The following is a 137128-nucleotide window of genomic DNA, read 5'->3' on the forward strand; positions in this document are numbered from 1 at the left end:
GCGAGTCAATAAACTGCGCCAGCGCGCCTTTAAACGTCCAAATGCACATTCTACCACCATTCTGCACTTGCTCAGCCTGTAGTTGAACAGCTCCTGACCACTGTCCAGGCTGCCTGTGTACGGCTTCATGAGCCATGGCATTAAGGGGTAGGCTGGGTCCCCAAGGATACATATAGGCATTTCAACATCCCCAACAGTTATTTTCTGGTCTGGGAATAAAGTCCCTTCCTGCAGCTTTTGAAACAGACCAGAGTTCCTGAAGATGCGAGCATCATGCACCTTTCCCGGCCATCCCACGTTGATGTTGGTGAAACGTCCCTTGTGATCCACCAGAGCTTGCAGCACTATTGAAAAGTACCCCTTGCGGTTTATGTACTCGGCGGCTTGGTGCTCCGGTGCCAAGATAGGGATATGGGTTCCATCTATAGCCCCACCACAGTTAGGGAATCCCATTGCAGCAAAGCCATCCACTATGACCTGCACATTTCCCAGGGTCACTACCCTTGATATCAGCAGATCTTTGATTGCGTGGGCTACTTGCATCACAGCAGCCCCCACAGTAGATTTGCCCACTCCAAATTGATTCCCAACTGACCGGTAGCTGTCTGGCGTTGCAAGCTTCCACAGGGCTATCGCCACTCGCTTCTCAACTGTGAGGGCTGCTCTCATCTTGGTATTCATGCGCTTCAGGACAGGGGAAAGCAAGTCACAAAGTTCCATGAAAGTGCCCTTACGCATGCGAAAGTTTCGTAGCCACTGGGAATCGTCCCAGACCTGCAACACTATGCGGTCCCACCAGTCTGTGCTTGTTTCCCGAGCCCAGAATCGGCGTTCCACAGCATGAACCTGCCCCATTAGCACCATGATGCATGCATTGGCAGGGCCCATGCTTTCAGAGAAATCTGTGTCCATGTCCTGATCACTCACGGGACCGCGCTGACGTCGCCTCCTCGCCCGGTATCGCGTTGCCAGGTTCTGGTGCTGCATATACTGCTGAATAATGCGTGTGGTGGTTAATGTGCTCCTAATTGCCAAAGTGAGCTGAGCGGGCTCCATGCTTGCCGTGGTATGGCGTCCGCACAGAAAAAAGGCGCGGAACGATTGTCTGCCGTTGCTCTGACGGAGGGAGGGGCGACTGACGACACGGCTTACAGGGTTGGCTTCAGGGAGCTAAAATCAACAAAGGGGGTGCCTGTACATCAAGGAGTATTTCAGGCAGGACTGCACGGAGGGTTCCAATAAGAAATGGTGCACCTAAGTTATCGTTGTTATTGGAACAAGGAGGTTAGCCTGGCCTCTGATTGATACATGGCTAGATTTACCTCGCTGCACCTTCTCTGTGAGTGACTGCAGTGTGACCTAGAGGAATGAGTCCCCTAGACAGGGGAGGAGGCAAATGAGTACAAAACAAATCTGGTCTATTTCTTGTTTTGACCCACTCCATCTATCTTTTACATCTTTGGCTGGCAGCAGACGGTGCAGAAGGACTGCATGCCATCCACATCTCATGGCTGCTTGGCAGAAGATGGTACAGTACGCCTGCTAGCCATCCCCATCTCTTGCCTGCCTGGCAGAAGATGGTGCAATACGACTGCTAGCAATCCTCATCTCTTGCCTGCCTGGCAGAAGATGGTACAGTACGACTGCTAGCAGTCCGTATCGCCTGCCTGCTCACCATAAGATGGTTCAATAGGACTGACTGCAGGACTAAAGAGAATGACCTGGTCAAGTCACTCCAAATTTAGTCCCTGCGCCCATGTCTGCCCAGGCGCTCCCAGCCGACGCGGCCAGGAGCACCTCGGACACGATGAGGACGACTACCAGTCGTATTGCACCGTCTGCTGCCAGAAGGCAAGGGGTTGCTGCTACTGTGCAGCAAAGCCGTACCGCGTCTGCCAGCACCCAGGAGACATAGGGTGACGGTTACCTGAGCGGGCTCCATGCTTGCTGTGGTATGGCGTCTGCACAGGTAACTCAGGAAAAAAGGCGCGAAATGATTGTCTGCCCTTGCTTTCACGGAGGGAGGGAGGGAACGGGGGCCTGACGACACGTACCCAGAACCACCCGCGACAATGTTTTAGCCCCATCAGAGCGCTCCATTGTGACTGCTCTGGACAGCACTCTCAGATGCCCGATTGTTTGCCATTGCTCTGACGCTGGGAGGGGCGCTTACAGGGTTGGCTTCAGGGAGCTAAAATCAACAAAGGGGGTGGCTTTACATCAAGGAGTATTTCAGGCAGGACTTCACAGAGGGTTCCAATAAGAAATGGTGCACCTAAGTTATTGTCCTTATTGGAGCAAGAAGGTTAGCCTGGCCTCTGATTGATACATGGCTAGATTTACCTCGCTGCACCTTGACTGCAGTGTGATCTAGAAGAATGAGTCCCCTAGACAGGGGAGGGGGGGGAAGCAAATGAGTACAAAACAAATCTGGTCTATTTCTTGTTTTGACCCACTCCATCTATCTTTTACATCTTTGGCTGGCAGCAGACGGACTGCATGCCATCCACATCTCATGACTGCTCGGCAGAAGATGGTACAGCACGACTGCTAGCAGTCCGTATCGCCTGCCCGCTCACCATAAGACGGTTCAATAGGACTGACTGCAGGACTAAAGAGAATGACCTGGTCAAGTCACTCCAAATTTAGTCCCTGTGCCCATGTCTGCCCAGGCGCTCCTGATCGACCTCACAGAGGCGACCAGGAGCACCTCAGACATGACGATGACGGCTACCAGTCGTACTGTACCGTCTGCTGCCACAAGGCAAGGGGTTGCTGCTACTGTGTAGCAATGCCGTACCGCGTCTGCCAGCACCCAGGAGACATAGGGTGACGGTTACCTGAGCGGGCTCCATGCTTGCCATGGTATGGCGTCTGCACAGGTAACTCAGGAAAAAAGGCGCGAAATGATTGTCTGCCCTTGCTTTCACGGGGGGAGGGAGGGAACGGGAGGCTGACGATATGTACCCAGAACCACCCGCGACAATGTTTTAGCCCCATCAGGCATTGGGATCTCAACCCAGAATTCCAATGGGCAGCGGAGACTGCGGGAACTGTGGGATAGCTACCCACAGTGCAACGCTCCGGAAGTCGACGCTTGCCTCGGTACTGTGGAAGCGCTCCGCCGAGTTAATGCACTTAATGCACTTAGAGCATTTACTGTGGGGACACACACACTCGAATTTATAAAACCGATTTCTAAAAAACCGACTTCTATAAATTCGACCTTATTCCGTAGTGTAGACATACCCCAAGAGGCAGTAACACTGCATGCAACAGGAAAAGGAAAAGAAGAAGCAGGCTGCAGAAGAGAATCAGGACAGAGGACTTTCCTGCAGGGACTGAGGGTGTCTAGCAAGGGAGTGACAGTGTATTTAAAAATAACTGTGCAAAGCAAACCATTAGACCTCAGCTCCGTCCTCACATCTTCCAGCCGCATTGTGCTTTGATTCATACGCAGCCAGGCCCTGTCTGGCAGAAATCCCTCGCTGGAGCAGGGCAGGAAAAGCATCTTTGTCTTTCTGACCTATTTAGTCCTGTTCTAAAAAAAAATCAAGCTTCTGACGGTAAAGAAACGTCCCTGGGAAACCGGTGTCTGTTGTGCCTGCCCTGGGGAAGGGAAAATGCACCCTGCTGCAGCGTCCTGGAGAGGAGAAACATGCACCGGTGTTAGCCCCATTGCAGGCGGATTGCCTCCAGCTGGCGTGCTCGCCATTCGCGTTCCTATGCTGCTGGCAGCGCCCGGTTCGTCTCTTCTGCTACTCACGGATAACCCGTGTTAGGGGCAGCTCTACCCGATACTGGGGCCGCACTCGAGGGCTCTCTCTTTAGCGAGCCCGTGCACCGGCCAGCACACACAGGGTCAGCCTCGGGATCCATCTCTAACCCCATATTGTCTCTCCAGCAGCGGCCAGCACCAGCTGTTTCAGAAGAAGGTGCAAGAAACATCCCCAGTGGGCAATGATGGAATAACCTGCCTATGGGCTTGGGGGGTAAAGGGAGCTCTTCCTTAACCCTTCCTAGCCCAATTGCACCTGCCTACTCTGAGCTGTTCCCCATTAGGTCCTTTCCGGTGTGTACCCCCCACCCACTCAGTGGGACACTCTGTCCCCCACTAGCAGTGGCTGGGCCATACATTGAGACTGAGGAGCCTGCTGTACCCTGGGTTAATTAAATTGGCTTTTTTTCCAGCTCTGGAAGTAGAGACTTGTGTGCTAAGTTCCAGAGGTTCAATCCCCACAGGCAACAACCCCCCCCCCCGTAGCAGATCGAGCACCCACGGCCACGTGTAGCAGCTCGCTCACTCGCTGGCACGGCGCCTCCTGCTGGTTGCCTCAGGAATTAGCTCCTCAGCCTCAGAGCGCCCTCTGCTAGCTGGTGTCTCACCTGCTACAGGCCCCATGTTCCTCCCAGACCCCGCTGCTCCTTTTCTTGGGGTGCTGCCCCACAGCTGTGCCCCCACACTCTAGGTCTCCCTTCCCAGGGGAAGCCCCTCCCCCTATGCCCACCTTGCCTCAGTGGCTACTGCAAGTCATCATCTAGCCCCCTTTCTCTGGGGCAAACTGTAGTCTGTGATAGCCACTCATCATTAGCAAGGGGCCCAGCCACCTTTCTCCAAAGCTGGAGAGAGACTGCCTGCCTTCTGGCCCTGCAGCCCTTTTATAGGGCCCAGCCTGGCCCTGATTGGCTGCCTCCCAGCCTTTTCTGATTGGCTCTCCGCCCCAGCCCCATCCAAGGGCTGGCTTTTAACCCTTTCTAAGCCGAAACAGGGTGACCGCCCCGCTACACCCCTCCACAGGGGAGCTGTGTGCCAAGATCTCCCATGCTGAGAGGATGTGGGTCACAGGGGCTTCAAATAACCTTTATTCCTCATCTAAACCTGCTCCTTGCTGAAGCCCCCTTGCCACAGCACTCCTTTCAGACAGCAGGTCCCTTTGCACAAGGTCCAGTCTCCCTTCATCATGTGCAGCCCGGGAGGCAAGGAGTTACAAGGCATGTAACAGACTAGGGACCGAATGGCTAGGCAGCAGTTCTGCAGAAAAGGACCTAGGGGTGACAGTGGACGAGAAGCTGGATATGAGTCAGCAATGTGCCCTTGTTGCCAAGAAGGCCAATGGCATTTTGGGATGTATAAGTAGGGGCATAGCGAGCAGATCGAGGGACGTGATCGTTCCCCTCTATTCGACATTGGTGAGGCCTCATCTGGAGTACTGTGTCCAGTTTTGGGCCCCACACTACAAGAAGGATGTGGATAAATTGGAGAGAGTCCAGCGAAGGGCAACAAAAATGATTAGGGGTCTGGAACACATGAGTTATGAGGAGAGGCTGAGGGAGCTGGGATTGTTTAGCCTGCAGAAGAGAAGAATGAGGGGGGATTTGATAGCTGCTTTCAACTACCTGAAAGGGGGTTCCAAAGAGGATGGCTCTAGACTGTTCTCAATGGTAGCAGATGACAGAACGAGGAGTAATGGTCTCAAGCTGCAGTGGGGGAGGTTTAGATTGGATATTAGGAAAAACTTTTTCACTAAGAGGGTGGTGAAACACTGGAATGCGTTACCTAGGGAGGTGGTAGAATCTCCTTCCTTAGAGGTTTTTAAGGTCAGGCTTGACAAAGCCCTGGCTGGGATGATTTAACTGGGAATTGGTCCTGCTTCGAGCAGGGGGTTGGACTAGATGACCTTCTGGGGTCCCTTCCAACCCTGATCTTCTATGATTCTATGTGCCCTGTGCCGTCTCCAGCCCCTCGCATCTGCTGCCCCCCTGCTATGACACTCAGAGACCTACAGAGGCACTTCCCTAATCCCAGAGCGGGTAGTAAACTGACTCCAGTGCATGTTCCTCCGGCAACCCAGCCATCCACACCGCTCTCGCTGATCCTCCCCGGGGGAGGTTGGCACCTCTATCTAGTGACTAGCACCCCAGGCCTGGGCACATCATTACACACAATTGCTTCTGTTAAAGGCAAATAGAGAACCAAGAGCCCAGGGAGGAGAGACGCAGAGGGCCTGATGGGGCTCTGCATTACACAGCCATGAATCAGGAGTCACCCCATTGACATCACGCTGGCATCTAATCGGCCAGAGTGGGACGGAGGTGCGAAGATATATGCGCTGAGTGGAGCCACTGTTTAAAATGCACGGAGTTCCTACTAAATCAGGGGTGCAGGGATAGCTGTATGCAGTGTCGCTCATTGCCAAAGAGCCAGACAGAAAAACGAGCGAGGGGGGAAGAGGCCTGAGCAAAATACAAAGGAGCTAACCCCTAGCTTTCAGTCAGAGGCATAAAAGCCTCAGAGCTTAACAGCACAAGAAAGGGGAAAAAGAGTCTTCTGCAAGGATCTTCCTCTCTTAGGCAATCAGGGGATTTTCAACACAGCAAACTACTTGGAGTCTCTCTCGGGCCTCCCCCCCCGAGCAGTTATAGTGCTGTAATACTGCCCTTGGGTGGTGAAAATTCCATAGCCTAAGAAAGGACTGAAGATCAGGTCCGGGAAAATTCCTCCTGATCCCATTGTGAGAGGTTGGCTTAATTAAGCCCTGAAGCAGGAGGGTTTAGATCCCATCCAACCCCCTTGAGTTTTCTTTTAGTGTTCATGGCTGTAACTCTGGATATTCTTGCTAGCCATGAAAAAGTCCACCCCTTTTTTTAAAATCTTGCTATGCTGTCAGCCTCAATGACGCCTTGCAGCAATGAGTTTCTTCTCCTCTACCTGTCTAAGTTCTTACACTAGGAAGATGTTCTTCCGTGGAAGAGCTCTGTGTATCTCAAAAGTTTGTCTCTTTCACCAAGAGAAGTTGGTCCAATAAATATATTACCTCACCCCCCCTTGTCTCTCTCATATCCTGGGACCAACACAGCTGCAGCAACACTGCAAACAACAATGTAAGTTCTTATACTGCATCTAAGCATCTGGCCCCGGGAACGTCAGGTGGCTGGCCACCCTTGGGACACCTTATGGAGGTATTCAAGTACCTATGTAAGCAGAGTCTGGATGAGCTCTCCCCTGACATCTAGTGGTGAGCTGTGGATAAAGACTTCAGAAACTGATCTCATTTGCATGGACACACCCACCCTGCCTAGGTGCTCATCATGATGGGATTGGTTGCCCAAATTATCAGTTGTGGCTGGTGTTGGATCCTCAGTCTCTTTGTTATTGGGGCAGGAGTAACTAGGGGTTGTTATCCTCATTGTGTGAACTGAGGCCAGCAGAACTGTACCTGGCATATCCCAATGGAGGGACTCACCCTCAACTGAACAGCTCTTGCTAGGCAGGGGACATGGGTTTCAAATCCCACCCTCCCCCCCCAAAAAGGGGGGTATATGTTTTGTTTAGTTTAAGGGTCGTAGATACCAGTTGACTCTTTCTCTCTATGGTGTCATAGAAGAGCTGCTTTAGACTCAGTTGAGGGTCTTGTTACAGGCTGTAGAGCTGAAATCACTGATACCTGGGTCTAAGTATTAGATCTACTTTGGGACAGTGTCTTTATTGCAAAAGACTTCCCAGTGTGCACCAGCAGTGAGGCGCTCCCCCTAACAGCTGAAATCAGTGAAAGCTGTGTTAAGTGTGGGAGGGGGCCCTGAAGACATCTTGGTGGGTGGGCAGTTGGTGGAGAGGTGTGGTAAGTGGCCAGTGGAGAAGGTGGTGGAGAGGGCCAGAGCAGAGCCCTGCAGAGGCATGGCAATTGGCTGTTACAATGCAGTGTGTAAGGTGCCTCCTTTACCCCACCCCTGCCTTCCACACAGGGTGGGAGATGAACTCTGTTAGGGGGCTTATTCCTTCACCCATTTACTTCCCTGGTCCTTCTCGCATGAACAGAGAGCAACAATACCCGAAGTCCAAAGGTGCAAACAATTCGATGTTTATTGGGGTGAACTTCCAGCAAGCATGATTCCAGTTTCCTTCCTTAGTATCCTCCTTCCCAGCTCTGACACCACAGAGCCTTACACCTGTGTCCCTGTTCCCATTCCTACTCTTAGCCAAACATGATTCCAACTTCCTTACTCCCATTCCCTGTTCCAATTTCCCCCTTTAGCAAAACATTATTCTAATTTCCGCACCCCCATTCCCTGTTCCCATCTCCCCCACCCACACCCACTCACTTCCTCATTGACTACAGATTATATAGTAAAACTTGAGTTCTGCTTAGCTATACCTTAACCAATCATTTTCCTGAAATTTAACTAACCAATCCTAACATATTGTAACATGATTATGTAACCAGTTATATCCCACCACCTTAATTAGTTTACACCCAGCAAAATTAATTATACAGCAGACAGGAACAATCACAGAACTAGAGAGATTATACAGACAAACAATAGCAAAGTGGGAACTATAATGACAAAACAATACAGAAGTGAGGATTTCACATCCCAGCTATTGATAAGTGAGTTCTTGCCAGACAGGATGCTATCAAACTAAGTTTCCTTTTACATTTTCTAGGCACTTCCCTTTCTCTGGAGGTGATAGGAATACAATCCTGTCCTGATAGTGCCTAACAGCCCAATAGCACCTTATTTCAATGTGACTAGTTTGGAATGTGAGGATGTGACCGGTCGCTTCCTAGCTTATGGCTGCCTTTGCTGCTTAGCCAAAGGCCTTAGCCTAAGAACAGGGCCTCAGACTGTCACAGTAAGAGAAGGCCCTTACACCAGCAGACAGTGATTTTGATTCTTTCTTTTATACCTCTAGAACTAGCCAAGTGATAAGAATACACCTAAATTCTTAAAGTACAGGCCTTTGCAGACAGGCCTGAATATCTATATCCTAACAAACTCTACAGATAGAATAGACCTCTGAACTCTGGGGCTGCATTGGCCAAGGACAGCAACTGTGAGTGGGGTACAGAGAAGGGACTTTTGGGTTACTGGATTTAAGACCCTGAGGGGAAACGGACACTGCCCAACTTACTTGGGGGTGGGTCCTTTGCTCATCATTTGTGTTTATGAACCCTAGTTGCGGTGTTTTCCCAAATTAATCCTGAGTTACTTCCCTCCTTTTATTAAAAGGTTTTGCTACACTCAGACTCTGTGCTTGCGAGAGGGGAAGTATTACCTCTTAGAGGCACCCAGGGGGTGGTGAGTAATTGTTCCAGGTCACCGGGTGGGGGCTCAAGCCAGTTTTGTGTTGTATTGTTGAAAAGGCACCCCTAGATACTGAACCCGGCCCTTGTTGCTGTTGGCTCCGCCTGTCAGAAGGGTTACACTATCATGATTCATAACAATCTTTATGACACAGCAATGCTAGCCCAACTTTTTGTGTCCATCCTGCAAGGGCGGTGACATACAAAGGATTACAGAGGCTTCCGCCAGCAGCTGTGTATTTGCATATGCAGGGCGCATTGTAAACACCCAGATCTTTGCCTGGGAGAACATGATGTTTGCAGAAAGTAAAAATCCAGATTCGGTTTATTGGCCTGGCAGTAAAGTTTGTCTCTCATGGCAACAAGCCAAAAGAATACAATTCACCCGCTACAATGTGTCCATTTTGGCGTCACTGTGGGTGGCTCTGCAATCCCTCAGAAAGGAGCTTTCAGTGCAAATGTTAAAAGTTCAGCCCATTTAGCATTGCTGAGTTTGCTCAATTCTGTTATCTGCACAAAGGAGTAGTGTTTCTTCAGGGATGTGTTGTAAAGAACACTCTCGGCTCTGTTTTCTTCCATCCAGAAGCAACCTCAGCAGTATCCAGGCTGTAGCAGAGTGGGACTAGATCTATGGACTTTCCCTAAGAAAAGAGAAAGATTTGAACAAACCCCAAGGGAAAGAATGGATTTCAGAACCAGTGCCCGAGCAGGGGCAATAACCCTTCTGTCAGCATGATCCTCTGCTCTCGGCTGTTCTCAGGAAACTGAAATTACAGGGACCTTTTCCTCTAGGCGTAAGAAAAACTGGATTTTTTTCTTCTGTAAACATCAGATTCTGCCAGGGGAATCAGCTCTGCGCACTGCATGCTGGGTATGTAAATTTGCTGTTGCTGCCCCATGCGTGTAATTTAGCTTCTACCATGCTGCCCTGAGTTGGTAGGGCAGAATGGTAGAGGCTAAATTACACTCCATTATACTCAATTGAATGACCACTAGTGGTGACTGCCTATGCCACAGGCTCTTAGTACGAAGACCCCCTACAATTCCCCCGACATGACTGCCAATCCTGCAGCACTTTGCATCAGAATCACAGAAGGTCAGGGTTGGAAGGGACCTCAGGAGGTCATCTAGTCCAACCCCCTGCTTGAAGCAGGACCAATCCCCAGTTTTTGCCCCAGATCCCTAAATGGCCCCCTCAGGGATTGAACTCACAACCCTGGGTTTAGCAGGCCAATGCTCAAACCCTCGCTCATCCCCTGGCATTGGCTCCTCACTGCCGCCATGGGAAAAGCACCCCTTGTTGAGTCGCTAACTCTGCTTTGCGCGATAGGTTCCATACCTGAATCTCCAGCGCCAAGCTCTGCAACAGAGAGCTGTGCTGGGGCCTTGATCTGACGGAGGAATGTGCACGATCTATTGAGTCCCCAGCTGCTCCTCCTGTGGCACAGCTCCCCGCGAAGTGTGAGGGGGGCATTGCAGGGAGGGGGTATCTCAGTATTATTACACTATCGTGTGTGTTTGAAAAGCATCCACCAATATTGCAAATGGGTGAGTTTCAGGCTGGCCTGCAGCCACCAAAAGTGATGAGTTCCACAACAGCAGCTCTGTGTTTGAGACCCCGCTGACCCTGACAAACCTGAGCTCCAGAAATGTTCCCGCTGAATTTAGCAGCACGGAGAGTGTCCCCCCCCCCCCCCCCCCCCCACCGGTCTCTGCAGTGCAGCACCACTCTGATCTGGAGGATGGGATGGATTGCACCCTCAGCAAGTTCGCAGATGACACTAAGCTGGGGGGAGAGAGGGAGATATGCTGGAGGGTCGCGATAGGGTCCAGAGTGACCTAGAGAAATTGGAGAACTGGGCCAAAAGAAATCTGATGAGGTTCAACAAGGACAAGTGCAGAGTTCTGCACTTAGGACGGAAGAATCCCATGTACTGCTACAGACTAGGGACCGACTGGCTAAGCAGCAGTTCTTCTGAAAAGGACCTAGGGGGATTACAGTGGATGAGAAGCTGGATATGATACAGCAGTGTCCCCTTGTTGCCCAGAAGGCTAACGGCATATTGGGCTGCATTAGTAGGACCATTGCCAGCAGATCGAGGGAAGCGATTATTCCCTTCTATTCGGCACTGGTGAGGCCACATCTAGCGTATTGTGTCCAGTTTTGGGCCCCCCACTGCAGAAAGGATGTGGACAAATTGGAGAGTCCAGTGGAGGGCAGCGAAAATGATCAGGGGGATGGAGCACATGACTTACGAGGAGAGACTAAGGGAACTGGGCTTGTTTAGTCTGCAGAAGAGAAGAGTGAGGGGGGATTTGATAGCAGGGGGGTTCCAAAGAGGATGGAGCTTGGCTGTTCTCAGTGGTGGCAGATGATAGAACAGGGAGCAATGGTCTCAATTTGCAGTGAGGGAGGTCTAGGTGTTGGATCATATTAAAGAAGTTCTAAAATCACAAATTAGTTTGATTCCCCATTAAATTCCAGGGTATTACTAATTATTCCAGGGTTAAATTCCAGGGTATTACTAATTAAGAGGTCTCTTGGTTTTCCTACTGTTTCTCTCCCTCTATGTGTGAAACTTGCAAGCTGCTAATTCTGTTAGTACATTCTAAGACAGAGTCTGTTCTAAAAGCAATTCATAGAATCATAGAATAACAGAGTTGGAAGGGACCTCTGGAGGCCATTTAGTCCAACCCCCTGCCCAGAGCAGGACCAATCCCAACTAAATCATCCCAGCCAGGGCTTTGTCAAGCCTGACCTTAAAAACTTCTAAGGAAGGAGATTCCACCACCTCCCTAGGTAACGCATTCCAGTGTTTCACCACCCTTCTCGTGAAAAAGTTTTTCCTAATATCCAACCTAAACCTCCCCCACTGCAACTTGAGACCATTACTCCTTGTCCTGTCATCTGCTATCACTGAGAATAGTCTAAATCCATCCTCTTTGGATCTACCTTTCAGGTAGTTAAAAGCAGCTATCAAATCCCCCCTCATTCTTCTCTTCCGTAGACTAAACAATCCCAGTTCCCTCAGCCTCTTCTCATAAGTCATGTGTTCCAGTCCCTAATCATTTTTGTTGCCCTTCGCTGGACCCTCTCCAATTTCTGCACATCCTTCTTGTAGTGTGGGGCCCAAAACTGGACACAGTACTCCAGATGAGGCCTCACCGATGTCGAATAGAGGGGAACGATCACGTCCCTCGATCTGCTGGCAATGCCCCTACTTATACAGCCCAAAATGCCATTGGCCTTCTTGGCAACAAGGGCACACTGTTGACTCCTATCCAGCTTCTCATCCACTGTCACCCCTAGGTCCTTTTCTGCAGAACTGCTGCCGAGCCATTCGGTCCCTAGTCTGTAGTGGTGCATGGGATTCTTCCGTCCTAAGTGCAGGACTCTGCACTTGTCCTTGTTGAACCTCATCAGATTTCTTTTGGCCCAATCCTCTAATTTTCTAGGGCCCTCTGTATCCTGTCCCTACCCTCCAGCATATCTACCACTCCTCCCAGTTTAGTGTCATCCGCAAACTTGCTGAGGGTGCAATCCACACCATCCTCCAGATCATTAATGAAGATATTGAACAAAACCGGCCCCAGGACCGACCCTTGGGGCACTCCGCTAGATACTGACTGCCAACTAAACATGGAGCCATTGATCACTACCCATTGAGCCCGACAATCTAGCCAACTTTCTACCCACCTTGTAGTGCATCCATCCAGCCCATACTTCTTTAACTTGCTGACAAGAATACTGTGGGAGACCGTGTCAAAAGCTTTGCTAAAGTCGAGGAATAACACGTCCACTGCTTTCCCTTCATCCACAGAACCAGTTATCTCATCATAGAAGGCAATTAGATTAGTCAGGCATGACTTTCCCTTGGTGAATCCATGCAGACTGTTCCTGATCACTTTCCTCTCGTCTAAGTGCTTCAGAATAGATTCCTTGAGGACATGCTCCATGATTTTTCCAGGGACTGAGGTGAGGCTGACCGGCCTGTAGTTCCCAGGATCATCCTTCTTCCCTTTTTTTAAAGATGGGCACTACATTAGCCTTTTTCCAGTCTTCCAGGACTTCCCCCGATCGCCATGAGTTTTCAAAGATAATGGCCAATGGCTCTGCAATCACATCCGCCAATTCCTTTAGCACTTTGTAACAACAACTACTCACACAGAGAGACTCAAAGCAATACTCTGTAACAATAGAAACAGTACCCAATACAATAGAAACAGTACCCAGAGACTCCCCGTCCTTTTGTTGTATTCATCTCACTTTTTTAACAATTGTGATTAAAATAGAGATAGAGGATGTATGTGGATGGATGCTTGGTATGAATAATAACTGAATGATCGGGGAGGTGCCAGCCTAAGAATCCAGTGTCCATCGGCTGAAGAAGGCGTCAAGTGGAAATAACCAGAGGACCTCCGGAGGGCAGAATGGAATCCACCCAACAGCCTCAAGAATGGGAGAACCAAAGAACAAGATAACATCTGGCAGCACGGAGCCATCAGGAATGTGCCATCTGCTGATTGATTCAGCAACAGCATGATGAAGCAATTCCCATAGACTGGCCTAGGAAGAAATTCCTACAAAAATGGACTCTAGAAAGTGAGAACTTTGGGGTCTGATTCTGCAAACCAACTTCCAGGAGCATCAGATGAGCATCTGACAAGGCCCTGCTCCCTCCTCATGTCCAGGCCACCTGGCCAGTGGCTTAGCGTGAGCAACTCTAAGGCTGGTAACTATGATAACAACCTTGCAGAACCTGTGTGTGTGTGTGTGTGTATGAATGAATGTGTGAATAAATATGAAATTGAATGTAATGTTATAGCTATAACTAACTGCTTACTATGATTCTTTCTGTATTCACAATAAATGTGGCATTTTGCCTGTCCCCCCTTAATAAGATCCTGCTGGTTTTTATTTTATTGGTATAACATAGGTTGGATATTAGGAAACACTATTTCACTAGGAGGGTGGTGAAGCACTGGAATGGGTTCCCTAAGGGAGGTGGTGGAATCTCCATCCTTTGAGGTTTTTGAGGCCTGGCTTGACAAAGCCCTGGCTGAGATGATTTAGTTGGGGATTGGTCCTGCTTTGAGCAGGGGGTTGGACTAGATGACCTTCTGAGGTCTCTTCCAACCCTGATCTTCTATGATTCTAAAGGTCATGCCCCACTGAGTCCTGCAGCACTTGGGTTTTCATATGAGGCCTCTCCCCATCCCCTCCTGACTCAGCTTAGTTTGGGAGATGTGAAAGGTTGAAGGGTTACAAGGAGTTGCTAAGCGGAGCAGCTTTTCTTTACGTTCGCTACTTCAATGGAACCAGACAAAAAAATCTGGTTAAGGGAAGTGAAAGCAGCAATAGATGATCCCCATCTATAAACATGTGGGGAAAAGGGGAAGTTTGCAGCAACGATTATAGAAGAGAAATTATGAGATGCGGACAACTGATAAAGAAGATAACGGCAACAATGAGAAAAATCTACAGCTGGGACAGCCAGGACAATAAGAAGCAATTCTTTACACACATCCGGAACAAAAGCAATTCTGGCAATGGGATAGGGCTGTTACCAACCGGGTACGAGTACATCGTCTGTAATGATACCGAAAAGGCAGATGTGTTCAATAAATATTTCTGCTCTGTGTTTGGAAAGAAGCTGAACAATGTAGTCACAGTTTACAGTGATAGTGGAGTCCTCCCTATTCCAGCAGTAACCAGCCTTGAATGAAATGCAGCATTTTTAATCGGCAGGATCAGATCACTTGCACCCAACCGGATTAAAAGAATTCTCAATCTCAGCCCCGATGTTGATTTTTAATCAATCTCAGTTTAATGGGGAACTTCCAGAGGGCTGGAAAAAAGCTAATTTTGTGCCAATGTTTCCAAAGGGCAAACAGGAGGATCCGGAACTAAGGTCAGATAACCTGGCGTTGATCTCTGGCGGAATCATAGAATGGCTGATATCGGTGGAATATGTTAAAAATATATATATATTGAAGGTTAAAGGGTAATTAACGGCAGTCAGTGATGGGTTGTATGGAAAATACATCCTATGAAACAAACAGGATCATTTTTTTGATGAGATCACAAGTTTGGTTGATAAAGGTAAGTGTTAAGATAATGGACTTCGACAGAGACAAACACCTACAGGATCTCTATCAAGCATTCTTAAAACTATGATACTGACCTGGTGAAGTGAAGAAACAGACTGACAGAGCCAGAAGGGTACCCAGAAGTCACCTACTACAGGACAGGCCCAAAAAAGAAAGTAACAGAACGTCACTAGCCATCACCTTCAGCCCTCAACTAAAACCTCTCCAACGCATCATCAAAGATCTACAACCTATCCTGAAGGACGACCCATCACTCTCACAGATCTTGGGAGACAGGCCAGTCCTCGCTTACAGACAGCCCCCCAACCTGAAGCAAATACTCACCAGCAACCACACACCACACAACAAAAACACTAACCCAGGAACCATCCCTGCAACAAACCTATCTAGCAAGCATATCTATTCAAGGGACACCAACGTAGGACCTAACCACATCAGCCACACCATCAGGGACTCATTCACCTGCACATCTACCAATGTGATACATACCATCATGTGCCAGCAATGCCCTCTGCCATGTACATTGGCCTAACTGGACAGTCTCTATGCAGAAGAATAAATTGACACAAATCTGACATCAGGAATCATAACATTCAAAAACCAGTCGGAAAGCACTTCAATCTCCCTGGTCACTCAATAACAGATTCAAAAGTGGCAGTTCTTCAACAAAAAAAAGTCAAAAACAGACTTCAACGAGAAACTGCAGAACTGGAATTCATTTGCAAACTGGACACCATCAAATTAGGCCTGAATAGAGACTGGGAGTGGATGGGTTATGACAGAAACTAAATCAATTTGTTAGTCTCTCAGGTGCCACAAGTACTCCTTGGCACCTTAAAGACTAACAGATTTATTTCAGCATAAGCTTTCACGAGTAAAAACCCCACTTCTTCAGATGCATGGAGTGAAAATTACAGATACAGACATAAATATACTGACACATGAAGAGAAGGGAGTTACCTCACAAGTGAAGAACCAGTGTTGACAAGGCCAATTCAATCAGGGTGGATGTAGTCCACTCCCAATAATAGATGGGGAGGTGTCAATTCCAGGAGAGGCAAAGCTGCTTTTGTAATAAGCCAGCCACTCCCAGTCCCTATTCAAGCCCAAATTAATGGTGTTTAAATTTGCAAATGAATTTTAGTTCTGCTGTTTCTCTTTGAAATCTGTTTCTGAAGGTTTTTTGTTCAAGTATAGCTACTTTCATATCTGTTATAGAACGTACAGGAAGATTGAAGTGTTCTCCTACTGGTTTTTGTATGCTACCATTCCTGATGTCCGATTTGTGTCCCTTTATTCTTTTACGTAGGGATTGTCCAGTTTGGCCAATGTACATGGCAGAGGGGCATTGCTGGCACATGATGGCATATATCACATTGGTAGATGTGCAGGTGGAGGGCTGGGGTCATCCTTCCCCATGGAATTAGAGACCACCACTGTCCCACAGTGATATGTAAACTTCATACACTGAGATCTCCCAAAGACAATGCAGGAAATCAGCATGCCTGTCACATACAGCATTCTGATTAACAGTTTAGCATTGTACAAAACTCAAAGCAGCACGTATAAAATTAATTTTAAAAAACTGGTTAACTGATAGCTCAAAGTCATTTAAAAATGGGAACACCTCATCTAGTGGAGTTCTGCAGAGCTCTGTTCTCGGCCCGCTGCTATTCAGTATATCTACCAAGGATCTAGGAGAAAAAATATACATTAATTGATGGTAAAACTGGCCGACAACACAAAGATTGGTGAAGTGCTAAATAGCTCAGTGACACAGAGTACCTTGGAGCACGTGGAAAACTGGGCTTATTTGAACAACGTGCATTTTTAATACAGCCAAAAAAGGTCAGACATCGGACTAGGATCAAAGACTGTACCTCACACTTACAGCAGGAACTGTATCCTGGAAAGCAGTGACTCTGAAAAGGACATAGAAGTCCTGGTGGAAACCAACTGAACATTATCTCCCAGTGCAATACGGGGCCTAAGACAGCTAATATGATCCTTGGATGCATAAACAAAAAGATGTTGAAACCACTGGGTAACTGAGGCTCTCTGGCCTGTGTTATGCAGAAGGTCATTCTGGCCTTCCAATCTAGAAATGTTGTGGTCCTACCCCAGGCTCTCTATGCTGTGCTAAAGGACCTGAAGCTGGCTTTGTGCCCGGAGGTTTCCCGGGGTGCCAAGCAATGCATTTTGCCTCTGGGCCCTGGCTGAGGCAGGAATCCTTCTGCTGGGCTGCATTTTGGCAGCCGAGCTGGCTGCTGAGTGACAGACGAGGAGCACGGCCCCTTCTGCGGAGAGACCCCTGCAGCTGGAGCTGGAGCAGAAATGTGATCAGGGCAGGACAGCAGGGCCTGACAGCAGCTGCCCCCAGGTATGAAGCAGAGCTGTCCTCTCTCCTCCCCTCTAGGTGTACACCTGCCTCCCTCCCCCCACAAGGAGCAAGGCTGCCCTGTCCCAGTCTCACCTTCTCCTTCCCTGGTGTGCAGATTAACCCACCTCTCCCACTACAGGGGCAGGCTCAAAACTCCCCCATATGTGCAGCTCCCCCACCAGGGCCAGGGCTCTCCCCCCAATCTAGGTGCCCCCCCATCAGGGCCCTCCCCTCTGCAGGTCTGTGACACTTTCAAGGTTACCTGGGGGGTACAGGGTAAATCGCTACTGTCTGCTTGTAGCACAAGGGAGCCTTGTCTGTGCCTACCTGGGGAAACTCGCCCCAAACAACCAGCTGCTGATGAAACAAGCACCCCATTCCAGGCTCTGTGAGCCCCATTCTTTCCCTTTGCAGGCTAAGCGATTGGCGCACCCCAGCCCTTAGGCTCCCTAAGAAAGCAGAGACAACCTGGGGCTAAATCTCTGGAGTTAGTTAACCCCTAGATCTCACACTGACCCTGGGGCACAAGTTCCCCCCTTCCTGACAGTACCCTTGAGTGCCCAGCCCCTCGACTTCTGGGAAGCACCCAGCTCAATAGTGTCCCCTCCTTCAGCTCTCTCCGAGACACCTTTCACGAGACACTGGCAGAGTCGCCTGCATAATGGACACCATCTTGTGCCATTCTTTCTCCCTTTGTACAGTTCCGAACTGTGTGTCTCTTTTCATAGCTGGGGCATTTTGCCCTGATGGTCCCCCCCACTGAGGGTATTTTTCAGGCGCTCTTTTGGGCTTTGCCAAGGCTCAAGCTCACGCCTTGTCTGGACTGTCAAGACATGGCCGGGCTGGGCCAAAAGATGTCAATTGTTCTCACGCTTGACGGAGTCAGCTCCGAGATCCGCCCACCCCCGGGGGACCAGTTTCACCTCTAGCAGTTTTGGACCCCAATATTCTACAGGTGACAGAACCCCCAAAATATTTCCCATACACACCTCCAGGACAGCCAGCGAGTCCTTTGTGTTGGGCAGAGACTGCACCCCACCTCCATGGGTGAAATATTGTGAAGAGGGTGATCAGAGGGGAAACATGCCCAGCGGGGCATAGGCAGGGCCCTGGGTAGAGACTCAGAACGGTGTCTTTCGGTTGCCAGCGTGGGGCATCTGGGTCACAAGCTTCACCCCCAGGGGGGTCAGGGCTCTGCCGTCCATCTAGGTGTGCAGCCAGCTCCCCAAGGACCTGGTTCAGGGCCCTGCCCTCCTCGCCAGGTTTGCAGCCAGCTCTGCCCCTCTCCCCCCATATGTGCAGCTCCTCACCCCCTATCAGGGCTCCTCCAGGTGTGCAGAGCTCCCCCCTCTCCCCCCCCAGGTGTGCAGAGCTCCCCCCTCCCTCCCCCCCCAGGTGTGCAGAGCTCCCCCTCCCTCCCCCCCCGCCCCCCAGGTGTGCAGCGCTCCCTCCGCCCCCCGAAAGCGAAAGCGGCCGGGAGCGAAGGCGGAAGCGCGGTGCCCGCTCCGGGCTGCAGAGGGACGCGCCGGCCGGGCGCCGCGCTCAGGGTCGCCGCGGCTGCCGAGGGGAGCGAGCGGAGCCGGCATGGCCGGGGCGGGGATCGCCAGCTTCTTCCGAAACAGCGTGCGGCGCCGGCTGGCCCGGAGAGGTGAGGGGGGCGGGGGGACCCCCCCAGCCCCACCCGCGTCCTGCGTCTGGCCTCGCTCCGGACCCCTTGCTGGGCGCCCCCCGCCAGGTCTCCCTGCCCCATTGCTCCCCCCCCCCCGGCCAGGTCTCCCTGCCCCATTGCTGCGCCCTCCTTCCCCCCCCGCCAGGTCTCCCTGCCCCATTACTGCCCCCCCCGCCCCGCCCGGTCTCCCTCTACCCCATTGCTGCCCACCCCCCGCCAGGTCTCCCTGCCCCATTGCTGCGCACCCCCCCCCAGGTCTCCCTGCCCCATTGCTGCCCCCTCTCCCCCCCCCCGGGTCCCTCTGCCCCATTGCTGCGCCCCCCCGCCGCGTCTCCCCGCCCCCCAGGCGCTTGGCTCGGGACTGGGAGCTGTTCTGGAAGGAGGATCCGGGACTTTCCTGCGGGGGCAGCAGCCTGGGATTCCCGCGGCCCGGAGCGGGAAGGCAGCGCTGGCCCCGGCGACCCACGCGGAGCTCGGAAGGCAGGATCGGACCCGCTCCCGCGGTGACCCGTGCCGCTGCGAGGGGGCTTTACGGGGCTCCCTCTGCCCAACCCGCTTTGAAATCCGCTGGCTCTGAATCCTGCCTGTCCGGGGCACCTGCTGCCTCCCCTCCCCTAGCCCGGCAGGCTCTGGGTGGAGAGCTCACACGAGCTCCCACCCGCTGGCCAAGTCTCCGGTGCCCCGACCTGCCGCGGTCATTCACACCTCTGCAGAGCCCCGCCTTCCCGATTCACACCTCTCTGCCCAGCATGCGGGGGCCATGCACATTCTAGTTTTACACCCTTGAAATGCTGCTGGGATAAGCTATTAAACAGGGTATAGATTCAGACGTATGGTCTGTATATGCCCTCTGTTACTGGCGAATCCGAGCAGGGCACAATCTGACTTGTATTTGTTTGGCGAGGTAGGGCAGTGCCACTCTCCCCCTTTTACAGGGCGGGAAACTGAGGCACGGAGAGATACCGCCCCCCAGGACGAATCGACTAGAACCTGAGTCTCCCAAGTCCCAGCCCTAACTCTTGGCCCTGTCTTGGTCTGGCTCTTATCAGTCCTCAAGATAGTGGGCCCTAAAGTCAGCTCAGAATTGCAGCAGTGCTGGGAAAACATTCTAACCATCATTGGAAAACGGGGAGATGGCTTGCAAGATAATGTACCTTGAAATATTCACTGGTCTCTGGACCGGGCAACAAGAGAGACCATTTACAGGGTGCTTTGAGTGTCCCAGATACCTCGGGCTCGGTGCTGCCTGAATTCAAATGCCAGGCTTGATAGAAGTGGAGGCAAGGCTGAGGATCGCCACTTTAGAGGCACAGCACTGGCTGGGCCTTCATTTTGTCATGTGGCATTTGCCATGTGGTGCCCAGGGAGGAGTGGAGGCCAGGGGCCGCCCTGCCAGGAATCTGCATGCCCATCATTCTAGTGCTCTGTGGGCGCTGGAGCGGCAAGCCCTTCGGCTCTTCTGGGGAAGGCTGGTTTTGTTTTTTTGATACTTGTCAAGTGTTTGTGGAGCTGTAGAAAACCCATTTCCTCTCCGCTAGGGCAGGTGGGTGTCTGCATGTTGCAAACAGAGCATGAAACAAAAGTCTTCTGCACCGCAAAAGTGGCCAGAGAAATGGAACATTTTATGCAAATAATAAAATATTAAAGAAATTCTGTGCTTAAAGGTCTGATGTTATCACAGCAGGAACCGCCTTGCTGAGCCAGAGTGAGCCTAGTAATCGTTCCAGTTCTGATCTCATGTAGACAAGGCAGAAAGTGTCCCTTCTGTATCCCCCATGCAGTGCTGCCAGGAGCCTGAGGGGTGTGTGTGCAGGGCTTATCTATGCCAAGAAATTACACTGATCTTAACTCGCTCAATTCAGAAACCAGTTTAGTGAAATCCGGGCAATTTCAGTGTCGACTGGGCCTCAGGGGCACCTTCCTCCCACACCCTCTCCCCTGAGAGTCATGCCAGGCTGTACCAGGAGGAAGAGGTGGAAATGAGCTGCACCCACTTTGGGTTCCAGTTGCAGCTGTTTGCTCCCGGTACCCGCTCACCCAGCCAAACAGACAGACTTCCCTTAGTGGGAAGGAGTCTGGAGGCCAGTCCCCTCCTCCCGAGATGGTCGTGCTACTCCCTGTTGCCGTCCCCCCCTCCTTATACCCAGCCTTCACCAGCCAGGCCTGTTCCCTCCCCCGCTTTCCTGTCATCACTGATGGAGAGCTCCATCAGACCAGACCCACTCCCACCTCAGCAAGGAAAGACCTGCCCCGCCCGCCCCCCCGTTCACAAACTGATGGGGACCAATTCCGGCTGATCCACCATCAGGGTGAACGCCTCACCTCGCCAGCCACCTCAGACCCCAAACTCCCAGCAGGGCAGCCTGCGGGAGTTGCTGGGGTGTGGGCAGGATGTTGGGTGAACGGGGAGGCGTAGCAGTAAACGTTTGTTGCAGCAGCCGAGATCTTCCCGTCCTGAGTCAGAACGCTGTTCCCTGGCTTCTGAGTAAGTGGCCCCCGCCCCCCCAAGTGGGGCTGGCCCCTGCTGCTCACCCCCCAGGCCACCAGCCCATGCCACTGCCCCCACTCCTGCCTGTGCAGGGCTGGCCTGGCCTGCGCTACTTGTCCGAGCCCTCCCTCCCCTCGCGCAGGGCTGGCATTGCCCCCCCGCACATTCCTCTGCACCCCGCTTGGGGTCACACCCCACTTTTGGGGCAAAACTGGGCATTTGTCCCGTGCGCTCTGGCTAACTGATGAACAGTTGGCCAGAGCAAACGGGACAAATGCCCTTTTTTGCCAAAAAAGTCGGGACAGCCAGGACAGGGCTTAAAAAGGGGACTGTCCCAGCCAAAGCGGGACCTATGGTCACCCTACTTCAGAGTGGATTGGTTTGTGTTTCTGAAAGTGCTTTGGAGATCAAGGTCCCCGCCACAGGCTTGTAGCCAGTCCTTGGGCGGGCTGGCTCTCTCTAGCTCTTGTCATGGTGCTCATTGCCCGTCTCCAGTTCTTTCCCGCCACCCCACCGGATTACATCCATGGCAATGACCACGTGTCCCTTGCTGGAGTTCAGGGCACGCTTCTTATTCCGTGTGCACGGGGCCCATTGGTTGACCTGTGCAACCAATTTGACCCAGTTTCCTTCCTCCCGTCTCCCTGAATGGTAGGATGTCCTAGAGCGTAAGTCCGCTGGGCACTCTTATCTTCTGCTGAGGCACTGTGGGATAGAGGCCCAGATTTTCCCAGCATGCACTGACAGAAACCCAGCTGGCGTGGAAGGTATGGATAAGCTCAGGTGGATTTAATGACTGCCAAGCTACGGAGTGGACACAGAGCTACTTGTAACCCATTAAGATGACTCTCCCCCCAAAATCGCAGCTGCATTTGCAAGGCGGAGGGGCTCCGAAAGTGCCGTTGGCCCTCCGTGCTATTTCCAGTTAGGGGTGTCGGGATTTCAGAAGGGAACAAATTATTGGTGCCTGGTCCCTTGATACCTGGTGGAGAGATTCAGACAGGTGGCGTCTTGATCCTGCCAATATTGGAAGCACAGTGGCTGGAGTGTATTTTAAGGTTAGACCAGGCAAAGCATGAGCAAGGACATAGAGCCATGAGCACTCCTGCACTGGCTCCCCAGGCATGGGCTGGGTGGGGCCTAATCAGGATCTCTCTTCCCCTATATTATTGGAAATCAGAGGATAACATCTGAATTCGGTCAGTACGGTAGAAACCAGATCCTGCTTTTAGCTGCAGCCTGCTGCTTTGCTGAGGGTGACCTTTTGACAGGGAGGGTGCACTCCACTAGGAAGTGCAGCCTTTTGACCGTAGCAGCTACCTCCCGCAGCTGCTGTACACTGGCAGGAAAATCTTCCTCCACTTCCAGCGCTCTCAGTTATGCCCGACAAGGCTGCTGTCCCAGCTTCCATAGGTACTCTGAGAAGAACCTCTGTACCATCCAGGAGGAGCCTGGCTCCTCCCTGCACCCAGCAGATCTAATCTCGTCCAGTAAAGGACACGCATGGTGCTAGGTGCCTAGCAGGCGTGTCCCCGGGGCTCCTTCCGAGGACGGAGCAGCAGCACCTAGCACTGCTGAGGCCTCATCTGGAGCACTGTGTCCAGTGTTGGGCCCCACGCTACAAGAAGGATGTGGAAAAATTGGAAAGAGTCCAGCGGAGGGCAACAAAAATGGTTAGGGGACTGGAACACATGAGTTATAAGGAGAGGCTGAGGGAACTGGGATTGTTTAGTCTGCGGAAGAGAAGAATGAGGGGGGATTTGATAGCTGCTTTCAACTACCTGAAAGGGGGTTCCAAAGAGGATGGATCTAGACTGTTCTCAGTGGTAGTAGATGACAGAACGAGGAGTAATGGTCTCAAGTTGCAGTTGGGGAGGTTTAGGTTGGATATTAGGAAAAACTTTTTCACGAGAAGGGTGGTGAAACACTGGAATGCGTTACCTAGGGAGGTGGTGGAATCTCCTTCCTTAGAAGTTTTTAAGGTCAGGCTTGACAAAGCCCTGGCTGGGATGATTTAATTGGGGGTCGGTCCTGCTTTGTGAATCCATGGTGACTGTTCTTGATCACTTTCCTCTCCTCTAAGTGCTTCAGAATTGATTCCTTGAGGACCTGCTCCATGATTTTTCCAGGGACTGAGGTGAGGCTGACTGGCCTGTAGTTCCTAGGATCCTCCTTCTTCCCTTTTTTAAAGATGGGCACTACATTCGCCTTTAGAAACTTGTTTCAAAGCTGACTTGCTCCTGATGCTGGACATCTCTGTGTGGAGGCCCTGGCTGTGCCTGGGGCAATCAGGGGACTGGGCTAATGTGGGGTTTGGAACAGGCCCCAGTGTGTCACTGACAATGTCAGGTCAAAGCACCCTCTAAGGACTGCACGCCCCCCTCTTTGGAGTGCATGCCCAGCGTGTGGGCAGTGGGAGAAGACTGGTGCCAGGGTACAAGGATGGCACTGCACCTTTGGGTCCCCTCTCACTGGAGAAGAGGAAGGTGGTTGTAACTGGCCCGATAGACACCCCCCACCCTTCTGAGAGCCCATCCCCAAAGCTTGGGCAGAAGGAGAGGGTGGCAGCCAAGACCTTGTGCTCTGAGCAGAGGAGAAAGGGCTTCAGGGTGACTCACCATGCACACAGTCCTTGTAGCCCTCCTCCCGCTTACTCCTACAGCTGGTCAGAGAGGGACAGAGCCTCCATTAGAGCAAAAGGCTTCACCTCTACTTCATCTGGTCCTGGGCCAGACCTGGGGGAACAAGGCATTTTTAGAACGATGGCCTCAAATTTGGAGTCCAAGTTTGCCCTGAAGCTGCTTTGTACAAGTTGGGATGTGATGCTTGCTTAAAATAAGATGGATGCCACCAGCGAGAACGCACGGCAGAGAGGCTCTTCTGCAGATCTGCCTTGTGTTCATCCCTTTGCTGTCGGAGTGCTGTGAAAGGGACAGACCCGGGTGCCACTATGCTGTCTGCATCCAAGGCTCTCATCTGCCCAATTCTACTGCCGTCGCTTTGGCTCAGAGCAGGCAGTCCTACACTAGCAGGGTATGAAACCGCACGGGACCCTGGAGTATTGGCAGATCTGTTCATAGGCTTCATGATGGGTATAGACACGGGCCATGGAGGTTCTAGCTCCGCTGAGATGTGGCCCCATGGAGGGAGTACACCTCCCGGCTGCATGCTGTGATTCATCTCTAGCAGTCGTCCCCTGTGACGAAGTGGGACTGTTCTTAATGTTTCCTCTGAATACTGTAGGGGTGCCTCAGTTTCTCCTATGCAGTTCTTAAGTCTCTAGGGGGTGGGATAAGGTGGTGTCATTGTTGCAGAACAAAGGGCCAGTGTACATAAATGGCCGACACTCTGTCTCCTGGCAACTGATGGCCTGGGCCCTTCCCCCCTGCAAGGTGAGAGCTAAAGGGATTGGAGAACAAAGGAATCAGGTGACCTCCTGGCCTGGGAAAGGGACAAAGCCCAGAGGAGGAGGGGCTGGAGAGAGTTTCAGTTTGGGGCTGGCTGGGGACGAGGAGTGAAGTGCAGACGTGGTTGTCTGGCTCACTGCCCCCCAGAATGGACCCAGCTGAGGAATCCTGTTCTCTGCACCTACAAGCTCTGTTTTAGACCATGTTCCTGTCATCTAACAAACCTCTGTTTTACTGGCTGCCTGAGAGTCACGTCTGACTGCGGAATTGGGGTGCAGGACCCTCTGGCTTCCCCAAGACCCTGCCTGAGCGGACTCGCTGTGGGAAGCGCACAGAGGGGCAGAGGATGCTGAATGCTCCAAGGTCAGACCCAGGAACGTGGAAGCCATGTGAGCTTCTTGCCCTGAAGACAGTCTGCTCACAGAGAGGAGGCTCCCCCAGAGTCCTCACTGGCTTCTTAGGGAGCAGTTCCAGAGCATCACCCGGGGACTCTGTGACATCCCCCTCCTCCCTCCGAGAACTTTCTCAAGTCATTGAAGACAAAGCTGAGGGTTCCAAGAAGATGGAGGAATGGGAGCGTAGATATAGAAATGTCACCCTCGTTAATGCCTGTTGTGATAATTGGGCCTACCAATTTACCCTAGTTGCAATCTCAGTTGTAAAAAGTATATGAAAGTTCATAAAATGTGACTTTCCCTTAAGGTTTGTTATTATAGGTTATTGCAGGGATCGGCAAACTTTGGCACGCGGCCCGCCAGGGGAAGCCACTGGCAGGGCGGGACGGTTTGTTTACCTGCAGCGTCTGCAGGTTTGGCCGATCGCAGCTCCCACTGGCCACGGTTCGCCGTTCCAGGCCAATGGGGGCTGTGGGAAGTTTTATCCTTGAGATCTTGGCTCAGCTGTGCACAAGGCCACTCACCTGGCAGAACTTACATTAACTGCCAGTATCCGGAATGCAGGGGAGCCCTGGCTATGCCCCCTCTCCCTATGCCAACCATAGGGCAGGGGCGTGATGTAGGACCTCTTGCACCTGTTGTATGCTCCCTGACGTTTCCCCCTCCCAGCTCTGGCTATACCAGCTTTAGGGGCACTTTGTGCTCAGGAATGACAGTTTCTCCCAGACTGCGCAGGGTAGAACAGATAGACTGCAATAAATATGGCCCCATCATTTCATGATTTCTTGGTGCCCTAAAGTGCATTTGCGCCACGTGCTTTGCTGATCCTCTGCACACCTCCACCCCTGTGTGATGCAACTTGTGGTTATTTCTGTTCTGTTGAGCCTTGGACTCGGGGTGACCAACACTGCCCCGCTCTAATAACCCTGTATTGTAGCCACTTGTCACCTGCTCCGGAGGCAATAAAACTTGAAAGTTAATGGCACAATCCAAATGATAACGGCCAGATATATCCTGGGATGAAGAGGTTATTGGAGTTGGTGTACATTGCATTGGAAGGACAGCGGCTTTGTGTGTGCACACAGTGTCCTGCGGGTCAGAAGGGGCCTGGCTGTGCTTGGTATAAAGCGCAAAGCAGGTCTGGGCTTGGTTAGTTCTGGGATGGGAGACCACTGTCTATTCCAGGCTTTCTGTTTCGCAATAGCAATGGCTTCTCTTCGGGACACAGAACGGAGAAAACAGCGTTAATGCAGAACGAAGGCTGAGAGATCCCGCACTCTGGATTCCTTGCAGCGGGGGAGCACCCTGCACATCTGTGGCTTTAAAATACTGCCCTTGCTGATGGGCGGGGTCTCTGACGGACTTCACACCCACGGGCTCTGCTGTGTTGGTGCTAGGAGGTGCTTGGCCTCCCTGCCCCAGCCCAGTCAGCCTGCTCTGTACTCCTTCAGGGCGAGGTGTAGAAGTTAAACAAGCAGCGAGGGAGTGACCTGGAGAGCCCAGGTTTCTAGGTTACATTGTGAGAGTGACTCATGTAAACTTAAGAAATAGCCCATGTGGCTCAATACTGGGACTGCATTTAACTTTCTGCTCTCCGGAAGCTGCAAGGCGATTTTCACACCCGCTAGGATTTCCTTTTTCCCTTGGCAAATTTGTAAAAGCCCTTCCTGTTCTCCCCTGGTGGTATTAGCTCTTTTTTCCATAGCAGCAGCCCTTGTCTGTTCCTTTCAGGTTTGAACGGGGGGTTTCTCTTTTCTCCTGTCACCTGCACAGCCGGCAATTAAACGTGAAAGTTAATGGCACCATCCAACTGATAGCGGAGGGGGCCAAATGCATCCCGGGATGAATACATTATAGGAGTTGGTGTAGGTTGCATTAGAATGACAGCTGCTTCCTGTGTGATAATCTCCTGCTGATAATAGCTCATGTTAATTAATTAGCCTCTTACAGTTTGTATGGCAATTTCCACCATCTCTGTATGTATATATATATCTTCTTACTATACGCTCCATTCTATGCAGCCGATGAAGTGAGCTGTAGCCCACGGAAGCTTATGCTCTAATAAATTGGTTAGTCTCTAAGGTGCCCCAAGTCCTCCTGTTCTTTTTGTATGAACACAGTGTTTTACAGGTGCGAAGGGGCCTGTGGACATTCTTATTCTGAATTATCTTAATCCATTTTGGAAGTGGATTAAGCTAATTTTGAATGAGAGTCTTCTATTCCAGAATAAAATCATGCATGCAGGGAGTTAATGAGGAACTGGGGGGAGGGATAGCTCAGTGGTTTGAACATTGGCCTGCTAAACCCAGGGTTGTGAGCTCAATCCTTGAGGGGGCTATTTAGGGATCAGGACAAAAATTAGGGCTTGGTCCTGCTTTGATCAGGGGTTTGGACTAGATGACCTCCTGAGGTCCCTTCCAACACTCATATTCTATGAATAGCTTATTATGCTTTACATTCGCAAATTGCCTTAATCCGAATTAACATCCCAATATAGACAAGCCCACAGTCTGTGTTTCCTTGTTTGGTTGCCTCCCTTCTCCATTTCCAGTGCAGGTCCCGGTGCATTACGCCCTGCTCTCTGAGCCGAACTGCATTCTGGATCACTAAAAAAGGCACCCCCATTGGCTGCCACGTCACCATACACCATAATTTTTGGGTTACAGATGTAAATCAGGACGCATCCCAGGACGAAAGCAAATCCGAATCTGCAAGGAGGCCGGGAGATGGAAGCCCCTTCTGCTACTCACCAGGACAGTTCTTCTTTGAATACCTCGTCGTGGTCTCACTAAAGAAGAAATCAGGAGGTGATTATGAACCCAAGATAATCTACCAGTTCCCAAAGGTGAGGAGCCCTGTCCTGGTTACAGAATGTGCACGTATTTGTTAGAAGTCACCTCAAAACCATCAGAGCTCTGGGCAGCCTGAACATAGATTACAGCAGCCTGAGGCCATTTTAACTTAATCTGGGGGGGACAAACTGACCCCCAACAGGCCCAGAACATGGGAAGTGCAAAGGAGACTGAGCACAGGCTCTCTCAATCAGAGCCCCAAACTCTTTTCTTCTGTCCCACCCACCCCACACCTCCTAGCAGAATCCTGCCTGGGGGAGAGATGCGGTATGTGAAATTTCAGGAGCTTGATCCCTTTTCAGGGAAAGGAGGAGAAGAGTTGAAAATGGTGCTTCTGATGGGAGGTTGGCTCTTGCCTTCCCTTGGGAGGGTCAGCCCAGCTCCAGAATGCACCTCTGTTCATGGTCACGGTGCCTCCTTTTCAGCTTGGAAAGCTTCATTGTGGGCTGCGTCAAGTTCAGCTGAGTCTTGCGTCTGGCCTTGCAGCTACCAACAGCTATGCTGCCCTTCTCGCTTAAAGCCGATGCTCCCCCACTAGACTGGGGAATCCTCGTGTCCACCCTGGAGGCAGTCTAGAGAGACAACGGACTAGATAGTGACCCGCTCTTCCAGTCCCAGGGCCCTGCACTGCTCTGCCGACGCACCGGTCGTGACCTACAGAGCCCAGCTAGAGAGTCCAGATGTTTCCCTTGTGCAGTGGCCTGGGCTGGATCCTCTTTTATTGTGATTTTACTTCTAGTATCATTTTCATTTCAGCGTGAGAACTTACTGCGGGGCCAGAAGGAGGAGGAAGAGAGGCTGCTGCAAGCCATCCCCCTCTTCTGCTTCCCCGACGGCAATCACTGGGCCCCACTCACGGAATACACCAGGTGACTCCCAGATTGATACGGGCTAAGGGACCACCCAGAGCCAGCGCTGCAGCAGGGGCCCGTGGGCAGGGAGCGGGGAAGGAAAAGCGAGTCCTCGTGCTCCCTCCTACTGCCTGGATGTCACAGGAACCCAGTGAGCTGCCTGGGTAGGGAGAATTTCCCTGCCTGGCTTCTGCAAAACCAAACCACTCCTGGCTGAGGTTTCACATTATTGGCTCTTAACCGTTGCAGTTTATCTGGCCAGGGGTTAGTGCTTCATCATCCCACGCTGCTTAGTGCTCAGGGCTGAGCATCTCTCCTCTAGATGTTTTGTGGTCTGTTTATTTGTTCTTCTTGATAGTTATTATTCATTGTGATCACAAAAACGCCGAGCTCTTATCGGGAGATTTCCAAGCGCTTTACAAAGCAGGTCGGTGTCCTTATCTCCATTTTTACAGATGGGGAAACGGAGGCCCAGAGCGGGGTCATGACTTGCCCAAGGTCACCCAGCAGGCCGGTGGCAGAGTTAGGAATAGAACCCAGCTCTCCTAAGTCCCGAGCCGGGGCTCTGTCCACGAACCACACTGCCAGCCCGTAGCACCTTGAAACCCCAGTCACGGGCCAGGCCCCCGTTGTGCTAGGACTGGACAGGACCTGCCCCAGGGGGCTGACAGTATAAGCCAATGGACCTGACTGGTAATCAAGTGGAGGATCCAGCTGTTGGGAGCGTCAGTCACTGGCAGGGTAGGGGGCTAGGCTGCCATCTTGGACAGTGCTGGGGACTCTCTCCCCACCTCCTTTTGCCCCGTCACTCAGTGGCTCCAAGCTACGTTCCAGTGGCTCTCGTGCCTCGACCCTTAGCAGCGCAGTGGAAACACGTTTCTCCTTGTCTTTCAGTGAAACCTTTTCGTTTGTCCTGACCAACGTTGACGGCAGCAGAAAGATTGGCTACTGCCGGCGGCTGCTGGTGAGTATCCCTCGCTTTAAATGATCTGGTCTCATGCCGGCCCTTCGCGCCCTGAGCAGCCGGCTTGGCTGCAGTGCGTCCCCATCCCCCTGGGCAGTGCAGGGAGAGCAAACCGAGCCAAGCTAGCCCCAGGGAACTGCTTACAGGAGACTGTCACTCTGCAGTCGGCTTTCGGGGGGAGTGCTTATGCCCAGCCCTTCTGCAGCTGCAGGCATGGCCTGATGCCAGACAAAGAGGTGGTTGGGGAAGGGTGTGTGTGGAAGGGTAACCGGCGACAGGTGCAGGATGGGGGTGGGGAAATGTGCAGAGAGGCAGGAGGAAGAGGAGAGCTGGTGGAGGGCACCTTGGTATCGCATCTAGTATGATGAAACTGCTGTACTTCTTCATGGCTCCCTTAGAAAGACTGAGAGAGACGGGCACAGGACTGGTTAGCTGCCTTTGAGGGCCTGACTGGCTCAGAGGCAGGAGATGAGGTATGGATGGTTACCTCTCAGGTGCTGGTTTGAATCCAGCCCAGTTCAGCTGCGGTGGAAGACTGTTACCAGGGCCGCTGAACTGTGTATTGTGGTGTTGGTCACCTACATTCAAGGCCCTGTGTTGTCCCAGGCAAGATGCACCTAAATTCTGTGTGGAGATCACTAGATTCTTCAGCCTCTGGGTTGAAATTTGGTGGCAGTTTCAGATCAACTTGATTTATCTTGAAGGTTTAGAACATAAGAACGGCCGCACTGGGTCAGACCAAAGGTCCATCTAGCCCTGTGTCCTGTCTTCCAACAGTGACCAATGGCAGGTGCTGCAGGGGGAATGAACAGAACAGGTGATCATCAAGTGATCCATCCTGTCAGCCATTCCCAGCTTCTGGCAAACAGAGGCTAGCGACACCATCCCTGTCCATCCTGGCTAATAGCCATGAACTTATCTAGCTCTTTTTTGAACCCTGTCATAGTCTCGGCCTTCACAACATCCTCTGGCAAGGAGTTCCACAGGTTGTGTGAAGAAATACTTCCTTTTGTTTGTTTTAAACCTGCTGCCTATTAATTTCATTTGGTGACCCCCAGGTCTTGTGTTATGAGAAGGAGTCAATAACACTTCCTGATTTACTTTCTTCACACCCGTCATGATTTTATAGACCTCTTTCCTATCCCCCTTAATCACCTCTTTTTCAAGCTGAAAAGTCCCAGTCTTATTAATCTCTCCTCATTCGGAAGCTGTTTTCTGACCCTTTTCCAATTCCAGTATATCTTTTCTGAGACGGGGCGACCACATCTGCACGCAGTATTCATTGTGAGAAATCCCCACCCCGGAGCGACGTAAGCTACACCGACCGACGCCCCAGTGTAGACCGCGCTGTGTCAGCTGGAGAGCCTCTCCCGGAGGTGGGGGAATGAGGTCGACGGGAGAGCTCTCTGCTGTCGGATTAGAGCATCTTCACCAGATGTGCTACAGCTGTGCCCGAGCCGCGTTTTAAGTGCAGGCATGCCCATAGCGTTCTAGGCCAGAAGGGACCCCCCACGTCATCTCGTCTGACCTCCCGTATTTCACAAGCCCCCACCCGGCCAGCCGCACACTGAGCCCCGCAACCAGGCGTAGCCCAATTTATCACAGCCCTCAGGAGACTCAACTGTCGACGCGGCAGGCAGAGAGCAGGAGGCTAGCGGGGCCTTCCGTTGTCTGCAGGCTCAGGAAAGGTGTAGGGGCTTCGGTGACTCTCAGTCCGTGTTTTCAAGCTTTTCTTCAAGCCCTTAAAGGCTAGGAACTCACAAGCTTTTTTAGTCTGGTGCTTAGATGCTGAAGCACAATCCTGCAGGCCAGGAACTGATGATTTAACTGGGAATTGGTCCTGCTTCGAGCAGGGGGTTGGACTAGATGACCTTCTGGGGTCCCTTCCAACCCTTATATTCTATGATAACTGTGGAACCCACGTGGTCCTGCCTCTGCCCAGCACCAAGGCCCTGTTTGCTGTTCGTTCTGTTCAAGGCCTGACGTGATGCGATAGCAGACAGAGATCGGTGCAGGCTGGGAATTGCGCTGCACTGTTAACGGGCTCTGAAATCGTTGCCTGCTTCGGTTCTCTTGAAATAGCCCTAAAGATGCCCCCCAGCAGGGAATACATAGCATCCCGGCCGGGGAGACAAGCCAGCTCAGCTGCCTGAGAGGCCTCGCCATGGATCACCGCCTTGGCATGCCAAAGCCTCTGTGCGCATTGAGTGCAGACAAGTCCGAGCTAGTGGACCCAGCTATGGCCCTTCCCCCCAACCAAATCGAGGTCTTTGCCGAGCGGCGCGTCATTCGTCTCTGCCCGGCGATTCCTGAACCAGACTCCGCCCCGGCCCCGAATTCCACCCTAGGAAGGGAGTCGGAATCCCCTCCTGAGCCGCCCCGCTGGCTGCCTGCCCTCGGGGCTGGGGAGGCAGACGTTGTGGCGAGGCGGGTAAGTGACGCCCTCCAGAGGTGGTGTGCATGGAGGGTCAGGGCTATAGTATGCTGCCCCAACCACAGACCCTGCCTCAGTGTCTCCTGCCTGCAGCTTTATCCCCACCATGAGCCTGTGGACCCGTCTCTCCCAAACCTGCCGTGCTTCGCTAGCTGCCAGCTTAAAGCCTCACTTGCCTTCCTGACACATATTCTGTTCCATGGTCTCTACTGTTACCCTGTGCCCCCCAGACCTGCTACACCCCCACTCCATGCCTGGGGCTTCCAGCAGCATGCTGGGCAGCATCCGCAATAATTCCTGTAGTTGGCCTGCAGGGCCTTTTTTTGGAGGTCTGTGGGCCAGCGGGAGTCCTAAGTGCCTTCCCTTTGCCTCAGAGACTGTGTATATGCGTCTGCTTCTGGGGTGGGGCATCTCCTGCAGCTGAGTTTGGAGAGGAACAGGGCTGGTACCAGCCTCCTTGCTTTTTCAGCTTGTTCTGCAAGTTTCCTGACTTGTAGTTTACGTAGCCTGGGAGGACCAGCTGGGCTGTAGGCGGGTGGTATCATTAACCAGGTCTCTGGGAGGCAGGCAAGGCCAAGCCATGGACAGCTCCTAGCTTTGCTGACATCTGGCTTTGCATTCCTCGGAGAGGCCATGGCCCCGCCCCGAGTGGCAGATGGGGTTGGCATGGGGGGGGCTGGCTCGGTGCACCTGATAGAGGGGGTAAGATATTGTGGGGTACAGTTAACCCTTTGTGTGCTGATCCTTCTTTCAGCCCGTTGGCCGGGGCCCTCGTTTCCCAGAGGTCTTCTGCATCATCAGCTGCCTTGGCTGCTTTGGCTTGTTCTCCAAGGTAGGAACGCCGGCTCTCACGGGCAAAACACTAACCCAGCCTGCATGCCCTGTCCGGGCCTCGTGCAGCTGCTGGTCCCCGTCTTGCTGCTGCCAGATCTACAGCTCGGTGCAGGGAAGGACTTTTGCCTGGGGGAGCAGCTGGTGATGCCGCAGCACTGAAGGCCACCTCTCTGGGGCTGAGGAGGGCGAGGCCTGTGGTGTTGAGGCTGGTGCTGGCTGCTTTTCCTCAGTGAGGACGCAACTGAGCTGCTGCTGTGCCGCCAGGAGGGGGTGGGGGGCCGGGCGGGGGCAAGTCGGGGAATTCTTTGCCTTGCTGTGGCTGACGGGTCTCTCCTTCCCATAGATCCTCGATGAAGTGGAGAAGAGGCGGCAGATCTCCATGGCCGTCATTTACCCCTTCATGCAGGGCCTCCGCGAATCCCCCTTCCCGGCTCCGGGGAAAACGGTCACCATTAAAAGCTTCATCCCTGATTCTGGAACGGAGGTTTGTGTCGGCTCAGTAATCTGTGCTCGGGTGCTGCTGACCTCCAGCAGGGCCTGTCTCTCCACCCCTAGGAGCTGGTCTAAGAGGAGGCCGTGCTGGAGCGTGTGTCTGGCCGTCGGGCCAGCTGGAGCTTTGTAGGCTTTCCTCAGTACAGTCTCTGCTAATGCACTTCATGTCTCCAGCTGCCTAGGGGCAGTAATACATGAGGGTCACAGGTCAGGGTGGACAAGGGGCGCTGGCTGAGTTGAAGAGCGAGGCTGTGCTGTCTGGGAATGACAGGTTAGGGAACAACCCCTTGGAACGAGCTGGCCGCTTCATGCCAGTGGCGATCGAGCCAGCAGTTCCATCAATTCTCCACCCTCTGGGGGAGAGTTGGAGACGGTCAGGTGTTCCATATTCCAGCCTGACCGCTATGGCCGGGTTCTCCCAGGTGGCCGGAAGGTGCAGTGAGCTGGGCGCTGCCCAGTACACAACTGGTGTAGCGCTCCGTGAAATGCTCCCTGTCGGTCCTGCTGCGAGGATCTATCAGCACAAACAGCTGTTAATGCCAGCGGATGTGGCGTTCACACTTCTTGAAGCTGCTGTTGCAACCTCTCCCTGCAGCCTGCAAGCCATGATTTCAAAGAGGCTGCTGATTTTGGGAGCCCAGCTTGGACCCCCTTGGGCCTGATTTCCAGAGGTGCTGGGCATCCTTTCATGTCAGCCAGAGCTAGAAGTCCAGTGCCACCTAGAACAGCTCACTCTGCTCCCAAGCATGCTTTGGGGGGCTTGGCTCTAACAGGCAACCAGGGGAGAGAAGTGACGCCTAGCAGCATGAGAGCTGGGGGGAGAAAGCAGATGTGGCAGGGGGCCCACGGTTGGGGCGTGGAGAATTGGACTGAATGGTGGGAAAGGGGAGCAAAATCATGCCGGGTGCAGACAAGGGTGGCGTGGCCGAGTCAGCTGTGCGAAGAAATGATTTGTAAGCAATTGTCATCAGTGACAGGGAAAACCCTGCCAGGTTAGGAGCTGGGGAGTTTGGCGTCAGGTCGAAGGACGTGAGGCTGATTTTGGAGACACCAGTGTGAATCTGGATTAAAACTGGTTTCAGTGGAATTGCAACAGTGTATCCCAGGTCCCTGGAACTACATGACACTGCCCCTAGAAGCCTGCACTGTTTCCCCTACCTCTGCAGTCCCATACAATCCGTGCAGGATCCCTTGTGTTACTGAATGTTGTATTACACTTAGTTGATTTGACTGTGTGTCCGGATTTTTCAGTGTGCTCACAATTCTATACTGACCACTCCTAATTTGAGGAGTTTGGTTGCTGAGTCAGCAAAAGCTTGGGCTTTCGGGACAAGGAAGCAGAAGCCTGGCCGCTTTCACTCCCCCATTTGATCAGAGCGGCGAGGACTTTAAATGTGGGGTGGGTTGAAGTGCTCCTTCTCCAGCAGCCGCCCTTGCTAAGAAGTGACACTCACTGTGCTCAGCAACAGGGAAGCAGTTAGCTCAAGGTTTCTACAAAAACAGCAGTGAAAGATTTCAGAGTAACAGCCGTGTTAGTCTGTATACACAAAAAGAACAGGAGGACTTGTGGCACCTTAGAGACTAACCAATTTATTTGAGCATGAGCTTTCGTGAGCTACAGCTCACTTCATCGGATGCATACCGTGGTGAAGTGAGCTGTAGCTCACGAAAGCTCATGCTCAAATACAGCAGTGAAAGAGTTAACAGCATGGCCTTTTTAATCACTTTCATTCACACCTCCCTTTGTTGAATGGCAGCCATTCACACCTCTCCTGGAGCTATTGTTTCATGCTGAGTGCAGAGACTGCTTTGCATCTGCACTTCTCAGCTGGCAGGGCTAGAGACAAGACACTGGGTTTATAGTAGACAATTGTGCCCATTTAACAAAAAGATGGGGGGGGGGTGGATAGCTCAGTGGTTTGAGCATTGGCCTGCTAAATGTTCAATCCTTGAGGGGGCCATTTAGGGATCTGGGACAAAAACTGGGGCATGGTCCTGCTTTGAGCAGAGGGTTGGCCCAGATGACCTCTTGAGGTCCCTTCCAACCCTGATAGTCTATGATTTTAGATATCTATCTAGTTAAAAGAAAAGGAGGACTTGTAGCACCTTAGAGACTAACAAATTTATTTGAGCATAAGCTTTTGATGAAGTGAGCTGAAGTGAGTTTCACTTCATCGAAAGCTTATGCTCAAATAAATTTGTTAGTCTCTAAGGTGCCACAAGTCCTCCTGTTCTTTGTGCGAATACAGACTAACCCGGCGGCTACTCTGAAACCTATCTAGTTAAACCGTAACAAACCCTAATACAGATGCATGGGGATCAGTTTCAGCCTTACTGGTGCCTCTTGTTAGCTTAATTCCATACTGTTGGCTTTGCTTTAGGAGTTTGCAATTGTACAATTCAGTCCTGTCAGTGCAAGCCCTGCAATGGAGACAAGCCTTTAGGCCTCCTCTGCACTGGGGTGGGGGCTGCTGATGTAACACAGGTGCAAACTGGGACTTGCTCTGCTTTGAAGGGGGGCTGAGCTGAGTGCATTGCCTCCTGCAGACAACGCATTCCTATTTTTGACATGAGAGGTTTGACTGCAGTGCGCTGATGCAGCGGTTGTTTTGGAATGGGGCATTGCAGCCACCTCATCCCATTGCACATTGGGTGCTGGGTGTAACTGAGAGCAGGAGCCGGCTTGGCACAGGTTCTGCTCTGCCAACTTCCTGGGTTATGAAATCTCTTGTGATGCTGCAGCAAGAAGGGTAAAATTGTGTAAAGACTTGGCCTATTGCTTCATGCATTGGCTGCTGGCAGCACTGCAGAGATGGGAGCATTTTCTTCAAAAGCGTCAGCATGGCGGCTTATCCAGCCTTGCCAGTGGAGAAGGGAGCCGCTGCTAGGGAAGGCGAGGCTGGGAGCTGGCAGTGCGTGGGAGAGAGAGGGTAATGGAGACCTGTGGGTAGCCCAATGTGCAGCAAAGCATCGGGCTGGACTAAGGTCTAAGTAAGGTCCTCCACTTTGAGTGGTGGGAGGTTGTTCCGAATGCCTGGGGCTTCTCCTGGATCAGTAATCCAGGGCTCAGCTTTTGAGGCTGGCGAGAGGTTTGGCTTCACCTGACTGGCAAAGGCACGTAATATAATGACACCAATTAGTTGTAAGGGCTCACCTGGGCTGGAATGAAGTCTAACCAGCCTAACAGGAAAAGATGTAGCGAAGGGTAGGAGTGTCTGGAAACAGGCATTCCAAATGGCCACTAAGTACAGGGATTGCAGCACTCCATTACCTCTCCTTTTGTGGCCGTCTCGATGCTGCTTGATGTGGCCATTTGGAAGAGATGTGTAAGAGGCAATGAGATGGTGCTGCATAGATACCTGCATGGGACAAAGCTAGTACAGGAATCGATGCTAGCGGACAGAGGCAGATCAGTGTCCAACTGCTGGAAGTCAGAAAAATTACCGCTGGAACTGGGATGCAAATTTTCAACCAGGAAGGTTATTGTGACATCATCCCGAGGAGTCTCAACATCCAGATTAGGTGTCTCACTCCAGCTCAGTCACCAGTTACTGGCCTCAGTGCAGGAATCGCTGGGGGAAATTCTCTGGCTGGCTTCATGTAGGAGCTCAGACTAGATGATCAGAGTAGTTCCTTCTGGCCCTAGAATTTATACACTCCAATGCCTAATGAACACTTGGGAGAAAGGATATCCTTGTTAAAGATTCAACACCACCCACCCGGTTCAGTGAAGCTCACAAAGCAACCCCCCTAAGGCCTGGTGTACATACTAGTTTGTTCCTGGTTAACTAAGGGTGTGCTTTGTAAACTGGTCTAGTTAAACCAGTGCAAGTATGTGTGTAGACAAGGCCTAAAATATCCTCCATCAAAACCAGGGCAGGCCAGACATGACACCCAGATATCTGGGCTCCTCCTACCAATGTCTCTGCACTTTCTCCCACCCTGCACTCGGAGAGCCCTTCATGAGAAGCTTCGCGAGGCTGCTGGGGGCTGATGAGAACTCCTGGTGATTGCTGGTAATTGGGGATTACCTATGAATTCATGGTGTTGGTAAAGCAGCTTTGAAGCGGAGGACTGGTCCCCGCTGGGAACTTGTGCCGATTCTAGTCTGGGGCATAGCTATATGGTACACACCAGGAAAGCTATGGCTTGCCTGTCACGATCTTATCCCGCTGTCAAGCTGGAGTCATCTCCACCAGTAAACAGAGGCCGTGCCTATCTGCGCTAGGGGTTTGCATCGAGGCACATCCCCAGAGAGGACACGGTTAAGTAGGGTCACTTATTGCCTCGGCCACGCTCTTATTTGGTGCACCAGTTTCCCCCACTCTTGGTCTGTTAGATCGATGAACTCTGGGCAGGACAGTGCCTGGCCCATGCTGGGCACTACCAAAAAGTAATCCTAACTAATTGTAATATTGCAAAGATCTCGCATGACACCCCCCCGCACGCATGACACTCCTTTCCTGCCTCCTTCCTCCGCCATACGGAAGGAGGTAGGGCCCAGCCCAGCATGTCTGAGACCTTCTGCATGGTGCTTTTAATAGAATTAATTAGTGACTTGTTAGCTCACTCGTGTCCCCTCTGCTTCCCATCAGCTCATCGAACTCACGCGGCCCCTGGACTCCTGGCTGGAACACGTGGAGTTTCAAGCCCTTCTGCAGCATCTCAGTCCGGAGAACATCCTTTGGCTCTTCGCCTCTGCGGTTCTGGAGCGACGGATTATCTTCGTGGCAGAGGAGCTCAGGTGAGCGCCCTGCACTTAACCAGAGAGCTAGCTCTGGGAGCTTCAGAGAGCTACAACTAATTCTTCCACTGTACTCCGCGCTGATTAGGCCTCAGCTGGAGTATTGTGTCCAGTTCTGGGTGCCACATTTCAGGAAGGATGTGGACAAATTGGAGAGAGTCCAGCGAAGAGCAACAAAAATGATTAAAGGTCTAGAAAACATGACCTATGAGGGAAGATTGAAAAAAATTGGGTTTGTTTAGTCTGGCAAAGAGAAGACTGAGAGGGGACATGAAAGCAGTTTTCAAGTACATACAAGGTTGTTACAAGGAAGGAGAAAAATTCTTCTTCTTAACCGCTGAGGCTAGGACAAGAAGCAATGGGCTTAGATTGCAGCAAGGGCCGTTTAGGTTGGACATTAGGAAAAACTTCCTAACTGTCAGAGTGGTGAAGCACTGGAATAAATTCCCTAGGGAGGTTGTGGAATCTCCATCATTGGAGATTTGTAAGAGCAGGTTAGACGAACACCTGTCAGGGATGGGCTAGATAATACTTAGTCCTGCCATGAGTGCAGGGGACTGGACTAGATGACCTCACGAGGTCCTTTCCAGTCCTATGATTCTCTCAACTCGTAAGTACCAGTCACATGCAGCTCGCCCAGCCCTGGAATGCAGCCTGCAGGTGCCCTCGGTTCCACTCCCCCTTCATAACGGGGCAGACGCAGATGCAAGTGTCGAATGACGTGTCCTGAAGTCTGCTATTCCATGTATCTCGGCCCCAGGGTAGGTGTAGTTGGGGCTGGCTGAGGGCACCCTCCCCATCCCCACAGTGCAGTGAGTGGTGATTAATTTTTTGTGTCCCATCCAGTTCCGGACATAAAATCAAAATAAATTAATTCCAGGTGCAGGGGAGGAGAGAGAAGCTGAGAACCTTCCACTCTGGGAGCTGACCCTGAGGAGTCTGAGCAAGCAAAGGGTCACTGACCTCAGACTGCTCATGAGGCATGGAAGTCTGATCTAGTGGACAGAGCACTGGTCTGGGATTCAGGAGACTGGGTTCTATCCCTGGCTCTGCCACTGGCCTGCTGCATGGCCTTGGCCGAGTTACATGCCCTTCTGTGCCTCAGTTTCCCCATCTGTAAAAGGACCTCCTTTGCAGAGTGCTCCGTGGATGAACAGTGCTAGATAAGAGCGAGGTGGTATTATTATGTATGATAGACTAACAAGACAGCTGGAGTCTGTTCCCAATTGAGCCCAAAGGGTTAATCCTCACTAAGCTGACAAGCCCAAGGAGGCAGGTAGCCAGGAAAGTCACCCTCTCATGCTAACATCAGCAGAGCGTAAAGGTTATGCTCACTCCTCGTCAGACAGCCCGTCGATTCAAATCTCTCCTCTCCCTCTCGGATTTCCTCATTCCGACTCATCAGCAGGAAGGAGTCTCTGATTTGATCCCAGCCACCAGAGACTTTCACTTTTCAGACCTTTGGAAGAAAACGACACACACTGACCGCCCTGCGGAAGGATCCTCTCTATAAAATTAGCAAACAATAACTTTGTCTAGTGAGGGTTAAGCCTTAAAAGCATTGAAATAAGGAGTGAAGGGGGAAGACTTGTGCACTCCTTTCAACCACAATGCTGTCGATATCGCACTCCCCAAGGCTTCCACTTCCAACGTATACTGAAAAGCAATTCACACCCCAGCTTCCTCAGACTCACGCTGTGCAGGGAGAGCACCAGACCAGGACTTGGGAGACTTAGGGTCTGTTCCCAGCTCTGTCGCTGGCCTGCTGGGTGACCTGGGGCAAGTCATGCTCCCTCCCCAAGCCTCAGTTTCCCCATCCATAGGCGCTGACTTCCCCACTGCCTGGTGGGTGCTCAACCCCCGCCCGCGCCCCAGCCCCACCTCTGGCCCCGCCCCTGCCCTGCCTTTTCCCACCCCAGCCCCGCCCCCATTCCACCCCCTTCCCCCAAGTCCCCGCCCCTGCTCTGCCTCTTCTCCACCTCCTCCCCTGAGAATGCTGCATCCCCACTCCTCCCACTCCCTCCTGGAAAGTCCTAACCGCCGCCAAAGAGCTGTTAGGTGGCGGGGGGGCGGGAAGCGCTGGGAGGGAGGTGGAGGAGTGGGGACACGCGCGCTCAGCGAGGGGAGAAGGAGGCAAGGAGGGGGGAGCTTGGCTGCCGGTGGATGCAGAGCCCCCACTAATTTTTTCCCATGGGTGCTCCAGCCCTGGAGCACCCACAGAGCCGGTGCCTATTTTCCCATCTGCAAAATGGGGATAACGAGCCTGTCCTCCTTTTGAGAGCTACTGATGAAAAGAGCTAGGTATGATTATTATTAACTCGGAAACTTAGCAGCTTTTGTGTCAACGGATCAGTATATATGACCGTCCCCCATTCCCTGCATTTGGGAGGTTATTTTGCCTTAACTCTGCTGAGGTCACTGTTAGGGTTTTGTGTTAGAGTGAAAGAGAATGACCCTCCCAGGTGGCAAAGCCAACCTGCAGCTTGTGCTGAGGGGTAGGGGAAGGCTAGTTGTGTGGGCTGATGGCAGTGCAGCTTGTTGGGCCCCCTGCTGAGGGCAGGGGGTTTCCTCTTCTCTCTAGGGGAGTTTAGTCTGAAATTCAATTTATTGTTTTCTAGTTGGGGAAACTTTTTGTACCAAAAAGGCAAATCTGGAGGCACCCCGGATCGCGGTGCCCTGCCACTCAGAGCATTGGTGGGGCAACACCGGCAGCAGGGCCAACTCCAAGGGTTCAAAACCTGTGAGGTTTTGGCCCCCAAAATCATGGTATTTTTAAAAAAAATACCTATGTGGGAGTTTTTTCTTCTGGTTTTTGAGCCCTTAGGGACATGTATTCAAACTTTTCTCCGCAACCACAGAGCTAGAAACTTACTTTTCTTTCGATTTCTTCATTAAAGAAAGCTGAGATTCTGATGTAATCACCTGACTCCAGGAACTGGGGATTTAAGAAGAACATCAAATATTGATGTGTGATGAAATCCTGAGAGTTGGTAACACTGCCATGTGCCAAGGGGAGGAAGACTTCCCAAAAACAGCGAACATAGGCAGGTAGAATTGAGCTGCAGGAGCTCAATGTATTTAGCTTAACCAAGAGAAGATGAAGGGGTGATTTGATCAGTCTTAAGCAGTATCTATAAGGGAAACAAAACTTTGATACTGGGCTCTTCAATCTAAGAGACAAGAGCCAATGGCTGGAAATTGAAGCAAGACAAATTCAGATTAGGAATAAAGTTCATATTTTTTAACAGCAAGGATTATGAATCATGGGAACAGTTTACCAAAGGCCATGGTGCCTTCTCCATCACTGGCAAATTTTAAATCAAGATGGGATATTTTTTCTAAAAAGATCTGCTTTCGTTGGAACAGGATGGAGTGGAGGTCAAGGATAATCTAGGCATGGCCCAATATCTAAACAAATACTTTGCCTCAGTCTTTAATAAGACTAAAGAGGATCTTAGGGATAATGGTAGCATGATAAATGGGAATGAGGATATGGAGGTAGACATCACCATATCTGAGGTAGAAGCGAAACTCAAACAGCTTAATGGGACTAAATCGGGGGGCCCAGATAATCTTCATCCAAGAATATTAAAAGAATTGGCACAAGAAATTGCAAGCCCATTAGCAAGAATTTTTAATGAATCTGTAAACTCAGGGGTTGTACCGTATGATTGGAGAATTGCTAACATAGTTCCTATTTTTAAGAAAGGGGAAAAAAGTGATCCAAGTAATTATAGGCCTGTTAGTTTGACATCTGTAGTATGCAAGGTCTTGGAAAAAATTTTGAAGGAGAAGGTAGTTAAGGACATTGAAGTCAATGGTAAATGGGACAAATTACAACATGGTTTTACAAAAGGTAGATCGTGCCAAACCAACCTGATCTCCTTCTTTGAGAGAGTAACAGATTTTTTAGATAAAGGAAATGCAGTGGATCTAATTTACTTAGATTTTAGTAAGGCGTTTGATACTGTGCCACATGGGGAATTATTAGTTAAATTGGATAAGATGGGCATCAATAGGAAAATTGAAAGGTGGATAGGGAATTGGTTAAAGGGGAGACTACAACGGGTCCTACTGAAAGGTGAACTGTCAAGTTGGAGGGAGGTTACCAGTGGAGTTCCTCAAGGATCGGTTTTGGGACCAATCTTATTTAATCTTTTTATTACTGACCTGGGCACAAAAAGTGGGAATGTGCTAATAAAGTTTGCAGATGATACAAAGCTGGGAGGTATTGCTAATTTAGAGAAGGACAGGGATACCCTACAGGAGGATCTGGATGACCTTGTAAACTGGAGTAATAGGAATAGGATGAAATTTAATAGTGAGAAGTGTAAGGTCATGCATTTAGGGATTAATAACAAGAATTTTAGTTATAAGCTAGGGACGCATCAACTAGAAGTAACGGAGGAGGAAAAGGACCTTGGAGTATTGGTTGATCATAGGATGACTATGAGCTGCCAATGTGATATGGCTGTGAAAAAAGCTAATGTCATCTTGGGATGCATCAGGAGAGGTATTTCCAGTAGGGATAAGGAGGTTTTAGTACCATTATATAAGGCACTGGTGAGACCTCACCTGGAATACTGTGTGCAGTTCTGGTCTCCCATGTTTAAGAAGGATGAATTCAAACTGGAACAGGTACAGAGAAGGGCTACTAGGATGATCCGAGGAATGGAAAACTTGTCTTATGAAAGGAGACTCAGGGAGCTTGGCTTGTTTAGCCTAACTAAAAGAAGGTTGAGGGGAGATATGATTGCTCTCTATAAATATATCAGAGGGATAAATACCAGAGAGGGAGAGGAATTATTTAAACTCAGTACCAATGTGGACACAAGAACAAATGGATATAAACTGGCCACTAGGAAATTTAGATTAGAAATTAGACGAAGGTTTCTAACCATCAGAGGAGTGAAGTTTTGGAATAGCCTTCCGAGGGAAGTAGTGGGGGCAAAAGATCTATCTTGCTTTAAGATTAAACTCGATAAGTTTATGGAGGAGATGGTATGATGGGATAACATGGTTTTCGTAATTAAATATTCATGCTAAATAGGCCCAATGGCCTGTGATGGGTTTTTAGATGGGGTAAGATCCAAGTTACCCGGGAAGGAATTTTCTGTAGTATCTGGCTGATGAATCTTGCCCATATGCTCAGGGTTTAGCTGATCGCCATATTTGGGGTCGGGAAGGAATTTTCCTCCAGGGCAGATTGGAAGGCCCTGGAGGTTTTTCGCCTTCCTCTGTAGCATGGGGCACGGGTCACTTGCTGGAGGATTCTCTGCTCCTTGAGGTCTTCAAACTACAATTTGGGGACTTCAATAGCACAGATATAGATGTGAGGTCTTTTTTAGGAGTGGTGGGTGAAATTCTGTGGCCTGCATTGTGCAGGAGGTCAGACTAGATGATCATAATGGTCCCTTCTGGCCTAAATATCTATGAATCTATGAATCTAAGTTCAGGGATGTTCTCTGGCCCGTGCTATGCAGGAGGTCAGGCCAGATGATCACAATGGTCCCTTCTGCCTTTATAATCTATGAAAAACAGCACCCACCTGTTTAGGAGCCTGTCTCTCCTTGGAAGTGACTTAGACTTTGGCTCCTGTGTCACTCAGGTGCTCCTGAAAGTCTCACCCAAAGCTTAACCTGCTGGCCAGCTACTTGCCAAATTCATTTACTAATCAGAACCCTTATTTATTCGGCAGCGTCCTGTCCCAGTGCATCCATGCCGTGGCAGCTCTTCTCTACCCCTTCTCCTGGGCACACACCTACATCCCTGTGGTTCCGGAATGCCTGATCGATACCGTCTGTTGCCCCACGCCCTTCATGGTTGGAGTCCAGAAGCGCTGCCTGGAGCAGGTTCTCGATCAGCCGATGGAGGAGGTACTGTCTGAGGGGGTCTCTGTTCCCATGCCGCAGATGGGCTTGAAGATGAATGTTTGCCTGTTCGTGCCCCTTGATTGTTATCTCCACGTGGTAGCAGGCAGGGCCGGATTTACAACTTACGCGCCCCTGGGCACAGCATCTTCAGCGCGCCCCCCCACCCCCGACTACAGCTGACCTCCGTGTTGCACACTGTTTGAGAGAAGCAAGGCGTCCCTAGGCACGTGCCTACTGTGCCTAATTGGAAACCCAACCCTGGTAGGAGGCCCTGATTTTGTCTCCATCCCAGCCTCAGGAGGAGAAGGGCCCAGAAGGAAACAAGAGCGGACTCCAGCCTTCTCCTAGGGTAACACCCAAGCTGTTCCCTAGGCCAGATGGGATGCTGATATCATCTCCTACCCACTAGCTGGGCAAGGGCCTCAGCCCAGATTCCCTGGGACAAAGGGGGCATTCCTTGCCCTCAGCTAACCTGTAGCCAGCATTGCCCTAAGCGTCTCACTGCTCATAGCTCATGGGAGGTGAGCACACATCTTAGAAAACTAGTGTAGACACTGCCAGAGTTTCCAGGACCGTGCGCTCCTTGGCCTTCTGCTGGGAGCACTAACAATGGGGCAGTTATGGGGCTGTGGCCCTCTCCCGATGGGGATGTGGGCTGAGACTCCTGAACTCATCTCATGTGGGCCTCCCAAGAGACACCGGACGGGAACCACTTTCAGTCTGGGCTGGATTGGACCCAGTGACTGATTCTAGAGGTGAAAGGCTCCAAATCTCCTTTCCTGGTGCTCCTCTTTCACCAGGCAGGAAGTTTGGAGGGGTGGAGAAGCCTTTTCCATTGCAATGACCTAGAGCAGTTCATCATCAGGTGCAGCTCAGAGCTTTTCAAATGGACTTGGGGCACAGAAGACTGCTCTTGAAATACATTCTCTTAACTCGCTGCTGCTCAGAAGCGGCCTTGCAATGCAGCCTGGCTAACGCTGCGTCCTGTCTGTTGGTTTTAGGTGCTGCTGGTTGACTTGTGCGAAGGGAAGTTCTTAAGATCGGTAGGTGTCCCTGGTGCGATTTAGACTGTCCCTCATGCGATCGCTAGACGCAGGTGCTTGTTCGTTGCTTGACCAGTATTACTGAGCCACTGTAGGGTCCTTAATCCTGGCTTTTCAGTAGCTGTCACTCACTCCTTCCCACCTGTCACTTATTATTTGCACTCTGCAGGCTCAGGGGGGCAGGGCCTCTTGCCCGAAATTACAGAGCACACTGTAACGTTAGCATTCCTGGTTTCAAAACACCCGGGCACGGCCCCGCAGGGAGAGACCAATGGGAGTTCAGTGCAAAATTAATTTCTCGGGCTGTTGTGTTGTCTCTTTCTCGTTGCGGGTGGCGGAGGAGAGGCTGTGTCAGAGACAGAGGTGTCAATTAACCCTGCAGAAGGTGTCTCTCCAACATCCTTTGGGATAAAAATTGATAGGCAATAGCTTCTGGCGGTAGCTAGTGAGCCCCACCAAGACTATGGTAATGCAGACTGCACGGCTGCATTAAAGAATGGGTCACAGGGGATCTGGTGGGGGGAGATGTGTTCATTCCAGGATGCTTTGGGCCTGCAGGTACACTCAGAAAGTGGTTCGCCGAGCTAGAATCCTCTCTGATGCTTCAAAACCTTCTTCCCAGTAAAAGCCACCGTCTCAGGCTTCCCTGGTTTGCAAAAGCTGGCTGTGTTAACATCGGAACATCCTCTTTCAGGTTTGCGACGAAGGAGACATCTTACCAGCCAAGCTGCAGACCGAGATGCTGACTTCTTTAAAGACGCACAACAGCAACAACAACATACAGAGTAGGCAGAGAGCTCTTTCTTTGGGGTGCGCACGGTGGAGTACCTGTGAATGCCCCCACAAAATGACTGCCGGTGTCCCGGGCTAACCAGCCATCCTGGGGCAAGTGGGCTAAGAACCCAGGACCTAATTTCCTACACTGCCCTCTCAGTTCCAGCCAAACCATCTCTAGTGTTGTGTATGCTTTAGACTCACATGCACGCGAAGAGAATAGCTCAGTGGTCTAAGCAGCTGGACTGGAATAGCCAGGGTCCCTGGGTCCCACACGCTCAGCCTCTGCAGGGACACCTTAGCCCTTCCCGCTTTAGAGGTAGAAAGAGACTGAGGTTTGTGCAGCTTATGGAGTGTGGGGCAAGTCCTCAGCTGGTGTAAAATTATCACTCCATTGGCTTCCTCTCCACATTGACTTTAGTGGAGCTGTGACATCTCCCACCAGCTCAGGATCTGCCCCGGGGTGTCTTCAAAGCAACACTCGAAAGACCAGCACAGAACTGTCAAGGATCCCAAGGCACTTAGCTATGATTGGGGTTTACTTTGTGGTCCTTACCCAACCTTTCGCTTCCCCCACCTGTTGTTCAATGTGATATGCTCTGATTAGCTGCAGCTCCCCACTCCAGAGGTGGCTGCATTTCACCTGCATTTCAGTGGTGCTCTGGTTCTGCAGGTTGGGAAGTGCTCTGCTTTATTCCCCATCCCCAGCTAGCAGGCATAGTACACTGTTTCTGCTCTGCATGAATACTAAAGTGCAGCCGTGGTCAGAGAAGCCCCAATGGTTATACCGATTTCTTTGTGTGTGCAGCAGAGTCGGACCTGCTGACTTCATTGACAAAAATAGACCCTTTTTATTGTTAGCTCCACAGAGCTAGCCCAGTTCCAGGAGAAGGAGCTTGATTCTAGCAGACGTTACTAAATTCCAGTCTTCGTTATTGGTGGGGATGAGCGAAATGGACAGAGCCCAGCGTGACTCTCAGACGCCAGGCTGAGTTTGCAGGGCTGGGTGTTATATAGAGATTTAAAAAAACCCACAGCCTTTCTAGCTGTCGTGCGAGCACGTGTGATCTGGACACACTAGAACGCAATAAACGAGGGATTTTTACCAAGTCATTTTCAGACTAGTACCATCCCCTGCCAGTTCTTGTAGTGGCCATATTCTGAGCTGAGCATCTTCCTCCCTAAATTCCACAACCATGTAGGATTGTGGAGACCAGTCAGGGAAGAGAAATAATCCATCAATAGGGAGGGGAGCAAAAAATCCAGAAGGCTCTTGATAGCTTTATCTTGACAAAACAGAAAGCCAGTGACCCTGAATATCCCTCAGTGAAATCTGGATCTGGGAGATCTGGACAGCTAGACTCCCTTCTTCCACTACAGTGTATACGTGCTAATCAAGCAGGTGGAGTCCTCCATCCAGAACAGCCTGTGAAGGGCAGTACCACGTGCTAGTGGCTGTCACAACTCTCCTTAATGATTTAACACCAGGAAATTGGATTTTAATGTGTGAAGGAGATGGCCATTGCTTCTGACATGAACACAGCATGTGAATTAGGTCAGCGTGCAATGAGGCCCTCCATCTAGCATCTCGGTAGGCTGGTGTACTTCACATTTTAAGGTAGTAGACACAATTCCTTGAATGTGTATACAATGCTCGGAGTTCCTTGGAAGCCAAGTGTTATAAGAAGTCCAAGTATGGAGGTCAGCAGTAATTATCCATTGGACTGGGCAATTGAATACCACATTGGGACAGTTCAGTTTATACTCCTGTCGGCTCCTTAGCGAATGGAACCTCCTGGCTTTTCTCCCTTGCCATGACTGGGTTTGGGAGTCACACAATTTAGCACCATTCAGGTGTTACAGCTGCTTTTGAATGGAAAATGTCCCGGACCTTGGAATGCCCCAGACTGTGGCACAGACAGGAGAAGAGAGGTGGGATGGCCCAGTGGTCAGAGCACTAGCCTGGGACTCAGGAGACCAGGCTTCAAGTTCCTGCCCCACCACAGACGGGGCGATCCTTGGGTGGGTCATTTCGGCCCAGATCCTTTAAGGAAATTTGGAGTGTAAATACTTCTGAGGATCTGTCCTTCCATTCCCCCATGATAGTCCTGTCCTGCCTCACAGAAGGGTTGTGAGTGTAAATACATTCAGATTGTGAGGTGTCCACGTCCTGAGTTAATGGGGGGGTCGTGTGAATACCAGCCCCCATGCCCAAACGGTACGTTTTCTATTCCCTTTTCAGCGTCTGAACAAGTGAATGCCCACGTCTCCAAAACCTTCGTGCAATTCTTCGTTAAAACTGTTGGCCATTATACGTCACACCTCAAGTGGAATAAGAGCGGCCAGGGCTCCTTTCAGGAGAAGGCGTTCTGCAAAGCCATCACCTCCAAGTCCTGCCGCAAGTTTGTGAAAAGATTTGTGAGGACTCAGATGTTTTCCCTCTTTATCCAGGAAGCGGAAAGGAGCAGGATGATCCAAGAAGGTAAATTGCCCCATCTCCTCCCCCTTCTGTTACTGCCCTGGCATTCAGGAAGCATCAGGATCCCTGGAGGCCACTCTTTGGTTTCTTTGGGCTAGAGGGAGCAGGACTCATTTGCATATTTGCTTGTGCAAATGAGGTGCAAATGTTTTTGTGTGACTGCTCCTGAAAACACAGCCACCGGGGAAGGGGGAGAGATGCTGTTAGAGAAGATGGTACAGGCAGTGATAGTGAGTCTCTCCCGCAACCTCTGCCTGCAATGCACCAGCAGAGACACCCTGGGTCGGTTGCAGTAGTCTCTTCGTCACTGCAGCCCCTGGATGGAGGAGGTAATTGCAGACTCCAGAACTTGGCCTGCGTTTGTATTGAAAACAGTCAAAGGGCAAGGAGGAAAGGACTAGTGCAAAGCGCTCCTTGCTTATTCTCTTCTCTACAGTGTATTCCCTGACACACACACACATCCTGTTTCAGGGCTGTAAGTAATGCAGCATGGCCTAGTAGATGGAGCACTGGACTGAGCCTCAGGAGAGCTTCGTTCTAATTCCTAGCCCTGCCACTGGATTTCTGGCTGATCTTGCGCAAATCACATCACTACTCCGTGCCTCAGTTTACCTATCTGTAAAATGAGCTGTATAAGACCTGGGTATTATGATGATGATTATTGCCACTTTCAAGAAGAATTTCAACAATGTGTCTCAGTTACTGAGCTAGCTGCTTCTCTGAGCCCCCGCACTCTCTGAGTGCACTCCCCCATCCCCTTCAGTTTGGATCTGGTACCATTTTATCCCCAATATTTGTGATGCTTGCCCTGCTGGTTCAGCTTCAGCCTATCGTTGCTCGAGGTGCAGGTAGATTTGGAGCCAGTGCTGCTGCTCTGGTGCCCTCCAATGCAAATTGACCGGAGTCATTGGATTCTGTTCCCTGCCTCTCTACCTCCTTCAGCACCTAAATCCCATAGCGATTGGTGTACAATAATAATGTATATGGAGAATATGACCATAGCTCCATCTTCAGGTTCTCTGGTTCTTATGGAGTTTGCTGGGCTAATCTCTGCTTCTGCATCCCTACCACAGCATGTTGTTATTAAACAGAAACCAGCCAATGACCTCAACTGTTGATGAAACTCCAGTGTCGTGTGTAACTGACCCAGCTTTTGTTTTCCACAGGGTATTTCCAGCAGAAAGTAACTGAATATCAAGAACAAAAAAAGAAACAAAGGACAAATTCCTGAAGTACTGTTCCGAAAGAGGGGAGCCCGGCTGGGCTTGGGCAGATATCTTCCTGCAGCAATATTCTGTCCAGACTGGGTCAGCATCTCGCTCAAAGCCAGAGCGCCCTGTGCTTTGCTGGCTCTGAGCAGCTCTGGAACCTTGCCCATCCTCCTGTGAACGATGAGATGCCTGGTCAACCCAGAACGCCAGTTCCTTCCCAGTCTCTTCTTTCTCAGGGCATGACTGCACGAGAAGCCTCTTTTCTATATCGCTAGCAAATACGGGTGTGATTTTTTTTTTCCTGGCCAACTGACACCGTGGACCAAACTGCAGTTCTTAGCCAAAGGAGAGCAAGGAGTTCCTACTGGAAGACAATCACGGACCTTACATAGAAATAGAGTGAAATCAAGGGAGGATTATCTGATTGCTGTATAATGGCAAAGAATGTAGAATAATTGTTGAGATAAAATGTATTAGTAAGAAATATTTTTAATTCTTATTAAAAAAAAATCTAAATTTTCTAGCTGAGACGTTCTACCCAATGTGTATTCCTGAAGGGCTCCCATTGACAAGGTGGTTTCATGTTCTTTTTATAGCGAATGGCTTCATTGTTCCAGACTTACATGAGCTAAAAACGACTCCGCAGATTTTGATGAGGCTTCCTGAAAGGCACCTGTTGGCTTAGGTGTTGATGAGAACAGGAAGCCTAAAATAGACCATGTGAAGGAGAGCAAACTGGGGTTTGGCGGGAAGTTGCTTGTTTGCACTAGCTCCATTTCGGGGGGATGTGTGCCATAGTGGGGCACATGGGAAATCGGCAGCTCAGTGTAGGGAGACAGCATTGTTAAAATTCAGTGGTGCATGCGTTCCTGAAAAGCTGTACTCTTCTGTCCTGTTGTGGATGCTGAATTTTAAAGCTCTTTTCCAGTTCATCTTTTAGAGACTGCATTGAGCTTAATTATGCTTGTCCATCTCTCCCCTTTCTTTATTGCATTCTTACAGGGAGCACAGTGCCAGAGTCCAAACTGGTACTGCCTGCAGGTTTGACTGGCCCCAGTGGGAAGGAACTATCTGGATAAAGCCAGATACCTCACTCCTGCAAGTGCTGGGATGGTTTCACAGATGGGAGAGCTTGCTGCACTCTTTCCCAAAATAGACACAGGTTTTTCACTTTACACAATGATGCCTCAAATGACTGCCGCCTTTAGACCCTAGAGATTGCCCAGATGTGTGTGTTATATGTTACCAAAGATATGAGCATTTGTTCTTTGCAGTACTTAGGAGTCTCTCATGGAACATGACCCCATTGTGCTAGGTGTGTACACAATTTATTAGGTGTATTACAATAGTACATAAGATCCCCAGTCCTGGACCAGGACCCGATTGGCCCCTGGTCTGCCTACTGATTACCCCTGTCCTTAAGGAAGATAGTGTCCCTCTGCTGTCAGGCAGTTACCTTAGACCTTAGTCCATCCCATGCTTTGCTGCACATTGAGCTACCCACGTTTGCCATCCTTGCCTGTCAGCTGCCTTTCTCTCCACATCTTCCCATTTCATGTTGAGGTGCTGTCAGGCAGTAGAGAGAGAAAAAGGGAGGTGGCAGCCATTTTGAGGGTAGCTCATTGTGCAGTTCTCTGAAGTAAGTGTAGTTTTCCCCTCCTCTTTCCTGTCTCTGTGGTGGTGAAGAAGTGGAGCTAATAATTCCTTCTGAATGTGGTGAGACTTTGGTCACTCTGTTCTCTTGTGGGAGTGAATTCCAGTCATGGGCCATCTATGATTCTGTCAGGCTCTGTCCTCAGCACCTGTAAATCTAACCTATAAGGTTGATATTGTCCCTGAGAAGCAGAGTTATTATGGCCAATCCTAATCAGAGAGGGAGAGACTTTGAAGATTAAGGCTGGAGTTGAATTTGATTCAGTATGCAGTGGGGAATCAGTGTAATGTCCAGAGAACCCAGATGAGCTTAAATTCATAACTCTGTTAGACACTAAAAATCATGGTCTTTATACAGACACTGGGTTTATGGTTTATTAAAACAATCAGTAACTCGTTAACCCCCCCCTTTTTTTTTGGTACTCTAGCTCAAGCGGTGTTAACAGGTCACTTCACCTTGAGTAACACATTGTGAGACCAATTACTTATGCTAAACAATCTGTTCCACCTTGTATTTAGCTGTGACAAGTACCTTTCCCAGACCTCAAGAAGAGCTTGGTGTAGCTCCAAAGCTTGTCTCTCTCACCAAAAGAAGTTAGTCCAATAAAAAGTATTAGCTCACTCATCTTGTCTCTCCAGATCCTGAAAGGCATTTAGGTGCCTAGCTCCCAGTGGTTTCAATGGGAGTTAGGCTCCACAATGCCTTTGAGTATCTGGGCCTTATCCTCCCCCGTGCCTCAGTCCCCCACCTGTAAAATGGAGATAATAGCACTGCCCTACCACTCAGGGGCATTGTGAGAAAAAAATCATTAAAGATTTTGAGTGCTCAGACACAATAGAAATGGGGACTATATACGTACTGTATATAGACACAGTTTCTGTATCACACTCTTTGCCATAAGTTTGAGATGTCTTATAAATTAAAAAAAACCCACAAACCAACCAATGTTTTTGTTTCATTGGCCCCTAGATAGAGGGGAAATTTTCTGCCTGGTAGTGTGGTTTTTAGGGGTAGCTCAAAGCACCATATGTCACATTTTGTTTTCAAGACAGTGAGGTTTGTACTTATTCTGATGCATTCCAGGAAGTTCTACATGCAAGAGAGAGTTCTGTAAAAGCCCTGCACCCAGTGCTTGAATCATAGAATATCAGAGTTGGAAGGGACCTCAGGAGATCATCTAGTCCAACCCCCTGCTCAAAGCAGGACCAGTCTCCAGTGTTTGCCCCAGATCCCTAAATGGCCCCCTCAAGGATTGAACTCACAACCCTGGGTTTAGCAGGCCAATGCTCAAACCACTGAGCTATCCCTCCCCCCCTTGCTTGTACTCTACATCAGAAAGGGTAAAGTTTAAGGTTGAACTTGCAACATTCGGTCTCTTTGGCCTTATGAAGTATGATACACTTTACTTAGAAATCTCGTTCAGTTTCTCAATTAATTCCACAACCTTAGGCCCATATATCTATAATAATCTGCAATCACATAAATAGAGACAGTATCATAATGCATAAGGACAAAGTTCATTTATTACAGGCAATTTGTACAGTACCTATATGCATACACTTTATGAGCAGTAACATTTCTCAAGTATAAGGAACAAGCTCCCCACAGCACCTGGTAATGCTGAAGCTTTACAAGCAGAAATGGGAAATCTTCCTCCTAGAGTTAAGACTAGGGGTACTGGAGCTACCAGTTAGTGAAAAGCCTGGGAAAAGGTGCATCTTATAGCATTTCCTGGACAGGCTTTAGTTTAGATGTATTTCCAGAAGTGAAGGCCTCATGTTGCCTCCCTCAAGCCTCATCCTTGAGACATTAGATTAATTAACAATTAATTGTTCCTGACCAACACAAATGGTGCAGTGGATCAGACTGGGAGCAGTGGTCTCTGAGATAGCTAGACAAGAGGAATTTTAAGGCTCTGGGACTGCAGTTGGTAAGCAGCACTTTAAAATTTCCTATCTTGATCAGGGTCTTCTGTGCCCTTGCTAGTAACCGGCAGCTCACTGTATGCACTGATGTGGCTCTGAGCTGAGCCCATTCATGGACTAGTCAGTGCAAATGTACCTTTGAGTGGCTTTTGCCTTTCATTTTAGTATTTAAATGGCAGGATACAACGGATGAGCAGGGGTGTAAGTATTCAGTTTAGATTGATTTCAGTAGGTTACATCTTGCTTTGGTCCTGGAATTCTGCATCAGCACATACACCCTTAGATCAGCATGTGACTTCTGACAGAGCAATCATATGGGAAGAGATTCCTGGAGAAATATTTGACACATTGAGGTTGTGCAACTCCTAATACCTAAAAGGGGGCAGTATGGCTTATCACTTAGAGAAGTGAAGTAGAATCCAGACTCTTAGTAGTCCTACTCCAGACTCAATATGAACTACTGGGAAGTTATTTAGATTCCTTGTGCCTCAATTTACCACACATAAAATGGGCATAATATGCCTATGGCTTCAGGAGCTGGGCTGTAAGGCTTTGCTAATTAGCAAAGAAAGTGCTTTGAGATGCTTGGTTGACAGGCACTGTAGACACATGAAGCATCATAAAAGTCTCTCTAAACAGCAGTTCAGATTTTGCTTCATCAGACCAAGTACTTAACCCAGTGTGACAAAGCAGCTGACACACATGGAAAGACAATTGTAGCTCTTAGAATTTCCTTATTTATTAAAGAGCAGAAAGAAATTTTTGCTTAAATTCTATACGTAAAAAAGTAACAGTAAAATTTGCTTTTAAAGTTTTTCCACTGAAGAAAATTATGAAATAAGTTTTCTTTTTTATTTAAAAAAAATTAATGGACAAAGACACCACACTATATTGCATGCTGATAGTCACCCCCTTCTCCGATAAGGTCCCACTAAAATATACTGTTGAACAGTGTATGTAAGCAAATGAACCACCTCAATCTGGACTGAAAGTCCCTTCAGCTATTTCAGCCACACAAGCTAGTGGGATCTCTCTCTACATTAGAAATTTCAGTTGTTAGGGATCCATTCACCATAGATAGTTTATTCTGTTTTCAAGGTAATTACAAAGACAAAGCATTACTCCCTGCATGCTTTCCTGGGCACAGAACCAGTAAAGTTGACTACATGATGTTTGACTGGAGAGTACTTGGAATTCACTCTCTCATAGGCAAAGACTAGTTAAGGAGCGTTACCAGTAACAAAGAATAAAAGTTATACAACGTTGATTATAATAAATTAGATTTGTTCTTATCTGCTCCTTTTGCCTTAGTCTCCTAAATATGTTCATATTCTTCCCTATAGAAAACACTTGTTTCGTATTTCTCATCACAGCAACCACCCAGTCGCTAATGGTGATTAGAATGTGTAGAAGAGACCTTGATTCTGAATACATGGATGCGCAGATGGGAAGCAATCTGATTGCACACACTGATGCAGTAGCGGAGCAAATCAAAGAGGGAAAAGATCTGCAAAGGGAAAAATGGCATGTGTTAGATCTATCTATACTCGACATGAATGTACCATGTTTCATCTATCCTTCATGTTATCACAGTCTCTCTAAAAGCATCAAGGACTGCTCTCTTGAGTCCTTCTCTCCCTCCACTAAAGGTTTATTCCTATATTCTTCATTTTTCAGCCTAGAATTTAAATCTACATTTCAATAAAAGAAAAATTGTAGTGACTGTAGAAAGCTTTTGTAAGAGGTCCCATGATTTCAAGTGTGGAATTCTGATCTTACTTTGGGACAAAATGTACACAACGTTGTATTTGAATGTATTTTAAAAGTGTTCCACTGTAATGGGAATGATCAAGTTTCAGCATCATAATTTATGCAGGTTGAACTTTTATTACATACCAAGCTCCCAACTAAAAACACACGCCCCAGTGAGGATGAAGTGAATGTACTGTAATTCCCTAATAGCTGGGCTTTTCCACCACTTGCAGCTAGTACAGAAAGAAGTTCCCAGCTGCTCACAGGATTAAGCAGCTGTAATCATGTTACACCTGCACAGCATGCTTTAGAATGGCTGTCTAGAAAGTAAAAAGAAAAGGAGAACTTGTGGCACCTTAGAGACTAACAAATGTATTTGAGCATAAGCTTTCGTGAGCCACAGCTCACTTCATCGGATGCATTCAATAGCTCACGAAGGCTTATGCTCAAATACATTTGTTAGTCTCTAAGGTGCCACAAGTCCTCCTGTTCTTTCTGCGGATACAGACTAACACGGCTGCTACTCTGAAACCTGTCTAGAAAGTGGCAGCCTGATCTGAACTTGGTTTGGTTTTCAATGCTCTAATCAAGGACAGACATGGCTATATAGCCAAGACTTCCTCTGTGAGACTGGTCCTGGCAGCTATCATTGCTCTGACACTACATGAATTTCAGGAATTCCACTGGTGGGTTTGTGTGTTATAGAGCTTTTGCTGTGGTGCACCCCAAAGTGTGGAAATTATGTTCCTGCAAAAATACATCTCAGCACATTTCTCCCCAATGGGTTCTAAACCTAGGACTTTGAGGACTTTTGCTCATTCAACATAGCTTTAAAACTGTGTTTAAACAGAGTTGGGTCCATAAGCCCAACCAAACCATGTTTCAGCCAAATTAGCCTGAACCCTGTTTAAAACTGATTCAGGCAAGAAGGTTCCCAAATCCATGCTTCTTGGTGAAAACTGGGTGTGATCTGTGCACAACTGGCACAAACTCTGTATGCGTGTGGGGAGTGTGAGCGAACAAGCAGATGCAAAAAAGATCATTGATAAACAGAAAATACAATGAGCTACTTACCATGGCAATCCAAAGTACAATATATTCATCAATAAAGCTGTTAAAGTACTGGTCCAAGAACAAAAGTGCTGGACCTATGAATGCTGTATCATGCAGATGCATTTCACTTTTGGTCATATGTGCAACCTATTAAAAAAAAAAAAAAAAGAGAGAGAGACAGACACAGTAGTCTAGTCTAAACAAATCACAAAATATATTTTGACCCAATATTTTCAGCTGATTAACAACACATCCTTATAGAGTATTTTAATGAAATGTCACCAAAAATTATTGCAATGTAAATTACATGCTGCTGGTTCATTCCTTTGTGGGCTATGACAAATTCTCAAGAAAAATGTGGGTTGTAGCTACCAATTAGAACCACTACAGATTCATGGGATATACAGAAGTTGCATTAAATCACTTTAATACAGCGAAGGAAGGGTGTGGCTCATCAATTCAGGGAAACTGACGTTGTGGGGAAGGTAGACCTTTGAGAAACTATAAAGACCTTCTTATACAATAACAAAGATAAAGGAAAAGAATCAACGACTCCGAGACACTTACCACCAATTTGTTAGTTATCTTAGCAGATACAAAACCAAAAGTAAGTATATACAGGCAAGGATGCTTTTCAAAGAGCTGTACAGCAGATTTCTTGTAGATCATTGCAGCTAATATGATCACTGACCCAATATGAAGAAAGGGTGAAAGGACACTTGTTCCCTATAGTGAGGGAGAAGAAAGTGTTAGCTTAATGAAAAGTGCACACAAGTGAACAACAGATGTGTTGTGTGCATATTATTTAAATTAAATTGTGCCTGTCTGAACTCACTTGTGCCAATAGTGAAATGTGACTGAGGGTGTCAGCTGATAATGTGGTTGGAGCCTTTGGTTTGAAGGTCTCATAAATTGTGTGTTGCATGAAGAAAACATGCAGTTTCAGCTACAAAACAAAAAATGTATGTATTGGGGCAACGGGGAGGGAAGAGAGGAGAAGGCTTCAAATTGCAAAAAATGGTGCTGTGGTTATCTTCTAACTCCTGTACAACAGGAAGGAGATGACTCTGTTCTTAAATGACAGGGGCCCAAACATGTGTGTGTCTGTTTAATGGTGATAATACATTTTTGTTAAGATGTCAATGCTCAAAAGCAAAATATAACTAAAAAGACTAGTCCAACTCACTCAACTGGCACAAACACAAAAACCAGACTCTCCTAAAAAGTTCACAAAACCTTCCACAACTCCTCCCACCCCCCCAAAAAAATCACAAGTCCCTTAAGAAAGAAGTCTGACAAGAATATTAACTTTTACTTTTATCCCCTCTGGAAGGTCAATAGCTTTCATATTCTTGTCAGAAGCAAAAACACCAAACAAAAAGCATGCGCATCAGAGAGGGAGTCTGGTTTGGATAATTCATGGATTCTAGAAGGTAAGACCTTGTAGAACATAAGAATAGCCACAGTGGGTCAGACCAATGGTCCATCTAGCCCAGTATCCTGTCTTCCAACAGTGGCCAATGCCAGGTGCTTCAGAGGGAATGAACAGATCAGGCAATCATCAAGTGATCCATCCCCTGTCATCCGCTCCCAGCTTCTGGCAAACACAAGCAGACAAACTCTGACCATCCTGGCCAATAGCCATTGATGGACCTATCCTCCATGAACTTATCTAGCTCTTTTTTGAGCCCTGTTATAATTTTGGCCTTCACAACATCTGCTACCACAGAGTTCCACAGGTTGACTGTGCATTGTGTGAAGAAGTACTCCTTGTGTTTGTTTTAAACTTGCTGCCTATTAATTTCATTGGGTAATTTCATTGGGTGACCCCTAGTTCTGGGGGGAGGGATAGCTCAGTGGTTTGAGCATTGGCCTGCTAAACCCAGGGTTGTGGGTTCAATCCTTGAGGGGGCCATTTGGGTCAAAAATTGGGGATTGGTCCTGCTTTGAGCAGGGGGTTGGACTAGATGACCTCCTGAGGTCCCTTCCAAACCTGATATTCTATGATTCTATGATTGTGTTATGTGAAATGGTAAATAACATTTCCTTATTCACTTTCTCCACACCAGTCATGACTTTATACACCTCTATCCTATCCCTTCGGAGTCGTCTCTTTTCCAAGATGAAAAGTCCCAGTCTTTTAAATCTCTCCTCATACAGAAGCTGTTCCATACCCCTAGTAATTTTTGTTGTCCTCCTCTGCCCCTTTTCCAATTCTAATATATCTTTTTTCAGAAGGAGCGACCAGATCTGCACACAGTATTCAAGATGTGGGCGTACCATGGATTTATATATTGAGGCATTATGACATTTTCTGTCTTATTATCAATCCCTTTCCTAATGGTTCCTCACTTTTGGTTCGCTTTTTTGATTGCCACTGCATAGTGAGTAGATATTTTCAGAGAACTATCCACAATGACCCGAAGATCTCTTTCTTGAGTGGTAATAGCTAATTTAGACCCCATCATTTTGTATATACATAGGACTAATGTCAAAGCATGGGAGGTGATTTTATCGTTCATCTATTTCAAATCCATCCTTTTAAAACCTTTTCTCAATTCCAAAAGCTACCATTTTCATTTAGACAAGATTTATCCCTTTTTTCAAGCTAGTAAACTAAGTGAAAGTGGATTTTACACCAAAAGCAGACATTACATTAACACACTTGAAAGCATATCAGTTTTCTATAAACCATCATGCAAACTACAGAGCACTCAGAAAAGGTGGTAGCATAATAGATTCATAAAAGCAAAACAAAGTACTCACAGCTATAGTTGATCCATTTTTGCCAACACCACCTGTGAAGATCACACCAAAATAGTTTGTGCAGGAGAATATGGTTCCTGCAACAGTACAAAGAGCTGGGAATATTTTCATTTGAATATTCAGCACTGGAATCTTGACAATAGAGAAATAAAAAGATTAAAATATGTACAATTAATCTAAAATCGTGTTTACCTATTTCAAGTAAACTCAAACACTCCACTTTTCTAACTCCACTTGGGTTTTCCTCTCTCCCCCCAAAATTAGTCAATATTGGTTTAAATTTCTACGAACGAAATTTGGGAGGAATTTTTCTCACCCGCCATATCAGCAAAATTCCCTGATTCATTTGCTTTTATATTTAATTACCAGAGAAGAGCAGTCATGGAGCAGAATCCCTTTCTCCTAATATTATCCTTCACAATGCTGGACACTTATCAACCAACCTCTAAAACCTGAGCTGGGGTTCCTCAGCACGGAGAGAACAGAGGCCTAGCACAGGTGAAAGGATAGACCCCACACTTAGTATCCCAGCCCTGAGTGCAGGGTGAAGCCAGATATCAGTGGGGATTAGATGTGAAGACCCATAAACTGGACCACACCCCAGAGGACAGACAAGGTGTAATGAGAGGAGGCATGATAGGGAACAGCAGAGAGGCAACCAGCCGCTAAGGTTACTTTTCAAAGTAAGACGGGAGTGGGTGGCTGGGCTGGTAGCAAGGGAGTGAGAAATGAGGGCAAGATGGGCTGGGAAGGAAGACTAATAATCCTCTCTCATCTTTTCGACATAGTGCCTTGGGCGGAGAAGTAATTATAAGAAGAGAGGGAACCACCCAGCAACAAGAGTCCAACCTTATCTATCCAACTATTAAAGAACAACTTGAACCCTCCAGTAACAAGCATCTACGCTCATACCTTTTCCAAAATGAGTAAACATGCGCCGTAGTGAACATCCCCATATGTCTATTTCATATGGGACCCTAAATGGGTTCAAGTTGTTTTTATTTTAGTATTTTGAATTGCATGCCCAGTCTGGTTTTCAGGCTTTTCTAATAGATAATTCTTAGCACTTACATCATGCTTTACAACTTCAAAGCACTGTGCAAACAACAATCCGACCATAAACACCCCCATCTTTGATACTTTATTATCCCCATTTTAGAGAGAGACAGAAAGTGACTCAGCCAAGTTCACTTTGAATGAGTGGCTGGAACTGGGATTAGAATTCAGTGGGTTCAAGCAGATTTTTTGTTGAATTACAAGGTGCAGTTACAGGTTTCAGAGTAGCAGCTGTGTTAGTCTGTATCCACAAAAAGAAAAGGAGGACTTGTGGCACCTTAGAGACTAACAAATTTATTTGAGCACAAGCTTTCGGGAGCTACAGCTCACTTCATCGGATGCATGTAGTGGAAAAAGGTGCAGTTAGAGACTAATCTGGCTCTGTAGTTCTATCCATGTGTTGCCCATATGGAGCCTACAACCAATACCAAGCGGAGGAGGAGGAGTAACAGCACCTCACCTGATTGTTGCTCTGCACTCTGGAGTTCCCCTTGCGCAGGAAGTTCTAATTATGCTCTTTTGAACAATCTCAGGTACCCCTCCTACCCAGCCTGCTTACTCTGCACTTTTGCTCAAAGACAGGATTCAGACAGTGAAACCGCAACGGAGTGAAGAGAGCTAGCTGAACTGAACAATTCAGTAACAAACACACCATTACTCTCAGAGCTGCTCCAGAGCTTGTACCGCTCTTACTAAACAGTCCGGCTGTGCTGCCATCTGTTTTGACAATGATGCTTTCTCCAGTGGTCAGTGGAAGTATTTGAGAATGGGGTGATGGGGTTGCGCTTCTTTGTATATGTGAGGAGAGAAGAGCAAGAGTAGCATTCTGCCCATGGTGGAATCTGTACAGAGGAGGTTTCAGGATGCCACAGAGAAAGGAGTTGCAACAGTCAAGAGATCTTGTACGCTGGCAAAAGAACAGGATTTATAATTCACCACTAGGGCAGCTCCAGGAACAATGTACAATACGGACAGTGGAAACTGTAACGTGGACAGGGCTCAGAGTAGGGTGAGACCACATCATGATAAAAATGTTTGATTCCACCTGAGCCATATCTATATTATGGCTCCCACCACTGCTATCACTGATGGAGCTGCACCAAGTGATTAATTACAAGGTCCTATTTTTGCCCAGCGTAAACAGACCCTACGTGATAGGAGATGAAGGCAAGGACAAAGACTTCCACAGTGGTGGAATGAAGGAAGTTAATGTTGCAAAGCCGTGACAAAACCGATTTGCAGCTAAAGTAAATGTGGGAAGAGTCCCGAGTCAAAGATTATGCAAAGGTTAAGAACGGCGGAGACAAATGGATGGCGTGAGTCAAAGAGATAGAGTTCTGCTGGAGGATGATCCTCATACTTTATTAACACTTCTGTCTTTAGAGTGTTTAGCTAACGGAGGCTGAGATAAAGCCACAGGTTTACTTATTCTTTGGTATTCTACATAGAATTGTAGCCCATACTATAGTTTTGCCCTTTACACACAGCTTGATCTTGCCAGGTGTTGACCACTGACTTCAGTGGGAGTTAAAGGTGTGCAACACTTAGTAGGACTGAATGTATAGTGCTGAAAAGAGTCCCAGGTCAGATCTTCTTCAGATAAAGGATGCTTCTCTATTAAATCCTTTGAAGTTGATCAAGACTGGTTATGCCGCTGCAACAGCAGGATACCCAACTTCAAAAATAGAGTGCAGTCTGCTTAAAAGTAATGGTGTTTCAAGTTCTGCCACAGAGAAGTAAGCATGTCAATAAAAATAAATGTCACAATGGGTAAGTGCTCTAATCTGTTCTTGGGCAACCAGTGTTCAGATCCAGATTCCTTCGTAAGGGAAAATGAGTTTGGGACACTTATTCACACTCACAAGATGGAGGAATTTTGGAATGCAGTGACTCTGAAAGGGACTTTGGGGTTATAGTGGAAACCAACTATATTCAACTCATAGTTGAATCTGGGAGGCAGTGACCATTCAACTCATGGTCACAGCCTCCCAGATTCCCATCCACTTTTGCTTCCCCCACTAATTCTACCCGGTTTGTGAATTACATGCTGCATTCCAAAAATTCCCCCTGTAATTTCAATTTGATAAAGTATTCTTCTCTTTCTGACCTAAAATTGTTAGATATTATTGATATCTATGTCAAACAGTTCACCCAGAGGTGCAGGTTTTCATTGGTAGACAAAGTAATTTTCTATTGGTAAAAGTAAGTCTGTAAAATCATTTTGGACCATTCTACATGAATGATGGTACAGCATGCAAAAGAATGACTGTTTTTCATGTGGTGCTGGTAAAACCAGAATGCATTGCCATTTCTTAGATATGAAATTCATTCAAGTTCTTCAAGACCATAAATCTTTTAACCTTATGGGAAAATGAGATCTCTCTCTCCCAAAAGAAACTGATACTGTTCTAAATATAGTGCTCTTCCAGATGTATACCAGATTAGAAACAAGACAAGAAGCAGAATAATCAGAAATATACATTAAACTTAATATACAATATGAGCAAAATTACCATTGATTGCCAAAAAGGTGGTCCTCCAATCACCGCCAGTAAATGCATGATTATTATGAAGATTTGCACTTCAGTCACATCAATTCTGATTAGGTACAAAAAAAGCCAAAAAAGCAGAATTATTTGAAGCAATTTCAAGTTAATTATTTGCAAACTCAGCAGGTCTCCTCTATCATGCACAACAGAAAGGACTCACAATACTGGGGGAAAATTGAGAAGGCATCAATAATTTATTACGCAAATATATTTTTGAGCTTTAAGTAAAATCTATTTGATTAATTTCACTGCTTAATAAAAACCCATCTTGTCAAAAGGAATAGTTGGAACTCATTTACTTATTTAAATTGTATTTATTTCTGCAACTAGTTATGGTCAAAGGTTTAACCTTGCCCATCAAATAAATAAATAAAAATAAAGATGTGTGTGTTAATTGCGGGGGAGGGGAGGGGGGAGGCAGAATCCCCCTTTATACTCCTTCCTCTACCATCTTGTAAAATTATATTGTTCTGAACAATATATAACTTGCAGCTAAAATATACAAGCAACATAAAACCCCATGGAGCTTGTGCAAATGTAAACTGTAAACTGTATTGCTAAAGACTACAGCTCAATATGCAGCAAGAATAGGAAACCCTTTCTCGTTCTCAGTGTGGCAACTGTCCTCAGAGGAGATGCAGGAAGGAGAGCCTTATAGAAAAGGCTGCACTGAAGGAAGTTAAGAATTTGCTGTAAGGATCCTGCGTAAGTCTCACTGCTAGCAAGAGAGAAAAAACAGGGGCACAGAAATCAATGCCAGAAAATGAAATTACAGAAAAAGAACTAGGTCAAAAAATTTAGAAAGGAAATGGGGTCTTCTATGGTATATAACATGAATAAGTTTATGAGGTTTCTAAGGGAATACTGTAACTTTCATGGCATACAACATGAATTAGTACATGCTGTCTCATAAGGGAAGACTGTGCCATCAGACTACAGAGATCTGCCCAAATATTTACAATGTATCTTAGTTTGAATTGTAAAATGCCTCAAAAAGGACTCCAAGATCAGCCAATGCACAGGTGCCACTTACATTATCAATGACAGTTGTATGTGTACCAGAGAAGAGCGGACTCCATATTTTTAAACTAGCTACTGAAAATACAAAATCTGTATCTGTGGACTTCAATATATTGAATATTAGACTCCTGTGTACCACTCCCCCTACTCCCTATAGAATCTGACCTAGTTCTGCAGTAGATCCTCTTATTTGAAACAACTCCCTCCCAACCCAACCAAAATTTCTTTATCTTAGAAACAAAATGATATGAATAAGAGGTTCTTTAGTTAGGATGTGACTAGACAGTTATTTTTGATACATACATGTTTAATGACAAATGGAATGAATCAGGATGAAAAGAATCTGAACAGCTGACCTGGTGTGCGGTGTTTTCAATAAGGGGGAATTAGATTCAGAAGCAGACTCAGGAGATTAAGCAGGTGGCAAAGCTGATCCACTCAGTCTTGGATGGAGTTGGGTGCACATCATACAGCTTTTTTTGCTTGATATATGAAGTAGCCTTTTGGAAGGGGAAGGGCCAGAAGTATAGAATTACAAAATAAAAATGGAGGGGAACTAAGTGCAACGTCACCTACACAATACAAGGTTGTTAAGTAAACAGTGTATTTAATACAGCGAACAAGCAATCTCCTCTAATCCTCACCACAAATGCCAAAAAGGCATTCAATAGGCTCTCATGTTGTCCTATTTTAAAATTTAGAAATACACAGAACTGCTAAAACATATAAGACTAGGCTCATACTTAGACCTTCCCTGATAATATGGGAAAGCGATAGGGTGAATTTACTTACCAGTAGTTGTGTATTTAATGTAGTCATCTCTCACCTTATGATATAAAACCCCTAACTCTGAGCTGTTGGTTCCAGCTACCAGGAAGCAGAATGCAAAAACACTAATGTCTCTACAGTATAGGTCCATTTCTTTCCCAACAGTCAAGAGACTTCCCGAACAACTTCCTAGGATGTGAAGTGAAGCTGGCAGAAAGGAAGACGAGAAGACTCCAACAAGTATAATTCCCTTTACTCTGTAATAGGTCTTTCCATTACATCTATTATGCCAGTGTGAGAGTAGTAACCATGTGGGTCATCTTATAGGCTGACTTCAACATGATTACTCCTATTGGGCAATCAGAGGCAGTTTGCAGAAAGAGATTGTCAACCTCTTTTGCTAATCAGCTGAAGATCTGAAACCTCAGCCCTCATCCAAACAGATGAAGCATCTAACAGGTTTTAGAAAAATCTTGCACAGCTGCAAACATTTGGGCTGTGCAAGAACAGTGAGCTGCCGCATGCCTGAACATATTTCTATATTAACTGCCCAAGCCAAGAAAATGCTTAGGAGCGGCTTCCTCTCAATCAAGATGCTCATTTGACTAGATGAATGGGAAGGATTTGGAAATCATCATCTCCTGGGCGTGTTTCTAGTGGGGTTTTGCAGGGATCTGTTGTTGGTCTAATGCTATTCAATATCTTTATCAATGATCTGAAAGAAAGTATAAAATCACAGTTGATAAAGTTGCAGATGAAACAAAAATTAATGGAGTGGTAAATAATTCTAAGGACAGGTTCAGTTCTAGACAGCGATATAGACTGCCTGGTAAACTGGGATCATCTGAACTATTTTAATACCGCCAAATGCAAGGTCATACATCTAGAAACAAAGAATGTAGATCACACTCACAAGATGGAGGAATTTTGGAATGCAGTGACTCTGAAAGGGACTTTGGGGTTATAGTGGAAACCAACTAAATATAATCTCTCAATTCAATGTAGTGGCTAAGAGAGCTAACTCAATCCTCAGCTACATAAGCAGGCAAATTTAGAGTAGGAGTAGGAGGCGACATTCGTGAGACCACTACTGAAATACTATGTCCAGTTTTGGTGTCCACCCTTCAAAAAGAAAGTTGAAAATCTGGAAAGTGTTCAAAGAAGAGCTACAAGAATGATTCAAGGTCCGGAAAACCTGCCTTATAGCAAGAGACTTAAGAAGCGCAATCTATGTAATTTATCAAAAAGAAAGTTAAGAAGTGACTTGACTAGTATCATAAATTCCTACATGGAGAGGAGATTTTTCTGATAGTAGGTGGCTCATTAATCTAGAAGACAAAGTTATATGGAGTGTGTGTGTGTGTGGGGGGGGTGCAGGAGTTCCCGTTTGGTGCTCAGGGTGGGGGTGGGAATGTGGGGGGTTCAAGAGTCAGGGCATGGCAGGCATGGGGGTGTGTGAGGAGGGTGCAGCAGGCTGGGGGGTGCAGGGGTCAGGGCAGAGGGCTGGGTGTGTGTGTGTGGGGGGGTGCAGGGGTCAGGGCAGAGGGCTGGGTGTGTGGGCTAGGGTCATGGGGGTGCTGGAGGGGATATGCCCTGATTCTACCCCCCTTTCCCAAGACCCCGTGCCCACCTCTTCTGTGCCTCCTCCCTGGAGCAGTGAGCGAGCTGCAGCTCAGCTTCTCCCCCTCCCTCGAAAGGGCCATCAGCTGATGGGCAGCAGGGAGGGAGAGGAGGAGGGGCAGAAACCCAGCACGCTGGGGGAAGAGGCGGGGGGAGCTTCTCTGCCCTGCAGCAATTGTGGGCAGGACCAAGCTTCTTCACCCTACCCCTGCGGGGGGCAGGGCGGAGAAGAGCGGGCCGGGGCAGACAGGATTTTTAATGGCACACTGCTGCCTGCCAGGGTCCCGGCCTGGGTTCAGCAGCAGGCTGAGCAAGGCCAGTGGCTGGGACCCGGCAGGCAGCAGCGTGCCATTAAAAATATCGGCTCACGTGCCGTCTTTGGCATGCGTGCCATAGGTTGCCGACCCCTGTTCTAAAAGATATGCTCTAGTTCAATCAGAAACTATAGGGTTAATACAGGAATTATTGCATGAAATTCTAAGGCCTGTTACGCAGAAAGTGAGACTACATGACCATAATGGTCCCTTCTGACCTCAAAAACATATGAACATAGGGATCTACCTAACAAACATTCATGAAGCTAGGACAACATAGGAGAACAACACTTGGGAAATGGGAACAGAAGGTGGGTGATGGGAAGAAGAAACACTGTATTCCTTCATTCATCTAGCTGGAGGACAAATTCAGAATGCTTGAATATGGGATCTCCTTCCAAAAGTACCTGAGCACTAATGAGATGAGCAGGAGTCAATCTATTTCACACAGCAGGGGAGTAGAGGCATGAATGGGAAGAAGTGAAGGCTCTTGAATTCTTATACAACCTTAAGTGAGTCATTACCAGTGTTTATTATAATTCTGAAGTAGCTGAATTGCTAAACTGCTTTTTAAAGTTTGTCCTTAAGAAAAATAAAGAAACAATGATTGGTTAATTAGGAAATACCATAATGAAGACCTTGTAAATTTAGGTGTTGATAAAAAGTAGATAAAGGATTACTAGGAAAACTTGAACATATGTCAGCTGCCCAGATAGTGTTATATTGATCCTATCGGGTTAAAGAGTAATCAAAGTTTGTAAAGCACTTTCAAGATAAAAAGTTCCAATTATTATTAAGGAGCAATAAACTTCCTTGAACCACAGAATTATTTTTGAAAATCTGGGAGAAATGGGCATATAACCAGTAGACTGGAGCAAGAAAAACATGGAGGGGACAGAAGCCTGATTGACCAGTTTAAATCTAGTTTGATTAAAGCACTAAAAAGCTGTACTGTTAAGAACAATACTGCACTGGCCTCTGGGGAAGATGGACTATATTCATGATTCTTAAGCTGTTTTTACAAACACTTCACTGGGAGTTACCAATATTTCTATAAAAAGAAAAGGAGTATTTGTGGCACTTAGAGACTAACCAATTTATTTGAGCATAAATTGGTTAGTCTTTAAGGTGCCACAAGTACTCCTTTTCTTTTTGTGAATACAGACTAACATGGCTGTTTCTCTGAAACCTGTCAATATTTCTATGCAATATAAGCTTTAATTTTAAATATATATATTTTTGGCCTGTCTTCCAAATGTAAGCTGTTTTTTAGTAATTAGATTAATGAACTATAAATTACATTGGGTAATATGCAATTCATGGCATTTTTAGTAAGGAATATTTAGAAGTATAATTTATATTTTTAATTCAAAGAAACAGAAGTTTATATGCACCAAACATAAATGTCATAAAAAGCACAAACAAACAAACATTAAAAACACATCACATTTATTGCGTTACAACCTATGGAGATTTTTTGGCTTAAATGCACAAACACCACAAAGATGAGGAGGGAAGAGAAAAAAGATGTGGGATTTGGAAGTTCAGGTCACAAGTGAAAAGAAAACCTTTGGACCCAGAAGGCCTTTTCTACCTCCACCTTATATAAAAATCAGACTAATCAGTCAGACAGACAGATGATCTGCTCTAGTCCAGAGGGTCTGACCCTAGGGATGGGAACCACAGAGCAGGAGAGGTAGGCCTAGCAGAAAAAAGGAGGCCCAACACATTTCAGGGTCTGATTCTAGTTTTTCTTTTGCCTTTCTTGTGCTATTTTCTTATTTCGTTAAATGTAACGATAAAAACAAAACAGAAAAAAAGAAAGCCAACAGCACAAATACTAAAGCCAAAGTAAGAGGGCTCAGCAGAAAGCTTCTTGACTGGGATATTTTCAGCACCCCAATCATTTTGGACCACTCTTCCACAAGACTGACAGTTCTTTTGCCTGGTGCTTCCTGATTTAGTGGAGTCATATCAGCTCAGCAGAAATAGTTTTTCACAGGATAAGGAAGAGGAAAAATGCACAAACAGCGGATCCCTGATAAATATGAAATGAAAACAAAAAATTATTTTTTCTTGTGTGATTACCCCAAGACAAGACCCAAAACCACAATGGTTTTCTATAACTGGGCCAGATCCTCATCTTATGTAAATCAGCTTTCCATTAAAAGACAACTTATTCAACTAGTACAGTGTACTTCTTTTCACATAGGCACTCAAATTTTAATTACCCAGAATAAACAGGAGAATCACACTTAAATTTTTAGGCCCCCCGGAAACAAAGGCCAACTATCTACTTGCCATCCTTTAATAATATTTATACTGCAGTAATGCCCAGAGGCCCCAAAGGAGATCAGGCCCGCATCATGCGAGGCAGCGTATAAACACAGACCCTACCTAGAACAGCTTACAATCTAAGAAAGACAAACCATAACAGAATCACAGAATTAGTTAGAGAGGGAAGAGATCCTTTAAATCATCCACTCCACCTCCCTGTCAATGAAGAAGCTACACTTCAGGCCTAGGAAGCCTTCTTTTAATATTGTTGTAATTTAGAAAGGGGAAAAAGGCTAAACAAACTGTTAAATATGAAGCTTGAGAAAAAGTCATTTAAACCATAAGATTGAAAGAAAAATATATTGACTTGTAGCAAATGGACATTGCAAAAGGACAACAGAAAAAAGTAATTCTGCACTAACTTAAGGAGCTTTGCTGTGACTAACTAAACAAAGAGCATCCACCATCATAGCTGCTGAAATTAATTCGTTTTAGTTCTGAACCTCATAAATTCAATGAGTATTTACAATCGCAGCTTAATTACAGCTGAACTATTGAATTAATATAAGTCACCTCCCCTACTTCACCCTTCCAGTAAATAAAGGTGCAGAACTAACTAAAGAATGTTCATCAATAGCTATTCTTAAACCTATTTAAGAATTCTAGTAGCTCCAAAACCACAAACATTTGGGTCTTCCAGTTTCACTACTTGCAAAATACACGAACTCTCCCTGCTGCAACATTTCTATTGTCTAATCTGTTCATCAATATTTGTTTACAGATAAGAACTTTTTCCCAACTGAATACAAAAACTGTGCTCATACAATATCTTCCACCCACAAAGTCAGGAAATCCAAATGGAAGGCTCGCTAACTGTATTTTGTATTACTCTAGGTAGTGTTACTTAAGTGGTCCAGTGTGATTCTGTAGGAAGAGTTTATAAAGTGTCAGATCTATGACAAAGGTTAATAGCATTTTTTTAAAAAGTGTTTTAACTTATTTGTGTATCCCTATATTAAACACACTGAGTCTCAGAAATAAATAAAACACACTAGAAGTAATACTAAATTCCCAGAGAAAAAATACATTATTAAACTGAAAATTGCTAGTAAGGAAAATATTTTAAAAAGAGTATTTCAGTTAAATGAACAAACACTAGAAAGCAAGGAAATTCTGTTACGATAAAAATTTTTTTTCATTGCTCATCCTCTGCCTAAACTCACTAAACTACCATATGCCTATACAATAGGCAACCCAACACTGGCAGTGAGCCAGTACCTGCATGACAGTGTACTGTATTGTATTTACCAAAGCCATGTGCAGGAGCACAGACAATACAACAATTCACTCTTCTCTTACAAAACCATCTCTCTCTTCTCACTCTTCATATATCACCAAATGTTCATACCATCTTCCCTCATGACAGCTGCTTGAAATTTAACTACCATTTACAGAGGAGACGTGGGGGGACGGGGACGTAGGGTCACATGCTTCCCCCCCCTCGGTTTCTGCCAGGATTAATACGCCCTGCCCTGACCCCTGCTGCATACCATCAGAAGCTTCAAATTGTGCCCCCCACTATCAAGTTGCAGGTCATCTCTGACCATTTAAACATTTTATTATCTACAGAAGTCAAATTCCCTACAGCTTCAACCACCTGTATGCATTTGGGTTCCCCTATGTGCGCCTGCCACATAAACAATAGGGAAACATTGCAGCTGCAGACTTCAAGTCTATAAGCAAACTGCCGAAGTACAGGGGGGTTAAGATATCTCCAGCCTCAGGGGCTTGTGGCCAAACTAACAAGGGGTAAAATGATCAAGTGAACAGGGAGAAGAGCAGCCTGTGGAAATGAGGTGGTTTGAACGTTCTTAAAAAAAGTTGAAAATTATAGAAATGCAGAGTTATTTTAAACTTGACTAATTGCCTAGCATGCCACTGTTTGTTAAAAATGTCAATGCTCTTTGAAGTATTTTCCCTCCCAGTTATTGATTCTTACTTGTACATTTAACTAAGTTTTTCTCTCTAGAAAGTTGCTTGGGTGTTTTTTTTTTTAATTTAATCAAGAATAAAACAATAGTCCCCCTTGTCATATTGAAGTATATATTCCATTAAATTAGATTATGCTTGTCTTCATTAGCCTTCTTTGGATTCCTGATTGCTAGATTTGCCCCAAAATTACCTCAAAACTACACTTGCACATTTCATACCTTTCAGCCCAGCTGATTCAAAGCTGGACTATGAACTCTTCACTCCTAGGCCAGTGAACTCCTTAACTTACTTGAACGCAGCTGGTTTTGCTTATAGCATATGGAGTCCCTGTATAGCTTAGAAACTCTCCATGACACGAGTCCATTCATTCATGTGTGTGTGATGGGATTGTGTGTTTCAGAAATGATGCTGAGGACATTGTGTGTATGTTTGGGATGGAAGGCTGGAAAGGCGTCTTTGACCCAGTCCAAGTTCATATTGCGGTTTCTAAACTTCCCCAGAGTTTACATGGAGGTTAGAAGTCCACAGAACTTTGCATAAAGCTAAGGACGTCTTTCAAATCCTTTCAGGGTTTAGGACCTCCAAAACAAATCATTTCCTCAGTTCACCTTTGAACTGAAGACAATTCACCTTCCAAGAGACAAGTGTGAGAATTTTCAGCCTTGAATCATGCTTTAAGTAATGAGAACGGGGGCTTTTACAGAAAATGCCTTCTCTTCAAGTGTAACTATAATGCCTTTACCAGGATGCACTAAAATCTTGATTAAACTTTTCCTTCCTTTGCTTGCTGTACTACCATTTCCTGAGTAATTTTTTTCAATTGTTCATATACTGTCAACAAGAAGGTATTTAAAAGTCGTAACACCTAACCATGCTCAGAGCAGGTCTAATTGACATGTTGCTGAAAATGCCATAGGCAACCAGTAGCCCAACTACAATAATAGCTCCCAACGTTAACACAACTGGAGCTGAAACAGAGTGGGAATTTTTGAAAAAAGTCCCCTATTGTAGAAAGATGTTGTGCCACAAAACTAAATGATAAACACAGAAGTATAATACCAGTTTCCATTTATGTAGCATGCTACAGCACAATAAATTTAAGTGGACCGAAAAACAAAAAACAACCTCTTAGGATAGAAGTTCTAGAATGTTTATGTTGTTTTAATGAAATCTGTTGTGTTTTTAAGTCGAGACAAAAGTTATCCTTGTATTCCTGGAATGTTTCAAGGCAAAGTCCTCTATAGCTATTAGAGAGGATGAGCAGGGATGCAAAAACCACACTCTGAAGTGTCCTTAGCCTCTGTTTGCCAGAACCTGGGAGTGGACAACAGGGAATAGATCACGCAAGGATTGCCTGCTCTGTTCATTCCTTCTGAAGCACCTGGCACTGGCCACTGTTGGAAGACAGGATACCGGGCTAGACAGACCATTGGTCTGACCCAGTGTGGCCGTTCTTATGTTCTCACAAGCCGAAAAGGTAGTGGAAATGCTCTCTCTCTCTCTCTTCAAGCTTCTACTAAAATGAATGATTACAGCACCTACAAAACATTGTTTGGTCAATACTGGCCATTTTAATATGTATTTTAATAAGAAATTTAAAGTTGCTCACTGAAATTTGCCATTTTGCTCCATAAAAATGATACCTTTCATCAAAGATTCATAGATTTTAAGGCCAGAAGACCATGATCATCATGTAGTTGGACATCCTGTATACCACCAGTTAAGGAAACTCACCCAGTAATCTCTCCACCAAGCCCATCACTTCTGTTTGAGTTACAGCAGATCTTTTAGAAAGATATCCACTCTTGTTTAAAGACTTCAAGTGATGGAGAACCACATCCCCAGGTAAGTTATTCTAATGGTTAATTACCTTCACTGTGAAAAATGTGAGCCTTATTTCTAGTCTGAATTTGTCTAGCTTCAGCTTTTTTGTTTCCAGCTCCCAAATTTCTGGGATTGCAAATTTCCTTGCTACTTCCTCCACTTTTTAGAATTAAATAATTATCTCATAAAGTCTAAGACCCTGCCTTTATAAAAGTGTCTTATCTAACAAATAATGCAGCAGTTGAAAAATTTCCCATTATCACACTTTCTGTCAGTAATGATATAGCTGACACCTGCTTCATTAAGTAGCTCCTCTTCCCTTGTTAGCCAGTCTGGAAAATACTCCCTCCTCCACCACACCCTGTTTTTCTAACATTTGTTTTAACACGCACTTATGGGCTATTGCTGTTTGATGTGTTATGTGATGCAAAGTAAATCAAAATTCTTTTCATGGATGTGAAACTCTTGCTTTTCCAGCCTATTACCCATTCTCCCAGCATGTGCACAGACCCATAGCACAAATGTTATGCTCTTGTCCCTTTTTAAACATTGCTTTAATAGTTAGCGATTCCCATTTCCCCTCACTAAATAGGCCAGAGACCCAATGGGGTCGCTGCCTTCCTACTTTCTCTCTTTTTCTTTTCGGGACACACTCAGGAACTCCCTCTTTGCAGTTTTTTTTCCAACGATCACATATCTATTCAGGGGACACCATCATAGGGCCTAATCACATCTGACACAATATCAGAGGCTCGTTCATCTGCACATCTACCGATGTGTTATATGCCATCATGCGCTAGCAATGCCCCTCTGCCATGTACATTGGTCAAACTGGACAGTCTCTATGTAAAAGAATAAGTGGACACAAATCAGATGTCAAGAGTTATAACATTCAAAAACCAGTTGGAGAACACTTCAATCTCTCTGGTCACTCGATTACAGACCTAAAAGTTGCAATACTTCAACAAAAAAACTTCAGACTCCAACGAGAGACTGCTGAATTGGAATTAATTTGCAAACTGGATACAATTAACTTAGGCTTGAATAGAGACTGGGAGTGGATGGGTCATTACACAAAGTAAAACTATTTCCCCATGTTTATCCCCACCCCTCACCGTTCCTCAGACGTTCTTGTCAACTGCTGGAAATGGCCCACCTTGTTTATGACTACAAAAGGTCCTCCCCCCCCTCCGGTAATAGCTCACCTTAAGTGATCACTCTGGTTACAGTGTGTGTGGTCACACCCATTGTTTCATGTTCTCTATGTATATAAATCTCCCCACTGTATTTTCCACTGAATGCATCCGATGAAGTGAGCTGTAGCTCACGAAAGCTTATGCTCAAATAAATTTGTTAGTCTCTAAGATGCCACAAGTACGCCTTTTCTTTTTGCGAATACAGACTAACACGGCTGCTACTCTGAAACCTGTCATTGTTTCATGTAGCACTGAAAATATTTGTAGCCAGTTCATGTTCAACCACAGGCACCTATCTATTCATCTTGGTTTGCACACCATACTTGTCACTCTGTTACTTGAGAGCTTATCTGGAATCTCAGTTGCAGCAAACATGACAATTGAAAAGTCACATAAAATGTGAAGACTGAAATGGCAATAGCTTTGTGCTGATAGCCATTTTAGCTGTAGAGTGCAGTGCATTCTTGAAAGGAAGAAAGAGGAGGAGGATTTCCCATATTTCCCAGGGTACAATGTCTGTGACTCTCCCACTGGCACAACTCCCCCATCTCACAGGCATCCTTGCTTGGGAAAGTGACCACCACCTGCTCTCCTCCCAAACACTGGCTTTCCCATTACCACTGGCTCTCTCGTCACCTCTTCCCAATGCAAAGAATCTTGTCTGCTGGCAGAGCTGTCCCCCTGATTCAGACACTGCTTACCTCTACTCACTTGTCCCATCTTCTAGTTAGTGCCCTAATCACTCCTTCCTGCCAGGTAGACAGCCTTCCTCTCACTACTACTCATACTTGGATTTTGTAAATACTAAAGCAAAAGTTTCCAAGTCAATGAAATACTAGATTGGTCACATCCCTAATCAGCTCTTCATTTTAGATTGGAAAACCCCTCAAAATAGTGCAAAGCTCTGATGTAATGTCCTTCAAGAGCAAAACTAACAAAGAGGGAGGGTTCAAAGAAAGGGGGAAAAAACTGATGCAAGATCTTGAGAGATGAGGGAACTCAATTTGTTTAGTTTTCATAAAATTAAAGAGGAAATTAACTCTATACAGATTGGAAGGGCACAAGTACAGAAGAGGGGAAGGAAGTGTTTGTCTGGATCCTAATGGATAACAAGCTAAAGATGAAAAAGGATACATTTAGATTAAGTATTAAGAAAAGCATTTTGAAAAAAAGGTGAATTAAACAGTGAAACTGCTAATGATGAAGTTCTGGTATAGTCACTAAACTTCTTGAAGGAAAAAAGTGATGCATGACCTTTCCTGAGCTTGAAGCAAGGGTTTGTCCTAGATGGCCAAGATATAACCTTTATAACCTTATCTGGCATGTGATTCTATTAACCACCCAAACAATTCTATTTTCTAGTGGGAAGGCATTTAACAACAAGAACTTTCAACAGGCAGTTCCAACCAAATTAATCCAGCCCCTCGTGTAAAGAGGTGCTTTCACCATTATGGCTATCTTTATATGCAAAGGTGAAGCCAGCACTGGAAGTTTTAAAATAACCAATGGGGGGGCAGGGGGACTTTGTTTAAAAAGAAAGTTATCTGCGGTTTTAAGTAAACAGTGAAACACTCTCAAAACCTCATTTCCAATCAGAGTGGATTTTTTACTGCCCCTTCATACACTACAGATATTTTGTCTTTTAATAAAGCAGCTGTCTGTGAAATATCATTAGAAAGACACTTCTCATTTTCCAAGTTACTCTGTGCATGACAAAGGTGTTAGCTCTACAGGATCTATGCCATTTGTTCATTGGGTAGCATTTATTCTAGCGGTTACCGTATAGTTCCAGAACCAGGGCCCCACCATTCCTGTGAAAAGCTGGAGTACTAGAATACAAAGCAGGGACTCTGTAACATCAAATCTATGTGTGAGGGAAAGAAACATTTCAAAATACTGAGAGCTTCATCGAAGTAGCCCCATTAGAACAGATTTTCAATAACTGCTAAAGAGTATCAAATATGTACTTTTAATCTAGAAAGGTTTCCCCTTTAAAACATTACAATAGTTATAGCTAAGAGTTTTGGAGGTTTAGGGGTGGGAGTTTAGCTTTAATAACCGTGAAAGATGATGGCTTGGAAGCCGCAAAGACTGAACACTACTTAGCACTTATACTTTACATGTTCAAAGCATTGTATGGACTTTACCTAATTAGTCCTTGACTCCCCTCTGAATCAGATGGGCAAATACTATAATCTCCACTTTATGGAAGGGAACACCCAAGACTTATCTATACAAACATTTAGTTTTCAGCATGCTGGGCTGCGAATCTACCCGCACTAATCTGTCCACGTGGACACTGCTGAGGCACATTAACAGTCCATTAATGCACTTTGATCTAGTCCCATTTCAAAGAGGACTAGACCATAGCACATTAATAAAGTGTTAATGTGCATGACCAGAGTCCACATGGACAGTTAGTGCGTGGCAGACTAGTGTGGGGGTAGATTTACACCCCTCTTGCTGCAAACTAAAAGTCTGTGTAGACAAGCCTTAAGAAACAAGGCTAACGTGGCTTGCTCAAAGTCACACAGAAGGTTAGGGACACAATCAGAATTAGAAATCAGGACCACTTGTATCCAACCCCATGCTCTTAATTCAGACAATGCTGAACTTTTATTAAACAGACACATGCAATAGTACTGTAAGTTTTCCACTGAACAAATATGTGGGCAATGGTAGTGCAAGCTTCCTCACAGCAGCCTGGCCAGCATGGCTACATCGTCAGCTAGCTGCCTCCAGTGAGCAGGGAGGTCTGCCTCCATACTCATTCAAGTCCTTTGCTTCTTGCCAGAGATTGCCAACAAGTGTGCCAAATATGAGATGGACACCTGTCCACTGGTAACAAAACTGTTACCAGTGTGGTGATCTTTATTAAATATAAGTTTTATTTCTGTCAGAAAGAGTGGGAAGAGTAAAACTGTGGCCTACTGAAGCAGAGAGATAGCAAGAGGAGCTGAACATATTCCCCACAGAGGCGCACTTAGAGAATACAGTACCTGTAATAAAACTAAAAAGATACTTTTAGGTAAGGCTGAACAATTAAAAATAGAATCACAAAGCCAAAAACTTCAAAAATGAAAAGGTCCAGTAGTAACAGACCCACAATATTTTACATCAGCAGTTCACAAATTGAGATGCATGTAACGGTAGTATGTAAGCTGCAATCAGATAGCATACAAGTTTAAAATTTAAATTAAGTATAGTATCAGAATAAGAATCTACTGTAACTATTGATTGAACTTATGAATACGGTGCACTAGATGCTTTTCAATTTTAGAGGTGGTACACTAGGTTTTAGTGTGAAAACTGCTATTTTATGATGTATGTATGAGAAACAGTAAATATATTGCCACAGTTAAGGAAAATAGGAAGAGAAAATTACATGTTACTCTTGGAACTGACTCTTTGTGATGGTAAGGTTGCATAGAGTCACATTTTTATTCAAATACCATTTAACTGTAACTTTACTTAGAGGGATTCCACTGGACCACTTGCCTAATTAAAGTTAAGCACGTACCTATGCAGTTGCAGTACCAGGGCCTAATTTCTTATACTTTGTGTTTAGTTTTTAAAATAAAGAGATAGCATTTGAAGCTAAGATCTGGTAGTTCTCCTAGCGAGGGCTGGAAGCATCTTGAACCAATACCAGTATAGCTGACTAGCCCTACATGCATGTGCAGTATATGCCTGTACAAAGTTTTCACTGTATATGTTTAATATGCAGTTTTTTTAATGATCCTATTTTTGCTAAAACAAAACCAATTTTATTTCAAGTCAAGAAAAGACGCTGCTCCTCCACGAAGATTATGTCCCCACCAAGTTTCAAAATCTGGCCCTTTTTGCTGTAGTTGTGGTCAAAAGTATGGTTCATTTTTCCCATTCCCACAGCAGAGAAACAGTAATTTTATTTACACTTCATAACTGAGGTGATTTAGCTCAAACTTTTAAAAGATTCACATTCCAAGAGAACCAAGCAAGTGTAAATGTTTTGGAAGCTATAAGCACCAGAAAACAGACAGTTACAGTGGAAATTGTTCTGAAATCCCTTTCTCACACATCTGCAAGAGCACACACTAGATTACTGAGTTGGGCACTGAGCTGTGGATTTGGGCATAAATGACAAGAGACTGCTTTGCTACTTGAATCTCCGCACTAAAAAGAAAAATACACAAGAACCCATCATCACTGAAAGGCAAAAAGAAAAGGCTATTAAGTCTAATGCGCAAGGACTGTGACTGTTGAATTTAAAGTGTCATTTCATGTCATTCTAATCTAACATTTTCATATAAATGAATGTAAGGAGATGTGTGAATGGAATGAATACAGCAGTACTGTAAAGAACTAAAGATAATTTAAAAAATTAATCGCAATTAATTGTGCTGTTAATAGAATACCATTTAACTATTTTTGAATATTTTCTACATTTTCAAATATATTGATTTCAAAACACAGAATATAAAGTGTACAGTGCTCACTTTATATTTATTTTTGATTACAAGTATTTGTATTGTAAAAAAACAAACAGTATTTTTCAATTAACCTAATACAAGTACTGTAGTGCAACCTCCACCATGAAAATTGAACTCAGATATAGACTTATGTTAAAAAAAAAACAAAAAAACCTACATTAAAAATAAAACAATGTGAAATTTTAGAGCCTACAAGTCCACTCAGTCCTACTTCTTGTTCAACCAATCGCTCAAACAAGTTTGTTTACATTTGCAGGAGATAATGTTGCCCGCTTCTTGTGTACGGCACCCGAAAGTGAGAACAGGCGTTTCCGTGGCACTGTTGTAGTCGGCGTCACAAGATATTTACGTGCCAGATGCGCTAATGATTCATATGTCCATTCATGCTTCAACCACCATTCCAGGTGGCATGCGTCCATACTAATGGCTGGTTCTGCTTGATAACTATCCAAAAGCAGTGTGGACTGACAAGTTCATTTTCATTATTTGAGTCAGATGCCACCAATAGAAGATTTATTTTCTTTTTTGGTAGTTTGGGTTCTGTAGTTTGCGCATGGGAGTGTTGCTCTTTTAAGACTTCTGAAAGCATGTGCCACACCTTGTCCCCCTCCGATTTTGAAAGGGACTTCAGATTCTTAAACCTTGGGCCGAGTGCTGTAGCTATCTTTAGAAATCTCAGATTGGTACTTTCTTTGCATTTTGTGAAATCTGCAGTGAAAGTGTTCTTAAAATGACAGGTTTCAGAGTAACAGCCGTGTTAGTCTGTATTCGCAAAAAGAAAAGGAGTACTTGGGCACCTTAGAGACTAACCAATTTATTTGAGCATAAGCTTTCGTGAAGCTCACTTAAAATGAGCAACATGTGCTAGGTCATCATCTGAGCTTGCTATCACATGAAAGATATGGCAGTATCCAGGTAAAACATTGTCAGAGACATACAATTCTCCCCCAAGAAGTTGAGACACAAAATTTAATAAATGCTTTAAAAAAAAAAAAAAAGCACATGAGCGTCATCAACATGGAAGCTTGTTCTCTGGAATGGTGGCTGAAGCATGAAGAGGCATATGAATATTTAGCATAGCTGGCACGTAAATGCCATGCAAATGCCTGTTCTCACTTTCTGGTGACACTGTAAATAAGAAGAGGGCAGCACTATCTCCTGTAAACATAAACAAACTTGTTTGTCTTAGCAATTGGCTGAACAAGGAGGAGGACTGAGTGGACTTGTAGGCTCTGAAGTTTTACATTGTGTTACATAACTGCACTCAAAAACAAAACAAAGTCTACATTTGTAAGTTGCACTTTCACAAAAAAGATTGCACTACAGTACATGTATCAGGTGAACTGAAAAATATTTGTTTAAATCTTTGCACTGTAAAAATGTTCAAAAATATACACTGATTTTCAATTACACAGAATATATATGAAAATGTAGAAAAACATGCAAGATATTTAATTTCAATTGGTATTCTATTGTTTAACAGTGTGTTTAATCAACAGCCCTAATAATTAACTGAAAATAGTGCTAACTAATTCAGTTATAGGAAATGCATCTTTCTAATTTAAAAATTTACAGCCAGTATTTCCCCTTCTTTTGTACTATATTTTGGAAGACATGCGCAGCAAAAGGAAATCCATGTCAATTAGGGCTGTTTACAAATTTTGCACTGTAATTTCATATATGTGTACCTAAGGTTGTGAAATCTTCCTTTATAATTAGAGTTATCTTGTGAAAACTTCTTGTAGAATAATTGGGTAGAAAAGTTGTCAAAAAACATTATAGAAAGAAAAGAGGGCCCCGAAAGTTGCAAATGTAATTTTTTTTTAAAACCAAAATGCATTTTGAAAACATTAAGTAGGACCGTTCTTGAAAAAACAAAAATGTTTTGGACCTCATTATTTATCTTTATTTTGTGTAACTCGGTCATTATGCCACAGTAAAGGTTGTTTTGGGTTTTTTTTGTTTGTTTGTTTTAATTCATACATACTGTAGCAAGCTTTAATTTCCCGTAATTTTAAGGTCTAAACGTCAAACAGTAAAAGACAAGTTAGCCCCCAAAATAAAGTATCTCCAGCTAGAAAGATCCTTTAGGGAACTTTTGTTTTACTTGTATACACATCCTGCCAGTAAGTGCTGTAGTAGTCTATGAAACATTCAAAAATGAAAATGGGGAAAAATATGTATTTTACAAAAATGGTTTAGGATGTAGTTTGAGAGACTTATATTGCCTTTTTATTTTTCAATAACAATTGTAATAAAATATCTGTAACCTGCATTTTCATAGAATATCAGGCTTGGAAGGGACCTCTCAGGAGGTCATCTAGTCCAACCCCCTGCTCAAAGCAGGACCAATTCCCAATTTTTGCCCCTGATCCCAAATGGCCCCCTCAAGGATTGAACTCACAACCCTGGGTTTAGCAGGCCAATGCTCAAACCACCTAGCTATCCCTCCCCCCTATTTTAATGGGTCAAACCTAACATTTCTTTTTCCCCCCTCTAACAGTTAAGAGGAAGGTGGAGAAAACACTAAAAAGCGCTAATATTTACTTACTTGTAATCTCTCTTCACTGCTCAGCAATTTTATAAATGACAATATTCTAATGGGGTCCTCAAAAGACAACATGCAATGCTAAGAATATTGTTGGTCCCAGTGATTATGCTGGTGCACAGATATGCTGTCTAAATGCAGGTTTTTAATTAGAATGGCTAGGTTAGATAAAAACCCACAATTGTGAGCCAATATGGACTATATTTTAATACAACTTCTATTGTAACTGAACTTTAATGGTGTTTGATCATTTTCTTTGGGAGAAAATTAAGCATTTTGGGGTATCTTCTCATTGCAACTTGTGCTAACAAATTATGGTTGGCCAGCAGCCATACATGAGGAGCACAGAAGAATTAAGGTATGGGCACAAAACAGTTCCATTCAAAAGAACTTTGTTCTTACAGGTCTCTGTACCAGTCTGAGGTTTGTAGGGCTTACTTTGCTTTCCTCAGTTCCTTGCCAGCAGGTATAAACTGAAGAAAAACTTCAATTAGACACTACTTTCCAGGACACCGTTGCTCAGTTTAGTATATTCCACAATCCTAGGTCTTGTACAAGCTGAAGATATCCTTGGTATTGTAGGAGGCTGATGCACCATAAGGGAAAAAAAGCATAAAGCAGGTGCAACTTCACAATGAGAGCGTGCCCTGTTTTTCCTCGAGATTCCATAAGCCAGCCCTCACATCCAGGCTGGATTCAAACAAATCTACTGTGCACCTGAATTTGCTGATCTCAGACAGTTCTTCAAAAACATCAGTGTATACCAGGGTTGGGGCAAAGTCTGTTCTAAGCGGATGTTAGTTGCTGCAGAGAATCAGATCCCAAGATTTTGCTTTCTTCCCCAGATACTTAATCTATATTTCAACTCCTTTTTAAATGAAGCATTTCTGCCCAAATTTCCACGTATTCCTACTTTTGTCTGCACACACACACACTTTACGGACAACACAGCCGAGTACTTTTAGATTTAGAACTTTATTTCCGAGAGGCAGTGTAGCTGGAACTGTCTGTCACATTGGAATTTTAGGTTCAACTCAGCTCATGAGGCCTCCATCAATAACAAAGGTGGTGAAAGGCACAGAATTAACATCAGTCTCACTTTTTGTGGTGACTATCTCATGGTCTCTTAGTACCCAGATAAAAACACCTTGCCAAAGGCATCAGAGAGATGGAAAGCAGCAGCAGGTCAACAACAATCATCCTTTCTGTCTGTGCCCGGTCAGGAGGTTCAACTGTGTGTGGCATGCTACAGAAAGATGCAGGCACAATACTAACAGAATCCTGACCGACCTCCAGGAAGCTTTACTGAGAAAAAGCCAGATGGGAAGTAGCAGTTGTTGACAACTTCTAACTCAGAAAAACTAGAAGACATATTCCTTGTGACAGCAAAAGGCTCCTTCCTGACCTCAGGACAATCCTCTGCCAAAAAACTTCAAGTTCCTTTCTGCAAACCATGGAGTCATTAGGGTTCTTCAAGAAGTGGTTAGAATAGTTTTTATAATGTAAAGGGTTAGACAACATAAATATAGGGGCTGCTGCCGTTTAATGAACTCAAATCCCAAAACTGGTCCCAGGGGTACTCCACTCAGATCACATTTTCAACATGTAGCATTTCCCTCTATGCACAGGGCATACTTCCTGATCTTAATGCCAATTTTTTAATCCAGTACAATGTCTTATCTTCTTTTCTGTTACTCTTCCATGGCCAAGAAGCTCTGATGCGGAAAGCTGTCAAATGCTTTTGAAAGATACATACGTTTACTAAATCCACCTCATGGCTTACAGCAATGAACACTTTCAGAAGATCCCAGCAGGTCAGATCTATGCCAGGGATAGTCTATTTTTTGTCAAGGGCCAAATTTCTCAGTCAAGGTCGAGACTCCAGAGAAAATAATTTCTGGTATTGTGGAGTCCACGACTGACTGCAATATTGTGGATGTAGTATCCTCATAACCATATTCAAAGTGCTCATCAACTCCTTGTTCTTTGATACTTCTCTGTATTCAGTCTACCATGGTACTGAGAGGCTATTTGCTATCAACTAGCACTCAAGTCTCTTACAGCATCACGGCTTTCCACTGCCCTTCCTATGTATTGTCTGGGGGATTACTTTCAATCTGGAAGAATGCATCTAACAGGTCTGAGAGAATCTCCTTTTATTTCCTGTCCATCTTTCTAACCTCTGTAGCTCTGTTTATATCTTCATCAGTTTATAAATCTCCACATTTTATTTCATCATCATTCTGTTTACTTCTTCTTTCACAGCTACTGTAACATCTTAATAATGTAACAGATTGCTGGGGTATTTTGTAGCCTACCTTCCCCAACTCATTACACTCTCATTTACCATTACCTTTCATTTACAGCTGAATAGCCCATTTTCAATTTATGTAACCCTTGAATAGGAGCTCTGTATTTGAATAAAAATATCAAGTCAGATTTCTAGTGAATGCACTACACAGGTCCAGTTATATTGCCATTTCCCTTTGGGGACTAATTTTGTAATTTGACAAATAAAAGCATCAAATTTACTCCAAAGCTTCAGCTATACTTCTCATATTCAAATTTTAATTTCCAATTAAATCCGAAATATCCACTGACTTTGCTGGCTGTTAACATGTCAGGTAACAAAATAATTCTTTACTACCAAAGCCAGAACAAAAATAGCCTTCGTTACTGTAGAACAGAAGTGCCAAGTCATCCAAGGGGAAGCAGCCAATGAGAGCTACCAACATCTATTTGGAATGTATAGGTACCTATATCTGCAAGTCTCAGGCGATAGGCAGAATAATCTTATAGTGCAAAGATTGGTAAAGAGAAAGCTTCAGAGACAAACTAAGATTTAGCACGGCTTATTGTCTTCTTTCCTAATATTCATTCTCAGGTTTTTGTGGCAGACATTAATGAGAGTTTGTTGTAAGCCGATTAGCCTTATGACCATGGGACTGGTTAAAAGAATGAGTTCATTATACAAATGCGGATCTGATACAACTATGTTATGTGCTCAATATTACAAGTATGACATTTAGTATGACCTTTTAGATGTATTATAAATATTGATTTATCAGAAAATACTGAATTTTTCATTTTAACAGTGAGGTTCCTGTAGAATTAGATTTTGAAACATGGCATCTGTAAAATTAGAGACAAGTTTTGGTGCATTGATCCCAGTGAAAGGGATCTTAAAAATTAATATGTGGAAATGAGAATATTTACATGGCTACTTCTCTGACTGCACCTGGAAATCAAATAGATTGAGATGTAAATATCATTTGCACCTTTAACATTTAAGCACATGCTGAGGCCTCTATAAAAATCAGGCTCTTTGGGACGGTCTCTGCAGGGAGCCGATTGTCCTCAACGATCACTGGACTTCAATGGGAGCTGAAGGTGCTTGGCCCGTCCCAGAGTAGAGCTCTTACTATGTTCTGAAAGAACAAGGACCTAACATTATGGGCAAAAGTCTTATGTGGAGAAGTCCAGGAACTGGGACCAAATTTTCATCGGTTACAACGTGAATCTCAAATGACGCCAATGAGGTTGCTAAAGTTGCTCTGGATTTATATGATTGAGATTAGAGTCTGACCCTTGATTTTTATGGGATCACTGAATACTGGCTATTTTGGCATTTCCTAGTGTTCTATCAGAAATCTGTTCAGTGGAGCTAACCAAATGAGACTTATCAGGTAAGCTCAATGAATATTAAATTTCTCCTTAAAGGGCTATTTCAGCCAAAAGGTCCAGAACTTGATTTTAGTTTGATGTAAAATTTTACAATACCCAGAAACCTGTTGAATGACCATTTAATGAATAATGTTTGTACCTTGCACGTACCTTAAAGCTGGAAAACACCACAAATTAATAGAATATCATGTGTCTAGAAATGTTCAAAAAATATGATTCTTCTTCAGCACAGAGGGCATCCTTCAATATGCTGCTTAACCTCATTTGAAATATACTTAGCAGATGGACTTCATACATATGTAGATATTACCAGTAATATAAATATTGTATTTTGAGGACACTTTAGCACCAATAGGATTACACAACAGCCATTGATTAGGGACTTGATCTTGCATCAGAACTTAATATCCTAGTCTTCTAGATGAAATCCTGCTACACCAGCCCCCCCTTAAATCAATGGAAGTTTTGTAATTGATTTTAATAAGGCCAAAATTTCACTCCCAGAGTCAGACTTCTCACAAGCACTTGGGATCTGTTAATACAGACCCCAATGCAGGGTCAGGGCTTCAGATTGTAGGAAAAAATGTCAATTTATATTAATTTTCCACATCAAAAAAACCTCACCACATTGTATTAAGAGTTAAGTAAATCTTATTTAAGATCAATGCTCAGGGAATAAACATGCACATCTTGCAAAAGTCAACTGTTGTGCAAATGCTGTGGTTGATTTTTTCCAGACACATAGTGATGACTGCATAACTGAAGTCACTTTGCCATCTAGCGGAATAGACATTTTTGTGTTTAATTCACATCAGAAGCTATTAGCAATTATTTCAAAGGGCAAAAGTTTTTCTTCTCCTGATAACAAGAGGCTCAAAAATTTAGTGTTATTTTTGTATGCAGTGGCTCCAATATATAGTAGTCATCACAGGTAACAGAAGTGTGAGAATGTATGTATATGTATCTGTACATACATACCCACCTTTTACTAATCTAAGAATCTTAGTACAGGACATACATTGAACAGAACACTGACTTCACTGTTTACAGTTTTACTTTCAACTGAGTTACTTACATTCCAAAGCGCAAGGTTCCAGAGACGTATGTCTGCCAGTGTGCACAATAAAACATGAATGTCCCAGCAAAACAACAAAAGAACATCCAGTCAGGATTCGTCCCCAGCTGCACAGCAATACAAGTTCCCAAAACCACAAAGACTGCAGAAGAAATCAGACAAAAAAAAAAAGCAAGCATGTACAAAGAAATCTTTACAAAACTATACAGAATTCTAGCAAAGGATCCAGAGAAAGAGGCACAGTGAGATTACAGTAAATCGCTACATTATATAGTAAAGACTTTTAACAAAGATTATATATCACAAACAAAAACAGTTCAAGAAATGCAAATATTTCATTGCTTTATTACTGCTGTTCAATGAGGGTGCTCAAAGTCACAGGGTGACTGCTGAGATGCTGTTGATTATACATTACTGTGAACTACAATACCTCTGCAAAAATCTTAATCTTGAAATATCTCATCACAACAGATTTTCAGAGCAGCGGCTAAGAGAGTTTGCAGATGGTACCCATTGCAAAAGGCACCCTTCCTACTGAAGTCAATGGGAGCTGAGAGAGGGCACAGCACTTTTTAAAAAGAGATTCTCAGTAATTTATGGGGTCAGGCTCTTAATTTGGTATTTCCTTGTTTTTGTTTACTTTTGTTCAAGTTTGCCATTTTCTTTCACTGCGTCTTTCATTAAAAGAAATTCCCAAGTTTTCTTATGTGCAAATCACAAAAAAAGGCAACTATTACTCCTGGGGGAATTCTATGCCACTGCGCATGCGCAGAATTTATGTCCCCTGCAGATTTCTTTGCTTCCCCGCAGAAAAATGACTTATGGGGAAACAAAGGGAAGCCACAAGAGTGGTCATGCAACCTTCCCAAGCAGTACGTTTTGGGTGCCCAGGGCAGCCCGCAGAGAGGTAAATCACTGTTCAGCCTCCTGCCCCACTGGGGAAGACCCGGCTGGCAGCTCTTACCCTGCACCAGGCTCAGCTGCTAGTCCCAGCTAGGCTAGAGAGGACAGGACTTCCTCTTCAGACCCAACCCCAGATTTCTCCCCCAGCTGCAGGAATCTCTGAAGACTCCCACACACACTTCCTGCACCCATCGCTCCTCAGCTGCAAGGGGAGGGATCCCTGTACAGGGAGCTGCTCCCCCTTCTGCCCAACCCCCATGCATCCAGACCCCCTCATACCCAGACCTTCCCACCAAGCCTCACTCCCCCCCACACTCAGAACCATGCCAATGAGCCTCACTCCCCATGCACCTGGTGCACCCCAACAAGCCACCCATACCTGGATCCCCAGCCCCCTGAACCCCAACTAGCTGCACCTGGATCCCCATTCCCCCATACTGGCCTCCTCCACTGAGCCACAGCCATCTTGACCTGGACCCCCCTGCAGAGTCCCATCATCATTGCACCCAGAACCTTCCCCCCCTCCCCAAACAAGCCCCTGTGCATCCAGATCCCCCCCTGCACCCAGATCACCCACTGACCCACCCACACCCAGACTGCCCCACACAGAACCCTCTCAACCAACACCTGGATCCCTCCACACTTGGATCCTGCCTTGCTGAGCCTGCCTGTCCACACCTGCTGCACCTGGCATGGAGGGACAGGGCCCTTGGGTGTTTCTGGGGCAGGCCCAGTCTTGGTGCTGCGTCAGGGTTGGGTACAGCCTCACTGCCGAGTCTGTGTCCTGGGAAGGAGCTGCACAGTGATCTCCCACCTCTGTGTAGCCAGTGGCCTGTGCTCCCCAATGCCATGCTGGAGCCTCCACATTTATTTGACAAATAAAATTTGCGTAATTTTAAAATATTGTGCACAGAATTTAACTTTTTTGGCACAGAACGCCCTCAGGAATAAACTATGCATTCTATGAATCTAAAATTACAAAGTGAGTGATCTATCAAAATTTAATATTAGAGTCTCATAAACTGTGATCTAAGTACCCAAACAAAAAATCTGAATCATTCATTGAACAAACAGGATTAAAGTTACCTCTGCTTTCAACAGAGTCAGGGCTGAATTTGGACTCCCAGTGTCACATAGTTTAGGTTCAAAATTTGACTTTAAAATTGTTTTAATTAAGCATAAACTATAGAAGCATTCTTTGTACTTTAAATGTAAGCTAGGTAAAGTTACTAAATTAGGCTCAAATTTAGCAAGCCACATGTGTAGACCCCATGACGTCAACAAAACTACTCATATGCTTAGAGCTTTACAGATTAAGTATCTTGCTGAATCAGGGCCTAAATTCCCTTAGTGTCAGTGTAACACCAAACTAGTCAGATTTAGGTTCTGCTTAAAAAGAACCAAAAAAAAAAAAAAAAAAACCACACAACCAAAAGAAGATTTATTTGGCAATATAACAATAGCATCAAATTGCTCATCTCTTCAACAGCATGCCTGACAAAGGTTTTTCTTTCTATACTCTAGTTTACTATTAGGAATATCTCCAAAATATAAATAAATTTAATTTAACCATTATCTTCCAGTTACAAGTGACAATACCTGTGGACAGTGAATCACAACCATGGTCAAAAAGTTCTCCCAGAGGAGTACTACTATTGGTTCTTCTTGCTTGTTTTCCATCTATAGCGTCCAAAGACTGGTAAATGAAAAGGCCACATGCACAAGCAAAATATGCCCATGGAGGTGCCTAAGAGAAAAAAATAAATAAATAAGAAGGTCAGTAAAAGATTAACAAAGATTTGAAACACCTTAAACAGATCTTTATTCTCATACCAAAATAATTCTGATTTGCAGTACCTGAAAATACTCATGAATACATTTTTGAGAGTTTGTACTACAGGGGTGTGAACTGCAGAACACATTGGTATGCTGCACTCCAACTCCCTCGTGTGGGCACTGCTGTTGCAAGCTAAAAGGTACCAAGTTCACATTAAGTCTTCTTTCAAACGGGGCTAAATTAACCTGAACTAGGTACCTTTTAGTTCATGTCCACAGGGTCTACCCGGGAAAGTTATAGCATAGCACACTAGTATGAGCTGTAGCTCACACCCCTGTAATCCAAACTCTGGGACCATGTAAACAAGCCTTAAGTTAGCTGTGCATGCATCCACGGGACAGCCTTTGCTTTGAATATTGGTACATATGAAATAAGACCCCCAATCCTGCAATGACCTTCATAGTGGTAGGATCATGACCCCCATGTCAAGCTCAAAACTACACCCAGGTCAGTTGCAATACCAGTTATGCTAATAATAAACAACATTTTGTACTAGAGTTCCCCTACTCCTGTGGTTCTCAGAATTCTTTGCAAAGGTAGGCATATAGGTATAGCCCAATTTTACACACTATAGCAAATCTCATGGATCCAATACTTTGAGAGGCATTGCACTTTACTGGGTGAAACCTCATTCTATTCCTAGTGCACATATATTACAATAGTTTTATGTCTTTATATTACTTCGCTGTCATGCAATTCTCTCCTACAATCTTAGGATTCCAACCTATACATTTACACTGTTTTCAATGGTTTCAGAGTAGCAGCCATGTTAGTCTGTATTCACAAAAAGAAAAGGAGGACTTGTGGCACCTTAGAGACTAACAAATTTATTTGAGCAATAAGCTTTCGTGAGCTACAGCTCACTTCATCCGATGCATTCAGTGGACTGCATTTTCAAGGTCAACTTATTTGTTTTTTTAAATAAGTTCCTCTCTTTAAGATATGCATTTTCATAATTTTTATCTGTACCCATGCACTACACATAACAGGACAGTTTTCCCCATTGGAGACAGTTATCCCTTTGAACACTAATTTGTTATTGTAGAATATCACTAGCTGTTTGCTTCTAAACTAAATATACTTTAGAGTTGTCGTAACTTTATATTGTTTGATTACAGTAAGATTTTCAAAAACATATAAGTGACTTGAGAACTTAAGTCACATGGACTTGCAGTAGATACTCATACTGTGGTGATAACATATTCAAAGGTTACTTGATCCAAGTATTATATGTGATTTGAATTTCACATAAGAATGTAAGTTTTTTTAAAACACTTATTATTTCTAAATGGAAAATTAAGATTTTTCCTAATGAGACCCATGTTTTTCTATATCCAGTTAAAATAATTAGCATTAAGGTATTCACAGTAAAATTTATTACCAAGGCACACCTAATATGGAAAGAGGTATTGAAAGTTATTTTAATCGTAAACCCCTTTCTGCCAGCTTGTACTTTTGACTATCACTACTCAGTATTACATATGTTGTCCAAGCATGTTTTACTGTGTATTTTCATACAAGTGACTTTCATTAACTTCACCTTGAATGGTCCCTTAGAATACATGCTAACTACTTATGCTAAAAACAAGATCTGACACCCTAAATACCTTTCCCAGACCTGATGAAGAGCTCTGTGTAGCTCAAAAGCTTCTCTCTCTCTCACCAACAGAAGTTGGTCCAATAAAAGATATTACCCCACCCACCTGGTCTCTTTCATGAACTTTGTTGTACACAGTATACTGTATACTCCTGAGGGCATTCTCCACCAAACAAAAACTAAAAAATCTGCACACTATTTTAAAGGGTGCAGGTTTTATTTGTCAATAAATAAGTGCAGAAGCTCCAGCATGGCAGTGGGGCACAGAGGCTGCTGGCTGCACAAAGGTGGATGATCACCCTGCAGCCCCACCCCCGTCCCAGGACACAGACTCAGCAGCGAGGCTGCACCCTACCCTGACACAGCACAAGGGCTGCGCCCGCCCCAGAAACACCCTGGAGCCCTGCCCCTCTGCACCAGGTGTGGGGCAGGTATGCTCAACCAGGCAGGATCCAAGCATGGAGGGGCTCAGTGTGGGGGGAATCCAGGTGTGGGGTGAGAGGATTCTATGTGGAATAGTCTGGGTGCAAGCAGCTCGGGGTGGGGGAAGGAGGACAATGTCTAAGTGTGGGGAGGATATAAATGCACAGAGGCTTGTGGGACAGGGGGCCCTGGGGCAATGGGACTCTGCAGAGGCTTCCAGGTGAAGGTGGCTGGGGATCAGCGGAGGAGTTTGGGTGAAGTGGGACTTGGTGGGGTGGAGGTCTGGGGGCAGCTCATAGGGGGAGGGGAGGTGTCAGTGGCATGGGGGTCTGGATGTGTGGGCTGAGAGTGATGCTGGGGATGGGGGGTTGAGTGCAGGGAGCTCAGCTGGGGGTGGGGGTACTGGAAGCAGGTGGGCTCCAGATGCAGGGGCTGAGGTTCAGGTATGGAGGGCTAGGTAGGTTCTGGACATACCAGATGAGGTTTGGCAGTGGTGGCTGGGTATGGGGGTTGGTGGATGGGGCGGGAGGCAGCTCCCCATACAGTGCTCCCTCCCCCCACCACAGCAGAGGAATGATGGGGGCAGGAAGCAGGGGAAGATGCTGAGCTCCCTACAGCTGACAGAGGTCTCTGGAGGTGGGTCTGACACAGCCTTAGCCACTCCTTGCAGGGGAAGAGAAAGTCTCGTCCTCTCCTGCCTCCAGCCCAGCCCAGCAGCTGATCCTAGCTCAAGGTAGGATCACTTGCTGGAGTGTCCCCAGCCCCACAGTGATTTACCTCTCCACCAGCTGCTCCAGGTACCTGAAACGATGTACCTGCACTGCTAGGAAGTGGTGCTCTTGCAGCTTCCCTTTACTTCCCTGTCAAAGTCATTTTTCTGTAGGGAAGCAAAGAAATCTGTGGGGGACATGAATTCTGCACATGTGCAGTGGTGCGGAATTCCCCCAGGAGTAAGTATTATACTGTACTACAACAGACTGCAGTTAATATTGTAGAACAAGTTTTATAATGTGTTGTATTATTTGAGAAGGAGTATGTGATCGTGTAACTAGACTGTGGAAATACATAAGGGGAACAAAGTTAAAGCAGCATTTACCACCTTAACACCCTAGACTTCTTTCCAAAGAGTATGCCTCCTCTGGTGATAACAGCAAGAAGGGCTGCAGGCAGATGCCAATACTTTAAGCATGTCTTCTTAGACCGACCCCTTCTAAGCATGTAACAGCCCTCCATACATTGCTAACACCAGTGGAGCTGCTCTACTGTTAGTGTTTTTCAAACCAACCTATTTTCAGTTGGATATCAAAAGGCCTGTTCTGGTATACATGGGTATGCAGAAAGACACCCTGGCATCCCTCACCGAGGAAGTAAAATGACTGCAAAGTTTGCTTAATGAAAAAGGAATTCTCATGCAAGCTTGGTTGAAAATGCTGGAAAGAACTCTGATTGAGGTAAGCTTCTTAAGATACAAGAATAACTTGTTAAGTTTAGGCTCCAGAATGATGTTCTGGGAACAATGATTGTTTTTATTTGAATCTATTTTCTTAAATAAAGTTTTATTTTATAATTGAACTTGAGTGCTGTGCATAATACAGGAGCAGTAGTCTATGGTGAAACTGTGGTACACTGGGTGATCAGCACTGGATACCACAGGGCAACACTTCAAAGGGAGTCAGGGGCTGCAGTGCATCTATTGTCAACCTGCAAGGCAAAGCTAGGGCTGGTGTAGCCCAGGGGAGAGTGCTTGAGTGGCTGACAGGCTGGTTGTGTTAGGCTGCTATCACCCAGCTAGCACAGACAACACTGCCTCCAGCATGAGGCAGGTAGTAATGAGGTGACTCACAGGCCTGCGTGCACCAAGAAGCATCAGACCTACCTATCAATCAAGTTTCTTGTTGTTGTTGTTCAAACTGAAGTCTACACAGAGCTTCAGGTGACCACAGTACAATCACAAGTAGTAAAAAATAAGTGGTAACTATACATGCAATGCCAAGACAGGATAGCTCCAGCTTGCTTTTCTCAAAGCTTCCATAGGAACTCAGCAGCTTCTTGTGAGGATCCAAACCAACTCCTTTCTGTCTGCAGCAGCCCCCACATAACTGCTACTAGAACAGCTTGGGCTCCCTTCCCAGTCTATTGTGCTATTACATATTCCTTGACTGAACGTTTCACATGTATTTGGGCAGAGCCAGACAACACAATGTTAGTGACTGTTGGCCCTTGACATCACTTCCACTTGCCCCAGCGTAACTAGTGAGCAGCAGAACCCAGCTGTTTTCTCCAGGAAGTGCCAACACGGAAATCCACTTATGTTTTACTACACACAAATGCTTATAAGTAGGAAGACTTCTTTAAGACCCTCACCCCCTGCGCGTGCACACACACACAAAGCATTTGTGTTCACAGAACAGCTCAAAATAAGAATTGTGGATCACTCAGTGCAACACAACCACTTCCCCAAACACAAGAACACAGCCAAAATAACGTTGGCTCCATGCTACTCACATTAAATATGAAATCTGTCATAGTTAGAAGCCCATCTCTTACCTGCTCTGCAGCTGTTGGGCAGTAATACACTAATATTACTGTTGTACATATGTTTATTAACAGTCCAGTAATGGTGATCAGATTTGGGGCAATCCAGGCTGGAATTCTTCCAACTAGCCATTCCCAGTAACCTTGCATTAGTGGCTCAAGCAAGGAGTGTCCAGCACTCTGATATTTGTGTTCTTCTAACCGCTTTAGCTGGTGCTTTGACAATGGTGGTGTAGGCAACTGAACCAATCTGCGTAACACACACACTGTAGCAGGAACATGACCACAATCCATAGGGGATTCTATGCGTGACTCTCCACATCGCTTCCTTGAGGATCGATGCCCACTCATGGATTGGTTAGCCTTGGAATTTTTATTTGGCAGGTTACAGTTGTGAAGTATTAAGATCCAGATCTACCTGGAACATGAAAGGAATTTAGACATATTTAAGATGAAGAAAATGTGCCTAACTTAGTAGCGTTCAACCTCTAAGTGTAACACTATTGTAAGTCTCACATTTGACAGCCCAGGCCAGTTGCAAACCAAACGTGTCCTAAGTCAATGTTCAGAGGCATTTGCAGAGAGGAATTTTTGAGGGGAATGGAAGTGTTATTTCTGTTCAGCTACTAATGAACATGTGAGCATATAAAAAAAATTATAACCACAAGTAGCACTAGCTTTCACCCCTTGTTGCCTCTCTTGGCAAATATACTGCTGCCCTTAGCCTCATTTCTAGCTCCAGTGGAAATATACACCACTGATATGCATCAGAAACCAAAGACCATCACAAACCTAACCATCTTCTGATCCAAGTACAAGTCCCACTTCTTTAAAATTGCCTTCTCTAATATAGGTTAGCATGTACATTTAAAAACAATAAAACCCTACCCAAACACTATGTTGTATAGTCAGCTTTCCTCCTGTGAGGAGGACAAGGTGTCAAGTCACAGCATTCAACGAATTCAGATACGAGGAGGACAGTACAAGAAGCCACACAGAATGGAACAGAATTAAGTTTTCCACAAATCATTGAACACTTCCAACATTTCATGTAAGCCTCCAATGTGGTTCCAGCTTTTCCAGTTGCAGGAGAAACTGGAATGCGATTTGAAGCAGGATGGTCTTTTTGGACCGTGCCTACCTGGGTTAACGCTACAGCCTAAAGATCACACAAGCCCCAACACTGTCCATTAGTTCATTTTTCAGAGGAGCAGCCGTGTCAGTCTGTGTCCGCAAAAAGAACAGGAGGACTTGTGGCACCTTAGAGACTAACCCATTTATCTGAGCAAAGCTGATGCTCAAATGAATAGGTTAGCCTGCATTAGTTCATTGCTGCCTACTCTAGGAGGCACCTCCAGCTAGCGTATTAGTGGATTAAATTTGGAGAGTGAATTTGCAGGAATGCAAGTTGTGGACGGTAACAGCAAACCCCTGGGAGCCTGGAAGAAAGAAAGTTGATTTTTGGGGGGGGGGGGGGGGGGGGGCGAAGGGGGCGGGAATCAGAAGAGTTCCCTATTGAGACGTCTAAATGCAACTGGACTTTCTAAGCTCCCACAAGCCACGAGATCGCCGAGTAGCTCAGAGCCTGCAGGACTTTCGGCTACATTAGGTCGCCTGAGAAGCCAGAGGGACTCCTGCCAGGGGCCGCTAGCCCCAGCCAGGCTGCAGAGAAGCCCTGGCCCGGGGCGGGGCGGGACATCACCCCCCTCGGCGGGGAGCGCCCCGACCCCGCTCCCGGCCCCCCACCGCCGCCGCCGCCGCCCGCTCAGGCCCCAGCCCGGAAGGCAGGGACCCCTCGGGGGCGAGACCCGGTCACACACCCAGCCCCGGAAACAGGGACTGCCCGGCGGAGCCGCTCACACGGGGCCCCGGGATCCCGGCTCGGCCCGTCAGGCTCCCTCGGAGGACCCGGCATTTACCTCAGCCTCTCTCCGCACGAGCCCGGGCGGCGCTTTTACGTCCCTTTTGCGGCTGCCGTAAATGAGCCTGGTGGCGGGCGGGCGGCGGCGGCGGCGGCGGCGGGGGGGAGGGGTGACTCGGGAGCGCGCGCTGAGAGGTGGGTGTGGGAGCCCGGCTCGGGAGCGCGCGGGGCTGGGCGTGTGGCGCGCGCGGCCCGGGCTCACTCACCCGTGTCCCTGCCGTGCGCGCGCTGCCGGGTGCGGAGAGGCCATGGGGGTGAGGCAGGAGAGCCCGAGGTGAGGCACGCGCGGGGCGGGGGGAGAGCGCGCGCTCCCCTCGGGGTCTGACAGGCGCCCAGCCGGGTCCGAGTCCGCCCTGCCCCCCTCATCCCTACACTGCCCCGCCCCCATCCCCCACCCCCCCGACAATGCCCCGATCCCCCCTCTCCGCACTGCCCCGCCCCCCTCTCCCACCCCCCGACACTGCCCCGCCCCCATCCCCCACCCCCCCGACACTGCCCCGATCCCCCCTCTCCGCACTGCCCCGCCCCCCTCTCCCACCCCCCGACACTGCCCTGATCCCCCCGTATCCCTTCCCCCCACTTCCCGCCCCCCACCTCCCTCCAGTCCACTGCCCTCACACCTCCCCTGCCCGCCTCCAGCCCCCCACCCCCTCCCGCCACTGACCTGCCCCACTAACTCTTCCCTTTACACCTCCCATTGTCCTGATCCAGCCCCCCACGCCCCTTCCTGCCCTGTCCCACTGACTCGCCTCCTCCTACCTCCTGTTACCCTTCCCCGCTGATTCTCTCCGTCCCGGTGTTATCCCACCCCTTCCAGAGCCCCTCACCCTTCCTGCTTACTTTACTGGTGCTTTTTCCTTTGGGATCGCCTTTCTAAAGCTTCACCACTGTCCAGCCCCTTTTAAAATCTTCCCTTCAGCCTGGCTCAGGTCAGACTTTGTGGTGGGTATCTCCAGGCTTCCTCCGTGTTTCTCTGGGCTTTCCACCCCGCCTCCTCCTTTTTAGTCACCTTAGCTTTACCTTTAACTTTTACCCTGACGATACAATACTCAAATGAACCCTTTTGACACATCTAATGACTCCACCCTCTCCGTTCTTTGTGCTTGTCTTAACAAAGTAATGTGTGCCTGCTTGCTTCAACACAATGTCTCAGGGATGGAAATACTTATCTCAGATACAGCTCATTTTCGTTCATCTCCTATCCCTTCCTGAGGGGGTCATGCTGTATCTTTCATTTAACTCCTGTATTCCTGGATGTCATCCTTACCTCAGAATTTTCCTTCTTTCACAGCTGCTGTTGGGATTTCTGTTTACTCTGCAATACAGTCCATCTAAGCAACTATTTTAACTCCACCTCATCCATGCCTTGACAGCCTCTCATCTTTATTATTACAAAATCCCTTTTCCATAGCCTCAAAGTCCTAGATCTCTCTACTTAATCATGTGCAGAATGTTCCTGCACACCACACACATTGGAAGAAACAAAACCACATCACACCTGTCTTCAAAGGAGTTTTCAGGTTTTTAAGCTCTTCATTGACTTTCTCCAGCCTATTGATTCCCCCCACCTCATCTCTGCCCCCTTCACCCCACTGCTTTACCCCTGCAGTTGTGGGAGTTCTCTCCTCTCCAGTTCTGCCTTTTTTCAGATTTCATTTAAAAGCATCTTTACTAGTCCTTGCCTAGTCCTGATAATTACCTATAATTACACTTGATAAATAATGCAAGAGGGAGAGAGAAATTAAGTGCTTTAATATATTCTATCCAACAGAAGGCTAAAAAAAACTCCTTAAGAAAATGGAAATAAAGAGCCAGAGACTGAGATAAGTATTTTTAAATAGTTAAATACATCAGGAATAAAGACGCCTACATTTGTGACTATCTAGACCAGTTGGCAATATAGTGCCCATCTTTAAAAAAGGGAAGAAGGAGAATCCTGGGAACTACAGGCCAGTCAGCCTCACCTCAGTCTCTGGAAAAATCATGGATCAGGTCCTCAAGGAATCAATTTTGAAGCACTTTGAGGAGAGGAAAGTGATCAGGAACAGTCAACATGGATTCACCAAGGGCAAGTCATGCCTGACTAATCTAATTGCCTTCTATGACGAGATAACTGGCTCTGTGGATGAGGGGAAAGCAGTGGACATGTTGTTCCTTGACTTTAGCAAAGCTTTTGACACGGTCTCCCACAGTATTCTTGCCAGCAAGTTAAAGAAGTATGGGCTGGATGAATGGACTATAAGGTGGATAGAAAGTTGGCTAGATTGTCGGGCTCAACGAGTAGTGATCAATGGCTCCATGTCTAGTTGGCAGCTGGGATCAAGTGGAGTGCCCCAAGGGTCGGTCCTGGGGCCGGTTTTGTTCAATATCTTCATAAATGATCTAGAGGATGGTGTGGATTGCACCCTCAGCAAGTTTGCAGATGACACTAAACTGGGAGGAGAGGTAGATACGCTGGAGGATAGGGATAGGATACAGAGGGACCTAGACAAATTAGAGAATTGGGCCAAAAGAAATCTGATGAGGTTCAGCAAGGACTAGGGCAGAGTCCTGCACTTAGGACTGAAGAATCCCATGCACCGCTACAGACTAGGGACCGAATGGCTAGGCAGCAGTTCTGCAGAAAAGGACCTAGGGGTTACAGTGGACGAGAAGCTGGTATGAGTCAACAGTGTGCCCTTGTTACCAAGAAGGCCAATGGCATTTTGGGCTGTATAAGTAGGGGCATTGCCAGCAGATCGAGGGACGTGATTGTTCCCCTTTATTCGACATTGGTGAGGCCTCATCTGGAGTACTGTGTCCAGTTTTGGCCCCCACACTACAAGAAGGATGTGGAAAAATTGGAAAATGTCCAGCGGAGGGCAACAAAAATGGATAGGGGACTGGAACACATGAGTTATGAGGAGAGGCTGAGGGAACTGGGATTGTTTAGTCTGCGGAAGAGAAGAATGAGGGGGGATTTGATAGCTGCTTTCAACTACCTGAAAGAGGGTTCCAAAGAGGGTGGATCTCGACTGTTCTCAGTGGTAGCAGTTGACAGAACAAGGAGTAATGGTCTCAAGTTGCAGTTGGGGAGGCTTAAGTTGGATATTAGGAAAAACTTTTTCACTAGGAGAGTGGTGAAACACTGGAATGTGTTACCTAGGGAGGTGGTGGAATCTCCTTCCTTAGAAGTTTTTAAGGTCAGGCTTGACAAAGCCCTGGCTGGGATGATTTAGTTGGGGCTTAGGGCTTTGAGCAGGGGGTTGGACTAGGTGACCTCCTGAGGTACCTTCCAACCCTGATAGTCTATGATTCTATGATTATGACGTAGCAAGGGTGTTAAAGTATTTGTTTACATAATTCTTTACATAGAAGGTAATAGGACATCTTCATAGAGTAAATTGTTAATAATCATTTATACAATACCATAAATGTACACCGCACTTTACAGATAAAGTGAAGACACACTTCCTTCTCTGTTTACACTGTGCAGGGCCTACCTATACACGAGCATCTGCCCACGTAGCTCCAATTGCACAATACGGTCCTTAATTAGACAATTTAAAAAAAAAGAGGCAGGACACAGGGCAGCTGTCTAGGTGAGGGGCCATGGGAGAGAAGAAGAATTTTTAGAAGTGAGTTTTAAAGAGAAATTTGAAAGAGTTATGAAGGAGTGCTTGGTGGACAAAATATGCAAGGCTTTTCTAAGCACAGGAAGTTGCTACTGTGAATTAATTTTGTACACAGAATCCTGGCTTTGGATGTTCACAAAAGCACAATTATATGGACTGTCACCTGTATGCTTTCATGTACATCCTTGCCATTCTTCAGACAGTCTGACCTTGTGCTACATCTTAATATTACAGTGACCTTATGCATAGATTAAATAAATACATTAGTCAAACTGATGTTGCACAGTTAAGCATGCAAAGTCAGGAAATTCCAAAGTTGAAGCTGTGAGTATTGCATTGTGATATAGTTGATTACATCATCATGTTTCTCAAATACTATAATACATCATATCATCTTTTCTATGCCTTTAGCTAGATCTACAGAATTTTGTATGTTTGTCACTTCTTGTATATGTCTACTGATTTAGTTGCTTTAATAGTCCAGTATACAATAACTAACTTTTTTATGGTTTCAGAGTAGCAGCCATGTTAGTCTGTATCCGTAAAAAGAAAAGGAGGACTTGTGGCACCTTAGAGACTAACAAATTTATTAGAGCATAAGCTTTTGTGAGCTACAGCTCACTTCATCTCTTTGGACCCTTACATCTACTAGGCTTAACCAGTTTCTGTGTTCTTTGTTTCTCAAATGTAAGACTGGCCTTGTGGTTAAAGCACAAGACCATGATTTTGTAGAACTGGGCTCTAGTCTTAGCTTCCTGGTTGGAGCCAGTAGCAAACGACATGAAGTGTAGCTCACGAAAGCTTATACTCTAATAAATTTGTTAGTCTCTAAGGTGCCACAAGTACTCCTTTTCTTTTTAACTTTTTTATGACAAATTCTCTGCTCGCTAAAGTTGGTAACTAAATTAAAGTACCTTACATTTAACAGGATTCTTTTCCTTTGGAGACAGTTACATTTCTTAACAGGAGTTCAGTATTGTATCTCACAAGCTGTTTCTCAGACAGAGTTGTATAGTCTTATTTCTGACTTATCTTTTATGTGGATTTGTACATTAGTATTTTTGGTATGCTCAAACTATCTTAATAAAGCTCAAATTTTACTTATGACATTCTTCAGTTTCTCATAAGAACCTGTGTGTAGAGTTTATGCTTATTTGCCACTGGTTTGAAAGTTATGACTATATTTCTAACCAAGCAGGTACAACACTTAAACATATTGAGTTGTGACTTTTAAGCCAAAGACTTTTAAAAATAGTGAATCTTGGGTTCTTTTTGTTTATGGTATTTGAGTCTTTAAAGCTCTTGTTTTCAAGTTTTTTTTCCACAAAGGCAGAAAATTACTTTAATTTTAAAAAATGAAAGCTGAGATTCTAGTATAGTGACATGGCTTTTGGGGGAGGGGCTTTAAGAAAATCCTCAGTAAAATCAGAACAGTTGGCAGTGTTGAATTAGTGGTGAAATTGTATAGCTTGTGTGATGTAGGAGGTCAGACTGGATGTAATGGTCACTTCTGGCCTTAAAATCTATAAGCCTAAAACCCTTATTTGACATCTTACTGTCCTGTTATATTGACACTTTTCTTTATGTGTTCTGATAACACTTCCAATTAGGTCTGTCAAAGGTTTAAAATAATTAATTGGGAGATTAAAAAATAATCACAATTAATCACAGTTTTAATCGCACTGTTAATAATAGAATACCATTTATTTAAATATTTTTGGATGTTTTCTGCATTTTCAAATATATTGATTTCAGTTACAAATCAGAATACAAAGTAAAGCTCACTTGATATTATTATTTTTTAGTACAAATATTCGCACTGTAAAAAGATAAACAAAAGAAATAGTATTTTTCAGTTCACCTCTTACAAGTACTGTGGTGCAATCTCTTAATCGTGAAAAGAAAAGGAGTACTTGTGGCACCTTAGAGACTAACCAATTTATTTGAGCATGAGCTTTCGTGAGCTACAGCTCACTTCATCAGATGCATACCGTGGAAACTGCAGCAGACTTTATATATACACAGAGAATATGAAACAATACCTCCTCCCACCCCACTGTCCTGCTGGTAATAGCTTATCTAAAGTGATCAACAGGTGGGCCATTTCCAGCACAAATCCAGGTTTTCTCACCCTCCACCCCCCCACACAAATTCACTCTCCTGCTGGTGCTAGCCCATCCAAAGTGACAACTCTTTACATAATCAAGTCGGGCTATTTCCTGCACAAATCCAGGTTTTCTCACATCCCCCCCACCCCCATACACACACAAACTCACTCTCCTGCTGGTAATAGCTCATTGTGTGTGTATGGGGGTGGGGGGGATGTGAGAAAACCTGGATTTGTGCAGGAAATAGCCCGACTTGATTATGTAAAGAGTTGTCACTTTGGATGGGCTAGCACCAGCAGGAGAGTGAATTTGTGTGGGGGGGTGGAGGGTGAGAAAACCTGGATTTGTGCTGGAAATGGCCCACCTGTTGATCACTTTAGATAAGCTATTACCAGCAGGACAGTGGGGTGGGAGGAGGTATTGTTTCATATTCTCTGTGTATATATAAAGTCTGCTGCAGTTTCCACGGTATGCATCTGATGAAGTGAGCTGTAGCTCACGAAAGCTCATGCTCAAATAAATTGGTTAGTCTCTAAGGTGCCACAAGTACTCCTTTTCTTTTTGCGAATACAGACTAACACGGCTGTTACTCTGAAATTAATCGTGAAAGTTGAACTTACAAATGTAGAATTGTTTTTACCTGTTTTGGGATTTTTTAGCCTAACCTAACTGTCCAGAGGACATGTTTCCATGCTGATGACAGGTTCTGCTCAATAATGATCCAAAGCAGTGCAGACCGACGCACGTTCATTTTCATCATCTGAGGCAGATGCCACTAACAGAAGGTTGATTTTCTTTTTTGGTGGTTCGGGTTCTGTAGTTTCTGCGTCGGAGTGTTGCTCTTTTAAGACTCTGACAGCAATCCTGTAATGGAAGTTCATGAAAGTGCTAGTGTTATTTTATTAATAGCTTGAAAATGAAATATTAAATGCCAGAAAGTTAGTACATGGGCAATTCAGATTCCCACCCTACCTTAATTCTGCCTCTGCATCCCCATCCATCTTCCACTTCCATGCTAGAGACTGTCATGCATCATAGCAAAATACATCTGCCTTTTTGTTGTATGATGTAACCCACACCCGCTCTTCAGGTTTTAGCAAGTACAAAGTAGGTTTCTGTCTCATGTCAAGAGAGTTCCAGAGCCTGATTAATGGCAGCTGGTTACGCTTAGAATCTACACCCCATACTTGAAGACGTCCCCAAATTTATCAGCAAGTGGTGGACAGAGGATTGGTGCTGGTGTAGCATGTAAGACCCAGACTGAGGGGGCAAAGGAGCAAGAGTACTTAAATTAGTGACCAACCTCAGGGAAGTAGCTGAGGGAGGGATACCTGGCAGCCATGTGCTGTCAAGCATGGCCTCCACACAAATCCTACACCCGTCCATGGGGAAAGGTCAGAATAAAGACATCACTGAGGGAAATGGGATACTCTGGGATTTCAGGGCAGTATGCAAAGAGTGGGTAAGATGAAGGTATATGTCTGGCCTGTCTCATAGGGGTTGGATCAATTCATATCAGAAGGGTAATCTGGATAGAATAAATTCTCCAGCCCTCTGGAACATGGAGGAGGTTGTCAGCTCTGGACCATATTTTTTCTTCTCTTCATATCCTTCTTCTGTTCCTGCTCTTTCTCCTGCCTTTATGCTTGCCCTTTGGACTCTTTGCCTGCCACCCCCTGTTCTCCTTCCTCCTACTACTCCACTTCCTGTCAGTCTATTATCTGTCAGAGTTCACAGCTGAGGCAGGAGCAGATGCAGGCTGGAATTGGGGTGGGCTAGCTGGGAAACTGCCACAGGTACACACTAGAGCAGGAGCCGCAGTAAGGGCAGTGTTCCCAGATAAGTAGTAACATTGAGCAGACTAGAGAGGCTGCTTCCCAGGAGCCTATGTACCTTCCTTGAGATCACCTGGTGGGATCTTGCCTGTGGGTTGGCTGAACGCTGTAGGTAACTGATGACTCATTACACTCAAGCAGGCTCAGAGAACACAGGGATGAGACCTCCCACTTTATCTCCCAATTCCTCACTCTGACACCCATCTCTCCCTCTCTGACTCGCTTCTGCTCTTTTCTTGGAATCTAGTTTCTTCTCTCACTTCCCCATCCACTGGCTGGAGAGGAGGACCCTCCTCATCACTTTCAGATTCTCTCTTCCCGTACCTCCCCTTCCTATCTGTCTAGTCTCTCTCTCCCCCTCCATGGGATCCTCCATCACTCTGGCTCCCTCAGTCTCTGTTCCTGTACTTTGATGACTGGCTCTCTCTATTCCTGTCCCTGCAACTGACCACCCTCATTCTGGTTAGTTTGAATGTTGTATTTCCAGTCCAGCTGTGGACTAACTCTGCACTGCCTTATTCATCATCTGGCCCTGCTCTTTTCTGAGGGTTCTGTCTTTGACCTCTCTCTGATCACCACTCTCTCTACATTGCTCACTTCTCCTCGTCTTCTTTGTCCTATCCCTTGCTCTGTTCACAGTCGCCAATCTTTCATCTCTTTGGATCCTTACATCCACTAAGCTTAACCAGTTTCTGTGACCTTTGTTTCTCAAATGTAAGACTGGCCTTGTGGTTAAAGCACAAGACCGTGATTTTGTAGAACTGGGCTCTATTCTTAGTTTCCAGGTTGGAGCCAGTAGCAAACTATTTCCCCCCCAGCGGCAAGGAAGGAGTTACGGTTCCTTCCCTGTGCTCTTGTGGGGGTGACACAGCTACACATTGTGCCTGTACATCTTGCTCTGTATGAAGGGTAACCTCGCTCTGAGGCTCCGATGTTCAAAACCGGATAGGTGTATAAACGCAGCATGAGGTACTTAACTAACTCGGTGTGTAAGTGGAACTTCCTCTCCAGCTGGATTAGGTGGTGGTTGTCTCTGAGGGTCCTGGATGGCAGCAGCCAGTTCTTGCTAAAAGAAATCTATGCACATATTTACTGATTTAAGTGTGAGGTTGTAAAGTGTCTGGAGAGCTTCAGATAGAAGGTGCTCAATAAGTGCAAGACTTACTAATATTTCTGTATCGTCAGGTCACTTTGTAAATATGCCCAATTTGTTGTTAATGGCAGTTGTAGAACCTTTCGTTTCCTCTGTTGGTAAAACTGTCACTGAGGCATATTCTGTACTCACTGCACTCACTATTCTCCCTGATCCCTGGAGCTTAACCTTGAAGAGGTTTTATGCACAAAAAGAGTCGAAGAGAAAGAATCACAACATAGTGGCTCTCCTGACACAGCTGTGGAAGCAGACACATGTGGAAGCAGACAAAATGACATCAGTGAGTTTCTTCTCTAGTTTTCTTCTGTGAGTTGCAGAATGAAAGTTTCCAAAAGAAGTTTCTGCTTTTCACTTTAAAGTTACTTCTGGGTTGTAAGGGCAGTGACTTCCTGTAAGCGTCGTGTTGTGCTTTCAGTGGCACTGACTAAATCCAATTTGTCTTCTCTTACTGTGGCTGTTTATAACAGGATGTGCATGGAGACTGCATGTTAACACAGTTGCCACTTTGGCTTCAAGAAGAGAAAACCACTGAGACAAAACCAAAGATTTTTTGCCTATTCGATTCTTCACAGCGTTTGGATTTGTGAAACAGTGCTGCAATGTGGTGGTTTCAGCAAGGCCTCTGTTTCTTGCCTTCGGCTTTGGTTGTTTGGTCAGCCGCTTCTTTCATATTTTCATACATTACCGCAATCCTTCTACGTCACATTGACCCTTTGGTGCCCTACATCAGGTCAGTAAAACTCTTAACTGTTGCACTGTTAACAATACCACAGTATTCATGCCAGAACTGGCCTTTCTTTTTTGCACAAGTGTTTCCCCTAACCTTTTAAAAATTGTAGTTTAAAATGTATAGTTTTGGGATTAGCAGTTCTAACATTAAACTAAGAAGATATTTAAAACAAAAACATCAATACTTGTCTTGGTAATTTAATTTAGTTTAATTTTTTGAACAAACACAAACATTTACATTTTAAAGTTTTCATGGCTTATGTTAATGTCATCACAATATCACTGGGTATTTTAGTGATCGCTAGAGATGTTGGGTAATTGGAGGCACAGAGTCATAGAATAAATATCTGAATCCAGAGTTCTTGTTCTATGACGCCAGTTCTCAGCCTCTTCTGTGTTTGGACTCACCCAGACACACCCTCCTTTCTAGCCATACGAGAAGGGCCGGATGGTTACAACCTTCTCCCCTCCCTTGCAATCTTGAGATTGGGAACCCGTGTTCCTTGACAATATGGCTTTTTCATTTGAAACGTAGGCTTTTTCCTCTTTGGTTTTAACATGTTTTTTAACTTAAATCAGTTGCTGGTGCAGGGTCATAGACAACCGTGAGTAATTCTTAGTTCTGCTAACCAAGCACAGTCACAGAATTTAACATCTCTCTGGAAGTACTAAGGGCCTGCATGTGCCTCTGCTACTGTCCTCCTTCAGATGGCTGGACCTACCATCATCTTCCCTCTCTAATTTCTCCTCCATTTGGTGGAAGGACTGGCAGCCTTCACAAATTGGTCCATTGGCTATTGAGCTGCTAGAGATGAGCTGTAACTGCCCATATCAGAAAAGGTATCATGTTTTGTGCAAATTACAAAAAATTCTATCTTTCCAGCACAAAACCTAGGGACAATTAGCTTTCTGTGAGTTCCAGAATGTATATTTAGATCTAATCTCTCATATTCCTTAGTTTAGTGCCCTTCTGTGTCATGTGGTTTACTCTCACTTAGGCCAGGATTTCAGTGTTACCTTCTGATTCAGGCTTTTTTTAAAAAAAACAAAACACAATTTTTAGCTGCTGTTTTATAACGTTGTTAGTCATATAAAAGGAGATTCACCCCATGCAGAAAGCCAGCCCCAGGGCTATTTGCCACTTAATTCCTTCTTGGGTCCTCAGAATAGGGTTTAAAGGGATTTAAACAGTTCCTAGGCCTTATGCTGGCCTTTGCACTGGGGCTTTACAGGTTAAATTAGCAGTGAGAACTTTTCACTCATTGTTTAATCTCTTTAAAATTCTCCTTTCTAACATTTCTTCTTACTTATGTGGGTATGGCAGTTTCACCCTTAGGGTTTGAGACACCAGCCTGCCTGCGGGCTTAATGCTCAATCTTTCCCTTTGTTATGATTAATGCTGCTGCCTTTTTGATCTCCTGATAGATTTACTCAGAGTTCCACCGTGGTGCAGTGGAGATACAGAAATATCAGGCAAGATTTTCCTGAGATTTTGAGAGCCAAATTTGAGCACTTTAAAGAAGCCCTTTTTTCAGAAAGTGCTGAGCATCCATTTTAGAAAGTGAGGCCCCATTAAAGTATTTCAAGTTGGACACCCAAAAATGGAGGCTCCCAACCTATTAGTCATTTCTGAATATCTTGACCCTCATTTATCAGGGTAAAAATTTAACTCTGCAAGTCTGCCTTGTTTATAGTGAATCAGGCAGATGTTTGGTTGTGTGCAGTGAATAACATATGGGACCACATGTTGAACACTTAAAGATAAAAAATAATGAACAGCTCCCGCATTTACTGTATACAGTCCAGCCTGCACACTAAATGATGCAAGTGTCCTTTGAAAAATGAGTGATTATGTAATTAAAATCTGTATTGTAATCTATATGTCCAGTTGGAACCTTAACTTTGGCCTTTCCAGACTTCAGAGTGCTTCATTTTACAGCCTTAACTGTCTTTTAACTTTTGATGTAGAATTAACATAAACAAAGAGGATAGCTATGTTGGTTTGTACATATTGTTCCTGTTCTAAAACCATTGTGCCCATAACAAAAAGGCAGTCATGTTGGCTTCTGCAGCCCTAGAAATCAGCACAGTAAATTGCTTAAATAGTGTACAACAAAATAGGTGAAACTGCTTTGAATGGTTCATGACCCTGTTTCTCCTTTCCTTTCCTCCTCTTATAAAGATGCATTTCTGTGGTGGGAATTTACAGTACATGACTGAGAACCGTATTTCTTATACTGTTTTTCTTACAGTGACACAGGGACAATACCTCCTGAAAGATGCTTATTTGGGATTATGTTAAATATTTCCACTTTCTTAGGTAAGTAGTTAAAATGACCTCTAGCACATTGTAAACACTTCTGGAATACAAATTATTAAACAGGAGCGTTAAGTTACTTATTTATAAGTAATGCCTTACTTATAGTTTCATTATTACTAAATTACCCATAATTCCGAGACAAAAGCTACATTAAGAGAGTGAGGCTGAGAGTACAGATCAGTTATTTAGGGTGAAATGCATTACAGGACTGTTGTAATTATCCCCAAACCAAGCATTTATTAGTGCAGGAAACTCTAAGGTGCCACAAGTACTCCTTTTCTTTGGATACAGGCTAACACGGCTGCTACTCTGAAACCTGTCATAGCTAAGGTTAAGCTTAAAAGAAATCAAGACATGTTAAGGTATGAAAATGCACATTTATGACATGTCCATAACCTTAACTGTGCCCAGTAGTGACATCATCGGGGAAGTGGACTCTCATATGTCTTTAAAAATCAGTTTAATCTAATCTGGGATCACAAACACTACATGCCTTTATCAGAAGGTATTTGCATTGCATTTCTGTCACTTCACTTCATTTCCTGGCTTGAGTTCCTCACTTTGCTCTCTTAGGGCTTGTCTTCACTAGTCGCTAAATCAGCATTGCTGTGATCGATGCAGCAGCTTCGATTTACTGGGTCTGGTGAAGACATGATAAGTCGATGGCAGAGCGCTCTCCTGTTGATTTCAGTACTCCACCTCCTCGAGAGGTGGAAGCTATATCAACAGGAGAGCATCTCCCATCAACATAGTGCAGCGTAGACACCGCTGTAAGTCGATCTAAGCTACGTCGACTTAAGTTAAATGATTTACGTAACTTAACTAGCGTAATTTAGATTGACTTCCTTCATTAGTGTAGACCACACCTTAATGTAGTTTTTGCCTTTTAAATAACAATGACCTCTGTCTCTCATATCACCTTACAGTAGACAAGAATAGTTTCCTTGTTTACGTAAGCCTCACTGCATTTGGATTGTTTGTTCACAGGTATTGCCACTGTGTATGTTCGCTATAAACAAGTGTATGCTCTGAGTCCAGGAGAACTCAAGATCGCCAGATTAAATAAGGCTGGCTTTACACTCGGAATGATAAGCTGCTTTGGACTTTGCATTATTGCCAACTTCCAGGTTTGTGTTCTGTCTGCAGTTTTCTGGATGTTATAGTGGAAGGACAATTCAGTATTTTGGACCAGATTTCAGAGGTGATGAGCCCCCACTGACTTAAGTTATAGCTCTGGGTGCTCACCACCTCTGAAAAACAGGTCCCTTATGTATGTTTTCTTTCAAAACAAGACATTTTTGGACGAATTACAAGCCCTAGTAACCTCTGTCCTTCTCCTGTCTCTCAACTGTCTATTTTTCTCTACAACATTATCTTCCTTTTCAGAGTTTTCCCTCTCTCAAACTGATAACCTTTTAAATATTCACACCACAAGCAAGAAACGCCATATGCAAAGCTTCTGGGTGTCACTGTCTGATGGCAACAGTCATGCATTTGGCAGCCATGTCGTGCACGTCTGCGTCTCAGTTGGAGTCTCTTGCATCCAGCAGATCTGCCAAAAGGATGCTGGCATTTGTCTGCAGTTATGCAGCTTTTTGGCAGCTGCAGTGCCTGCTGAGCAAGGATCCAGGTGCCTCCTTCCCCTGCTGGATTAGGGCCAGGAATGAGAAGCCAGGAGGTGGCGAGAGCATGTGGTGGGAGCAGAAACACAAGATGAGGAGCTTGATACTGGCCTCAGGCTCCAGCCTCCTCTCTTCCCCCAAATCCAGTTGTACCACATGTTCTATAGCACATAGCCCCTGTCCACTGGGAGCCCCAGCACCCACTGTCCCCAGCCGCCCCCAGGGGCTTTAGCACTTCCTATCCTTCCACAGGCCCAGCACTTCTTGACATCCCAGCAAGCACCCATCTAGCTACTCCTTCTTCCCTGTGCCCACTCACCTACCATGGCTAGAGATGCCAGGTTTTATTCAGCTCCATGTCCTAACCGCACCAATGATCAAGGGATGATGTGTTTGGCTAAGCCTAAATTTAGGGTTATGTGCAAGTTAGTTAATTAAATACTACACATAAAATGGCACATGGTACAAACCAGAACTTGGCAGCTATGCTTATTAGCGTATTTGACTACCAGTGCTGGCAAGGAGGATCCCACAGAAAAAGGAAGGAGCCAAAAAAAGAAATTCGATTCCACTAACTACAGAAGATAAATCAAGAGGGGGCAGAAAGAGGAGTAAGATCAAAGGGTGAGCAAAAGGATTCCAGAGGGGGACACCAAGCAGAGAACCCCAGATAGTGGTCGATGTAGAAACTGTTGAGGGTGTCAGTGGATGCTGCCTCGTAGAACTCTGCCCAGATGGGTACATGTGAGAGGCCAAAGGTTCGTCTGCAAGGAAAAATTAACAGGTATAGCAAGAGCAGAATAATTGAATACTTATTGTGCTATAGCTACGCAGGTCAATTTTCCTGTGCAGACGAGCCCAAAGAAAATTTCTCTGTTGATCTCTACACTGTCAATACAGAAAAACATATTTGACCACGGGATGGCAGTATAGCAGCGCACAATTTAAATTCTGATTTCTACAGTACAGGTGCAGAGTCAGCCTTGGGAATTTATTGGCGTTTGATTAAATACGTGGCCAGATTTCGTAAGGGCCTGGATGATTTCATTATCATTAATCTCATCTGCGGTTATGTCGCTGAAATAAGGGGAACCCAGTCTCAGGGTTTAGGGCATAAGATGATCTGCGGAGCGAGGAGGAATCGATCATGCACAGTCAGTCAGGTGCATTTTTTTCCCTACCTTCCTTCTCAGCACCAGGAACTGGTCACTGTCCAAAGACAAAACACTTGTCTGAATGCCTCCACAATCTGATTTTCTATGGGAAACCCTGTGTTTCTTTGATAATAGTCGAGTCGATTCCATCTTTTACAGTTTGTTACTGTTACATTTTGAAGTATGTATTCTACTTAAGGTGTGATTCCGTTCTACCTCTAAAATAAGTAGAAGTGACCCTTTCTTATTCAAAGGAGCCACTGCTGGTTTTAATGCCAAGCTTTTATTGTTCTTAACCCCTGTTAGAATTGAAGAGCGGACATACCTAAGAGGGAGTAAGGTGAAATTTATCCGTTTACTTTATTACTGGTGGTGATGGACAAGTGACTCCAGCTGGTTTGAGTGTGCAGAACTGGCAGTCAGGAAGGACTCATACACTGAGCCAATTTCATCTAAAGTGATTGAGACACAAACCGAGAACCCCATGAGTCCATTTTTACAGAGTCACTTTTCAGAGTAGAACCAGAACCACTAGGTTTTAGCCTGTATTGTGTGATCCTGTTGTGTTCATAAACTTAGATGTTAGGATAGAAGGGGTTAATAGGCCGTCTAATCCCTGATCCCTGCCCTCATCTGCGTAATCACAGGGCTTCCTTTATCCAGCTTCAGTGTTGTATCCCCGTTTTCTCTGAATACATCTTGTGACAGGACCTTGATGATTTCTTGTCATTAAACTACAGGCCTCCTTGGACAAGTAGCATACAGCCAGATTTTCAAGAGTGGTTACTGACTACAGGCGACTTGACAGTTGTGTGTGTCCAACTTGACACACTTTGTGCATCATTTACAAAAGTGCTGAGCACCTGCAGTGCCTAGTGGCTTGAAGTGGAGCTGCAAGTGCTGTGCGACTCAAAGTCAGGCCCCAAGCCTCTCAAGTTGGGAACCCAAAAATCAGTGGCCTTTTTGAAAAGGTCAGCTTTGAATTCTGTGCCTTGGCTTTCTCATCTGTAAAATGGAAATGTGAATACTTACCCACAAAGGACATGTAAGGGTCAGTTTTTTCATAAAAAAAAATAGTTTGATCCTCAGATGGAAGACTCTGTGTACGTGCAGGTTACTGGTACTATTCTCATCATGATATTATTCCATTGTCTGATGGGCCTATTCTCATTTTACTTGCTTCAAACCTCCTGAATAATTCCTCCACTTCCTTTTTGCTAGTACTGTTCAGTTATTTACAGACCAGTCTCATTAAGGCTGTATTCACACAGCCATCCTAGGAGTCAGTTTGTCATCTTTTCATTATTAAATGAGAATCTGTGACTTGACACTGAGTTTTTTGTGTCCGAATGATGGGAAGTGATGACAGATGAACTAGTTTAATTGAGAACACTGAGTGTTGCCTAGTCTAATAATGGGCTGTTTAGGAGGGTTAAGCTTAACAACAACACTATTATAAGAAGTATGTGGCCAATGAAAGCTGAGTAAAAGCTTTTATTCTTCCATGGTGATGAGCCCCCCCACCCCTAGGTAACTAAAAACAAGGGTTGTTTTAAAAAACAAAAGAAGTTCATGCTGTTATGCTCAAGTCCATGAACTGTTAACATAGCTCTAGTTATTGCACTAACTAACTAAAAGGTATCGCAACAAACTAAAAGCCCTGCTGTTCTGGCCAGTTTATTAAAATCTCTGCTCTTGAGTAAAGTGTCACAGGAACTTTAAGGACCGCAAGTGGCCAAGACCTTAGTTTTATGTTTCATCTGAAAGACTGGCCCTCCGGCAGCCAATTGCTCCATGACAACATGTACTGACAGAGAGTTGGCAGCTGCTGAATTACTGCTAACCCACATGTGGATTTCCTTTGAAGGTCTCCCATCGAAGTACTGACTCTGTCCCAGCACTGCTTAACTTGAGATGTGAGGAGATCACAGTTAGAGGTGATGGCAGCTGCAGGCAAAGCTTTTACAGAAATAAATTGTCTGAGCTTTGATAGAGTGAAGCTATCAGCACTGCAATAAGCTAAATTGTGTTCTGTATATTTTATGTACATATTATATTTTATTTATATCTGTCTTTCCATCTAGAAATATACTCTGTTTTATATGCACGTAGTTGGAGCCTGTCTAACGTTTGGAATAGGAGCCATTTACGTACTGGTTCAGACTATTCTTTCCTACATGATGCAGCCAAAAATTTTTTGGATCCGAGTGATCGTGTTACTCTGGTGTGGATCAAGCATAGCAAGCAGTATCCTTTGTTGTGAAATACAAGTAATACTAGTAGTACAAGCTAGATCATAAAATAGAGTAAGTTTGTGAAAAATGTGCAAAGAAACGTGTAGGGTCTTTTGTCGTCTTTCATTTAGAGTATGGAAGTGTGCTCTAGGTTAAGATACATCTTAAATCCATTTCAAAATGTAAACTAGTACAGAATGCACAAGATCACAGGACAAAAAATAGGAACTGATCACAGAACTAAAAATTAGCAGTAGCTTAGGTACAAGTAATCATGACTTGATCACTTGTTATGTGCAAATATATAATACTGGTTTGGACTCTATATACATTTGGTGTTTTTAAAAGGGCCAGTTTCACAAAGCTGAAAATAAGTATGAGCCAAACCAGTTGACAAAGGATTTAAACCAAAAAATAATGGGTAATTGGGAACTATTTAAGAACATTTTACTAGATACCCAAAGAGCCACACTAAAGAAAAGGCCACACTGGTTTAAAAAAAACAAAAACCACTAGCCAATCTAGTATAGATGGGAAGTGAAAGTAGCTATTTAAAATAACTCTCATCCACCCACAAAATGGAAGAAAGGGCAAGTTGATAGCTTCTGAATTATATTAATACCATGAATTGTAGAAAATTGGTAAGGGAAGCAAAAGGAGTAATCTATGGCCAGCAGCGTTAATCACCTTATTATCCTTAAGTATAGGATTCCTTTTGTTCCTAACAATGGTATTGGTCCATTACTAGCTGGACATGGTTGACCTGTCAAAAAGAAACTGAAAAGGTAAAAGTGTTCAATAAATATTTCTGTTCTGTATTTGTGGAAAAGTCAGGTGATATAAATATATCATATGGTGATGAAATACTCTCCATTCCAATTGTGATTAAGGAGGATGTTAGAGAGCAATTACTAAAGCTAGACATTTTAAAAATTATCTGGTGTGGTTAACTTGCACCCAAGAGTTTTAAAGGAGCTGAAGTTGATGTAATGTACCTTGACTTGACAGGGTAGTGCACTACATTTTGATAAGAAACTACAAGAGTCCAAAATCAACATGGCTCACATTAAACAGATTAAAAACTGGCTGGCAGGTCTCAAAATGTAATTATAAATGGGGAATCATCATTGAGCAGGTGTGTATCAACTGGCGTCCTCCAGGGTTTCGTTCAGAGCCCCACACTATTTAATATTTTTAGTTAATGACTTGGAAGAACACAAAATTACTGATAAAGTTTGCAGATGAAGATTGGGGAGAGTGGTAAATAATGAAGAGGACAGGTTGCGGATATAGAGCGATCTGGACTGCTTTGTAAAGTGATTGCAAGTAGATAGCTTGTGTTAACAGAACTCCATAGAAAGTCATACATCTAGACCCCAGAAGGTAGCCATACAGCATCAGGGCCCCTACAGCATGGGAAGCAGTGACTGAAAGACACCTGGACAATCAGCTGAACATGAGTTCTTAGTGCAGTGTTGTAGCCAAAAAGGCTCATGAGATCTTTGGATGTATAAATGAGAATATTGAGTAGGGAGGTTTTATTACTTCTGTAAATGGTCTTGCAACCACTACTGCAATACTGTGTCCCCTGTTGGTGTCCACAGTTCAAGAAGGATGTTGATTAATTGGAGAGGGTTCAGAAGAGAGCGAAGAAAAAGATGAAAGGATTGCAAACAGTGTTTTCAGCGCTAGGCTCAAGGAGCTCAAACTGTTTAGCTTAACAAAGGGTGACTTGATTATAGTTTAAATAATTGCATGGGGAAGAACAAACTGATAAGAGGGCTCTTCAGTCGAAGAGACAAAAATATAACAAGATCCAGTGGCTGGAAATTGAAGCTGGACAAATTCAGACTAGAAGTAAGGAACAAGTTAACAACAAGGGCAGTTAGCCATTGGAACAACTTACTAAGGATTGTGCTGGATTCTTCATCACTGGAAGTTTTTAAATCAAGTTTTGATGTTTTTCTAAAAGATCTGTGCTAGTTCAAACAGCAATTAGTTCAAGAAGTCCTATAGTCTGTGTTATACATGAAGTCAGACTTGATCACAATTGTCCTTTCTGGTCTTAGAATCCATAAATCTACCCCTTCCCACTTGTGCCGTGCTGTCATCCAAACAGCAGCCATGTGATTCCCCACCACCACAACTTCCACTGATTCACTGTTCCCACCCCATTAATTATTTTTTTAAGGACTGAAGGAATTCATTGACTAAGAATCTCAGTTATCGGTGGGGAGATCAGACCCATCTCCAGAGGCAGCGCAGACCCGGAGCTTCCTGCAGCCAGAGGAGGTACCTGGAGGTGCATCTGATCTCTGCCCAAGAGCAGCCGTGCAGGGGAAGAGCAAGTCCTGTCCTTCCCCAGCTCAGTAGGGAGTCAGACTTTGGGCTTTTGTTTCCACGGCTCCCACCAGGGCTCAGGGTGCCCATTTTTCCAAGGGGCCCGCAAATTGGCTGGGGCCCCTGGGCACGGGTCCATGCATTAATCTGCCACTGGCCTGGACTAACAACTAGGAGCCCCTGGCTGAGGCATTCCCAGCGGATAGGGGAGATCACACTCACCGCCACCTCCGGGAGCTTCTTCCAGCTACCGTAAGCTCAATGGCTGCTGCCTTCAGAGCCCAGCACAGAAGTGAGGATGGCAATCCCGTGACTCCCCACACCAGCTTTGCAACTGCCCCATGACCCCCTTTTGGGTCAGGACCCCCACAGTTACACCACCATGAATTTCAGATGTAAACATCTGAAAAAGTGAAATTGACTAATTTTCAAATCCTATGGCTGTGAAATTGGCCAGAATGGACCATGAATTTGGTAGGGCCCTAGTTATGGGGTAAGAAACTACACTTTTGTTGCAAAGAGTAACTTTCTGTTTCACCTCAAGGTTACTGTTCATTATGGTAAACACGTCTTATCTTGGCATTTCAGAGCCCAAGGTCCCATCCATTTATGTAGATACCTGGCCGCAGGGTGAAACTTAGTCTAGACCTTAACTGGAACATTCTTTCCAAATTTGCCATTTAGCATCTTGCATCTTCCTTACCTTGTTTCTCTAGTGTTTGTTTCTTCGGTCCTTTTGTACAGTGGCCTGTATGGAACTGACCTAGTACAGAAGCTGCACTGGAACCCACAGGAGAAAGTAAGTCTGATTTTGAGAGCGGGGAGGAAAAGGAAGGACAATTCCATAAAGGACGGTGTGTCCATTTAGCATTGGAGAAAGTGTTCCATGTATGAAGGCTAATGCAGACTTTCTAACTGATAGGAATGCCCAGGCTGCTGGATTGCCTGGATCACAATGGTGAGGGGATGGAAGTTTGCTTATCCTTGGAGAATAAGAGGGGCCGAAGGGGAGAACACAAGAGCTGCTGCTACTTTCTTGTGTGTTTCTCACTAACTCTTAAGTTTTATTCAGAAACCATGTTAATTCATAGGTGTAAGGGGACAAAGTAAAGATTGATCATTTAACAAACTGTTTCCAAATTTCCTGTATTTGCTTTCCTGTGCTTAATTTCTCACTGTTGCATCTACAGTTTTCCTTTAAATCAAAGTGTACATCTCTCCCATGCTTTCGATGACCTTCAGTTGCAAATATAGACAAATGCATGAACAACTGAGAATTACCATAAAACATTTTCAGTAGATGGAACAAATGAACTTTTGCTGTTTGAGCAAACATGAGATGGCTTGCCCAGTTGCTACTCAGTACAAGTAAGGGTTGCAGAATCAAGCCCTAAATTAGACTAGAAACCTTGAGAAGTGTTAATGAATGAAGGACGTTGTGAGGATTACTACAGTGAAAAGAACTTAAAGAAGTTATTAGGTACAGGCTCTGTAACCACTGGTAAAAGTACAGGTTTAATGACTAGCAGCTGCTGTGCTGTACATGACCTGCTTTGTCTTCGCTCACCACAAAGTTATGATCAGAATTGTCAGCCAACAAGATTCTTTACGGTCACATTTTAACATGGTAGCATTTTGCATTGAAGATGAAGCCTGTGTGTTCATTGCTGTTTGGTGGGTTACTGAAGTGGGTATGAGAGATTAATAGGAAAAATCAGGGTGGGGGCAGGGATAGCTCAGTGGTTTGAGCATTGGCCTGCTAAACCCAAGGTTATGAGTTCAATCCTTGAGGGGGCCATTTAGGGATCTGGGGCAAACTTTGGGGATTGGTCCTGCTTTGAGCAGGGGGTTGGACTAGATGACCTCCTGAGGTCCCTTCCAACCCTGATATTCTATGATTCTATGAATGGAGAAAGAGGGAAGAGCAGGGGACAAAAGAGGGAAGAAGAGAGGAAAGTGGGCAAGTCAAAGCTACATGTGATGTAGCTATACTTTGTTAGTTGACCTTTAGAGGCCATTATGTAGTAAAGCAACAATCTAGCCCCCAATATACATTAGAAGCAATGTGTACAAGGTACATGAGTTCCAAAAAATAGTGAGTTAGGAGTTGTCATCCATCTGCACATGACGCTTTAGAAGCGTGAGCAACAAGGGTGATGTCGTGGTGGGAGTCTGCTATAGACCACCGGACCAGGGGGATGAGGTGGACGAGGCTTTCTTCCGGCAACTCACAGAAGCTACTAGATCGCACGCCCTCGTTCTCATGGGCGACTTCAGTCATCCTGATATCTGCTGGGAGAGCAATACAGCGGTGCACAGACAATCCAGGAAGATTTTGGAAACTGTAGGGGACAATTTCTTGGTGCAAGTGCTGGAGGAACCAACTAGGGGCGGAGCTGTTCTTGACCTGCTACTCACAAACCGGGAAGAATTATTAGGGGAAGCAAAAGTGGATGGGAACCTGGGAGGCAGTGACCATGAGATGGTTGAGTTCAGGATCCTGACACAAGTAAGAAAGGAAAGCAGCAGAATACGGACCCTGGACTTCAGAAAAGCAGACTTTGACTCCCTCAGGGAACTGATGGGCAAGATCCCCTGGGAGAATAACATGAGGGGGAAAGGAGTCCAGGAGAGCTGGCTGTATTTTAAAGAATCCTTATTGAGGTTACAGGGAGAAACCATCCCGATGTGTAGAAAGAATAGTAAATATGGCTAAGCGACCAGCTTGGCTTAACAGTGAAATCCTTGCTGATCTTAAACACAAAAAAGAGGCTTACAAGAAGTGGAAGATTGGACAAATGACCAGGGATGAGTATATAAATATTGCTCGGGCATGTAGGAATGAAATCAGGAAGGCTAAATCACACCTGGAGTTGCAGCTAGCGAGGGATGTTAAGAGTAACAAGAAGGGTTTCTTCAGGTATGTTGGCAATAAGAAGAAAGCCAAGGAAAGTGTGGGCCCCTTACTGAATGAGGGAGGCAACCTAGTGACAGAGGATGTGGAAAAAGCTAATGTACTCAATGCTTTTTTTGCCTCTGTCTTCACGAACAAGGTCAGCTCCCAGACTACTGCACTGGGCAGCACAGCACGGGGAGGAGGTGGCCAGCCCTCTGTGAAGGAAGAAGTGGTTCGGGACTATTTAGAAAAACTGGACGTGCACAAGTCCATGGGGCCGGATGCATTGCATCCGAGAGTGCTAAAGGAATTGGCGGATGTGATTGCAGAGCCATTGGCCATTATCTTTGAAAAATCATGGCGATCCAGGGAAGTCCTGGAATACTGGAAAAAGGCTAGTGTAGTGCCCATCTTTAAAAAAGGGAAGGAGGAGGATCCTGGGAACTACAGGCCGGTCAGCTTCACCTCAGTCCCCAGAAAAATCATGGAGCATGTCCTCAAGGAATCAATTCTGAAGCACTTAGACAAGAGGAAAGTGATCGGCAACAGTGAGCATGGATTCACCAAGGCAAAGTCATGCCTGACTAATCTAATTGCCTTCTATGATTAGATAACTGGTTCTGTGGATGAAGGGAAAGCAGTGGACATGTTATTCCTCGACTTTAGCAAAGCTTTTGACACGGTCTCCCACAGTATTCTTGTCAGCAAGTTAAAGAAGTATGGGCTGGATGGATGCACTACAAGGTGGGTAGAAAGTTGGCTAGATTGTCGGGATCAACGAGTAGTGATCAATGGCTCCATGTCTAGTTGGCAGCCGGTATCAAGTGGAGTGCCCCAAGGGTCAGTCCATGGGGCCGGTTTTGTTCAATATCTTCATTAATGATCTGGAGGATGGTGTGGATTGCATCCTCAGCAAGTTTGCAGATGACACTAAACTGGGAGGAGTGGTAGATATGCTGGAGGGTAGGGATAGGATACAGAGGGCCCTAGAAAAATTGGAGGATTGGGCCAAAAGAAATCTGATGAGGTTCAACAAGGACAAGTGCAGAGTCTTGCACTTAGGACGGAAAAATCCAATGCACCGCTACAGACTAGGGACCGAATGGCTAGGCAGCAGTTCTGCAGAGGAGGACCTAGGGGTGACAGTGGACGAGAAGCTGGATATGAGTCAACAGTGTGCCCTTGTTGCCAAGAAGGCCAATGGCATTTTGGGCTGTATATGTAGGGGCATTGCCAGCAGATCGAGGGACGTGATCATTCCCCTCTATTCGACACTGGTGAGGCCTCATCTGGAGTACTGCGGCCAGTTTTGGGCCCCACACAACAAGAAGGATGTGCAAAAATTGGAGAGGGTCCAGTGAAGGGCAACAAAAATGATTAGAGATCTGGAACACATGACTTATGAGGAGAGGCTGAGGGAACTGGGATTGTTTAGTCTACGGAAGCGAAGAATGAGGGGGGATTTGATAGCTGCTTTTAACTACCTGAAAGATGGATCCAAAGAGGATGGATCTTGACTATTCTCAGTGATAGCAGATGACAGGACAAGGAATAATGGTCTCAAGTTGCAGTTGGGAAGATTTAGGTTGGATATTAGGAAAAACTTTTTCACTAGGAGGGTGGTGAAACACCACAATGCGTTACCTAGGGAGGTGGTGGAATCCCCTTCCTTAAAAGTTTTTAAGGTCAGGCTTGACAAAGCCCTGGCTGGGATGACTTAGTTGGGATTGGTTCTGCTCTGGGCAGGGGGTTGGACTAGATGGCCTCCTGAGGTCCCTTCCAACTCTGTTTTTCTATGATTCTATGATCTCTGCACCCCTTAGGGGAAAGAATACTTCACCCTTTCCTCCCAGACACCAGGTAAATTCAGCTTATTTCATTCTATTATGAAAGAGTTTGAAAGGCAGAAATATAAACCTTCTACTACTGGAGACTGAAAAAGCAGTCTCACTACATAGATGTATTTTCTCTTCAATACAGGGCTACATAGTTCACATCATCAGCACAATCTCAGAATGGTCTCTGGCTTTCTCCTTCCTCAGCTTTTTCCTCACCTACATCCGTGATTTTCAGGTAAGGCGCAGTTCGTGTCCAATGCTTTGTATAGCCTGAGACTCATGAAATAAACTTAACATCCTTCATCAAATATCAGAGCTGGTAAACTCAGCCCCACCAGCCTAGTTACAACAATACACCTTTCTTTTGATTGTCTTGGGATCCTACCCTGAAAGAGCAGCAAGGTAAACATGGTCCCATCTTACTCAATAGATTTTCTTTGTGCTGTGTCCCTAAGGTATATCTACTGAGGGACCAGAATTAGCTTTCACTACTTTCATACCCTATATGTGCTGCAGAACTATCATAGCTCAGGAAATAACATGGAAAATAGCACAAGAGAGGAATGTTTCAGAAAATTCTTGGTTACTGAAAACAGGGGATTAGAATGAAAACTCTTTTGCGACCTATCTCTAGCAACCTCTGTCTGCACCTGCAGTCACCTATAGATCAGCCGATTATCTCCCTCCTGAGCTGTGAAAACTTTCACACCCTGAACAGCCGTGAGAGAAGTTTGGACAATACCATATTATTTCCTCATGGGTCTCTCAGGGCTATTTGAGTTACTAATATTTCGCTTTCTTAGCAGGCAAGTAGTTTTTGGAGTGATACGCATTTCAGGGTGCTTGGACTTGGCTGTAGAAGCTACTCTGGGGAAAGAGCAGAGTAAGTAGTGAAGCTCTGCTAACTTATGTTATTTTTTTTCTCTCTCATTTTTTTTCTATTACAGAAAATTTCCTTGCGTGCGGATGTCAGTTTAAGTGGACACAACGTTTGCAATACGCCCAATAGCTTTGTGGCTGATGAACACACACTGTTGATTGGAGGACGTTTATAACTAAGTGGGAGAGAAAACACTTTCTCAGCTTTTATATCTCAGGAATTTAGAAAGTAGCAATAATACTAACAATTTATATAAGCGTTTGTATCAAAAATTCCATCCAATTAAAGAGGAGACTAAATTCAATCACTTTGACACATAAAGGGTTTTGCTGTTAACCCACATAGCAATGCAAAGGTGATTAATAATCAGTATTATCAATAACCTGTAATACATTTCTGCACTTATACATTTTATAGAATGAAGAATAAAATGGACATTGGAAAGTTGTGAGTGTCTCTGTTGATTCGGTCCATGCGTTCTGCACGCACAGCAAGGCCTTGGACAAGATTCCAAGCTGTTTCCACTCCGGGCCTGATACAACTCCCATAAAAGTCAGTTGCAATGAATGGGAAGATGTACTGAATGAGGATTAGCTACATAGATGGGCATAGGTGGAGAGGAGTTATACCTTAAACAGGTCCTAGCCTTGATCATTTTGACAAATGCATATGCACAAGGGGCCAAATTAAAGGTTGTACAGCCTTAATTCTGGCATTTCATACCTTTTGAGAGCTTGACTTTGCAACCTTAATATTCTTACATAGTTTTGTAGGTAGTTTCCCAGATTTTAAAAAAGCAAATGGGGTGTGGGGGACGGAACCACATTCCACCATGTGACATATTGACACTAATATGGCTCATTAGCAGGCTTGGAACCTTTAGATCAACTGCACAGATCTCTGCAGAGCTAATGAAGTGAAGTAGAAGAATAGCAGGTTATCTTCTGTGGACTGCACTAGAGGGGGATGAGACATTTAGCCACTAGTCTCAGGTATTTGCTGACTGGAGGAATGATGGGATGGAGGAATCTTGGATTGCATTCCAGGCTCTGGAGGGGAGTATCTGCTCTACTGAGCAGAGACCCTTTTGCCAGTTCCTCCAAGCTTGACCCCTCTGCCTTGTCCCCTCCAACCTGTCTGTTCCCCACACCTGGCTCTTCAGCGCCATTCACTTTGCCTACCCAGCCCCAGTCTCCTCACCCAACAAGTCGCAGTCTCCCTCCAGCTCAGTTCCCATCTCCAACTCCCAGTTTCTCTCCTCTTCTTTCACCCCCGGCTCACCCAGGTTTTGTCGCAGTCTGCTCTTTCCCCCAGTCAGCTCCTGTTCCCATGCATTCAAATCTTCCACCTTTCCTCTTCCATGCTGGCTGAATGCCAGCATTGGGTCATTCAGATCCCAGAAAAGACAGCAGACAGAAGTGCCATCAAGTTGAGAGTAGGGCCTTGCTTCATTCAGCCAAGAACAGAAGCAAGGTCATCAGCCCCTGCAAAACTAACTGAAATGAAACAACCACCACTTCTCTCCAGCTACCGGGCACCCCAGGGTAGCCCCACCCCTCCCACCACACTCCAGGGCTGAAAAATGCAAGGTGGGCTCCTCTCTTCCCTCAGGCCCACTTCCACTTGCACCTTAGGGATGCGCAGAGCATGTGACCTCTCCATCTGGGCACTGCTCATGTCAGTGTCCCCACTGCCTTGTGCTGACATCAGAGTAGCTTTTCCTAGCACTACAAAGGCAAGGAGGACAGACCTGCTTGTGAGTAGGCTCTCAAGGAAGCGCCAGCAGGGGCTCTCTCCTTTCCCCCACCCCTGTATCTTGTATCCCTCTTTCTTCATGCTTCACTTCCTCACTCCCCCTTCCCTTTACTCCATCCCACTGTTTTATTTCCACCACTCACCCACCCCCTCCCCACACCTCAATATCTGGAGGCTCCTTCCCTCTCACCCCAACCCTACTGTCTGGCTTCTACTTCGTGCCCTCCCCACCCCATTTCCCAAGATTTGGCTTTGCCAAACATGGCAGCTTGGGGAAGTGACACTGGTCAATAGCCAGACTGCGTGGGCTGGTCAGTTCTGCAGCCACACACGGAGTTAATCAAGAATAGTTCATCTGGAATAACTCCCCACGTAGACAAGCCCTTACACGATGCTCAGTGTTGACACAATACCCAAATCCCTGTGCTCCATTAGTTCCTCGTCCACATGACCATGGCAGACAAACACTCACTTCATCAGCCTGACCTTCCATCTGAAAGCCCAATGGACACCAGCCGCCCCTGCATTGTTACTGAGGGAGTCATCTTCCACACTTAGAGGTTAAAAAAAGAAGTAGATCCTAATGTGTTTTATGAAACACTCGCATTGTGTCGGCACGTAGGGTGTGATCCACAACCGTACTTAAGCGTTACCACAAGCTGCAAAACCCTGTAGGCCCCTAAATTCTCTCAGCACCTAAGTGTTTGCAGTAAAAGTTTCCTAGGCACTTACGCTTCTGCTCTGAGCATGCACATAGCTGCCTCACTCTAGGCACCTGGACACTGGTCTCCTGCCTACGTCCCAGCGTGAGTCACAAACCAGGAAAGACACACACACCCCGAAGTCTCCTGTGGGGCCCATTCTGATAAGTAGGCTGAGAGGCTGCCTACAAGATGGAGCCCCTCAGACAAATTCACAGTAAACATCTGGCGGAAGGAACAGCTCATGGTAGGCAAAATGTAGGCACAAGTCCTATCCAGGGCTCTGGTCCAGTTTGGAAAGTCCATTCTCTCAAAGCCAGCAATTATTTCACCAATATCTGAAATGCCCACCACAGTCCTGATTGCCTCAAGCCTCTGCCACAACCCCCCCACCCGCAGTTGTTTTTCCCTCCCCCCATGAAGAGGAGTCATGCAAGTGGATTCCTCATGTCAGCTGAGTTTGCAGCACAGATCACAAGGAAGGAGGGGGCTAAACCATCTAACAAGAAGGGATTGTATCTCTGCTGCTTGGTCTCTGAGGGCAAGGTTTACTAGGCTGTAATGGAAGTCCTCACCTCTTGAGTGCCTCCTAGCAGCTGAGTATGGTACTGCAATCATTTTCCTGCTCTTGGTGCCCTCTGTCTGTTGCTGACCTCTCTAGGTGGGTCTTCAGTGGCTAAACCCTCTGGCCAACTCACCCCGGCAGGACAGACCTCTTCCCGGGTAGCAAAGAGTTCACCAAACTGTCTGCCCTCATCATGGTCATTAGCCCCATCTCTGGGCCCTTTAAATCACATTCCTCGGGTTTCTAAAGGGGCATCGTCCCCTTTTAGGGACTTAGGTCACTTTGCCAGTAGGGGAACTTGGACCCACCCCTACTCTGGGTTCCAGCTCAAGGACCCTATAGACAGCTGCTTCCATCAGCTAGTTGCTGCTGCCTTCCCTGGACCTCTTCCCACCCGGGCCCTTTATCTTCGCCTGTTATTTTAGGGTGACAGCTCTCAGGTCCGCTCACTCCCAGGTCCAGTAAAGGCAGCCAGTTGAGTGCCCCTTCCTCACCCTTCTGGTCCCAGGCAGGAAGTGACCTGCTAAAGACCTGCCACAACTTTTATCTGAGCCTGTTGGGCTCTCATTGGCTGCTTCCATGGGGCCTCTCTAGGCCAGCCTCGAGGACCCACTTTCACTGCTCCTTCCTGGGGCACGGCGTAGTAGGACCACAGGGCACCCAGCAGGGGGGCCCCGAAGGGTCAGGTCCACACCGTCACATAGACATGAGCGAGAGGTCCCCATATGTTTAACCTGGGTTAGCCCTAAAGGACATAGAAAGCTTGCTTATAAAAGAAACTTCTATTACTTTTTGAAACTTAAGATTCTAACTCATTTGTGTATCCGTGTTTACCTGCTTTAACCTTGTAACTAATTCCTTTCCTTTTCCTACTTAATAAATCTTTAGATAGTTTAACGTAGGATTTGCTACAGGTGGTATCTTTGGTTTAAGATCTAAGGCAATGTGTTTCAAAGTCTGGGTTAATTAAAAAGCATGTAAAGCACTGGGTCACCTTGCTCAGCACCCAGGGACCCTAGAGGCTCTGGTCAGCACGGCCGACCGGGACGTTAAAAGTCCCCTTGACGGTGCTGCCCAGCTAGGCTAGTGCCTACCTGTTCCGACACCGTGCTGCGCCCCAGAAGCATCCAGCAGCAGGTCCAGCTCCTAGGCAGGGAGGGGGGGCATGGGGCTCCATGCGCTGCCCCCACCTCGAACACCAGCACCACACTCCCATTGGCCGGGAACCAGCAAATGGGAGCTGGGGGGGAGGTGCCTGCAAGTGAGAGCCATGCGGAGCCGCTTGCGCGCCTCCACCTAGGAGCCGGACCTGCTGCTGGCTGCTTCCGGAGCACAGCACCATCTGCGGTGCCAGGACAAGCGGGAAGCCTGCCTCTGCACCACCGCTGCATCGCTGACCGGGAGCCACCAGAGCTAAGTCCGCACCCCAACCCCATTCACCAATCCCCTGCCCTATTCCTGAGCCCCCCCAAACCCAGAACCCCTTCCTGCCCCCCAAGCCCCTTAACCCTGGCCCCACCCCAGAGGCTGCACCCCCAGCCCAGAGCCCTGACCCCCTCCTGCACCTCAAACCCCTGCCCCATCCCTGAGCCCCCCAAAACCCAGAACCCCTCCTGCACCCCAACCCCCTGCCCCAGCCCACAGCCCCCCTCCCACATCCTGAACCCCTCATCCCCAGCTCTGTTGAGTCGTGGGCATCAACAATTTTCTTCAACTGGGTCCCCAGAAAAAAAGTTTGAAAACCACTGCTCTAAGGTGTAATTGACCTAGGGTAAGTGACTGGTTCTTGGGAGTGGGAGTAGCCTGAATATTGCCATGATTCTTGGTGTAAGGGACCATCTATCACACTTGTAGGCTCATCTGGTGGTGAGATAGTCCAAGGGGACTGTCTGTGACTCTGTGGTCAGCCTGTTATGGTGTCTGAGGAGTTTACACTTGATAATTGATTGGTGAAACCTAAGCATAGAACACACAGCCAGTGTGGGGTTTGTGCCCTGCTTCCCAATAGTCTGCCCTGAGGTTGGTACAGACAGTCTTGAGTCACCGTAGGCAACTTTCCAGGAATAATTACGGTGACACTGCACCCCCATATTCTTAACAGTGATATTATTGTGACGGGTTGGATCACAGAAACCCCCTGGGAGCTGACAACTGATGTGCAAAGATTACTTCTGCCCCTGCTTTCCTGCCTTGTCAGCTTGGGACTTCAGTGCCCTGCCTGGTTTGAGCCAGATCCACTAGCCTGCTGCAAACCCAGACCCAGGTCTGAACCACGTCCCCTAACAGTTGTAGGCTTAACTGAAAGCAGCTTGGGAACTGTTCCTGTCTTTAACACTCAGATGCTCAACTCCCAGTGGGTTCCAAACCCCAAATAAATCTGTGTTACCCTGTATAAAGCTTATACGAGGTAAACTCATAAATTGTTCGCCCTCTCTAACACTGATAGAGAGATATGGACAGCTGTCGCCCCCCCCCGAGGTATTAATACATACTCTGGGTTAATTAATAAGTAAAAAGTAATTACAGAAAGTAGGATTTAAGTGGTTCCAAGTAGTAACAGACAGAACAAAGTGAATTACCAAGCAAAATAAACTAGAACACGCAAATCTATGTCTAATACAGTAAGAAAACTGAATGCAGATAAAAATCTCACCCTCAGAGGAATTCCAGTAAGCTTCCTTTCACAGACTAGTCTCCTTCCAGACTGGGTCCAGCAATCACTCACACTCCCTGAAGTTACTGTCCTTTGCTCCAGTTTCTTTCAGGTATCCTTGGGGGTGGAAAGGATCTCTCTTTAGCCAGCTGAAGACAAAATGGAGGGGTCTCCCAGGGGTTTAAATAGACTTTCTCTTGTGGGTGGATACCCTCTCCTCTCTCCTATGCAAAGTCCAGCTCCAAGATGGAGTTTTGGAGTCACATGGGCAAGTCACATGTCCATGCATGACTCAGTTTTTACAGGCAGCAGCCATTGTCAATATGCTACCTTGAAGGTCCTCATGTATACTTCTTACGTGGATTGGAGCCTTCCAAGATCCATTGTGCATGATGTGCTCCTTGACTGGGCACTTAACTTGCAAATTCCTTTCTAAAGAAGCTGACCAAATGCCTTACTAAAGTTATTTAAAATCAAACAAGCATACATCCAATATTCATAACTTCAAATACAATAATGACACATGCATACAAATGGGATGAATAGATTCAGTAGATCATAACCTTTACAGAGATAAGTTACATGGCATATGTAGCATGAAACATATTTCAGTTGTGTCATATATACATTCATAAGCATATTTCCATAAAGCCTTAAGGGGGCACCATCACAATTATTATGATAGGAGTATGCATAGTTATGATGCATTTTGTACAAGACAAGTCATGTGAAGTATCATTGAAAAAGTTATGATTTGCCGAATATGGTTATCCTATTTGTATGCCTGTATCATTTTTGTATCTGAAGTTATAACTATTGACTAGGGATCTGTATTTCAAATGAGCTTATTCTGGAAAACACCCACAGCCAGTCTTTCAGGTACAACAATGCAGACGCCAGACGGGGCTGATGACCCATCAGCAAAGACAATGGACTGTGGAATAGCTAAACCTTCCTGTGGGCGTTTTGGCCGGCCTGTAAGCAATGGCTGCTATAACACTGCAAGGGCATGTGACCAGACCACATGTTTCTGGACTTCATCATGGGATGTCAGTATTTTTCTACAAACCGGTCTGGGAACCAAGTTTTGAAACAAAGGGTTCCCGCCATATGCTAAAGCTATATAAGGCAGGAAGTGACATCTTCTGTTGTTCTTCACTCCCCACACAAGAAGACTCCTGGAAACACCTGGAGGAACAAAGGCTGAACTGGGGAAAGTGCTGGACCCAGGCTAAAGATATTTCTAGCCAGTGTATGAAGACCTGAGAAACCCAAGCTGAAAAGCTAATGCAGCTTGTGCCTTAAGAATCTACAAGTCTGCCTGTACCATCAGTTCGGGTGAGAATCTACTATGCATATCCAATCTATCTGGTATATTAAGCTTAGGTTACGTTTTTGTTTATTTGCTAGGTAATCTGCGTTGATCTGTTTGCTATCACTTAAAATCCATCTTTTGTAGTTAATACATTTATGTTTTAATCTAAAGCAGTGAGTCTGGAGTGAAATGCATGGGAATCTTAGCTCACAGAGGCTGCTGCATTTCCTCTCCACATTGAGGGGGAGGCGAACTGGATAATAAATTCATACTAGTTGGGTTTGGACCAGGGCAAGATGGTACAGCTCTGGGGTCCTAGGCTGGAAAGCTGGGGGTTATTTTGGCTGTAGCCTCTCTATTGTCAGTTCACATGCAGCGGCTGGTCAGAGAGCCTGCATGTAACTGCAGCTGGGTGTGTCCCTATCGGTGCGTATGCTGGTGGAAGTGTAATTCAGAGATTTACCGGGAGCATGTCTGCAGCTTGACACAGCAGCACAGTGTGAGAGGGAGCTCAGGATGGTGGGTCAGAGGGCTCAGCAGTACCCCAGTTCCAGGTGGCACCCCGGGGGGAATCCGTCACAATTACAAACAGTCCTTGGGCTTCCCCAGTTATGATCCCCAAAAAGGATGGGATCATAAAATTTTGTGTTGATTATAGAACACTTAACACTGTCACAGTTCCTGATGCATACCCTACATCCGCAACTGATGACATGTTAGACACTTTAAGAAGGGCAAAGTTCCTAAGCATCCTAGATTTAACAAGTGGATATTGCCAAATCCTCTTAGCCCTGGTATTCACTACAAGTTTAGATCGAATTTAGCAGCGTTAGATTGGTTTAGCCCTGCACCCGTCCACACTATGAAGCCATTTTTTCCAACTTTAAGGGCTCTTAAAACCGGTTTCTGTACTCCTCCCCGACGAGTGGATTAGTGCTGAAATCAACCTCACTGCGTCAAATTTGTGGTAGTGTGGACACAATTCGACGGTATTGGCCTCCGGGAGCTATCCCAGAGTGCTCCATTGTGACTGCTCTGGACAGCACTCTCAACTCAGATGCACTGGCCAGGTAGACAGGAAAAGCCAAGCGAACTTTTGAATTTCATTTCCTGTTTGGCCAGTGTGGTGAGCTCATCAGCAGAGGTGACCATGCAGAGTTCTTCAGCACAGGTGACCATGGAGTCCCAGAATGGCAAAACAGCTCCAGCATGGACTGAATGGGAGGTACTGGATCTGATCGCTGTATGGGAAGACGAATCCGTGCTATCAGAACTCCATTTGAAAAGACAAAATGCCAAAATATTTGAAAAAATCTCCAGGGGCAAGAAGGACAGAGGCTATCACAGGGACCTGCAGCAGTGCCGAGTGAAACTTAAGGAGCTTAGGCAAGCCTACCAAAATACCCAAGAAGCAAATGCCCGCTTGGGGTCAGAGCCCCAGACATGCCGCTTCTATGATGATCTGCATGCAATTCTAGGGGGTGCTCCTACCACTGCCCCACCCCTGTACATGGACTTCTGCAAGGGGGGAGTCTCACACAACAGGGATGAGGATTTTGGGGATGATGAAGATGAGGAGGAGGGGGAGGTTGAAGATAGCGCACACCAGGCAAACAGAGAAACTGTTCTCCCTGACAGCCCGGAAGTGTTTATCACCTTGGATCCAATACCCTCCCAACCCAGGCTCCCGGACCTTGAAGGCAGAGAAGGCAGCTCTGGTGAGTGTACCTTTGTAAATATAATACACGGTTTAAAAGCAAGTGTGTTTAATGATTAATTTGCTCTGAAGACTTGGGATGCATTCGTGGCCAGAACAGCTACTAGAAAAGTCTGTTAACGTGTCTGGGGATGGAACAGAAATCCTCCAGGGACATCTCCATGAAGCTCTCCTGGAGGTACTCCCAAAGCCTTTGCAAAAGGTTTCTGGGGAGGGCAGCTTTATTCCGTCCTCCATGGTAGGACACTTTATTATGGCAGGCCAGCAGCACATAGTCTGGAATCATTGAATAACAAAGCATGGCAGTGTATGGTCCTGGTGTTTGCTGGCATTCAAGCAACATCCGTTCTTTACCTCGCTGTGTTATCCTCAGGAGAGTGATATCATTCATAGTCACCTGATTGAAATAAGGGAATTATATTAAGGGGACATTCAGAGGTGGCCATTACTGCTGGGCTGTTTGCCTGTGGCTGAACAGAAATCATCCCCGCTGTTACCCACCCGGTGGGGGGAGGGGTGAAGCGATCATCCCAGAGAATTGTGTGTGTGTGTGGCGGGGGGGGGGAGGGGGAATTAGTGCTGCACGTCAACCCAAAAACAGCAGCCCCTCCTTTTAAAGGGCCAACCCATTCTATAGGGCCAACCCAACAGCTGCTTGGTATGTGAAATGAGGGTGCTGCTGTTTGAAACCATTACCACATGTTAGGAAGGTTAAAGAAGCCAAAAGACTGTGGCTTACCATGGTTCCCTGCAAGCCAAATTCTGTTGCCCACCTGCGTGTGTGATCTCCCACACCATACCGGCAGGCCCTCGATATAAGAGGTAAAATGCGACGTTGTAAAGAAACCACACGTGCTATGTAATGTTAACAGCTTGGTTCACCGTGAAAGAGTCTACCCATTGTTCTCTAAAATGTCTCTTTTTAAAGACTAATCTCCCTTTTTTCCCTCCTGCAGCTGCAAATGTTTCAATGCCCCCCCCCCGATCATCTTCATCCCAGAGGCTATCAAAGATTAGAAACGAAAAAAAAACGCACTCGCAATGAAATGTTCTCTGAGCTCATGCAGGCCTCCCACACTGAAAGAGCCCAGCACAATGCGTTGAGGGAGACAATGTCAGAGTTCAAGAAAGCACAAAATGAATGCGAGGACAGGAGGGATGAGCGAGAGGAGAGGTGGCATCAGCATGATAGAGGAGGCAGGATGCAATGTTGAGGCTACTGGAGGATCAAACTGATATGCTCCAGTGTATGGTTGAGGTGCAGGAAAGGCAGCAGGAGCACAGACCGCCACTGCAGCCCCTGTGTAACCAACCGCCCTGCTCCCCAAGTTCCGTAGCCTCCTCACCCAGACTCCCAAGAACACAGTGGGGGGCCTCCGGGCACCCTACCACTCCACCCCTGAGCACTGCCCAAGCAGCAGAAAGCTGGCATTCATGAAGTTTTGAAGTGTAGTGTGGCCTTGTCCTTCCTTCCTCCCCTCATCCACCACTCCACCCAGTGCTTCCCTCCTCCCTCACCCCTCCCGGGCTACCTTCCCCGTTATCCCCCCATTTGTATGACGAATTAATAAAGAATGCATGAATTTGAAACAACAATGACTTTATTGCCTCTGCAAGCAGTGATCAAAGGGGGGCGGGAAGGGCAGTTCGCTTACAGGGAAGTACAGTGAACCAAGGAGGCGGGTTTTCATCAAGGAGAAACAAACAGAGCGTTCACACCGGCAGCCTGGCCAGTCATGAAACTGGTTTTCAAAGCTTCTCTGATGTGCAGCGTGCCCTGCTATGGTGTCTGAGGAGTTTACACTTGATAATTGATTGGTGAAACCTAAGCATAGAACACACAGCCAGTGTGGGGTTTGTGCCCTGCTTCCCAATAGTCTGCCCTGAGGTTGGTACAGACAGTCTTGAGTCACCGTAGGCAACTTTCCAGGAATAATTACGGTGACACTGCACCCCCATATTCTTAACAGTGATATTATTGTGACGGGTTGGATCACAGAAACCCCCTGGGAGCTGACAACTGATGTGCAAAGATTACTTCTGCCCCTGCTTTCCTGCCTTGTCAGCTTGGGACTTCAGTGCCCTGCCTGGTTTGAGCCAGATCCACTAGCCTGCTGCAAACCCAGACCCAGGTCTGAACCACGTCCCCTAACAGTTGTAGGCTTAACTGAAAGCAGCTTGGGAACTGTTCCTGTCTTTAACACTCAGATGCTCAACTCCCAGTGGGTTCCAAACCCCAAATAAATCTGTGTTACCCTGTATAAAGCTTATACGAGGTAAACTCATAAATTGTTCGCCCTCTCTAACACTGATAGAGAGATATGGACAGCTGTCGCCCCCCCCGAGGTATTAATACATACTCTGGGTTAATTAATAAGTAAAAAGTAATTACAGAAAGTAGGATTTAAGTGGTTCCAAGTAGTAACAGACAGAACAAAGTGAATTACCAAGCAAAATAAACTAGAACACGCAAATCTATGTCTAATACAGTAAGAAAACTGAATGCAGATAAAAATCTCACCCTCAGAGGAATTCCAGTAAGCTTCCTTTCACAGACTAGTCTCCTTCCAGACTGGGTCCAGCAATCACTCACACTCCCTGAAGTTACTGTCCTTTGCTCCAGTTTCTTTCAGGTATCCTTGGGGGTGGAAAGGATCTCTCTTTAGCCAGCTGAAGACAAAATGGAGGGGTCTCCCAGGGGTTTAAATAGACTTTCTCTTGTGGGTGGATACCCTCTCCTCTCTCCTATGCAAAGTCCAGCTCCAAGATGGAGTTTTGGAGTCACATGGGCAAGTCACATGTCCATGCATGACTCAGTTTTTACAGGCAGCAGCCATTGTCAATATGCTACCTTGAAGGTCCTCATGTATACTTCTTACGTGGATTGGAGCCTTCCAAGATCCATTGTGCATGATGTGCTCCTTGACTGGGCACTTAACTTGCAAATTCCTTTCTAAAGAAGCTGACCAAATGCCTTACTAAAGTTATTTAAAATCAAACAAGCATACATCCAATATTCATAACTTCAAATACAATAATGACACATGCATACAAATGGGATGAATAGATTCAGTAGATCATAACCTTTACAGAGATAAGTTACATGGCATATGTAGCATGAAACATATTTCAGTTGTGTCATATATACATTCATAAGCATATTTCCATAAAGCCTTAAGGGGGCACCATCACAATTATTATGATAGGAGTATGCATAGTTATGATGCATTTTGTACAAGACAAGTCATGTGAAGTATCATTGAAAAAGTTATGATTTGCCGAATATGGTTATCCTATTTGTATGCCTGTATCATTTTTGTATCTGAAGTTATAACTATTGACTAGGGATCTGTATTTCAAATGAGCTTATTCTGGAAAACACCCACAGCCAGTCTTTCAGGTACAACAATGCAGACGCCAGACGGGGCTGATGACCCATCAGCAAAGACAATGGACTGTGGAATAGCTAAACCTTCCTGTGGGCGTTTTGGCCGGCCTGTAAGCAATGGCTGCTATAACACTGCAAGGGCATGTGACCAGACCACATGTTTCTGGACTTCATCATGGGATGTCAGTATTTTTCTACAAACCGGTCTGGGAACCAAGTTTTGAAACAAAGGGTTCCCGCCATATGCTAAAGCTATATAAGGCAGGAAGTGACATCTTCTGTTGTTCTTCACTCCCCACACAAGAAGACTCCTGGAAACACCTGGAGGAACAAAGGCTGAACTGGGGAAAGTGCTGGACCCAGGCTAAAGATATTTCTAGCCAGTGTATGAAGACCTGAGAAACCCAAGCTGAAAAGCTAATGCAGCTTGTGCCTTAAGAATCTACAAGTCTGCCTGTACCATCAGTTCGGGTGAGAATCTACTATGCATATCCAATCTATCTGGTATATTAAGCTTAGGTTACGTTTTTGTTTATTTGCTAGGTAATCTGCGTTGATCTGTTTGCTATCACTTAAAATCCATCTTTTGTAGTTAATACATTTATGTTTTAATCTAAAGCAGTGAGTCTGGAGTGAAATGCATGGGAATCTTAGCTCACAGAGGCTGCTGCATTTCCTCTCCACATTGAGGGGGAGGCGAACTGGATAATAAATTCATACTAGTTGGGTTTGGACCAGGGCAAGATGGTACAGCTCTGGGGTCCTAGGCTGGAAAGCTGGGGGTTATTTTGGCTGTAGCCTCTCTATTGTCAGTTCACATGCAGCGGCTGGTCAGAGAGCCTGCATGTAACTGCAGCTGGGTGTGTCCCTATCGGTGCGTATGCTGGTGGAAGTGTAATTCAGAGATTTACCGGGAGCATGTCTGCAGCTTGACACAGCAGCACAGTGTGAGAGGGAGCTCAGGATGGTGGGTCAGAGGGCTCAGCAGTACCCCAGTTCCAGGTGGCACCCCGGGGGGAATCCGTCACAATTACAAACAGTCCTTGGGCTTCCCCAGTTATGATCCCCAAAAAGGATGGGATCATAAAATTTTGTGTTGATTATAGAACACTTAACACTGTCACAGTTCCTGATGCATACCCTACATCCGCAACTGATGACATGTTAGACACTTTAAGAAGGGCAAAGTTCCTAAGCATCCTAGATTTAACAAGTGGATATTGCCAAATCCTCTTAGCCCTGGTATTCACTACAAGTTTAGATCGAATTTAGCAGCGTTAGATTGGTTTAGCCCTGCACCCGTCCACACTATGAAGCCATTTTTTCCAACTTTAAGGGCTCTTAAAACCGGTTTCTGTACTCCTCCCCGACGAGTGGATTAGTGCTGAAATCAACCTCACTGCGTCAAATTTGTGGTAGTGTGGACACAATTCGACGGTATTGGCCTCCGGGAGCTATCCCAGAGTGCTCCATTGTGACTGCTCTGGACAGCACTCTCAACTCAGATGCACTGGCCAGGTAGACAGGAAAAGCCAAGCGAACTTTTGAATTTCATTTCCTGTTTGGCCAGTGTGGTGAGCTCATCAGCAGAGGTGACCATGCAGAGTTCTTCAGCACAGGTGACCATGGAGTCCCAGAATGGCAAAACAGCTCCAGCATGGACTGAATGGGAGGTACTGGATCTGATCGCTGTATGGGAAGACGAATCCGTGCTATCAGAACTCCATTTGAAAAGACAAAATGCCAAAATATTTGAAAAAATCTCCAGGGGCAAGAAGGACAGAGGCTATCACAGGGACCTGCAGCAGTGCCGAGTGAAACTTAAGGAGCTTAGGCAAGCCTACCAAAATACCCAAGAAGCAAATGCCCGCTTGGGGTCAGAGCCCCAGACATGCCGCTTCTATGATGATCTGCATGCAATTCTAGGGGGTGCTCCTACCACTGCCCCACCCCTGTACATGGACTTCTGCAAGGGGGGAGTCTCACACAACAGGGATGAGGATTTTGGGGATGATGAAGATGAGGAGGAGGGGGAGGTTGAAGATAGCGCACACCAGGCAAACAGAGAAACTGTTCTCCCTGACAGCCCGGAAGTGTTTATCACCTTGGATCCAATACCCTCCCAACCCAGGCTCCCGGACCTTGAAGGCAGAGAAGGCAGCTCTGGTGAGTGTACCTTTGTAAATATAATACACGGTTTAAAAGCAAGTGTGTTTAATGATTAATTTGCTCTGAAGACTTGGGATGCATTCGTGGCCAGAACAGCTACTAGAAAAGTCTGTTAACGTGTCTGGGGATGGAACAGAAATCCTCCAGGGACATCTCCATGAAGCTCTCCTGGAGGTACTCCCAAAGCCTTTGCAAAAGGTTTCTGGGGAGGGCAGCTTTATTCCGTCCTCCATGGTAGGACACTTTATTATGGCAGGCCAGCAGCACATAGTCTGGAATCATTGAATAACAAAGCATGGCAGTGTATGGTCCTGGTGTTTGCTGGCATTCAAGCAACATCCGTTCTTTACCTCGCTGTGTTATCCTCAGGAGAGTGATATCATTCATAGTCACCTGATTGAAATAAGGGAATTATATTAAGGGGACATTCAGAGGTGGCCATTACTGCTGGGCTGTTTGCCTGTGGCTGAACAGAAATCATCCCCGCTGTTACCCACCCGGTGGGGGGAGGGGTGAAGCGATCATCCCAGAGAATTGTGTGTGTGTGTGGCGGGGGGGGGGAGGGGGAATTAGTGCTGCACGTCAACCCGAAAACAGCAGCCCCTCCTTTTAAAGGGCCAACCCATTCTATAGGGCCAACCCAACAGCTGCTTGGTATGTGAAATGAGGGTGCTGCTGTTTGAAACCATTACCACATGTTAGGAAGGTTAAAGAAGCCAAAAGACTGTGGCTTACCATGGTTCCCTGCAAGCCAAATTCTGTTGCCCACCTGCGTGTGTGATCTCCCACACCATACCGGCAGGCCCTCGATATAAGAGGTAAAATGCGACGTTGTAAAGAAACCACACGTGCTATGTAATGTTAACAGCTTGGTTCACCGTGAAAGAGTCTACCCATTGTTCTCTAAAATGTCTCTTTTTAAAGACTAATCTCCCTTTTTTCCCTCCTGCAGCTGCAAATGTTTCAATGCCCCCCCCCCGATCATCTTCATCCCAGAGGCTATCAAAGATTAGAAACGAAAAAAAAACGCACTCGCAATGAAATGTTCTCTGAGCTCATGCAGGCCTCCCACACTGAAAGAGCCCAGCACAATGCGTTGAGGGAGACAATGTCAGAGTTCAAGAAAGCACAAAATGAATGCGAGGACAGGAGGGATGAGCGAGAGGAGAGGTGGCATCAGCATGATAGAGGAGGCAGGATGCAATGTTGAGGCTACTGGAGGATCAAACTGATATGCTCCAGTGTATGGTTGAGGTGCAGGAAAGGCAGCAGGAGCACAGACCGCCACTGCAGCCCCTGTGTAACCAACCGCCCTGCTCCCCAAGTTCCGTAGCCTCCTCACCCAGACTCCCAAGAACACAGTGGGGGGCCTCCGGGCACCCTACCACTCCACCCCTGAGCACTGCCCAAGCAGCAGAAAGCTGGCATTCATGAAGTTTTGAAGTGTAGTGTGGCCTTGTCCTTCCTTCCTCCCCTCATCCACCACTCCACCCAGTGCTTCCCTCCTCCCTCACCCCTCCCGGGCTACCTTCCCCGTTATCCCCCCATTTGTATGACGAATTAATAAAGAATGCATGAATTTGAAACAACAATGACTTTATTGCCTCTGCAAGCAGTGATCAAAGGGGGGCGGGAAGGGCAGTTCGCTTACAGGGAAGTACAGTGAACCAAGGAGGCGGGTTTTCATCAAGGAGAAACAAACAGAGCGTTCACACCGGCAGCCTGGCCAGTCATGAAACTGGTTTTCAAAGCTTCTCTGATGTGCAGCGTGCCCTGCTGTGCTCTTCTAGCTGCCCTGGTGTCTGGCACATAATCAGTGGCCAGGCAATTTGCCTCAACCTCCCACCCCGCCATAAACATCTCCCCCTTACTCTCACAGATATTGTGGGGCACAAAGCAAGCAGCAATAACAATGTGAATATTGGTTTCGCTGAGGTCTAACCGAGTCAGTAAACTGCCCCAGCGCGCTTTTAAACGTCCAAATGCACATTCTACCACCATTCTGCACTTGCTCAATCTATAGTTGAACAGCTCCTGACTACTGTCCAGGGTGCCTGTGTATGGCTTCATGAGCCATGGCATTAAGGGGTAGGCTGGGTCCCCAAGGATAACTATAGGCATTTCAGCATCCCCAACGGTTATTTTCTGGTCTGGAAAGTATCATAGAATCACAGAATATCAGGGTTGGAAGGGACCTCAGGAGGTCATCTAGTCCAACCCCCTGCTCAAAGCAGGACCAAGCCCCAACAAATCATTCCAGTCAGGGCTTTGTCAAGCCTGACCTTAAAAACTTCTAAGGAAGGAGATGCCACCACCTCCCTAGGTAACGCATTCCAGTGTTTCACCACCCTCCTAGTGAAAAAGTTTTTCCTAATACCCAACCTAACCATCCCCCACTGCAACTTGAGACCATTACTCCTTGTTCTGTCATCTGGTACCACTGAGAACAGTCGAGATCCATCCTCTTTAGAACCCCCTTTCAGGTAGTTGAAAGCAGCAAATCCCCCCCTCATTCTTCTCTTCTGCAGACTAAACAATCCCAGTTCCCTCAGCCTCTTCTCATAACTCATGTGTTCCAGTCCCCTAATCATTTTTGTTGCCCTCCGCTGGACGCTTTCCGATTTTTCCACATCCTTCTTGTAGTGTGGGGCCCAAAACTGGACACAGTACTCCAGATGAGGCCTCACCAATGTCGAATAGAGGGAAATGATCACGTCCCTCGATCTGCTGGCAATGCCTCTACGTATACAGCCCAAAATGCCATTGGCCTTCTTGGCAACAAGGGCACACTGTTGACTCCTATCCAGCTTCTCATCCACTGTCACCCCTAGGTCCTTTTCTGCAGAACTGCTGACTAGCCATTCGGTCCCTAGTCTGTAGCGGTGCATGGGATTCTTCCGTCCTAAGTGCAGGACTCTGCACTTGTCCTTGTTGAATCTCATCAGATTTCTTTTGGCCCAATCCTCCAATTTGTCTAGGGCCCTCTGTATCCTATCCCTACCCTCCAGCGTATCTACCACTCCTCCCAGTTTAGTGTCATCCGCAAACTTGCTGAGGGTGCAATCCACACCATCCTCCAGATCATTAATGAAGATATTGAACAAAACCGGCCCCAGAACTGACCCTTGGGGCACTCCGCTAGATACCGGCTGCCAACTAGACATGGAGCCATTGATCACTACCCGTTGAGCCTGACAATGTAGCCAACTTTCTACCCACCTTGTAGTGCATCCATCCAGCCCATACTTCTTTAACTTGCTGACAAGAATACTGTGGGAGACCGTGTCAAAAGCTTTG

At 46.0% G+C, this 137128-nt stretch overlaps 3 protein-coding genes across 8 annotated transcripts; 2 read left to right on the forward strand and 1 right to left on the reverse strand.

Annotated features, from left to right (window-relative positions):
* Positions 1 to 19060: 19060 nt before the first annotated feature.
* On the forward strand, positions 19061 to 50612 carry DENND2D (DENN domain containing 2D). Its single transcript, XM_048826282.2, has 12 exons — positions 19061 to 19222; positions 28200 to 28378; positions 29142 to 29254; positions 30131 to 30200; positions 33389 to 33466; positions 33812 to 33952; positions 38556 to 38704; positions 44403 to 44580; positions 45579 to 45620; positions 46315 to 46405; positions 48637 to 48876; positions 50040 to 50612. Exons 1-12 carry the CDS (start codon positions 19159 to 19161, stop codon positions 50102 to 50104), a joined length of 1410 nt encoding a protein of 469 aa, XP_048682239.1. The 5' UTR covers positions 19061 to 19158; the 3' UTR covers positions 50105 to 50612.
* A 3772-nt stretch (positions 50613 to 54384) lies between these two features.
* Positions 54385 to 95813, reverse strand: CEPT1 (choline/ethanolamine phosphotransferase 1). 5 transcript variants are annotated; one of them, XM_048826284.2, is made up of 9 exons: positions 95686 to 95813; positions 92937 to 93342; positions 88132 to 88279; positions 85630 to 85771; positions 62804 to 62888; positions 59235 to 59366; positions 57036 to 57194; positions 56490 to 56615; positions 54385 to 55170 (listed from the first exon to the last, which is right to left on the reverse strand). In XM_048826284.2, exons 2-9 carry the CDS (start codon positions 93273 to 93275, stop codon positions 55051 to 55053), a joined length of 1251 nt encoding a protein of 416 aa, XP_048682241.1. In that variant the 5' UTR covers positions 93276 to 93342; positions 95686 to 95813; the 3' UTR covers positions 54385 to 55050. The 5 variants fall into 5 exon arrangements, with proteins under 5 accessions (XP_048682241.1, XP_074978077.1, XP_048682243.1 ...); XM_075121976.1 differs by lacking the exon at positions 95686 to 95813 and adding an exon at positions 95052 to 95069; XM_048826286.2 differs by lacking the exon at positions 95686 to 95813 and adding an exon at positions 94844 to 94927.
* DRAM2 (DNA damage regulated autophagy modulator 2) lies at positions 94960 to 120016 on the forward strand. Of its 2 annotated transcripts, none has more exons than XM_048826290.2 (8): positions 94960 to 94980; positions 104023 to 104285; positions 106537 to 106604; positions 107592 to 107731; positions 111465 to 111627; positions 114671 to 114753; positions 118831 to 118923; positions 119636 to 120016. In XM_048826290.2, exons 2-8 carry the CDS (start codon positions 104155 to 104157, stop codon positions 119741 to 119743), a joined length of 786 nt encoding a protein of 261 aa, XP_048682247.2. In that variant the 5' UTR covers positions 94960 to 94980; positions 104023 to 104154; the 3' UTR covers positions 119744 to 120016. The 2 variants fall into 2 exon arrangements, with proteins under 2 accessions (XP_048682247.2, XP_048682245.2); XM_048826288.2 differs by lacking the exon at positions 94960 to 94980 and adding an exon at positions 94987 to 95119.
* Positions 120017 to 137128: the final 17112 nt, after the last annotated feature.

The sequence above is a fragment of the Caretta caretta genome, chromosome 21 (genome assembly GCF_965140235.1).
Source record: "Caretta caretta isolate rCarCar2 chromosome 21, rCarCar1.hap1, whole genome shotgun sequence".
Taxonomy (NCBI): domain Eukaryota; kingdom Metazoa; phylum Chordata; order Testudines; family Cheloniidae; genus Caretta; species Caretta caretta.

Coding starts and splice junctions, on each gene's coding strand:
- DENND2D (XM_048826282.2), top strand. CDS start 19,159: ATGGCCGGGGCGGGGATCGCCAGCTTCTTCCGAAACAGCGTGCGGCGC. Junction 30,201..33,388: donor GCTACTGCCGGCGGCTGCTG/GTGAGTATCCCT, acceptor TCCTTCTTTCAG/CCCGTTGGCCGGGGCCCTCG. Junction 48,877..50,039: donor GAGCAGGATGATCCAAGAAG/GTAAATTGCCCC, acceptor TGTTTTCCACAG/GGTATTTCCAGCAGAAAGTA.
- CEPT1 (XM_048826284.2), bottom strand. CDS start 93,275: ATGAGTGGGCATCGATCCTCAAGGAAGCGATGTGGAGAGTCACGCATA. Junction 57,195..59,234: donor AAAATGGATCAACTATAGCT/GTGAGTACTTTG, acceptor CCCTCACTATAG/GGAACAAGTGTCCTTTCACC. Junction 55,171..56,489: donor TTGTACTTTGGATTGCCATG/GTAAGTAGCTCA, acceptor TTCCCTTTGCAG/ATCTTTTCCCTCTTTGATTT.
- DRAM2 (XM_048826290.2), top strand. CDS start 104,155: ATGTGGTGGTTTCAGCAAGGCCTCTGTTTCTTGCCTTCGGCTTTGGTT. Junction 106,605..107,591: donor AAATATTTCCACTTTCTTAG/GTAAGTAGTTAA, acceptor GTTTGTTCACAG/GTATTGCCACTGTGTATGTT. Junction 107,732..111,464: donor GCATTATTGCCAACTTCCAG/GTTTGTGTTCTG, acceptor CTTTCCATCTAG/AAATATACTCTGTTTTATAT.